The 123,087-nt window shown below is 36.5% G+C and overlaps 2 protein-coding genes across 6 annotated transcripts; both read left to right on the top strand.

Moving 5' to 3' along the window:
* Positions 1-6,651: 6,651 nt before the first annotated feature.
* Positions 6,652-67,921, top strand: LOC149801407 (neurotrimin-like). 2 transcript variants are annotated; one of them, XM_089955502.1, is made up of 8 exons: positions 6,652-6,814; positions 12,350-12,425; positions 13,178-13,284; positions 17,111-17,303; positions 17,799-17,942; positions 64,863-64,988; positions 66,451-66,765; positions 67,400-67,921. In XM_089955502.1, the coding sequence occupies exons 2-8, from the start codon at positions 12,392-12,394 to the stop codon at positions 67,438-67,440; spliced, it is 960 nt and encodes a 319-aa protein (XP_089811628.1). In that variant the 5' UTR covers positions 6,652-6,814; positions 12,350-12,391; the 3' UTR covers positions 67,441-67,921. The 2 variants fall into 2 exon arrangements, with proteins under 2 accessions (XP_089811628.1, XP_089811629.1); XM_089955503.1 differs by lacking the exon at positions 6,652-6,814 and adding an exon at positions 8,379-8,536.
* A 17,440-nt stretch (positions 67,922-85,361) lies between these two features.
* LOC149801406 (opioid-binding protein/cell adhesion molecule homolog) lies at positions 85,362-121,717 on the top strand. 4 transcript variants are annotated; one of them, XM_089955499.1, is made up of 10 exons: positions 85,386-85,462; positions 89,699-89,811; positions 93,160-93,272; positions 104,534-104,610; positions 110,500-110,597; positions 114,659-114,860; positions 115,350-115,493; positions 116,947-117,072; positions 117,647-117,961; positions 119,932-121,717. In XM_089955499.1, exons 4-10 carry the CDS (start codon positions 104,580-104,582, stop codon positions 119,982-119,984), a joined length of 969 nt encoding a protein of 322 aa, XP_089811625.1. In that variant the 5' UTR covers positions 85,386-85,462; positions 89,699-89,811; positions 93,160-93,272; positions 104,534-104,579; the 3' UTR covers positions 119,985-121,717. The 4 variants fall into 4 exon arrangements, with proteins under 4 accessions (XP_089811624.1, XP_089811625.1, XP_089811626.1 ...); XM_089955500.1 differs by lacking the exon at positions 89,699-89,811 and having other exon boundaries at positions 85,388-85,462; XM_089955498.1 differs by lacking the exons at positions 89,699-89,811; positions 93,160-93,272 and having other exon boundaries at positions 85,362-85,462.
* Positions 121,718-123,087: the final 1,370 nt, after the last annotated feature.

The raw sequence follows: 123,087 nt of genomic DNA, 5'->3' as shown, positions 1-123,087 counted from the left end.
TTGTTTATAAGGCGAATAATTTTGGGGATAGGGTTGTACTTTGTTAATAAGGGGATAATAGGGAAGTAATAGGGGAATAGGGAAGTTATCTTTTTTTATAAGCAATTTAAATTCTATTTCATACCTCTTTTTTACAATCTACTCTGTGTGGCCAGTAGATGAGTGGGTGTTGGTCACTCAAACTATGCATTAGATAGCAGGTGTACTTTTAACATTACATTTCCTATCTTGACCCCAGAAAGACCCATTGGACATTTACAACATTGCACATTACATTTATATATATATATATAGAGAGAGAGAGAGAGAGAGAGAGAGAGAGAGAGAGAGAGAGTTTGCCTTTGCCTAAGGACGACAGGTCTATACGATTCATGTGGATCAATGAACATAAATATTTCAAACAGAAAGAAACTGTTTATGACAAAGCATCAGTTTTATTAGATATTGTGTAGAACATAACAGTATTTAAGGAAATATTTGCTTTTTGGATTTCTTGTGAAGTATATATGTCACTTTCTTTTCATCTATCAATGATTTTCCCAAAGCTAGGAGGTTATATTTGTAAACTCTTCATGTGGAAAAACAGTAATCGGGACATTCACCAATTATTATGTACTTTTGAGAGAGTGACATATGTAAGTTGAAGTTGTTTGCATTTAAAACTTGCACAGTGGAGATAATGTTGGCATACCTCTATCTACTTTTAATGTGGCTGACATTTCTTTGGATCTTGTACTTTTAGAAGTTGTACATGATCTAAGCACACTGCTAACTAAAATGACTGCTCCCTTGTGTTAAAAAAATCAGCCTGAATTAGTCTAAAGTACACAATCTGTAGCAGCTATTAAAACAGGGAAAATGAATTTTGCGAAACTAGACAATACCAGCTTCTGAAAGTGCAATGAATGTATTACCAAATAGATAAAATGTCAAAAAAGTTATCAGCTCTTTTTTATACAGTTTGCCTCTGAATTTCAGGAAGTGAAAATGACCAAGTGGAGCTGGCACTTTTTTGAAAGGTGCACATCTTGAGTAAGGCCAAGCTGTTTACTCTATAACCCATATTACACGCATCAATCATACACCAAAATAAAGAGAATTAAAGTTCTTTGAACTATACCTAAGATATGCAAAAGTCTTTTTTAAATAGCCAGTATAACCAGTAAGGAAAGCCAGTTAAATTCTTTTTCTTGAAAATTCTAACCCCTATGCAAAATATGACACTGCAGAGCACCACCAATATTCCATACCCATACCAAAAATGGTACTAGCAGCTGCTTCACTTTGCGCTCAGGTTTAAGAGGTTGGTGTTAGGACTGGTTGGCCCTGTTTCATAATAATGTAACTGGGTGGGACAGGATGCTACATGTCTGCAGCATGATCCCACAGTGCTCGACTCCACTATATACTGCCATAATGCAGCAGATATCATAATGATATGGCTCAGATTATTAAAGCTACATTAAAAATCCAACACACACACTATTCCATACCACGATCTGGTTTAATCCACTCCAGTTATGTAACAGGTCAGTCGGTTGAAGGTGGCTTGCAGTTTTTCTTCTTTATTGATGCACGTTAATTTGGAGATAAGTTGGATGTGTTTTTTTCATCATGTTACGAAATACACGTTTTAACAACATCTCAGAGTATGTTAAAGAGCAAGCAAACTCTGTGTTGATTAAGCAAGTAAACTCTGTTGATTAAGCAATTAAACTCTGTGTTGATTAAGCAAGTAAACTCTATGGGTTGATTAAGCAAGTAAACTCTATGTCGATTAAACAAGTAATTTCTTTGTGTTGATCAAGCAAGTAAACTCTGTCTGTTGATTAAGCAAGTAAACTCAGTGATGATTAATTTAGTAAACTCTATGTGTTGATTAAGCAAGTAAACCCTATGCATTGATTTAGCAAGTAAACTCCATCTGTTAATTAAGCAAGTAAACTGTTTGTTGATTAAGCAAGTAAACTCTATGTGTCGATTAAGCAAGTAAACTCTCTGTCAATTAAGCAAGTGAACTCTATGCGTTGATTAGGCAAGTAAACTCTGTGTCAATTAAGCAAGTAAACTTTATTTGTTGATTAAGCAAGTAAAGTCTGTGTCGATTAATTAAGTAAACTCTGTGCATTGATTAAGCAAGTAAACTCTATGTGTCGACTAAGCAAGTAAACTCTGTGTCGATTAAGCAAGTAAACTATGTGTTGATTAAGCAATTAAACTCTTTTGATTAAGCAAGTAAACTCTATGGGTTGATTAAGCAAGTAAACTCTGTTGATTAAGCAAGTAAACTCTGTGTCGATTAAGCAAGTAAACTCTATGCATTGATTAAGCAAGTAAACTATATGTTGATTAAGCAAGTAAACTCTATGTGTTGATTAAGCAAGTAAACTCTGTGTCAATTAAGCAAGTAAACTCTATGCATTGATTAAGCAAGTAAACTCTGTGTTGATTAAACAAGTAAACTGTATGTGTTGATTAAGCAAGTAAACTCTATGTGTTGATTAAGCAAATTATGGGTCGATTAAGCAAGTAAACTCTGTGTTGATTAAACAAGTAAACTTTGTGTTGATTAAGCAAATAAACTCTGTGTTGATTAAGCAAGTAAACTCTATGTGTTGATTAAGCAAGTAAACTCTATGTGTCGATTAAGCAAGTAAACTCTATGCATTGATTAGGCAAGTAAACTCTGTGTTGATTAAGCAAGTAAACTCTTTGTGTCGATTAAGCATGTAAACTCTCTGTCGATTAAGCAAGTAAACTATATGTGTTGATTACGCAAGTAAACTCTGTGTCCAGTAAGCAAGTAAACTATGTGTTGATTAAGCAAGTAAACTATGTGTTGATTAAGCAAGTAAACTCTATGTGTTGATTAAGCAAGTAAACTCTGTGTGTTGATTAAACAAGTAAACTATGTGTTGATTAAGCAAGTAAACTATGTGTCCATTAAGCAAGAGGGGCCCCGAGTAGCCGAGTGGTCTAAAGCGCTCTCCGTTACGGATCACTGCCATCTCACCTCTGCGTGGGTTAGAGTCTCAGATTCGGCCAATGTGGGTATGTGAGAAAGCCTGCCAGTAGCTTCTCGTGGGTCGGTGGTTCTTTCCTGGGGTTTTCCCTGGTTCTTCCCCCACCATTAATACTGGCCGCCATGTATAGCCTATCGTGTGCTGAAAAATGGCGTTAAACCCTACAACATCAACAACAATCATTAAGCAAGTAAACTCCACGTGTTCTCCAGAAAATACTTATATACAGTCAGGAACTCAATAAACAATTGGTTTACAATATATTTGAATGTATGTGATGTACAAACAATATCTTCGTGGAATTTGTTTATCTTTTTTTAATGTGCATTATCGATCAAGTAATATTAATATAATTCTGAACGATCTTTAGCCGTTCCCAAAATTTCAAAAAGATATTAAAGGACAAGTTCCAGTTGAAAATTTTATTTTTTAAAAATATTTTACTTACCAAAGCTTTTCAATCATTATTACCACTGCTTTGCCTACGCTGTAAAGTCGTTTTTTGTGACCTTCTAAATGTTTCAGGTGTACTGATAAAAGATATCAAAATCACGTATATTTTGTCTATGTACTGTAGACAAATTTGGGTTTTCAAAAGAATGGATGAAAACAATCGCAAGAGGTCTGTAATACATATGTAAAGGTAGTTCCATCTTTGCACTCGCCATTAAAAACAATTAGGTTATATATTTATATATATATATATATATATATATATATATATATATATATATATATATATATATATATATATATATGAGTGTGTGTTCTTGTCTTTCTTGCCTTCTACTACTCTTGCATGGTTAATATGATTATCTTCTGCTGTCTGGAAGACATTAATGGAGATACTGATTTTTTTCTTCAAATTTATCAATATCCACTATTTTTACTTGCCATCTATCCAACCAATGGCATGTTTGCTTGAACTGTAGTTTTATGGTCGTATTTATGTTAAATTGTGTGGTGTGTTTAACATTATCGGCATATAGATAAACCGTATTGCAATTAGTTAGACCGTTTATGCAAGATTGTTTGTTTTCTAATGCAGTATGTTTGTTCTATGAGTAAGCTACCCTGACTCATTCGAACATGTGCTTGTTTGGCTTCATTCGAACTTGTGCTTGTTTGGCTTCATTCGAACTTGTGCTTGTTTGGCTTCATTCGAACTTATGCTTGTTTGGCTTCATTCGAACTTGTGCTTGTTTGGCTCATACATTTCTTTGCAATGCTCTCCATCGTCCGTGCATTAAAGCAATAAAGGCATCTATAGGAATGTTTTTCAGTTTGCGATTTTTCACCAACATCAGAGGTCTGCCATAACTCTATCGCATTTATAAAATAAGAGAAATGCAACCTGTTGAAATAGAACACGACTGAAACTAATTTTAATGCAAAAAGTCGTGTAGGTCTTGTCAGACTGGGTATATGTCTTGTCAGACTGGGTATATGTCTTGTCAGACTGGGTATATGTTTCTGCGTTACGTGTAAATAAGCATTTCAATCATTAATTCGTTTCATGCACCAGGGAGAGGGTATATATCTCTAAACCTGTTGCCAGATCCCAATAATGTCAACAGTTGTAAATAAATGAATAAGCAAAACCATTTACACCGTCACCACAGAAACGTAACCTTTATTTTGTCTTATTTTCTAGAATTTCTGTCCAAATTATTAGTATCAAAGAATCCCCATATTGAAAAAGTATCGCCATATTGACATATTATCCTCATAGTAACAAAATATCCCCACATACTGACATAGTATCGCCATATTGACATTGTATCACATAACTGGGGAAATATATTCAGGGAATAATTATGCACCTACAGGTTGACGAAATGTACTGAAATTTAGTCACAATACGTATGATTAAATCAAAGTTACACATATATGAACGAATAAAACAAACTTTTGGGATAGTCGTGACCGAAATTTAAAATTACCTTATTAAACCTACAATTTATTTACACTGTCTGCGTCATCTGTTAAATTTACTTTTCTTTCTTCAGAGTATTTATGTTCATTAAAAATACTAGTACTATACATTATTCAGTAATTTGGGTCATTGGCCCATACTACAAAATACATGTAAATATAATGTGCTCCATGGTGTAAAGAAGTTATATATGGTATTGATCAGGAGTATACATACATTATTTCCTTTATCGGTGCATGATATTATAAAGCTGTTAATACCTCTAAGTATATTATTCTCCATTCGCTTCAGTTATTAAATATTGTCTAAGACGAATAGCCGAACTGATATAGTTAGGCAGATTTCTTATAATTAATATTATTACTCTGACTCATGGCGGATAGAAATGTTTCTCCAGATAGCGATAATGAACTTCATTAAAGTATTTATTTCTTAAATGGACATCAGCTGGACAAACACACAAAATGGAATCTATCTTCTGCCAAATAAACATTATTTTTCCGGCATAATTCGAAATTCCTATTATTTCTCTGATTCCTGCTACGTCTACCTGTCTCTATTTTCAGCGTATACGCTGAGCGTCTAAAGTTAACAAGTACTTTCCTAAGAAAATAAGATCATCAACATGAGAGAATGTTGTTCTGGCTCTTATTCGGCTTTATCTGTGCTAAAATGCACACATTCATGTGAATTATTAATATTACTTTTCGAGTGTCCAATCCTTAAATCGTAGCAAAAATAGAGACAATTTGTTTTTCGTCTCCAACATCTTCATTTAACCAAGCATACCCAAAACCGAAGCAAAATAACATCATTAATTTTGGTAGCTTAGGTGACACTGTTAGTTTCATCTAATCTTTTCAACATTAAATTACATTGGTAAGTGTAGCGAGTTGTAGGCATTCTTACAACCTTTAACCAGTATTTAATGCATCGTAAAATACGAGGTACAAAGTGGGTATCTACCTCACTCCCCTAACACAATCGCAGTGTTGGTAGTTTTAGAAACACCTAATTACAGTTTACAAAAGCAGTATTGCACATTGTCAAGATGTATACTTAATTCATATCCTCAAATTTCTGACTCAATGCAAACAATTTGTGTTACTACTGAATCAAAACTTTTAAAATCATCCTCAACACTATAACAGCCAAATTGTTTTTGATATTCAATATCCTTGAAGTTACTTTCTCTTCATGAACCGCTAATATCTGCTTAGCTTTCGTCTAAACCAACTTTGGGATGAAAAATAGACCCATGTACTTTTCACAAGGTACACACTCAGTGCTACTTTCTTTCAAAAACCATACTTCCTTTCGCTGAAATATAAGAAATAACTTTAGAAACATTTGATGAAATTAATAAGCTCCTCCTTTTGTGCTATATTTACCAATTTCAATAGTAAAAGCGAATAGTTTTTTTAAACGCTGATTAAAGTAAGGATATTATGCGAAATAAGTGTTATCTTTTTATTGTCACATTTGGGTAAAGATAACTCCTATATTATTTATCTGGGATGGGATTTAATTAGATGATGCAAATTAATAATGTTTACTGCCGAAGGTCGCAGTATCCTGTTATTCAAGACTTGAAACAATCACCAGATCCTCATATTGATTAGCATATTGTAGTTAATGATTAACATCCTTCCATTTTGTCTGTCACATTATGAGTAACCCCATTTCTATTATAGTGCAACAAGGTAAAGGACATACGAACGAATTAGCTAGTACAAATGTTGCGCGTGTAGTGAACGGCTTATGATTGGTGTTTTATGTGAGGTGTTCCTATAAGAGAGTGTAAATAAGAAACGGTGCAGCTGCATTAAGACAGAGAGAAGACATGGCGTGAAAGGTAGGTGTAGATTGCATGCAAGGGAGATAAATGCAGACTAGAGCCACTGTTAAGAGGTTACAATATTGAAGAAAAAGAAGGAAATCGAATGTAGGTACATTTTTTATAGGTTAAATGAGCAAAATACAATTGGACAGCACATTACTAATGTACTGAATGAAATTGCGAGAAAAAAAGAGAATAACACGCACGCAAACACACTCTACAACATCAGAGGTTGAAGAAGAAAAGAAAGTGAATGCAGAATTTTCACAGATATCTAATATATTCATAGTAACTATCTCGATCTAAACGTTCACTCTAATAAATGTAACCAATGTATTTAAACTGCATAACATAATTATTTCGAAATTGTATATAAATAAATCAACGTTTTAAACTGAACAGTGAATTACACGGCAGTTTAAGGCTGCAGTCGTCTTAACGGAAGTAGGGAAAACTGATCTTTGTCATTTTTTCTGGCTGGCTACTAATGGTAAAATGGAAACCTACGAGATGTTGAGAAAGACCAAAGGCTTGTTTGATGCAAAAAATCCAAATGTAAGAAGACAATAATATTATGACAGAAGTTTGTTAACAATGAACATGTCTACGGTGTACACCATTATAGACAGATACCAAAGCAATAATAATCAAGGCAAATGATCGCTTATGCAAAGTAATAATGATATATTAAAACTGTTAAACAAAGAACCTTTACTGCATTAAAGAACTGTTATGACATCATAGTGCGTCAAAGACCCCTGCAAATGGAAACATGGGCCCATGCAGGAACACTTGCATAAACGACAGTGAACAGAGAGCCCCCTAAAAACTGATGCTCTATTCTACGAGAACATACAGGAATTATGTAAACGAAAAGGCGGATCCAATGAAACAATTAAGTACGTTCATGTCAAAGAAAACTCAGGTTAAGCCAGAGAAACGTCACGGAAGTCCTGCGTTAGAGTCTACTTCAGGCAGGTTTTGTAGATCAGTAAAGAAACTTGGTAGAAAATATTCATACCTCGTATCTATATTGCTATTTCTTGTATTTGTAGAGCACCCTCATACACCTTTCATTGTAAGAATGGAATGCCTAATTAGAACAGTCAGGCCATTACAGTAAGCATTGTTTGCAGAAACGAGGAGACCTGGAAGAAGAAAAAAAAGGCGCATGGCAGACAACAATCCTTACGTTATAATGCTGACACCCTATTGCTTAACCAAATGCATGTTTTAAATGCATTCAACTAACAGCGGCCTGATCCCCAATGTTGGTTCTCACTGAAATCTTGCTTTTCTGTATCAGTGGCAGCTCCAGTTTTTAAACTTGGTGATCTAAACTGATCTAAATTCAAACCACATACGCATTGTGCTCGCTTTAACTCTGGACTAAAATCTGTCCTTAAAACAATTATTGTCCGTGTGGATACTTTTGGAACGGTCTTAGAGGTTTTCCCATCAGTAAACTTGCAATCAACTGTATAACAGAACAAATGCAGGAGTTAAATTTTGATGAAACTGATTTTTTTATAGGCCATAGATATGTTTCAATTTGCAAAATGCTGATGTCAGACCCCATTGACAACGCATTACAGACGATAAATGGATGAAATCATAAATTTTTAAGATACTTCGCCAAATATGAGAGAATCAAGAGAAGCCTCGATGAACGTGTCCAAATACGTACTTCGCTTGAAATCTTGTAGCAGTCATTATGTGCAGTATTTTTACTGATGGGTAAGCAAATGTCACAAGATTTATTTGCGTAAATGCTTTGAAAGAGTTTATTTCATTATAGAAAGAAGAATAAGGATATATAACGTCATACAGTTTGTGCACACAGGCAACTGATTTAACAAAAGTAGACACCAACATGATATGTGCTTCTTGTTGCTGAAATATAGTATACAGAGGGCAAAATTGGTTGCGGAAATTAGGGTCGATCATTCAGCTGATGTTTCCAAAGTAAAGTCCCTCTGTAGCTTCCAGTCCTGCAATTGGTGCTGCTGCGTTTAGCGTATCTTGGAACAGTTGTTCAAAGCTACACTCTAATTTAATTTTGTGGAAGGGTATGAACTTTGTGTGATTGTAGGTTAGTACAGGGACCCATCTCATTGGACAAGGAAACATGTTTGCTAGAAAGGGCAACAGAAGTTTGCTTTGTAAACCTAACACATTTCATGCGTTCAATAAGATATTTATTTTTATACCTGTAAATTTCCGTATTAGATGCATACTTTTTTGATTCTCTGGATGATTGTTTTTTTTTACGGTTTTTTTTTTTACGGTTTCTAATAAAATCTTGGTTATTCATGCGATTCAATGTGATTGTGTTGTTTAAATCTTCACCGCGAAGCTGTCATACGATACCAGCAGGGTTTAATTCAAGAAGAATACTGCTTCACAGTTGTTGAAGGTGTGCATAATCTGGCAACTGAAAACAAATAACCCTTATGCAAACATGCATTGCAATTAAACTGGTTCTACCAAAACATACCTAAAGAGATGTTATTGAGAGAAACAAATAAGAATAATGCAGACAAAAAACACTTCATACTCAAAGCAAGCTGCTTTATCAATAGAACCGCTTTTCTAGAAAGGGTAACAGCAACGGTGTTTCTATTCCCGCCCACGGTATGTCCGGTGGGGGCATAAATGCTCCGGAATAGGATTAATAAAGCGGAACACTTTTTGTGCACAAACGCGCTGGTAGGATGAATCACTTTTTCCTTACCCCGCGATTAACTAATTAATCCGCTATGCGGGCATTAATTCGTCGTGCATACCTGATTGGCGAATGTGACGCTGATTTAAATATCATCATCATCATCATCATCATCATCTCAACGGCATTTATATATTTTCACAATAATTGTTGCTAACAGAGTTGAATGGAGATACCAGGCGATGAATCATCGTATATGGGGCTTTCTTTTCGACTAAATCTAATGGTGCAATGTGTAAATGAAAGAATAATGTTTTTCATTAAAAGGTGTCACTCTTCCAGCGCTTTTCGTATTTATGCCTGTTTTAACCTCTATGCATGTTCCTGCAGAGTTCAAGTTGTTGCCTGTATGCAAATCAAATGTGCATTTAAAAAGAATATTAAAACCAATTTGAAACCCAGTAAGGGAGATATACTTTTGGCCAAGGATAAAACTTTTCTACCCAATAATGGAAACGATGCTTAGATTTACAGCTATTTTCACCAGAAGCACTTCCTTGTTGAATTTAGATTTCTATGTCAGAGCTCTGGAAAAGAAAAGGCTGGTTTCTAGGTTGCCGTTGTTATGGACCATACCTTGATAAGACCATACAACAAAGCACTTAGGGTAGCATGAGTAGTGACATGTGATACTTAGGGGTCAGTGCGATTTGCAATGGTAGAAAGTTAAAATAGGCCCTTGGGTGCCATATGGGAAATCCTATGTTAGATATGTTCATAGGTTTAACATGGGAATGGCACTTGTGGGTCAAAAGTATTTATAGTGTCAAAAATGTTTATGGGGTCAAATGGTACTAATGTTAAAAGTGGCTGGACACAATGGGGAGGGAACTTAATAGTGTTCGATTTGAGCTCAATATGCACTACCTTAGGTAAGTATGAACAATTATGTTAAATGATTATAGGTTCAAAAATATTTATAAAGTCTAAAGTCTTTATGGGGTAAACAAACACAGACAATAGTAAGAGACTAAAAGACACAAAAAAATGTGTTGTAACTGGAGATGAAAACAGAGACAGAACAAATACAACACAAAGACAAAAACTGCTTATGGCAATATTATAAAAGATTATCTTTTCTACGGATATGAGTGGCCTTGAATTGGGCCGTAGTGTTTTTTTTCTACTTTCTCCTGCCTCCAGCTCTTCCACCACTTCCTCAGATTTTGCAGGATATTCACATTATTTCCATCCTATGGCATCCAGACTGGGTACCCCATCCTCCTAAACTTTTCCTGATCATTCTTCCGGGTCTCATTCAATCTCTCAAAGTCTGCTTGTCTCTTCTCATTCTCATTTTCCTTCCCCTTGTTTACGAATACGGTTTTCAACTTCTCTTTTTCCTCGTTCATGATATCGTAGATAAAGCTCTTTGCTCTTTGGAGGGCATTAGTTTTTCCCTTCTCACTTGGGATAGGGTAGTCCATCAAGCCTCTGCTTGCTCAAGTAGCTGCTCGATATCCACTAGGATATCTACTACGTCTTGTGACTTTTCTGTCATAGTTTCCTTTTCTTCGATTGACGGTGAATTGAACAACTGACAAACTCTCGGCACGAACGTAAAGGAAAACACCATCTCACACAAAAACACATATCACATACAAAAGAACTAAAAGAAACTCTCTCCACCTTTTACAGACTAACACACTTATAAACACGATATACACCTTACAAACACATACATTGGAGAAGTGAAAAAAAATTGTAAAAGGACAAACACATTCATAGACCAAACATACCAAATACACACATCGCACAAGCCAGGTAATTATTTTGTATAGACAGACCTCTAAATCCTTACATACAAATACACACTGGAGAAAGGAAAAAGACGTTTTGTTTGGGAAACAGATATGCATATGGAAACACTAAAGCAAACATCGATACACAAATACTTATTTTGGCAAGTCTCGAGTCCCCCTTTCCTAGAGATCTGGTTGGCTCTCCAAAGGGAATTTGTTTTTTTCCCTCCAGTACATCTGGTTAATGTCTGCACCTCCTTCGCCGAGCTCCACAAACACATCGTTGCTTCCATATGGAGTACCAAATATTTTTGGAGTCCACTCATGTTCGTAAGTTGTTCCATCATAGACGGACAGCTAGACTGACAAACTCATCACTGTATATTCCTGAAGCACGGACGTGAAGGAAAACATGCTCTTACACAAACTACAATATACAAGACCCTAATATGGAAAAGAGATATCGATCGGACCGGAATCAAATTCTTTCTTCACATTTTACATACAAACACAATATTGCAAACAAACAAGCTATACTTTATACAAACATACTCTTCAGAAGGAAAACCCTTTTAAACGACAAAGACATACATACATACATACATACATACATACATACATGCATATATATATATATATATATATATATATATATATATATATATATATATATATATATATATATATATATATATATATATATATATATATATATATATATATATATATATATATATATATATTACCCATCTCCACCCCTGCTCTACTCTACCAGAGCTAAAAAAAACCCAGGTCAGGTACATCAGACTCTATACATAGTGCATGCATTAACTCTGTGCCTTTCACCCATGTTCCTGTTCTAAAAAGCTCAGGTGAAATAACAAAACAAAACAAAATAACAACAAAAAAGATACTCAGAAAGCTTAATTTAAACATGGCCAATCAAATGAAAATTATGTACAGGCCAAAACGTGAACTATCACATCCTTTACCTAGTTAACCGTAGAGTGTGTTGTGTGTACTCCTTATCATAGCTAAATCATTTTGATTCTGAATCCGTGTTTGTTATGTATGTTTTCACAGGTGCTGTGCGTTCTAGTGCGAAGGAAGCCAATATTTCTACAGATGATGTCTACCTTCTTCGCTTATTTTCTTATCGGTAAGTAATAACATCTAATAGGGACCTTTTCTCTCTTTGCTTTCTGACAACTAAATATACATACTGTATCAATAACATAATCCATTTTGTGCACAAAACCGAAGTTGATTTTTTTCCTTAAAATTCTTGGAAATTAAGTGATAATAATAAATATGACCATCGTTTACCAAACAGAAAATATCATTAAATATCATTAATAAAATAACAGTGAAAAAGAATTACATAAATACTTTGCATCTTATCGAACGCATTAGTGTAATGAACATACATACATACATACATACATACATATGTATATGTATATATGTATATATATATAGTTATGCTGCATTTATACAAATCCAACATCGGATTCATTAGGCAGAAACAAATCACTACTGGTTTTGTCGATCTTCGAACTTTTAATGCGTTATTCATTCCTTTTTCTTGTAAATTGTCTTTTGATTTTCGTTTATAGAACAGACAGCTGAACACATATCTTTGATCAATCAATCAAGGATTTTTATTTGTTAGAATTTTTTGGGGTTTAGCGGCATTTTTAAGACATGTATGGCAACAGCATGCAGAGGAAATAAGAGTTAATTACCTTTCATAAGGACACACTGAGACAAACGACCTTGGGCGGGTATCAAACCTGCGACCCTATGATTACGAGTCGGACACACTACCAGCTAAGCTACCGCAACATCCAAATGTAGGTATTGGATTAAGACTGCAAATAGTTCATTACAAAAGTGACTTGTCAATTTCAGGGTCAGTCTTCAGTGGTGTAAAATGCGAAGTGATCGAAGTTAATGCTGAAATCAACAAACCCGCGACTTTGCCCTGTAAAGTGTCGAATCAAGGCGTTAGTAATACGGTATATAGTTTATGAACCTTCCTTTATTATTCCATTACCCTAGCAGCATGTTTTCTGTTCTGTGTTTGTTTGTGTGTGGTTATCTTTATTTATTTCTTGTGAGGGGTCATCTTATTTTCTTCTTTTTTTTTTTAAAAAAAAAATGCAAATAAATGTGAAATAATCCTTGGAACTTTATATTAATGACGTAGTGTGCCAATTATTTTATAGTATCGGCGAGAGAGGTTCTTTCGTTGGATTTCTCAACATTGCATGATATGTGATATTTCTTCGTGTTACATGGTCATGCTTTATGTCGCGTGCTCATGATGTAATTGACTTTTACGTGATTTTATAACCTTAAGTTCATAGCATCATGCATTTATACAAATCTAAAGGAAAATAAATTGTCATTTTATTCTTTAAATTATGTAACAAAACAATTATAGATATATGTTTCTTCAATATAAAATTTAATGAACCAGTAAACCTACGATAGTGACATTCTCTTCGCGTTGGTCATTATGAGGTTTACTAGATCATAAAACTCTATTAGCCAACAGTCAAAATTTTAGGATATAACTGGATAAAACGGCGTGTAACAAATCCAACAGCATCATTACTAGATCATGTGACCATGATTTACAAATGGCAATCGGAACATCCTCGGCTTTTTCCGTCAAGTGGAGAAAGAAACTTCGGATGTAATGTGTTGCTATTGAGAACAATATTCTGAATTATTTTCGTTCACGTGGAATAATATGACGGCGAAAGAGATAAAATCACAATCTAAACACTGTCGGCCTTTGGTGCTGGCGGATCAGTAATTATATCAAACAGATGTAAGCAAGTCACACGACGACTTTTAACACCCAAATGGAGAAAAACAAAATGGCGGAAAAAATCATATTCAGAAGTTAAATGCAAACAGATTATTAATGATCCAATATCTGATATTTTTTATATATATGGACGGGAGTTACCGTGGTGTATATTATGTATTATCATTGCAAATTATTTCCAAAGAAAGGAACATATATATTAATTACAAATAGCTGATTCACTGGTCGTTAGGGAAGATTTCTTCAGGGTTTTTTTTTGGGGGGGGGAGGGGCGAGGAAGGTGGGTTATTGTAGCGGAAGGAGATCGGCAAGGGAGGTAACTCCTCAAACTAGCGCGCTGTTTATTAAAAAATATCGGCTACATATGAAAAAATGACAGCTGAGAGAAACTTTTGTGTAATTCTTTCGCCAAATAAATTTATTTAAGGTATATGAGGTAATAATTTTATTACATGTTAGTCTGCTGTGGTGTAATGAATGTTATACTACCCTGTGCCTAGATCGACCTGTCTAGTACCTCTGAGCCGAAGAGTGTGCTGAGTTCAAGATTGTCATAACGTTCAGAACATCAAGGTAAACAAACACGTGACTAATAATATTCAGCTCAAAAAAGCTGTACTATTGTAAAATATTGCATGTAGATAATATTATAACGCCGAGGAAATGGGAATTAAGTGTACTCCCAAAGATTAAACCAGGCATCGACACAGCCTGATGGCCTGAACTGGCAGACTCTTTTTCATTTCTTTGAACATAAAAAATCTGAGAAAAAATACACATTTTTAAAACAATCAATTTGAACGCGTTTTAGGAACGTCATACCACTGAAGTCATGTGATAATCCGTATAAGTCGTTTAGTTGTTAACTGTTTTCATCGTGTGTTGTGGTATAAACTGTCATCTACAGAAACATGCAGCAGATATCACTGGAAAGGAGTTGGGATAAGGCAAATTATAGTTTATGCAATGATAAACGCAAACAAATAACATTAAGCTGTTATAATTGTACGTTGGAGTAATTTATATTTGCCTTTGTGTTTTATGCATGTTTTCCTTGTTTGAATATTACCCTTTTGTAAATCAGAATAGCCAAAACCCACAAAACCATAGGCCAATCAATTTTCTTGAATCAAAATCAGAGCCACAATGACAAACTTCAATTTGCAAGTCGAAAATAAATGAAAAACGAAAATAAATAAAATAGAAGTATGTGTTTTAGAGATGAATTAATATTTATTTCTTCATATAAAAAGATCAAAAAATAAATCCGAAAAAGAGAATTTTCCCCGTGATCTTTTGTTTCGAATTTTACACCAATAGTTCTACTTCAGAGCTTTCTCATGTCAATCAGAATCACTTAAATGACCAACTTTCGTCAACATCAAAGTCAAACTTACTCCGGTGTGTATTTGTATATAAAGGATTTTCATTGACGACAACATAAACACACCGGTCAAAACAGCTGTACCAGTAAAGTTTGCCTGCCCCGAATTTTGCTAGCCAACGGTGGCTGGGGTGGATGGGTAAAGTTTCAGTGACATTACATTCGGTATCACTGTACTAAGTCAGAGTCAACCTACATCAAAGACGTTCCGAATGAAGTGGTAAGTATTGAAATCATTAGCTTCTAAAGAAACGAACGATCTTAATTATTACTTAATGTTTGTTTCCTTCTATGTGTGATTTGTAGTACACTTCAAGCTATGTATCAGCTACGCCACCCCAATTTCATAATGAGTTAGGCCCAGAGGTGCATATAGAGCGAAAACGCGGGCTCATTATATGTATGAGAAACAATGTAGAAAAACTGGGTATACGGGAATACAAGTAAGTTATTATTACTGCATCAGAGTAAATATGCATAATGGGGAAGCTGATTCCAATTTAATTTGTTATCCCGACAGCTTGAAACGCCCATGTCTCTCCCCACACACAAACACACACATACGCACCCACACAAAAACACACACACATGAAGGTACAGTTCAAAATATCCATTTGTAAACGTGATAATATTGAAAGATTTGATTTCATAGCACTTACCCGGTGTGCTTCATTCGATTTAACAACAGTGATGCAGCCTTCAAGTTCCTCAGCAAGGCATATTACTCCTATCACCTCGGTACTAAATAGCATCCTTGTGTAAATCACTAAATTAAATGATACCCGAAATCAGGTATAACCAAGAACAATTTGCTCTACCCATATGCTCAATGACATTTCGCATTATTTCCAGACTGGAGCGGTGGTGGCGGGTGTGAAGCTTGCATATTGTTTTCTTCATTTTATTCGTATGCTGAAAAAGGTGATTGTGCGTGTTTGAATCACAAACTACATGCTCGCCATTTTCTAAATGGTAACTTCAGGTAGTTGGTTACGCGACTCATAAATATTATCAGCTGATGGTGGTCATGCGAATAGTGAATGTACTGTTACATTAAATAGTGATATTAAAAGTAGTTATCATCCTGTAAGAAGTCTAATGTTAATCGGAATACCCTAGGCCTTTCCGTCTAGCTGAGTAAATAAAATGGACGTAATTCGCCGCTTTTGAGAACTTATTCATAATATTGCGGCAAAAGAAGACAAAGACACAATGGGAATATTGTCATTCTTTTCTGTTGTAACATACGTAGTGCATTCCGTCAGAGACAATTCATCCAAACCAACAAATTTATGGGTATTACGGCTACATCCGAGGGTATTTTTCAGTTCGATGGAAACATCCGAGCATATTTTGATCGACCCTAAGTGTCATGACATTATAAATGTCAAGGCCGTTAAGTCTAGGGTATTTAACTTTTAAATCGGCCTCATTTTTTTTCACTATATATTTGCTTATAGATTCAGGCAGTACTCGTCATGATGTTAGAATCTTACATTTGTGTTAATTTCTAATTAAATTTATAAGTTCAGTTCAAATAGATAATGTTGAACTCGTGTCATATATCCCAGAATAGATCTGAACAGTCAGATCGTCTTTTTATTTCCTATTCTGATAACAGGTACGCTGGTACAAAAACCCAAATACCATCATAAGCATGGGCAAATACTCCTACAATAGGCGGATGAGTATCAGCCAACCGTACGAAGGAGAATGGAACATCCATATAGAGCATGTACACGTGGGAGACGCTGGAGAATACACATGTCAAGTTGGGAAAGAAGTCATAGTGCAGGTCGATCTCGTGGTGAAAAGTGAATAAAAATTTTCTTCTTGGTGTGTGTGTGTGTGTGTGTTTGACTGTGTGTTTGACTGAGTGTATTTGACCCTCTGTGTGTGTGAGAGAGAGATGTTGGAAACTATACATCTTGGGTCGAAAACAAATTTGTTTGATGTAAGTGAGCTTACTTCTCCCGTGGTGGGGGGAGGGGGCTTAAATAGGTACAGAACTTCATTGTTAAGGTGTTGCCTCAGATTTATTTTTTGTGAGTTCTCTCTCTCTCTCTCTCTCTCTGCCTGCATGTTTGTGGTAATACGTTTGTGGAATTTGACGTAGCATAAATGTCTGTCTGTACACTGTAGAAACTCGTATCTGAATGACCGAAAATGGAATTAGAAACTACGACACACTGTATGCATCCCAATAGAGATACTTTTAGTTTCAAAGTGTGAAGTATGCGAAAAGCACAAAAATTACACTGATTCAGTTTCATTGATGTATTTGTGTATTTTATTTCTTTATCTTGCAGGTTCACCCATGATACGAGAGACGCATGATATGACGTTTGAAGAAGGAGACACGGGCATATTGTGGTGTAACGTGACTGGTTTCCCGGCTCCATCTGTACGCTGGTACTGGAAATCGCCACATCAAGTAGACGGAATAAGGCAGGGTGGGTAACCTTGCTAAATATTCCTGTAGTAAACAAAGGTGCACATTTCCAAAATGTACTTTTCTTTATTCTTTAATTATTGGTGAATTTGTTGGAGAAGGAACATGATTTGCTACTTGATTATTCAGCAAGATTACACAACTTTGTCAGACGTACGGGCGAGATTTAATCGGGCGATGTAACGAGTCCACTATCCCCTTTGCGGCGTCCCTGCATTTGTTTGCCCTCATCCGCATGCGTCTCATTTTCTGCCTTGGGGTAGGGGGAAGGGGTGGGGTGCGGAAGTTGATATTCAAATTCCACACGTGGAAGTGTGTAAGGCCAATTCACATTCCTATTCGGCTTCCTTCGATAGTTTACGGGAAAGGGAATCAAAAGACTGTTTGGACTTGTGATTGAAGAGGCAATTCTTAAATAAGATGCTCTTTGTATATATATATATATATATATATATATATATATATATATATATATATATATATATATATATATAAAGTATTTAAATCTGGTGATTAATTATTATTTAAAGATGTATCTCTGCACAGTTCTGCTGATAAACACATCGTGGATGAAGTAAAGTATCTGCAAGACCTATATTAACCGGTCGTATTGATTATATTTCAAAGAATACTTTGACTCAGCAGCTTCTCCCCCCAGCCCCCAACCGCCCACAAATCCTGATTTGTGCACCTCGATCATCACCAAGGTAGACTGAGGTGTTTGGGAGATCAGACTCCGCTTAATTCCAAATTAGTTGAGAGAACAAGCTAAGGTCATAGCCTGTCATCTCATCATGCTAAAGCTACCCTGTAGCAGCAGAGAGACTGAGCCCACCAACTATTCGTTCCAACAGAACCCTGTATCGAAAAACACTCTTGATAGAGGATCTTATTTCACAAAATAAACCCTCTATTCAGAAAACTATGATAAATAACTCTTCTCTGATGACTAGAAGATTTATTTCATGAAAAATAACTCACTATAAAAATACTTCTTGACTCGGGGGTGGGTCGACGAAACACTTGGGGCTCAGTCTCTCTGCTGCTAGCGATGTAAATATTTTAGGATTTCTGTTGTGAATTAAAAATTTAAGTTAACAATAATGGCCAACATTGGAGAAGCACATTCTGCTAGACTAGCTCGAGAGCGACTAGAAGCAATAAAAAAATTTCTTCCTGTACGAGATAGTGTAAGACAAAAATTACAAGCACGTCAGCAAGCACAAGTTGAATTTGCAACAGGTGCAGAACAATTATTTAAACCCGTTACAACAGCTACTGAAAAAGCTACTGAAAAAGTTACAACAGCTACTGAAAAAGCTGCGGAGATCACTGAAAGAGCTTTACTGGGAGAACCTAAGGAGGATATCGAAGAGGAAAGGGAACGAAGAAAAGGTATTCTTCCAGTGTTACAAAAAACTGCCGAGCGGACTGAAAAGATTGCAAAAAGAACCAAACAAACAAAAAAGATTTTACGAGGTCTTCCAACTGATCTAGCTGCGGCAATACCACCCAAAGAAGAAGAAGAAGAAGAAGAAGAAGAAGCTCCAGAAGTAGTACCAGAAACAGCTTCAGCTAAGGTTAAGGTTGATTTGGTTGATAAATTTATAACGGGTGCTGTTGATGGTTTAAAAAAAATGCCAGAAGATCGGTTAGGTCCAATAGCTTATGTGCTTTTTAATAAGCGAGATAGATTTTTAAAACCCGAGTACGTGAAGAAAATGGGTCGTGATGAATGGTATAAGGGTATATTTCGTGGGTATTATGATATTCCTCAGGTTAGACAAGACAATCCTAGATGGTCTGATTTTATTGAAGGTATTAACGATTATCTTAAGTAACCTACTAAACAACAAAAACAACAAGAGCAAGATATTCTCGTGGATCTTGGGTTTATTGATCCCTCTCAAAGTTTAACGCCATCAGAAACACAACCGACTAAAAAAATATCCGGCAAAGGTTTGGGAGGTGATTTTATTTCCTGCCCTGATAGTATCATCAATGATGTATCACGGCTAGAAGTTCTCTTAGGAGGAAAACGAGCTGGAAATAACTCACCAGAAATAATTAATGAAGCGGCTGATATCTGTCAGCGATTATTTCGCGGCGGCATCATGGATGTTCACATCTATCGGGAACTTATTGATGAACTCGTCGACAGCGATTAGAGAAATAACTAATTAAATAAAATGATAGTACACAATTCTCATCGTAGACCAGTCATGGTTAGGGTGGTAAATTCACGAGTACCTGTATACAAAATGTCTTATGGAAACGGATTAGGCGATGTTGTTCAGGGTTTATTTGCGAGGATGGCACCTAAAGCAATACCGATCGCAAAACAATTATCGATGAAAGCCATTGATGTTATTAAAGATAAAGCTATTGGCGCTGCTGGTAGCGCTGCCGGTAAAGCATTCACGTCAGTCAAGGATAGACTAGCACGACTGATACGTAGAAAACCTCCGCCGGTAAAATTACCAGCCACCGCAGACATGCTAGCGGATGTTAGTAAAGTAATAAATAAAGCCGCAAATCAAAAACTAGCGGAGCTGATAAATCCTGAACAAATAAACACAAGTTTAATTGCGGGAAGTGGTCTTCGTTTTAGACGATAACTTCTATAATAAAATGTTTAAACTGGAATCCGACCCAGCATTCGACATAGACGAACCGGTTCTTAAAAATGAATCAGTGCGTGATTATCAGTATTATTCTTATGACGCACGAGAACCAAACAGACGAGGACGAATTGAATTGCAGGTTCAGGATACAAGTAGATATTTCCTGCCCGCTGAAGCGTTTATTGAAGTAGAAGGTGAAATTAAAAAAACCGATAACACAGACTACGCGGATGGATTTAAAGTTGGTTTTGTCAATAACGGAATTATGGCCTTGTTTGATTGTGCTATTTATATGATTGATGGAAAAAATATCGAATCGATTCAGAAGGATGTTGATGTTGCTACAACAATAATTGGTCTGGCAAGATATTCTGATGATTATACAAGATCAGCCGGTCCATCAATGATGTTTGCCAAGGATAATTCTAATCATCCTGACAGTGATCAGTACAATATTAGACGACCAAGAAATAATGCCGGCAATGCCGACGCTGATGTGAATCCGGTGGTTCATGGTGGTAATGCAAATTACAATTTAGGTTTTGCAACTCGTAAATTAATGTTGAGGGGAGATAGTAGAAAATTTTCTTGTGCGATTCCGCTGTCGCATATCTTTGGATTTTGCCGAGATGTCAGAAAGGTAATTTTCGGAGCAAAACACACAGTCGTACTTGTTAGAAAAGCCGACGACAATGATGCGCTATGGCGAGAAGCTGGTGATGCTGGTAAAGTATTAATAACAAAACTATCACTGTGGATGCCGGTAATGGCTCCTGCAATTGCCGAAGAACAGCGACTGCTTTCTTTTATGGATCAAGGTGGTAAATCGTTGTTATCGTGGCTCACAACAACCACAGATAGTATTCAAAGTAACATCAATGGTTTATTTACGTGGAATATAGCAACACAGCAGGGGGTTTCAGCGCCGCGACATATTTTCATTGCTCTTCAAAATACTGCACGAGTAAATGATCAAACACATTCGCATATGATATTTGATCAACTTGGTATCACTGACGTTTCTCTGAAAATAAACGGACATCAGGAACCATCCGAGAACATAATGCTAAATTTTGCTAACAACCATGTTGCACGTGCATATCAAGGATTGACAAAATATCTAGCGCGTGATCTAAATATCGACACTGGTTTGCAAATATCACAATTGGATTTTACCACTCATTATCCAATCTATTACTTCTCGCTGGAGCATCTTGATTTAACCAGACAGTCTGTCGTTGATATTCACTTTCGGGCTACCGTGAATAGAGGAGCTATAGCTAATTACAGAGCAATCGCGGTCATACTTTCCGATAAAACAATTTGCTTGAAGGAGCTGGCGGCCGAATGATACTCGTTGATGCACCAGTAGAAAACCTGTAGTTTTCCGAAGATACGTAACAATTAGATCAATCTCGTATTAAATAAAATGTCATACAGTCATGTTAATGTCACTCTGACTCCTGGTCAGGTGAAGAAATTACAATCGAAGAACGCGAGCACATGTGGGACAACAATAACGCTAAAACACGATCAGCTAGCGGGCGGTTCAAACAAACTGTCATTAACTAAAACCCAACTAAAACATTTCAATAAAGCGAAGCAAGCAACGACTGGAGTTCGACTTTATCTCTCTCCAGCCGCGGTCAAAGATATGGTTAAAACCGGCGGTATATTTCCTCTTCTCGCCGCGATACCAGCACTGATAGCTGCTGCTGCTCCCGCAGTCGCAAAAGCCACCGCGTTAGGGGCTGTTGGAACCGCTGCTGGAATGGCACTAAAGAAAGCCACAGGGCGAGGATACAAAAAAAGGGGACTCGCGGATCAGGGCTAAGACTCCCAGGAACTTCGGCGTCATGGTACCCAAAAAGGTTCTAAGTGTTTTTACACCGATGTCAAATTTTGATTTACTTGATGCTCTTAAACAATTGCGTATAAAGAATTTCAGAGGCGTCTTTATGCGAGATCAATTACCAGCACGACCGAATAAGCCAGAAACCGGTATTATTAATCTCGACAACAAAAACGGTCCAGGAACTCACTGGGTTGCTTACGCGATCGATCCACGTGGAATTATCTATTTCGATTCGTACGGGCTAGCACCGCCAGTTGAATTCCTCAGATACACAAAAAACATCCCCGCGTCAAAGACAGGGTCAGGTAAGGTTTGGTACTCAACGCTGCCAACACAAACACTAACTGATCCTCCGATATGCGGTCGTGAAGTATTAAATGTTCTTGATGCGATCTCGAAATCAGCGAATTCTCCTCACAAAGTCGTGCATGAATACACCACAGATGTGATTTCCAAATTTAAACAACCCCATAACTAATAATGGTTGATATTTACGGAATATCAAGCAGAACCAAGGAAGAAAAAAAAGATATCGATTTATCAAAGTATGCGACCAAAGATGAAATTGATAATCTTTAAACGTTAACCGGAATAGACCCAGATGAGGTTGTAATTTTTCAAGACCGACACGGAAAGTTAAAAACCAGTAACATTAAGTGGAATGACATAATTCGCAGGGTTATTGGAGCTACCACGGACAACATCGTTGTATTCACTGACAGCGCCAGAATCAGAGATTCGTCGATATCAATTGCGATGCTGCGAGATGATGCACAGAAAGCTGCAGAAAGACGTGTAGCGAAGACCGGTGATACAATGACAGGAGAACTCAGCATGAACGGAAATAGAATAACTGTGTTAAGAGATCCAGAAGGTCCCGAAGATGCCGCAAACAAACAATATGTAGACACCAATGACGGTAAACTAACTACGTTGCGGGCAGAGTATGATGTTCACGTGAGCGCGTTTACAAGACTTCGAAGAAACTTCGCAAAAGCTGATGATTCCATTGATAAGTTCTTTGGGGTTCCTCCAGTCATCGACATGAAACTTTCTGAAATCAAAGAAAAACTTACTGGTAACGCCAGCGAAGTCAACAAGATTAATACCCGGTTAGGTGTAGTCAGAACAGAAAAAAGTTTTTCAGATCAAATTCAGATAATAGAAAATAACATTAACACGATCAAACAAACACAGCAGGATATCGTATCGGGAATTCCTGACATCGTTAACAAAACCAGTCTGATTAAAGTCCCCACTGGAGTTACTCCCGGGCATATCACCAACATCGTATACACGGTATCATCGGGATTCGCAACATGGTCCCGACAAAATAATACTATCAAATATACAGCAACAGCCACTGGCGTGTACAGGTTGTCTGTGTTCTCCGCCGCTAAGTTTGAAATATTCACAACATATCCCTGGAGACATTCCACTGACAAATATTCCGGGGTTGTGACTATTATATTAAACAGCGGAACCGAAGAAATATTTATACTGGAAGCCGCAGACAGGAAATTAACCGCAACATCTTACTGGTGGTGTTTGGAATTCGTCGCAGAAACGCCTCAATTGGTTACCGCGTAAAATAATAAAATGGCATCAACGACAACATTAGATGCTCAGCAATATAGATATGATCAGGTACGCGAATGGCAGTCAGAGTTAAAAAAAACACTATTGACAAATGCGCAACAAAAATAAAAAGATACAAACGGCGTGTAACTGTATTAGACACAATAGTGTATTCGGTATCCGCGGTAGTTGCATCTACTGGGGTGCTATTATCAGCGCTGACACCAGTGACAACTGCAATCGCGATCACAATCACAATTTCAGCATCAACGACGATTGCAGGAGTTGCTAATATAATTGCAAAAAAAATATCCTCGTGCACGCTAACAAAATTACACGAATATGAAAAGTTAAACAACGCGGTCACGAGCACCTATTCGAAATTGTCCTCGTTGATATCATCCAGCCTTGACGATACAGTTATATCCGATTCCGAATTTACGCTGATGTCCAGCGCATACAACGATTACGAGCGCACAAGGAAATTTAATTTGAAAACGATGAAGATAAATAATGAGGAGATACTTCAAGAGATAGCCGCGAATACAGCTCCGGTAAAAACGTCAATGATATCAATATCTTCGACGCAACCAGAGTTTAATATTAATTTTCCAACTGCAATTCCAGTAAAAGAAATCGCGTTGGCACAATTACGAGTATATCACAGTTGGCCCAACATCAGGTCGACATCATTTCACGGACAATTGCCAGATAACTCATTTGTATTTTCATATCAGAATAAACCTGACGGCACTCCAGATTGGAATACTATCACACTTCCCACTGGGAGTTATCAGATAGAAGAAATCAACAAAGAAATACAGCGTCAAATGAAGCGTATCACCACCAAGGAAGCAAAAATATCAATAACCGCGCACGAGCCAACGTTGTCAGCGATCATCGAAGTCGCTACAACGGGTTACGCCGTAGACATTTATAACAGTTCAATCAGAACAGTATTAGGATGGCCTGAAAATCCACCACCGATACCACCAGAACCAACGAAGTCTGATTATATCACTGACGCGCAGTCATATCACACAATTACACCGCCATACAAAGAACGACTGGATCCTCTAAAAAATGCAACGTTGTTTAGCTGGTCCATCCCCCATGAAGGTGGCAGCGATATTGAGTGGAGTTTTTTACGGAGAAGACTTCAGGGTATGGAGGGGCTTGAGGGAAGTATTGGTGTTAGCCTGAGCGAAATTACTGAATATTTTAAAATTATTAATAAATTACATAAAACACAACTAGTGCATCTACGGCAACGCTTCCAAGAACATCTTGGAAATGTACACATTTCCGATATAAGTTCACGCGGAGAAATTATTAAACATTTTGAGATATTAAATCAGATTGCCGCGGATATGGAATATTATAACCAGCGAATGATTCAAACAGTAATTAACAGTGAACCCCGCTATAAACAAATATTTCTAAATAAGTTTTCGCTGAAAGAAGCTGAACTACAGAATTTTAAATTTCCAGGATACGTTTCCCCGGTCATCTTACGAAAATACGTCACTGATATCGTCGATGAATACTTCGTTGACATACTTGACCAGTACAAGCGAATATTGCCACCGCCAACTATCCTCAGACACGATAATTCCACAATCGGTGATGGCCGACATATTTCTCCGGGCATCGTAAATATCACCGATGTTGTCGCGGTCAGTCTTGTATGTGACGTAATCGATGGCAGTTTCAACATAGACACAACAGTATCAAATCAAGCCCAGCAAGGGTTTATATTGTATTCATTTACTCCTAGAGAACCACCTGGATTTTTGATTGTACAAGAGCCAATCAATCCAGTATTTCTGCGGTGTCATAACCCGACACTGACAAGAATAAATTTTAAAGTCACTGACCAACAGGGTAGACTTTTGGACCTGAGAAATGAAACTATTAGTATTAATTTGCTGGTGAAATCGTGAAACGATTTCCATCTTAAGACTTTCAATTAATAATATCATATCATAATAATGTCCCAAAAATCTTCGAATTACCAGAAGTATGATGATGATGAAGATCTCTCTGACAGTGATTTTATTGTTAGTGATGAAGATCTCTCTGACAGTGATTTTATTGTTAGTGACAGTGACGACGATGATAGCACTGTCAGCGACATCATCATCAATGACAGCACTGTCACAATAAATTATATTAAATGAACGCGAATAACATAGCAAATGTATCAGCACGTGAAATGTTCCATCGTTGACAAAAGCGCGCTTGAAGAATTCATCCGAAAATTATTTACCGGAAACCATTTACCGGGTTATGTTAAAATAATCATCGATAAGTACGGCAATGATGATTTTTTACTGACAGAATTTCAGCTTAAGCAATTCCGCGAAAACAATATCACGATGATTAATTGTGACGCAGACCAAATCCTCAATTATGTTCACTCGTGCATTTCACGGGATCATCTCGATAAGATACTGCAGTAGAAATGTCTTTAACATTTCCATCCTAAAGGATTTTCCCAGAAATTCTTTGAAAATATTTTACTTTATATATATTTTTTTTACCACTGACAATTTTCCTGATTTTCATGGGGTATTTTGCTATGAAAATCAACAAAACAGTCCAAAGTCACAGATTTATAGGGGTAATTGCTAGTAAAAATCAACAAAACAGTCCAAAGTCACAGATTCATAGGGGTATTTGCTAGTAAAAATCAGAGAAATTGTCCACGTTGCTAATCCTGATAGGGTATCAGCTAGTAAAAACCAAAGAAATCGGACAATTGCATAATTTACGCAGTAAAAAAAAAAGTAATATTTTTTTTTACTTTCGATTTCACTTCCAAGTAAAATGCAATCAAGGTGAGGTATTTACTTCCTCGTGAATGACTTCGTCATTCGTGACAAAGTCATCCTTGATTTCATCATTGACAGCGTCCTTGATTTTATCAAGGGACATACAATGGTTTAATTTCCTGACCCGATTATTTATTATCTTCTTTTATTATATCTAATGCTTTAATTTCCTGACCCGATTATTTATTATCTTCTTTGTTTCATACTCGGCTGCCAGTGCCAGCCTGATCTTTTCGATTGCACGAGACAGTGGAACAAATTCATTTATTTGTGCTTTTTATACTGTAGCCAGCGATTTATACAAATTATTTTGGATCATCTTTATGAATCGATATTGAGCAGGAAGAATATAACGCCCTGCGCATTTAGCTTCGTATAATGATTCAAAATCTGACAGAATAGTTTCAACATTTAGTAATATATTAAATCCTTGTTTTTCTAATTTTTTAATAGCATCAATCACATTATTGATATTTTCTTGATTCATATTTTTATATATATTTATATATTTAAAATAAAAAACATCACATCTCCTTGAGCTTCTAGCTTATCATATGATAGGCTACCAAACTCAGGAGCGGAAACACTAGCCCCAATGAGCTCCTAAACTGCCAAATAACATTCCCCATTTGTGAACCCCCTAGCTTACCATTTGATATGCTAGCAAGGCTCATATGGGGACAACACATAACATGTAGTATTTACATCTGTAAAGCTTCTAAATTGCCACCGCATTTTAGCAAGCTTACACAGTAGTATAACTTAATTCTAACTTATCTTAAGACGGCACAAACACATAGTATTTACAATATTTACAGTAGAAGCATATTTACAGCAGTTGTATTTACAGTAGAAGCATATTTACAGCAGTTGTATTTACAATATTTACAATAGGGACGGTACAAACATATAGACAACACAGACAGATGCGGGGTTATATTCTACGTCCAACAAGTTGCACACCCACCCCCGAAAATCAATCCCGTTTTGGGGTAAAAGGTCACCCCGGAACGGGGCGATAACGGAGAAAGTTGTGCAACTTCGTTGGGTTTCGAAACCCCAATATAGTATTAGGACGATATCGTATATAAACCGACTGATACCTGAAAGTTCAGAAATAGCTCAGCGTGATTTGTTTAAAACGTATTTTCTTAAATATGATCGTGTGAAAAATACAGATGAACCATAAACCCGAACAAGTGTAATAAAATAGTGATATTGTCTGTAAAAAAAAAGATAAATACGAGTTTATTCCTGACAGCGTCAAGGGATAAAATCATTCTTGCGCTGTCACGGATAAAATAAGGGGAAGTTATTTACTTCCTTGTACAGAATATCGTCTGCTGTTACCTGTAAAGGTGACAACGGGGAAATAATTGTATCATTGACTTTTCACGCAGTCGCTGTAGAGTTATCTACATAAGAAAATATAATCCAACTATCAAACTTACTTGAAAAAGTTGATTTGATAATATTTTCTGCAACACGATGAACCGAATGGGAGTGAATACCAAAATACTTCGCAGCTGAGTACATTGAGCGAAATATATTTTCTTTATTAGTATTTTTGTTGAGAGATCTTACAGCTCTGGGAATTTTTGCAAATTTACCAGCGTTACCTCGTGCAGAATTCTCACTTGGAGTAATGGCTTGCAAATTCTGAAGAGAGTTATTAAGTTTATTATTATCAATGTGATCAATTACAAGACCTTTTTTGATCTCTCCGCGGAAACACTCGAACACAAACCTATGATTATAATAGTCTTTACCCCCAGCAGTGAACATTAAATAACCAGCATTATTAACAGCACCAACTGGTTTTTTCAACCTGCTATTTCTAACTATTCCCTCACGTGATGCTTCATAATTCTTAATGGTTGGATGTGAGACAACTTCTTGGCTCATTTATATAATAATGTATTTGTCTAATTTATAACTTGTTTGAAAACCTAGTTATATAATCACTCTCGGATTTTAGCGCGTCTCCGTTATTTTTTTTATTGTAATATCGCTTGAGTTCACGGTATCGTTTCCCCCCGCACCCCGCACATAATTGTGTTTTACCTCTGACACCAATGCCACATCGCAGGCAGGGTATGGGTCCTGTGCTTCCTCGTTTGATGCTCTGTATGTGTTCACCGCAGAATTTTTTTCTGCAGGACTTACCACAGACTGTTACAGATCCAACTTTTAACCACTTGCACTTATTCATTGTATATATAATATTTCTTATTTAAATATTTGTCTTAAATATAATATGAAGGGTTTATTTGGCGCCGGGAGATTCGATCTTGACAGGCTAAACAGAGACTCACGACGGTGGAATCTAACTAATCTATTTAATATTATCAACGAGGGCAAAAAAGAATTTCGCGACGACGGCGCTTCTCATGTATGGTCGTCATTTAAAATTATCCGCGATATTGACGAAGTCAATATCATTGACGAACTCTTCCTCGGTGATGAGGTCATCATCGATGCTACAATGACTGATGCCCGAGCAAAAACAATTATTGATTATCTATTTGATATTCATCAAAGCGATGAACACAGTAAGAAATATTTTTTCAGAATAAAATTTATCGTCAACGTTGAAGGCGATGAATGGATTATCCGTGACAAACTCGACCCTGTTCTTGCTAACGGAAAGACCATTCTGTTAAGTAAAGATTCCAAACCAGGAATGCTGACCGGGATTGATAAACCATATTACGCTCGAGCGTATCCTGTAACCGCAGTCGTTTATGGAATCTATCTGGTAAAAAAAACAAAAATTGATAAACTCGCCCCGATGAAGACGTCATCAATGACTACGTTAAATTGTGTAGCCGAGCGAGTAATGGAACACTTTAAAAACGCAAAACGAGGAAACGGTTTAACCGATTTGCGACGTGAAAAAATAACATCGTGGGCTGAGCAAGTCAAAGATACTGGGGCATCAATAAATGATGTTGCTGTGCTATCAAGTAAATTAAAATGTTCATAACAGTAAAAACACTAACCGGAGAAATATTATATAGTTCGAAGCATTATAAAAAGTCAGGATCACCGATTGAAATTATTGATCATAACTCTCATGCCTGGACTGATGCAGTTACAATATTTCCACGAGATCGTGTTGTCAAATTTTATCGCGGAAATATATTTGATGCTATTTACACGCTGAGTAAAACCGACCCTCTGTCGGTGTGGTTATTTAGGAGTTCCGAAGATTCCGAGTATGATCAATTTGTAAAACCCAACGGGGAATTATACCAGACGGAATAGTTGCAACAACAAATGAAAAAACTCGCAGAACAATATGTGAGAAATGCTAGCATTTCCAGTGACAACATTGATCAGTTATTGGTTAATTGTTTTACAGTTCCAAGTGTTGCCGCTCACGCCGCCAGAGAAAGAAATTCGTGGAGACCAACCCGAAGTCAGTTTCTCTCGGATATACAATTAAGTTATGTCGAGTATGGACACGGCGGGTTATGGAATACCCGGTATAACCACCGGAATATGATTTCCGTGGATATGATTGCCTGCTACCCAGGAAGCTTTCTCGGAAACGGCGAGTGCCGCGAATACTTTGCGCGGTTTGGACATCCCACGAACTCGATGACAAGAGTTGCCGTAAACGGCGTTTTACCCGATTTTGATTTGACAGGATTTGCTCGTGTGACTTCGTTTGAATTTGCTAAAGGGCTTCATCCGATTTGTTTTGTTTGGTTTGGCAGACACTTCAGTGAAAAGCGCTGGGTACCAATAGTGTTATTGCGATATATGCTTGACAGCGGAATACTGGTATCGTTGACCGTCAGTGAAGCAATCATATCATATCAACCGCAGACCTCAGTTTGGTTACCAACACCAGAACGTGTAACTCTCGATGAAGTTATCGAAGAATGGACACGAGCACGTCCAGAAACTCCTCTTGATGCTATCCGCGAAGGAGCTCCTGAAGTTCTCAAGATTAGACTCAAAAACAATGAAAGCACAGCGAAAGATCTTGGACGAAGAATAATCGGTAAATTTACTCAGGGTGCCGCATTTGATCATAAAATGCATCACTCGCGGTTGATTATCGATGAAGCTGAATTAGATTTTATAATCGCCGACGCTGTTTGCAAGAAATATATTTTGTAATCGGGAGGATGTGTTCTTGTCTGACGGGAAAAAGTTGGGCACAATTGTAAGTTATATCGACGGAGAATCGCCTCAATACACACATCTAAGATCTTCAATGCTGGCTTATGTTTCTAAAAATTTGTTATCGATGGCAAATCGATTTCCTGACACCGCAGTCAGAGTTGCAACAGATTCATTTTATATCGATAAAAAATATTCAGAATCACTGACCAATATAATGAAATTCTGCGGCGGAGATGAATGGAGTTCGTGGAGAATAAAAGCGGAGATGTTACACGAGTATTGTGAATCCGCTGATGTTGCAATCGAGGATGATTATTATAAATCCGAGATGCCAGAAATATCTTCCGCACCATCTGTGTATGATCCAATCACTAGACACAAAACTGTTTATTTAAACGGGCCCGGTGGGTCTGGTAAGACAACTCGAGCGATTGAATTATTTGGAAAATCGGATATAATTGTTCTAACACCTACACACAGGCTTGCCAGGGAAATGAAACAACGAGGAGTCAATTCTTGTACTTATCACAGCTTTTTCAAATACAGCGGCGGTACGTGGACTCCTGAGCGAATGGGAACAAAATATATCAATGATATAATAATTTGGGATGAGATATGTACGGTGCCGTTGGAAACGTTAAAAACATTTCTTGATTGGCTGCTAACGAAAAATACTGCAGTGGTTATGTGCGGCGATCACGGTCAACCACCTCCGTTTGTCGGCGCATCTCCTCATGATTGGCTGAGGAATTTTGTTGATTATTACGAAGAAGTGTCTGATGATTACCGAGCACTTGATGCAACGTTGAAAGAATTTAAAACACTAATCAGGCTACAACCGAATAAAATTCAATGTGAAATTATGCGCGAGATGATTCCTGAAACTTCGATGAGTGACTTTTTACGCGTGTGGAAAGCAGACGATTTGATAGTGGCAAGTAGAAAGATAGTCAGAGACACACTTCAACAACAGCTATTTCGGTTGCAACAAAAAAAGTTTCCAATGTTGCCAACGCCGTTATGTTATAGACCAGCTGATACGCGGTTACATAATATAGATGTTGATATTCCAGGAAAGACAGAGAAACAGAATTTAGTACTGAATGATATTGTGCTAGTTGACATCGATGCTGTCAAAGATGCACTAAAAATAAATAAATCCCCGTGGACGCTAGGATACGCAATGACAATTCATTCATCTCAAGGACTGACTATCTCTGATACAACTGTCTGGATCGTTGATGATCGAATCGAATGGTCAAACTTAGTCTACTTAGCTGTGTCCAGAGTCAGAAGAATGTCTCAACTGCGAAGAATTGTCTTGGATGAATCAAACGCTGATAAAATTAATAATGAAAACAACAGCGATGGTGATGTAATAAGAAAAAATTAGCCGGTTACAAACAGAGTGACAAAAAAAATAATCGCGATTTTGATCTTGATGTTGAATTTATTAACGCGTTGAAACAGCAGCAGAATAATCACTGTGCGAGCTGTAATTGTATAATGCTATGGCAGTATTAGAATAAAAATTCAAGACAATTTACCGTAGATAGAAAAGATAACAGTCGCGGTCATACACGTGATAATATCTTGTTGACCTGTCTTGAGTGTAATCGACGTAGAGGCGCCAGCGCTAGTTAAGTGATCGAAATCACTTCAGTGATTTGGGTGGTAATTGTGTGTCCTCGGGAATTACCTGAAGTTGTTCACGTGTGAATCCGCGTTGAGGAGCAGTTGAATCTAATCTATAGATTGCTGGTCTGCCAGTGGATCTTGTCACGGTGGATATCTTGTGTTTGGTAACACTCCAGATGGGATCAGCTGCTCTTCGTTTACCACCTTCAAGTTCACCTGGTTCATATAAATATCTAACTGTGACACTACCCAGTATCGGCTGTGCTGAAGAATCACGTCGTACGGGTATATTTTTTTTCGTGATCGCGATGGCAGGTTTCATGTTGGTGGTTCGGGTAATTTCATTATTTAGCGCAGTTATCACACTTGGTAATCTTGCAACCCATTCGCGCGATCTCGCATCTTGAATGAATTCCTTCGCGTATTGATATCCAAATAACCACTCAGCAAGTGTTCGATTGAATCGCTCAACAATTGCCTGATCACGATGAATTTCAGTGTGTCCTCGTCTGATGGTGACGTTATGTTGCTTCATCAACGATGATACTGCACCTTGAAATTCTTTGCCAGGATCAACTTGTAATAAATTTGGCCATCGCAGACCACCTTGTGGTCCGGGTTCTCGCCGATAAATTCTTTCAAACGCAGAAGCAACCTCAGATGCTGTTTTAGTCGTTAACGGTTCAGCATTTTTGTATCTACTGGCAACATCAACTATGGTTAACGCGTACTTGTATGTGCGTCTTCGGATAGTATCATGTGGCAGAAATAATATATCAGCTTGATGAACCTCATTTGGCACACTAACATCGAAATGCGCGAAGTGAATTTGTTTAGGCGGTGGTAGATAAATTTGCCATATTGCCTGTCGGGATAACCAATTTTTAGCAGTAACTTTTGTAACTTTTGCTGCTTCAGCGAGTTTACTAATTGCCGCGTTACCTCTCCAGTATCCGCTTGGGGAATAATAAATCGACTCCATTATAATTAATTACCAGCGCCTAATACAAGCTTAGATTTCATTGCGGATTTTATTAACCAGGATGCTAACCTCTCCTTGAAAGATTTGACAGGGATGGCATTTAACGCGTGAATTAATTTCACATCCGCGAGATGGCGCTGTTGTAAATCTTTGCTTCGGTAAGCTACATCATGAGCATGACACGCCTTATCAATAGCGTTTATCGGATACTCACCTGGGTTTGGTTGATCTTGGTCATCAAGTCTGATATCAAGTCGGGTTCCAGGACCGCAGTAATTATCTCCTGGAAGATGTTTTTCTCCTGGGTATTTAGCCCACGGTGTTCCTGGTAACTTTGTTAACTTGGCTGCGATATCACCTCCCTTTTTTTTTAATAAATCTAAATATTTTTGTGCCACATCGTTCACACTTGCCTGTAAGCGCTTGTCGATTATTTTTTGTTGTAATTGTTGTTGTATCCGTATTTGGGGTATGTGCTCGGCATTTCACACAATATAAATTCATATTTATTTTATGATATATCAAATGGAGATCACTGACTTTTCCGCGACAAAGCGACGAGAGACAATCAAACATAACTCAGTGCTACCAAATTCAATTCGAATGATTATTATAGGTCCATCTGGGTCAGGTAAGACGCAGTTGTTACTTAATTTGATAATGAAGTGGATGAAGTGGGATAAATTATATTTGATAGCCCCGTCTGTGGACGATCAGAGATGTTATCAAGTGCTAAAAGATTTTAACGAAAGTGCAAAATCGATAAACGACGAAGATGTTATTGATTTTATAACTGATATCGATGAAGCACCGAGTATCGATGATATCGATGGGAGTATTAATAATTTAGTCGTGTATGACGATATCATGTTGGACAAACAATTAAATCCAGCCAAGATATTTTCCCGCGGCAGGCACAAAAACGTTGATGTGATTTATGTAACTCAACGGTATACACAAATTCCGAAAGTGATCAGAGATAACTGTAACGTTCTTGCAGTGTTTAACGGTGTTGACGCACACACGTTACAAAATATTCATCGAACTTGGTGCGGCGGTGACATGGACTTTAATAAATTCAGAAATTTCTTTAGTCATGCTCAACGAAAACCATACAGGTTTGTGACGATAAACATACATGATCCTCGGACACGATACCGAGTTGGGTTGGATACAATTTTTAAATAGAAATCCTTTTAGGATTAAAAATATTTACATCGCTAGCAGCAGAGAGACTGAGCCCCAAGTGTTTCGTCGACCCACCCCCGAGTCAAGAAGTATTTTTATAGTGAGTTATTTTTCATGAAATAAATCTTTTAGTCATCAGAGAAGAGTTATTTATCATAGTTTTCTGAATAGAGGGTTTATTTTGTGAAACAAGATCCTCTATCAAGAGTGTTTTTCGATACAGGGTTCTGTTGGAACGAATAGTTGGTGGGCTCAGTCTCTCTGCTGCTCCTGTTGTTGTTTTGCCACTTTCACCGGCTTCAGCCACACATCAAGGCCACTTAGGTGTAGCTCTGCAAATACCCCATGGAAGTCTACAGGCAGTGTCATCAACGCGAGCTACATACTGAGTGGGTTAGTTTGACTTTCTTGGAAATGACGCTATTTTCAGTACATGCTACATGGCGGCCAGTATATTGCTGGTGTAAAACCCCGGAACAAACAATGACCCATGGGAAACTACTTGGCAACTTTGTCGCTTACACACGTTAGTCTAATCCAGACTCGAGTTCATGTGGACAAAGGTATGATGTGTAAGTGATCTTTAAAGACAAGCGCATTAGACCACTCTGCCACCCTGGGTCCCCATACCGAGTGAGCCCGGACCTTACGCTTTTCGTCGACCATATACAGAATAAGCTCTCAGAAGGATACCGTCCCATTTCTCGTCTCATTTCTTCTTGGACGAATCCGTAGTTACCATACACACAGACTGCGTTTAAACTACTCTGTCTGCTTATGAAGCCAAAGTGCGTTGGAAAAGCCAGCTTTCGCTTTGGAAATTCGGATCTTTGCCGCTGTGAAGATGTGGACCTGTTCAAGAGGTTCGGGTAAACGCGTCGGACAAAGATATTATTGGATATTCCATACGCGTACCCCTCCCCCCCCCCCCACACACACACACTCCGTTTAACAACAGAAACAGTTTCAAATAGAGTATGATTGGGGTAACTTAGATGCAACTCGGCTCATGGAAGAATACGCTCCAAAAGAAGGCAACGGAAGACGAAATGAACTATTTTGCAGAACTGCTCAGCGAATGGATTGAGATGTGGTAGACATGGGAAAAGAGCTTGCTGCCAGTTGACCATGAGCGGGCTCATTTGTCACCCTAATAAAATATCCTAGGACGGGAAAAACGAGCCTCGCAAAAAGATGGGGTCTGGATGGCGGCAAGCGTCTGCTAGTAGTTTTGCCTTGGAAGACACGGTACAACAATATTCGTCGGGAGTACTTTAAGGTTGCACATGCTGGTCAGTAGGCGATCTGAGAGGAGTAATAATATTCCATACCAAGCATGTCTTTTCAAGCGCGACCGGCAAATTTGTTGGGCTATTCAGTATCCATATCACCCACGATGATGTGCGTCTTATCATACACTTGAAACAGACATCCGTGTGCATAGATGGTCCTTGATATGAGGTGGTCCCCTGCCGAAATGACGCATTCCATTATAGCGTACCAAACGGTGAAATAGGTTTCGCTCCAGGTTCGGCAGTCGTGTCCTCAGACTTAATGTAGGTGAGTCATACATACGCCCAGAACTGTGACAAGTAAGTTCCGAATCGTATTAATCCACAAAGTTTCAACCGTTAAATACTTTCCATCCAACACGGTTTTATCCGACTTGGTATTTAGTATCCGCAATCAGCGAATCAATTCTTGCATCATTGGTGTTGCGTTAGCAGGTGTCTAAAATGGGAAAGAAGTTCCTGCAACATTACACTGACAACCGCTGGGTTAGGGGGTGAGGATAAGTGACTGTTACCTGGAATACAGTAATTATGGAGTTGACCTCTATGGCTTGAAGGCCTTACAACTAGGGCCTTTCAGATCTGTCACTAAAGGTTTCCAAGGTAACTGATAATGAAGGAGGATCTAGTCATTGTTGATTTACTCTGTAGCACTGGCTTGCATTCCCTCCTGGGTCTAGATGGTGAGGGGTAACTCCGTGCCGCAGTTATGACTAGTAAGTAGATTTGCCCTACGAAATGATCTTTTTTACTAGTCTGAACCACGAATACACGAAAGACAATATTGCTGATAGTACTGCCTCTACGACATAACGAATTACTCATGCATCCTGTCCCGAATGTGTCGTTGCCACGGCCGTCCAGTATTCTAATGCACATATTAAATACCTGCAATGCAGAAGAATGTAGCCTCACTAACAACGGCCTGTCCATCGCAGTAGTTCTAGAGATTCATCAACGAACATTTACATTCATGACAAAATCTGCAGCGCCACAATGGAAAGCTGTGTCCCAAAGCATTTACAAGAATATGTTGAAAAGTCATATGTAGTCACTCTATTTCGTAGGCATAACATCACATGTGGCCTGTACAACCAGTCTGGTCACTTTTTAGATCCGACCGTTCAGTTACAACTATCTTCTTTGACATGGATGGGTAGATGGGCACATCGGTCTAGCCCTTAGTGCAAACTATATAAGTATATAAAAAGGATTATACATTACTGTCCTGACTGATTGCTGAATAAAACTACCAACCTATCTCGAAACCATATATATATATATATATATATATATATATATATATATATATATATATATATATATATATATATATATATATATATATATATATATATATGCAATAAACTGACAACTAACGGTGCAAAACTAGTATCTAACTAGCCTAAGCGCTTTCGACTCTCAATGAGTCTTTTTCAAAGGCAAATACAAAACATAGACAAGACAACAAATAAAACACCAAAACCGTTGTGTCTGCAACAAGTTGAAATAAACTAGTTGAAACATAATACATTTTAAGGTTTAATTTCTTTAGAAACAGACATATATATATATATATATATATATATATATATATATATATATATATATATATATATATATATATATATATATATATATATATATATATATATATATATATATATATATATATATATATATTAGTCAGAACCTCTATCTTAAGACTAAACAGTGAAAGGGGAAATAGTCCATTGATATAAAGATGTCTTTCCTAATACAGGAAATAAGATTTCCCAAGTTTAAATGGTTTTGAATGGGTTCCAATTTCCAATTTTCAATCCAGACCTAGATGATTTCCAAAAATGTTAAAAGATGAAGCTGCTAGATTCTTCAACACCAAAGTTGGATTTTAATCATGCAAGGTCTGACACCGGCTTGAGCAATAAAGGGAGGCAAGAGCGGCTCGCAGAAAAAATTATCGTTGGCGCGTTAATGACATTGATGCCGTTGACTTCATCTTTATTATAGCTGTCCTTTGGAATGGGAGCTTACAATACCTGCTTTCTGCCTTTACTGCTACCCACATTTATGTGGGGCTTGAGGCAGCCTCTCCAGCGTACGAACTGCCTGGGATTGCTAGTACGTTGATTAGCCGGAACCTCCTTTGTAAAAACCAAAGGCACAACAAAGTCCGTGTGTAGTGGAGGCTAAGCTGAATATTATCTTAGACCACACATCTAGGGCTTTAAAGACTGACATCTCTGATGACGGGTTTTGGCTACTCACGGATGAAGTTTCAAAATATCAGATGAAAACTGAAATTCGATCACATGCCCCCAAAGCACATCCTGCTATGAAAATCGATGAAAAGCCACTAATCATTATAATTCAAGGAAGTTTGTGCTGCTTCCATCAAAAAGCGGAATGAAGACCCGCAGTAGAAATCCATACATTCTTTATATACTGCCTTCATAAATAATTCCAAACGCATGTCTCCACGGATATCAGCATATCTCTCTGCTAGGCGGCTGGCTTGGCGTGTCCTTGGGAAGGGCACTTAGCTACTTTTCCTCGGCATCATAGTGTGAACAATATATTAATATTAAAGTTTAATGCAACAAAGCCAAAACTACTAGTATGTATATCACTTCTTTTGCGAAATCTGCTTAGTCCTCCGTAGCAGTGTCTGGCGTTCTGTCAAAAGCGTTCGTAATATGAACTAAATGTACTTTCTCGCTCCCCATTACCGTGGCAGCTTTCTCTGAGTGTGACTAATTCGTTCAAACATGGCCGATTACTATAAGCTTTACTGTCTGTCTGAGTGTACGTCCACAAAAGTAAGTATAAACTAAGTATCACGTCTTTTAAAATCAACGGCCTGACAAACACTAACAGGAGTAGTGAATGGGGCCACCCTAGGGACAATGGGAATTAGCATTACAGCCCCCCCCCCCCGGCCACTCTAGGGACAATGGAAATTTAACATGGGGAAAATTGCTGGGCCACTCTAGGGACAAGGGGAATTAACATGGGGAATAGAGTTTGGGCTTGTCTAGGGACAAGGGGAATTGAACATGGGGAATAGAGTTTGGGCTTGTCTAGGGACAAGGGGAATTGAACATGGGAATAGAGTTTGGGCTTGTCTAGGGACAAGGGGAATTGAACATGGGAATAGAGTTTGGGCTTGTTTAGGGACAAGGGGAATTTAACATGGGAGAAAAAAAAACTACTACTTTAGGGACAAGGGGAATTGAACATGGGATTTTTTTTTTTTTTTAATTTTTTTAAAAAAGGGGTAGGCAATCGAAAGTCAATCTCTTTTCGAGACCTATGAGTGGCCCTGAAAAGGGCCTTTGGGTTTATGTTAATGTATCCATTAACATAAAGGGCATTGGTCTTCTTCTTGTCCTTAGGCTGCGCCTCACTGTAGGACCGTAAATCAGCACTCTTTTGAGGCATCCATGTCTTTCTACGTAGATCCTACGTATCCACAGACTGGTGTCTGTCCTGTGGACAACGGTCCACTTGGATCGGACATACATTAGCATGTCCGTCCTAAACATCATTGAAGACACAAGGGTGGATGATTCAACTGTGGTCCACATCTTGAGGCGACGAGAACAGGTGAATCAATGCAGTGAACTGCGCTTATTTATAGGTACAGGAAGGATTGAAACGGATTAAGTTCATTCACCAATCCAAACACGCGTTACAAAATTCAGTCAGCCCGCATCCAATCCGAAGAGAACAGTCTTTGACGTCACGTGGTCTATATAGATTCGCTAGCGCCTGTGTGTAGTCAATCTATGCGACAGTGATTCAACATGACGGAAACTCAGAAAACGATCCATTGGGGTGCACCAGCAGTGGAGACCGCCCAAGGGAACCCGGACTTACTTTCAGAAGAGGTAAATTGGGATTTTGTGGATTTTCTTACCTCGCAAGAATTTGTTCTGGAACCTTCGTTACCTTCTTCATTACCGCAAGTGGAGCATTTTAGACAGAGACAGAAAGAAGAATTGGAGAAATTTATACAACGACAAAAGGAAGCGGAACAAGCTTTTCTCCTACAGCAACAGCAGCAAGAAGAAGAGGTAAGAAAAAACCAACAACAAGAAGAAGTAGCAGCAAAGAAACAAGCGGGTGAAAATCAAACGGTCACGGTACTGTTGGACATTTTAGCGGAGTTAAGAAGTATGAAACAAATGTATCAGACTTCTTTATTACGACCAAAGAGAATACGACCTTCCCGAGCTAAACACGTCAACCCTGTGACTAAGCCTACCGTACCACCCTTAGTGATTTCAACCAAATCATCATCATCAACAGTACGCAGTCCAGAAGTAGGCCTCGGCCGTGGCAAAGGCTTAAGACAGTTAAAGTTGATTGCTTAAACTCACCCCTACACCAAAAACACCAAAGGCCCTTAAGAAATACAATTTCAATTGCCAATAACTCAAAAAAAACCCCCATTTTACCCCTATATTACGTGTATATGAGTGCGTGAGTGTACGTTCTTATTTTAAAATCAAAACTCAAAGACACTTACCTTATATAATTAATGTATTCTTTTATCAATAGTTACAATCCAATTCACAATTCACAATAGAGCATTTTAAAAAGTTCTTACATTCCTTCTGTCTTATTATTTAGTCTCTGTTTTTTAAATTTCTTCACCTTCATAGTTTTTTCCTCCTCTTCCTCCTTACTTTCTTTCCTTCTTCTTTTCTTCTCCTGTTTCTTTTTCTTTACCTGGCTGCTTTCTTCCTCTGAAGAATCCATCTCTTCCTCTGAAGAATCCCTCTCTTCTTCTGAAGAATCCCTCTTTTCTTCAGACTCCTCTTCTTTCTTTTTTGGACAATCTGGAGACCAATGTCCTTTTTCTTGACAATAATAACAGGTATCTTGACTTTTGTCTTTTCTAGCCCCTTTTTTTCTTTTTTGATGGTCTGGACACTCTGAAGACCAATGCCCTTTCTTCTGACAGATATAGCAAGTATCTTGACTTTTATCTCGAAAGGAAGGAGAGTAGTCCGTCGGCTGGTCTGAAGAGAATTTTCTAATGACCCCTCGCAAAGCTCTGATGAAACGTTCCATCTGGGTAGTCTCTTCCGTCGTTGTGCTCGGTTTGAGAGTGAAATGAATAGTGAAAGGACAAGAGACACACCCTTTTATATACGCTGGTCTGCCATGACTATAAATTAGTCTATGGTGCTTAAACTTGAGTCATTTGACGTTTTTCACTCAAGATGAAACGATCCAGTTCATTTGAGAAGAAAGAAGAAGAAGAAAGTAAGAGGCAGAAACGTGATCTATCGCCTCTTACCAGAGCTGAAGTCTTGGCACAAATTCATGCCAGTGATTTTGAAGAGGACATGAGTGAACCAGAATCCAAACCCTCTAAACAAAGTTCGCCACCCTTAGTCAACCCTGAAAAGTACTATTCCATTCGAGAGACGGAAAAGCTCTCCTCTAGAAAATTTAGAACCACGGCTTACAAATACACGGTGAAGTTTAAAGATTTCAAGGCTGAAGTACCGTTAGAGAAAGCAGAAGGGTTCATCACCGGAGTGTGGAATTCTTTGCTCACCACACTCAAGCGACAATGTCAACCCAAAGAAGACGATCGCTTGAGACTTTCCATAAAACACGACGGTTTGAAATCCCCTGTTTGGATCGAGTTTAGCACCCCTGCAGAATTGACCACTTCCAAAGTCATGGACAAAATTCAACACGTACAACAATCTAATGACCAGTTTGACATCACCGATGGAAAAGCCACACTGGACATGACCCACGTCTCTCCTCCTCAAGGGACTGGACGCAAAAAGATGTTATTAGTGAACGAGCTTCGCAACACCAAAACAAGTCTCGTCCGAATTAACAACCCTCAAAACCAGATGTGTTTAGCCAGGGCTATCGTGGTGGGACGAACCTATGCCAACAAGAACGACACGGTAGAATGGAAAAGAGCCTGGGAAACTATTCGAAAATCGGACCGAGCCAAACAACGAAGTGAAGCAGAACTCCTGTTGCAACAAGCCGGACTGTCCAAAGACACACCCTGTGGCATTCCTGAGATGCAAAAATTGCAAGATGTCCTAGCTCCGCGTTACACCTTGAAAGTGTACCCTCAAGAAATGTGCGGGCCTCTGTTGTTTCGAGGTCAAGACTTTAAGGATCGAAAATACATTCATGTCTATTATCACGATGACCATTTCGATACCATTACCAATATCACCGGATTCCTGGGATACAGATATTACTGTGAGAAATGTGACCATGGTTATAACAATCGAGTGCAACACAAGCATTGTGGATTGAAATGCTCAGGATGTTTGGCCTCTCCACCCTGTCTGAGCGAAGGACCAGTGCCTTGTTCAACTTGTCTGCGCACGTTTGTCAGCCCTACCTGTTACCAACAACATTTGAAGACGCAAGGTTCACAGCAGAAATGTGCTTGTCAACTGCTGAGATTGTGCCCTACGTGTGGACAAGGCATACGTACCAATAGTACCAAGGCACACGTATGTTCAGGGAAAAAAAATGTCACATTTGTCATCACATCGTGGACTTGGAACACCAATGCTACGTGCAAAAATACCAACCCCCACCAGAGAAAGAGGACGGTCACAAGAAGAAAGGCAATTTCATCTTTCTCGATTTCGAAAGCATGCAAGAGACCGGCATTCACATTCCTAATTTCTGCGTGGCTCATCGAGCGTGCGAGAAGTGCATTCAGGAACCTATCTTCAGTCATTGGCCTCACTGCAGTAAGATTCCCGGAGGGCGTGAAAAAATCTTTCGAGGACCGAACATGTTAGCCGATTTTGCCCAATGGGTCTTAGACCCCATCGACAAGACGTGGAGCCAAGAGGACATCGAACGTTACGGAGATTGTCATCGTCATGCCACGGTGATGGCTCACAATTTCTCCGGATACGATGGACAGTTTCTTTTGAGATACTATACGGAACAAGGCACCGAGCGTCCTAAAGTGACTTTGAACGGAGCCAAAATCATTTTCATGCAAATGGGACAAGTACAGTTTAAAGATTCGATGAGTTACTTGGCCATGTCTTTGAGCCGAATGCCTAAAACGTTTGGAATGACAGAAATAGCTAAAGGGTACTTTCCACACTTTTTCAATACGGAAGCCAATCAACACGCCGTTCTACCCCATTTACCTGAGGCTCACTATTACGACCCCGACAACATGCGTACCGAACAACGAGAAGCTTTCTACGCTTGGTACCAGGCTCACGCCTCGGACCCTTTCGACTTTCAGGAAGAAATGTTAAAGTATTGTCGTTCCGACGTGGACATTTTACGACGTTGCTGTGGAAAATTTCGAGAACTGTTCATGGAACACGGAGGGGTCGATCCTTTGAAAGAAGCTTGCGTCATTGCCAAAGCGTGTTCCTTAGTGTACAGACAACGATTCATGCCTGAAAACACCGTGGCTGTCATCAGTCCTCAAACGACCAACTTTGTCAAACGTCAATACTCGGTCAAAGCTCTACGTTGGTTACATTACTTGTGCGACAAGGAAGACAAATGGATTCAGCATGCCCGCAACGGAGGGGGTGAAAAGACGATCGGAATGCATTCGGTCGATGGCTGGGACTTAGAAAACCCCAAGATCGTGTACGAGTTTAACGGTTGCTTATTTCACGGATGTCCCGTCTGTTACCCTGATCGTAGCACTAAAAATCAGTTTTTACAACGAACCATGGAAGACTTGTACCAGGACACTTGTCAGCGACGCCTAAAGTTAGAACAGGAAGGATACCAAGTGGTGGAAATGTGGGAACACGAATACGATCACCGTTTGAAAACTGATCCCGAATTTAAACGCCTCGTGGAAAGTTACAAGCTGATGGACCCCCTGAACTCGAGGGATAGTTTGTACGGAGGAAGGACCAATGCCACCTGTTTGCTGTACCAAGCCGACGAAGAGAAAGGAGACGAAATCAAATACTTGGACGTGTGTTCGCTGTATCCCTACGTGTGCAAATATTGTCGCTTTCCTGTACGGCACCCACAATTGCTGACGGAACACATCGAGCTGAAAAACATTCGACGATACGAAGGTCTGATCAAGTGTAAAGTTTTGCCGCCCACGGACTTGTACCATCCCGTGTTACCTCACCATTGCCAAGGCCAACTGATGTTTCCTTTATGCCGTACTTGTGCCGAAACGTGCAACCAAGACCAGCCTTGCCATCACACCCAGGAAGAACGTGCCTTGACGGGGACGTGGGTCAGCGTGGAATTGTTCAAAGCTCTGGACATGGGATACCAACTGTTAGAAGTGTACGGAATTTGTCACTTTCCCAAGACACAACAATACCACAAGGGTGACCCCACGCAGAAAGGCATTTTCGCCGACTACGTGGATGCCTTTTTGAAACTGAAGCAAGAAGCCAGCGTCTATCCATCCTGGTGTCACACTCCCGAAGACGAAAAGACATTCAAAGAGAAATACTATGAACAAGAAGGCATCACTTTAGATCACATCGAGAAAAACGAAGGCAGGCGATCGTTTGCCAAAGTGATGTTAAATTGCTTGTGGGGAAAAATGGCACAATGTCCGTGTTTACCCAAGACGGAATATTTGACCGTACCTTCCCGCTACTTTCAGATGATTCACGACAAAACCAAATTCATGAAACACGTGGACGTCGTTCGCGAGGATTTGATCTTGGTCAATTACGAAGAAGATCTGGACTTTGTACAAGACGACCCTTTTGGAAATGTCATCATTGCGGCTTACTTGACAGCCCATGCTCGCTTAAAATTGTACGAAGCTTTAGAACTGTTAGGGGAACGCGTCCTGTACTTTGACACGGAGAGTTGCATTTACATCCATCATCCGAGTCAACAGCACCCTGACATCGAAGGAGACCGTTTAGGAGCCTGGACAGACGAGCACCCCGACGACAAGATTCTAAGTTTCGTCAGTGGCGGTCCCAAAAATTACGGCTACGAATACCGGGACAAACAAGGAGAAGTGCACAAGACGTGCAAAGTGAAAGGATTGACTCTGAATTATCGTACCAGTCGAGTGGTGAACTTTGGGGTACTGAAAGAAGCCTTGCAATCGGGAGAGGATGAACACTTTAAAGTGACCACCTATCAACCGAACAAGATTGTACGTTTACCCACTCACCACATCGTCAGTCGACCCTTGGAAAATGTCTATCAAATCGTGTACCAGAAGCGAGTGCGACTTCGCAATCATTTCACCTTGCCGTATGGACACGTCGGTATTGGTCTGTATATAAAAAGGAACCCTAGGCAAGATCGATAGCTCATTGTGACTACCAAGACCAAGCGAACAAGATGAATACTTTCAGAGAAACACAGAACAACTTCAGACAGGTACACTTCAAGTGTGGGACTTCTGAAGTGGAATGCGATTGTGAGCCTTGCGATGGGTACGATGCTGTACGTTGTGACCTTAGCGATGCCGTAAAGCATCATGGGAACTTTGTTCTCACTACCCCTATCATGGAAAGGGATGCTGTGCTTGTCAGACCTGAGGGATGCGAAAGCGATGCCGCTCGTCCTCTTGGACATTTTACTGGGTTTCGTTTTAAGAGCAAATGTTCACCTTCACGTCTACCCCCCTACGGATGTCATCCAGCTCTGAGCAAACTCCTGTCCATGTCACCCACCCTCATCCAAACGAATCTGTGAAAGACGAATATTCGTTTCCTGTGCGTTTGTCGGAATACTGCGACTTTGAAAATCGTCTTCAATCGTTCAAAGGAAAATGGCCTAAGTATCTGGGAGGCCCGACCCCCGAAGAATTAGCCAGAGCTGGATTTTTCTACTTGGGCGAAGGAGATAAAGTCAAGTGCTTCAGTTGCGGTGTGTCACTTCACCACTGGGAACCGCAAGATTCGGCCTACGTAGAACATGCTCTATGGTCACCGAATTGTCATTACTTACCCTTAGTGGGACCGAGACATTAAAGTAACTTACCATGTCGTTGACGAAGAAGAAACCAGTTTGGCTAGGAGTCAAATGTTGGACATCAACGAGACCAGTATTTAAACTTCATTTCAAAAACGATATTGAATCATTGCCTAAAGAACTGTAAGAGAAGATTTACAAGGATGTTTGGCAGGGACTTTCCAGAGTGAAATCTCAATGGGTGACTGTAGAACTTTTGTGCCGAGAAATTCACAAGAGAAAAGTGAAAAAAGTCAACCAGTGTGTTAGATTTCTTTGGGTCAAGTGTGCATTCGTCCTATTGTATTACTCTAGACCGTTTACATCAAAAGAGTTCAGTGACATTCTTGGACGTTACCCTGCATGGCAGTGGCCAAAAATTACTCACTATGTGGATTACTTTTGCTTTAGGAGAAGATTGTGAATTGTACGGACTGACCTATTCATGGATACTTTACAAGAGAACATTCGTGCTTTGCCTGTGGAGTTGAGAGAACGCATTTACCGAGAGCTGGTCAAAATACAAGTGAAACGTAAAGAACAATTGCATCCGTTACGTCACCAGATCTTTAACCACTGGTACCTGAATGGTATAAGAGAACTGATTCGTCATAAATTGTTTCAGTGATCAGACCTTGTTAGTGAGTTAGTGAATGAACGAAATGTTCATCATTTTGGTTACTTCGAGATTCACCTAGAGCAACGCATTGAGGAAGACGAGTTAAAGGATTACCAACATATGTTACGTGGAATCTGCTTAGTAGAAGAGAAAACTTCTAATCGAACTTTGAACTGTAGGTTACAGTATTCTAGATTTCCTACTGGAGAACGAAGATGTCTGGGTAGAATGTACGTGTATTACTTCCGAAAAAAAAGAGAGCATAAGAACAGGAATCCATGCCACGGCTTATGTCACAAGTGATTGAATAGATTCCGTGGAAGGAACTCAATGACCATATTCAAACCGTGGATCATTACCATCGATTATTACAAGAACTGTATCCATTCAATTTGGGTCGACAAGTGGTGTGTGTCTTAGTGACTTGTTTTCTAGGATTTCGTTTACCAGCCGATTCCTTGTGGACTCATTACGATCAGTACTTACCACACCACCATGTCCTTAAATGGTCACGAAAGACTCCTTTTGCACAAAGCCTTACGTTTTCATCTGGATACTTCTCGACCTCTACGGGAAAAAAAGATTCGTCAACTTTTACTACCCAAGACGTATATGACGATGTGTGTGTAGCTTGTGACTTACACCCCCATTGGACAGATGTCCGTGCTTGGAAAGAATGAGATTTTGAGGCTTGGACCCAAGAAGTGACCCAGTATGCACGAGATTTGTTCAAGGAAAAAAGTTACTTTTCAACCAGTGTTAGTGACGGTGCCAGAAGAACCCGTCACCCAGGACAGGACTGTCGTGGACAGGCCTGAAAGACCCTTTCGGGAGGACACTTGTGTGACCTTACCCCCTATAGAACTGGTCAGAACTTTACCCAAAACATGTTGTACAGACACTTGTGTTTATTCCACGTTAATGGTTATCATGTGCCTTTTATCCTTGTACTTAAGCCTTTGGCTTTTATGTATTTTTGTCTTTCGTATTCATGTTTAAAACATTCAATAAACGTGTTCTGAAAAAGTATATAAACTCTCGTCTTGTTTGTTTTCGTGTCACAAGTGACATTCCTAACACTATGGCTACCTCTGCTGTCTCTGCTCCCTCTTCCTCTACTGTCAAAGTCATCGACGAACACTTAGATCGTGCCAGTTGGGAGGCTTTGTATCTTCGCCATCCCTTTAACATGCTCATTGCTGGACCTAGCGGTTCAGGCAAAACCGAATTCGTCAAACGTTTGATCGAACATAAACATCATTGATCGATCGGTCACCTCAGCGGATCGTGTGGTGTTACAAAGAGTGGCAATCGGCGTACAGCCTCTTGCGAGAAAGTCAAGGCGATTCCATCGTGTTTGTGGAAGGCATTCCTAAAGAAGACGACGGCATCGTCTCTGACTCCCGTCAATCCCATTTGGTCATTTTTGACGACATGTTAGGAGAAGACGAAGAAGAAATTAAACTGTGGTTCACGCGCAAAGGGCATCACCGTAATGCCAGTGTCGTTTACATCACTCAAAATTTGTTTCAACAAAGTAAAGCCCATCGCACCATCAGTCTCAATGCGCATTACGTGGTCTTGTTTAAAAGCCCTCGAGATAAATCGCAAGTGCAAGTCTTAGCCAAACAATTAGGAACGCCTTGGCTGACTCAGGCGTACGACGATGCTACTCAAACGCCACACGCCTATTTACTCGTCGATTTGAAACATACGATCCCGAGGATTTGCGATTTCGTACCCACTTGTTTCATCACTGGGGCCAAGACGGAGGGCCTGTTCTGTACACGTCTCCGTCTTCGACTTAATTTCACTCCACAATAAAAATCTATAAAAACCTCAGACCCTTTTCGTCTGTCTCACACAACGTCAACATGACGTCCGATCAGTCGCATCTTCCCGTCAAATTGATTCGTGCCTTGTATGGCATCAGTCGAGAAAAAAATCCACAAATACGAGCTCGTGTCTTAGAAGCTAGTCTCAAAGAAGTCTTACGATGGTTCACGGTGACGGCACGTCAATTACTCCAAGGGATCATTCAGATTCCTCATCAAACCAAACGCTTTTTTGATCGAAACAAAGTCGCTTTGACCCAACTGGCCGATCCCCGCATCGACACTCAAACCAAAAAACAAATCATTTTGAAACCTGGAGGGAGCGGTACTCTAGGAGGGGTCATCATTCGCTCTCTCTTAAGATGGGATCCTAATGCCCCCAAAGTTATCCCCAAGACAAAAGTCCAACGAAGCCCCAAGAAGAAAAAGACCAGGTCCCCAAGAAGAACTTCTCCAGTGGCGGGACCCTCCTCTTACCAGACACCACCCCGGAAAAAGAAAAGAAGCCCCCAAAAAAAGAAACAGAGAAAAAGTCCCCAGAAAAAGAAAAGTCCACAGAAGAAAACTAGTCGCAAGAGAGGCACTTCTTCGGCCAGGACGCAATTTTACACTCGCAAACCACGACCTGCCACGGCGGTGACTGCGTCTCCGGCAGCCTCACGTTCATCCACTTCTCCGTTGATGACACCAACACCTGAAGAGTACTTGGAGACGTCGATCACACCAAGAACTTCTCCGTTGATGACCCCAAAAAGAACTTCCCCAGTGGCAGGACCCTCCAATTTAGTGACAGTGGCTGCTGCTGACAAAGTACCTTCTCCCAAAATCAAAGTCCAAGAAAGATCGGGCATGTTACAAAGTTTACTGGATTTGTCCAAGCAAGAACTGGCTCGATTTAGTCCGTTGCGTACCCCTGCACGATGTGTCATGCCTGTCCTCAAACTGATACGACGTAAAGACAATCAGTGGCGACGCGTTCCAGTATAAAAAAGGCCTGTGACCAAGTCGGGGGTATCAGTGTTTTTTGGTGCTCCTGAAGACTCAAAGATGTCACCCTCCAGAAAACCCCACGGAAAGAAAAGGAAAGGACTACCACCACGTTTAGTCAAACATGGGGACATGTTATATGTCCTGTCCAAAGCTTCTCCACCTCTACGAAAAAAACTCATTCAATCGGCCTCCAAAGAGGTCATCGATACCGTGTGCGAATATTGTTTGAACGTCTTGAAAGGCACGATCCCTTTGTCCAAACACTAGAAACAATGCTTAAGCAAACATCGTCACGTTCTTCGCCAAATGGTTCAAAAGAAAATTCCGATTCGTCAAAAGAAGAAGATGTTGGTCCAACGTGGAGGCATTTTACCCCTCTTGTTAGGTCCCTTGCTGAAAGGAGTCTTGGGAACCATGTTGGGAGGACTGGTGGGAGCAAGATAAAAAGGCACTCGGAAGTCCCAAGATCTCAGAATCGACCCCTGACAACCCCATGGAAGGACGAAAACTAGCTTTAGTGCCTTACAAACGATGGATGGAATACCATCGTTGGCAAGAACAACGCACCCCGCATTTACCTCCCAATCCCCATTTGAGCGAGATGTCCCAGTTACAACACGAATTGCAGTCCTTGATGGATCGCTAAGATTTGTCCGAAACAGAAAAATCGCAAAAGTACGGTCAACTCTTGCAACGACTGCAACTCTTTCACCAGAAAGCTTTAGACGAAACAGCTCTACCCACTCTGAAAGATTTTAAGACCTTGATGAAAAGTCCAGCACCATCATCACTATCACCACCACCACCACCACAACTACTACTACCATCCCCAGGGGTCACCAGAGATGCTACCCCACGAAGACCTGAGGATGAAGAGATGCGAGAAGTGTTTCAAACACCGTCAGCAGCTCCCATTTCGAGTAAGATTGCAGCATCCTTGTTGACCCCGTCCCCCACACCCCAACGAGAAGAAATGAAAGCTTGGGTTAAAAAGATGATGTCCACTCCTCCTTCGACAGAAGTGAAAAAGAAAGAAGGGAAACCAGAAGTGGAAAAAGAAAAGAAGACCAAAGCCATTCCATTGCCACCTCCACCACCACTACCTTCGACTTCTACTCCCGTAGCCCATCGGACACGTAAATCCGTTTCCAAACCACCCTTTCGACCCACCCAAAGTAGCATCACCGAAGAGTGGGTGACTTATTAACACACCAACCAAAAAAAAAAAATGGAAGAAGTCTTAGCCAGCGTTTACTACGATCCCTCCCATCCTGCAGGTTACGCAGGAGTTCAAAAATTGTATCGTGCTGCCAAAACTCGACTGAAAAGTCTCCGTTTACCTCACGTGCAACGATGGTTACAAGAACAAGCTACCTACACTTTACACAAACCCATTCGACGCAAGTTTTCCAGAAGTCGCACCCGAGTGGAAGGCATCGCTCATCAATGGCAAGCCGATTTAGCCGATGTCACTCATTTGGCCAGCTACAATCGTGGCTACAAATATTTGTTTTGTGTCATCGACGTCTTTTCCAAATTTGCCTGGATCGTGCCCTTGACTTCCAAATCGAGCAGCGAGTTAGTGCGAGCCCTGCAACGGGTGTTGAAACAAAGTGGTCGTCACCCTCTTCGATGGCAAACGGACAAAGGCACCGAATTTCTGAACCAAGCTTTCCAAAAAGAATTAAAGAAACGTGACATTCATTTTTTTACCACCGAGAATCCCGAAACCAAAGCCAGCATCGTGGAACGTTTTCAACGCACTTTGAAAGAACGCATGTGGAAATATTTTACGCATCACCACACTCTGAAGTACATCGACATCTTACCGCACCTGGTGCAAGCGTACAACCAATCTTACCATCGAAGCATCGGACGTGCCCCGCAAGAAGTGACTCCCGACAACGAAGTGTTGGTGTTTGAACGTCTGTTTGGTACGTCCCCGACAAGGGCTGTCCCCAAGAAAAGTGGAGAGTTGGCCGTAGGAGATTGGGTGCGCATTGGCAAAACCAAACGCACTTTCGACAAAGGTTACTTACCTAACTGGACGACCGAATTGTTTCGTGTCACTGGACGAGTGCATGGCCGTCATCCTACCTTCTATAAATTGGAAGACATGAACAGAGAAGTTCTGAAAGGAACGTTTTATTTGCCCGAGTTACAACGTGTCACCAAAAAAGAAGACGACTTGTACGACATCGTAAGCTTTCTCGAACGCAGAACCCGTAAAGTGGGCAAACGACGTGTCAAAGAAGTCAAAGTACGTTGGAAAGGATATCCACCCAGTTTTGATTCTTGGATCGACGCTTCGCAAGTCATCGACTATAAAAAGAAGTGACCATCATGCCCTTTCACACAGACGCAGCTACGTCGACCACTCCTTCACCTAGTTCTACTGTGCAAGATTTACAAAAACAACCCTTGTGGGTGTGGTGTGGAGAACGTGTGCCTTAAACGCAAATCGTCTTTTTCTGCCAAATCTTCGTGGTGTATTGTGTCATCTGGGCAGCCATTGCCAGTTTGAGTTTGCAACAAGGAGACAAACAATTGTGGACCATTTTATTGAGCAGTTGCATCGGTTACCTGCTTCCCAATCCCTCCCTGAAATTTACTTCGAACGGGAACCACGGGAACCTTGTGTCCAGTGCCAGTGCCAGTCACCACTCCAACAACAACCACAACCAGAACCCCATTTTGGGCGGAGACACGCCTCTGACGTCCAGTAACCTCTCGGACAGCCACAGAACTCTGGAATTATGAGTCACCAAAACCAATTTTACTTAACCTTACCCAGTGACAGTTCCATGGAGGTGTTTCCCATCAACACGTTGTGCTGTTACACGGCCAAATTACCTCAAGCCATCCAGTTAGATCACGAAGCCTATTGGGAAGTGGCTTTGGTAGAAATCATTCACCCGACCAAAGTCCTCAATGTCCTTCCGAATCAAAATTTTTTTGATATGGAAGTTCATGACGAGCAAGTGCAACAGCACTTGGATACCCATGGCAAATATGACAAGAAAACCCCTGGCACAAGAAATCAAAAGCACACCACCTATCACTTGTTCATTCCCCCAGGCTATTATTTTAGTGGTCAACATTTGGTCAGCACCATAGCCACCAGGTTTAATGGCGTGCTTTTTAAAGCTTTGGACAGTGTCAGAAAAAGTGTCACCATGGAATACCACAAAGCAGCTCGTCGCTTCTCGATGAAATTTGACGGGAGTAAAACCCTGTCCATTTTATTTTGTCCTGAATTGTTTGACATGTTGGGCGGAGACATGAACATGAGAATGGCCATAATCAAGAAAAACGAATTACCAATCATTTACGACAACGAGTCTTTTATCAAGTTATTTCGTACCCCGGTAGAACTGAATCAAGGACTGAATTTGATGTTCGTGTATTCCGATGTGGTGGAGTACAACGTGGTGGGACACACCTCTGTGATGTTACTGCGTGTCATTCCTTTCAAAGTGGATTCTGCCACGAACGCTGACGAGGAAGGTGGAAACACTTATCACGTCCACCGCGAATTTGTACATCCTCACTATTTGCCTGTCAGCAAGTCGTATTTGGACACGGTCAACATTACTATAAAAGGAGATTTGGGACAAAATATTTCATTCACCAAAGGAAACGTCACGGTGAAACTCCATTTTCGAAAACGGTTTTCTCACGACTCGTAAGTCATGTATCCAGTGTACCGAGGGGTTGCTCGACAGCGAGGACACGGTTTAGGAGATATGTTAAAATCGGCCTTTCGTTCGGTGGCCCCTGTGTTGAAACCGATGGTGACACGCGGATTGCACGCCTTGAAAGATGCGGCACTGACGCAAGGCAAAGAATTTCTCCAAAATGTCATCATCGACAAACAAAACCCTAAAGAATCCTTCATGAAGGCAGGCAAAAATGTCTTGCTGCAAACGGGCAAAGACCTTTTGGGCGGACGAGACACACCTATAAATGCCCTGCACGCTACCGAGTCAGGCATTCAGCAAGGACAAGGCAGAAAGAGACTACGAAGAAAACACCCTTTCACCAGACTTCACACTTCTAAAGCGAAAAAGACAAAGAAAAGAAGAACCGTTCGAGATTTAGACGTTTTCGATTATTGAGACACAGAACAAAATGATGCACCGAGAATCTTGCGCTTGTTCCAAGTCGGAGTTGGATCTGTTTGCCATGCCCCCGCCATGATGACCATGCAAGAACCCCAGTGGGTGGAATTTAACCACGTCTCCTCATTGACAGATTCAGCTCCCATCGAGTTTGAAATCAAAGGACAGCTCGAAGATTACATCGATCTGAATAGCAGTTACGTGTACTTGAAAGTGAAAGTGATTGAACCACCCAACGCTAACACAGACACTGATGAAGCAGTAGCTCTCGTCAACAATTTCATGCATTCCTTGTTTAGCTCAGTGGACTTGTACTTGAATAACAAACTGGTCAGCAGCAGCATGGATACTTACCCTTACCGAGCGTACCTGGAAAATCTCTTGACGTACGGAAAAGAAGCCAAGAACACTCATCTGGATGCTTGCGTGGTACGGAAACCTGACCAAACGACTAAGTTCAACGGCATTACACTTGCTGGGATGCTCAGAATGTATCGGGATTTGTAGAACGACAAAAGAAAATTGCTGGAAGTCGTAGTTTAGAACTGATGGATCGCTTGCATCTAGACATGTGGTTACAAGAAAAGTATTTGCTGAACGGGGTGGATATCCGCTTGAGACTGAATCTCAGCAGTGCCACTTTCCATTTGATGGCTGCCGCTGATGCCACTTACAAAACCATCATCCAAGAAGCCAAACTCTACGTGCGTCGTGTGGAAGTGTTACCTAAAGTGGGAAACGACGTCAGTCAGACGTTGAGCAGAACGACCGCCAAGTATCCGATACGTCGCGTGGAAGTGAAAACCTTCACCATTCCTGCTGGACAGCGATCCATAATCGAAGATCATCTGTTCCAAGGACAGTTACCGAAGCGTTTGATCCTTGGTATCGTCAAGAATTCAGCCTTCGACGGAGCCTACAACGAAAATCCTTTCAACTTTCAACATTACAATGTGTCCAAGATCGAAGTCAGTCGCGATGGCAAGACCTTGTGTACCCGACCTTTTGAGCCTAAGTTCGGTGACAAGAATTATTTGAGATCGTACTTGTCCCTGTACGAAGCCACGGGACAGTTAGGAACCAACACCAGTCACGGTATTTCGTACGACGATTATGCAGGAGGCTACGCTTTGTGGGCTTTCGATTTCACTCCAGACCAAGGCAGCGACGAGGGACATTTCCACCCTATAAAATCCGGCCAGATTCGTGTGGAAATTCAGTTTGCAGAAAATCTACGCGCAGATAATACGGTGAACGTCCTCCTGTATGCCGAAGTCGACAATACCATAGAAATCAACAGTTTGAGAGAAGTCATTCTAGACTATTAGAAGCCATGGAAGACTGTTATCCCTCTTTACCTAGTGGAGAAACTTTAGACATGGAATGTGAGGAAACTGTGGAAGAAGAATCCCAAGACAAAGAAGAAGAAGTTATCATGATGAAGTCAACATGGCCAGAACAAGAAGCCCATTTAGTCTCCTGTTTTGCCAAACACTTGGTCGAAAAAATAACGGAATTGATCAAGAAAGATTGCTATGGATGTCAAAACGATCATCCCAGTCAAATTCAACACAATAAATGCCTGATGCTGAGTCAAGAAGAAAAATTGGACGAGTATCTGGACGAAGCTTGGAGTCTCATCTCGGACGAAGACGTGTTGCATCAGTGGTATAAAGACTTGCGTGAACATTCTTGTCCACCATTAACCACTCAAGAGATCGATCGTATCGAAGCTCTCCTGAATCAAAGTGAGGAGACGAAACGAAGAAACGTTTATTTGTCAGATATTTTCAAGCAAAAAGTCAGGATCGAATTGATGACTTATTATTACCTGTGAAGAAGAAAAAAAAAAAAACATGGATACCTGGGAACTTTATTACCTTTTGAACCACAGTTCGTATACGTTTTCTTGGAATCCTGTCGTCTGTGCTAAAGATGAACTGCCTCATCGCAAACCTCAAGACCATCTAGCTTACGTGATCAACACGGACGACAGTCATCTCCCAGGAACCCACTGGGTAGCCGTTTACTTTCCTCAAGAAGGATGTGTGGAACATTTCGATTCGTACGGATTGCCCCCTTTGGAAGACGATATCATTGACTTTATGAGAAGAAATGCTCATACCACCCGATTCAATAATGTGAAATTACAAGGCACAGATTCCTTGGTGTGTGGACACTATTGTGTGTATTTTCTGCATCATCACAGCCTGGGTTATTCCTTAGAACATTTAGTGACTCATTTTGATCCTCGTTCTTCTTCTAGAAACGATGTGAAAGTAGATCGATGGTTTTGTGACCATTATGCTTATCTTTTGTCTCAAGCTAGGACACGTAGTGTCCATCAATGGCCTAATGACTTCCATCAGTGGAAATCACAATTTCATTCACAACGTTGTCAGCCCTGTTTAAAGTAGAGTGTGAATTGAAAAAAATGTTAGTGATTTGAAAAAAATGTTTGATGTTATAATGTTGGATTATTGTTAAAAATGTTAGAGTTGTTGGTTAGTGTTAAGTGATTTTGAATAAAAATGTTGTGTTTTGAAAAAAAAATGCCTTTGTGGTCTGTTTGGCTATAAGAATGTTGATTCATGCTCTTTGACTTCTCTCTATCCCTCTCATGACACTCATTGAACGTTGCGGCTCGAAAACCGTGGAGGGATGTTTTCCTTCACGTCCGCGCTTTGACTTTAAGAACCGGGGCAGTTTCCAGTCTAACCATCCATTGTCGACTCATCCTCCTACGAAGATGTGCTCCAAACTAGCTAAGCTAAACGAAGCCTACGTGAATTTGCATAGGGTCAGACACAGTCTGATACCGAAGCCAGAAGAGATAGAGAATGTGAGAATGCTAAAGGTCACTGAAGACCTGATAGAAGAGCTCTTCAGAGAAGAAGTGAACAGGGAGAAAGAAGAATGGACAGAGAAGTACCCACTTCAGAGACAGCAGCAACAGCAACAACAACAGCAGCAGCAGCAGGAACCTGAACCTGACAGAGATTTTGTCGATTGTCGTATCGACACCAAAGAGTTCTTCTTCTCTTTCCGAAGAAGCAGACCTATCGTCAGAAAGTCTATCCTCAGAGGACGTCGCTATCTTAGAAACTAAAAGATTGCCATAGCAAACAAAAAAAAAACAGCCCTTTTCAGGGCTACCCAATACTCTAGAAAAGAAATAACAATCTATTTGCCAATGTGTAGGTAGAGTAGTGTGAATATAAACACTAGCTATTTTTTTATAGTGAGAGGGTATGTGTTTGTGTATAGGATTGTGTGTTTGTAAGTGCTAATGTAAGTTTGTGTGGATAGTAGATTAAGATCATGTTTTTTTTGCTGTTTGACGTGTTGGGAGAGTAGATTTGGGGGTTTGATTGAATTGCTTTGCGTATGTGAATAGTATATTATTTGTTTAATAAAATTTTTTAGAATAGTGATGGGTAGTATAAAAAAGTGAGTGAGTGTTTCTTTTAGGTCCGCGCGTTGTTTGGTCATGATCTAGGTAAGATCAATTTTATGTTTTAGAGGGATGTTTTCCATCACGTCCGCGCTTTCAGTATAAATTGAAACTCGTTCGGCAGTCTAGCTACCCTTGTTGATTGATCAACACCACCAGAATGAACACCAGACTAGCAAAACTGCTTGAACTTCATGTACACCTGGAATATGCCAGGCGTATAGTGAATGAGCTGGCTGCAGAGGCCCTAGTAGAAGAGGGAAGGATGAAAGAGGAGGAGAGAAGAAACAAAGAAGAGGAGGAGAGAAGAAACAAAGAAGAAGAGAGAGGAAATTTCAGAATCCCAGAGACAGAAAATTGGGATTCTGAAGCTACTTATCCCGCCTCTGCTCTTCCCCCAAAACGAGTGAAAAGAGACTGGGGAAGAAGATGTGTGTGCGGTGCCAGGCCTGGAAGGTGCAATCATTAACCAGGTGTCATGGAGTTAAAAAAAACAGCCCTTTTCAGGGCTACCCAATACTCTAGAAAAGAAATAATAGATTTGCCAATGTGTGTATGTAGAGTAGTGTGAATATAAACACTGACTCTTTTTTCATTGTGTGAGGGTATGTGTTTGTGTGTTTGTGTTTGTAAGCCCTCAAGTACGTTTGTGTAAATAGTAGATTATGGGTTTGTTTATTGTTTCTTAGCGTATGTGGAGAGTATAGTTTGGGTTTTGTAACCGATCACGTACGATTGTGTGGATAGTAGATTATGATTTAGTTTTAATGATTTGCGTGTGTAAATAGTAGATTTGGATTTAGTTTATTGCTGGTTCACGTATGTGGATAGTAGATCATATGAAATGAGAAAAGTAGGGGATGTTTTCCTTCACGTCCGCGCGTTGTTTGGTTATGATTTAGGTAATATCAATTTTATGTCTTAGGGGGATGTTTTCCATCACGTCTGCGCTTTCACTATAAGAACCCACAGTATTCTTCGTTCAAACCATTCTACAGAGAAGATGGCTTCAAACCACCTCGATAAAATGCAAACATTGCAAGACGTCCTGGACAATTTGGGCATGATGGAACAAATGCTAGTGAGGCTAAATGAAGATCACTATTCTTATAGCCCCCATCGAGTGAAGATGGAGATTAACAACTTAAGAAAAGTAAAGGAAATGATAAGTGCTGTGATGAAAGAAATAAAGGAGGAGAAGGAGGATGAAGAGGAAAGGATAAGGATAAGAGCATGGAATGAAAAAATTGAAAAAGAAGAAGAAAATGAGAAGAGGAAGAAAGAAGAGGAGGAGAAGAAGAAAGAAGAGAAAAAAAGGAAGAAAAGAAAGAAAAGAAGAGAAAGAGGGTAGGAGAGAAAAAAATAAGTTGGTGGAGAAATAGAAGAAATTAGAAGCAGAAGAAAACCCAAAGGCCCTTTTCAGGGCCACTCATAGGTCTCGAAAAGAGATTGACTTTCAATTGCCTACCCCTTTTTTAAAAAAATTTAAAAAAAAAAAAATCCCATGTTCAATTCCCCTTGTCCCTAAAGTAGTAGTTTTTTTTCTCCCATGTTAAATTCCCCTTGTCCCTAAACAAGCCCAAACTCTATTCCCATGTTCAATTCCCCTTGTCCCTAGACAAGCCCAAACTCTATTCCCCATGTTCAATTCCCCTTGTCCCTAGACAAGCCCAAACTCTATTCCCCATGTTAATTCCCCTTGTCCCTAGAGTGGCCCAGCAATTTTCCCCATGTTAAATTTCCATTGTCCCTAGAGTGGCCCGGGGGGGGGGGTCTGTAATGCTAATTCCCATTGTCCCTAGTGTGGCCCCATTCACTACTAACAGGTTAAAAAGAGCTAGCATATAAGAGGAAAGTTCTTTTTTATGGACCGGTGTTACTTGTTATTCGAGCTGTTACGGAGTCCAGAGTATGCTTTGTAGGAGCAGTACAAATTTTTTTTCTTTCTTTTTGTCTTAACTGGGAGCAGAAATACAAAGGCAGTTTTCCCCATCCCATCCACATACCCAGCTGCAAAACACCTGTATTTTGTTGTTTAAATATGCGGAAAAGCCTCTGAAGGGGCTAGTGCCCTCGTTACGCTATCCACGTGCAGAAACCGTTGACGAAGGTGGGTACACAGCATAATTCGCAGAAAGTTACAAAATAAAGAAAGGTACACACACATACACAATCGCACACGCGCGTGCTTAGGAATCAGAATTAGTTCTTCTTACTAATATAGTCGTGAATGTGTTCGTAGGAAGAAACACATTGACACTGTCTTAGAGAGTCATTAGACATATTTGTCAGCATCATTGGGTTGCACTCTAATTTTTACAAACATTTGCATATTCCAGAACATTTAAAAGTGAGATGTTAAGGGGTTAAACGGTACTGTCGACAGTATGACAGGTGAAATGCGCTCAGTTAGATGCTTTGTCGACTTTCAATTCAGTAGGTAAATAAATTCGCCTGAACCTGTGAGCGCTTAAATTTTCTTGAGTAAACACGGCACTGACATGCCTTCAAACCATTTAATCTAAATCAACAGAGTGTAATCATCTACAGAAAAGACATTGTAATGGAATCTTTACTACACGCTTCAAGCTTTATGCACTCTTCTTCTGCATATTGTGTAATGCGTACTCTGCAGAAATGGGTATTATTTGCATAACCGCAATAAGTAGAAATTGGTATTATTTGCATATCCGCAGTAAGTAGAAATCGGTGTTATTTGCATATCCGCAGTAAGTAGAAATGGGTATTATTTGAATATCTAACGTAAGTGCAAATGGGTATTATCTGCATATTCGCAGTAAGTACAAATGGCTATTATTTCCATATCCGCAGTAAGTAGAAATGGGTACTATTGGCATAATCGCAATATGTAGAAATGGGTATTATTTGCATATCAGCGGTAAATAGAAATCAGTATTAGTTGCATATCAGCAGTAAGTAAAAATATGTATTATTTACATATCCCCACTCAGTAGTTAAGGGTACTATTTAAATACCCGCACGTGGTGGAAATGCATATTATTTGTATATTAGCAGAAATTTATACTATTTACATATCCACGTTTGGTAGAAATGGGTAATATTCAAATATCAGCATGTGGTATTGTTTACATATCAGATGTCAGTAGAAATGGGTACTATCAGCACCCATTAGAAATGAACACAATATACATATCAGCAATCATTACAAATGGGTATCGTTTACATTTCACCACTCAATAGAAATGGACACTAGTTACATATTAGCACTCAGTAGGGTGTGAGGGAATGTGACTTAGATTTTTAACGTAGCTTTAACATTTTTTTCTCTCAGTCCTATCGCTACGATATCTGCATTGTGGCAGTTTATAGTGATGTCTTGCACTGGGGCATAATGCCGCAGACATGTAGCACGATGTTCCACCCAGTCACATTTTCCTGACACCAGGTCAACCAGTCCAAACAATAAGCTCTTAATGCTGAGCGCCAAGCGAGGAAGCTGTTAGTACCACTTTCATCAATTTTTGGTATGACTCAGCCGAAATGGGTATTATGTCAGTAGAAATGGGTATTATTTACATATCAGATGTTAGTAGAAATGGGTATTATAATTTATCTATCAGATGTCAGTAGAAATGGGCATTATTTACATATAAGATGTCAGTAGAAATGGGTAGCATTTACATGTCAGCTGTTAGTAGAAATGGGTATTATTATTTACATATAAGATGTCAGTGGAAATGGATATTATTTATATATATATATATATATATATATATATATATATATATATATATATATATATATATATATATATATATATATAAAGAGAGAGAGAGAGAGAGAGAGAGAGAAATAAGAATGTAAGAATAATGAAAGGTACACAATGCAAAGTTATCACTCGAATTCGAATCGTATTTCTTGTTAAATTTAAGTACTAACTTTATACGTTTTCAACTATGTAATGCAACAAAAATGACAGAATGTATCTTCATTCACATCACATTTTCTGGTTAATTAATTGAAATGAAACAAGTGTCATAGTGATAAAAAAAATGCTTTACCATATTTGTATAAAAGGGACAGTCTGGGACAATCAATGCTATAGGATATGACAGACCGAGACACTGCTGTAGGATATGACAGACTGAGACAATGCTGTTCGATATGACAACCTGAGACAATGCTGAGGGATATAACAGACTTAGTCAATGCTGTTGGATATGACAGACCCAGACACTGCTGTAGGATATGACAGATTGAGACAATGCTGTGGGATATGAAGGACTGAGATAATGCTGAGGGATATGTCAGACTGAGACAATGCTGTCGGATATGACAGACTGAGACAATGCTGAGGGGTATGACAGACTTAGACAATACTTTAGGATATGACAGACTTTAGCAGCTACTGATTATGACCTACACACAAAGTATTTCATATTAAGTATCTAAATATCATATCATCCATGTTGTTACGTGTTCGTTATGATATGGCTTCAAAATAATTATATGCTATCTATAGCACGATTTCGTGCTACTTAATGTGGTGTTTGTGACATGGCTTCATTTTATTCTATGTATTATCCGTGACATGACGTAATATTACATTGTGTGTTATATGATCTGTGGTTTCAAAATACTTTGTGTTATCAGTGAAATGGCTTCATAGTACTGTAGGTGTTATCTGTGACATGGTTTCATAGTAATCTGGTTTATCTGTGACATGACTTCATATTACTTTTTATATCTGTGACATGAATTCAAACTATTTTATGTGTTATCTATGAAATGGCTTCATAGTAGTTTATGACTTATGCGTCACATGGATTCATCCTAATTGTGTTGACCATGACATGACATCATAGTACTTCATGTGTTATATATGACATGACTTCATATTACGTGATGTGCACCTGTGACATGAATTCATATTACTTTATATGTTATCTGTGACATGAATTCATAAAATGAATGTTGTTATATGTGACAAGCCTTTGTATTACTTTATGTGTCATCTATAACAGGGTATTATTGTCCCTTTAAGGGATTCATGATTTCTAAAGGCAGCATGGTATATTTAAAACTCTCATCAAAATCTTTCAGAGGAAGTGAATAATTTCTCTCTAAAAATCAGCTTAAAATAAAATAATAGGACAATTGGTTGGTCTTATTAATCAGATAATGATTGGCGGAGGAGGGGTGTTGGTGGCTTTGCCTGCGACATTAAATAATTACTGATCTTGACCGGTCGCATGTTGTGTCAATGGACGAAGTTACAGGAAGTGACCGTTCGTGATTTCCTATTCGAATACCATTGTTCCTTGAATGCCAATTCAAAGTCTGGAATGCAACACAGTATCGCCAATTTCTCTTCAGCTTGTGACAGTTTTGGCGGCACGGTCAGTGTCAAGAAGACAGAGGTGATGCACCAGCCTGCACCAGGAAAGCCTTACATACAGCCCACCATCACTGCACATAGCCAAACCTTCGTGGCAGTACACAAGTTCACCTATCTCGGCAGCACACTATCACACCTAGTCCAATTTGATGACAAAACCAATGCCAGAATTGCTCACGCAAGTGTGGCAGTTCGCAAGTTACATGGAAATGAGTGGAGCGCTGACGTGTCAGTCTGCCAATAAAACTTAAGGTTTGTAAAACCATTGTGTTGCAGATTCTTGCGAAACCTAGACGGTGAACAGACTCCATGCCACGAAGCTGAACAATTGTAACATGGGGCTGCCTGAGGAAACTGATGAGGATAAGATGGCAGAACATGGTCCCATATACTGAGATTCTCAGACAAGCAGCCATTCAAACTATCCAAACTCTGCTGTTGAGTTGATATTACAGGCTGATATGGGCAGGGCACGTCACCGGGATGTCAGAAGAGCGATTATCGATCCAAATATACGGCAACATAAAGGATAAAAAGCGATCTCAGAATGGTCAGAATAAATTCTTCAAAGAACCCCTCATATCATCTTAGACACACTTCAACATTGACCTTTAGTCTTGGGAAGATCTCACGCAGGATGGTTCCACCTGGTGGTGTCTCATCCACGTAGCAACATATTTTGAACGGAGGAAAACCACAAAGGCAGTGCCGAAGCGCGAGCAGCATAAATATTATTAAAGCAACACATGTTTCAACTGATAGAGCAAACCTAGTGACATCTCCTGTCAAATGTGCCAAAGACAACTCAGAACATACATTGACCTGATCAGCCACTCACGTATTCAACAGAAACCAAACCAGTCAAACCCAAATGAAAGTTTATTACACATGTAATTTTATCATCATATGTAGACATAACATGGATTTCGTTTTATAATAACAGGCGTTGAGATACTAACTTTATTGTGTAGAAAATTCCCTGTGGAAAGACAACAATGTTCACTTAAGGAAACTTACGATGGTTAGTTATATCTTTCTGCCTTGATAGTATTCACACAGTCATGCACAAATAGCTGATGAAATTTTCTCTATTTATCACATTTTAGTTGATGGAAAACGGCGTCTAAAGAAACATTTTGCAGCGATTCATTGATGGGAAGAAGAGCATGAAATATATCTTTTATGTCATATTGATCGATGCTATCACGATTACTCTTCGTATTATTTTGCATAGTTTTTATTATTGTATTATTTTGCATAGTTTTTTACTATTTTATTACTTTGCATAGTTTTTTACTATTTTCTTAACCGCTCCGGTGGCCTAGTGGCTAGAGCGTCAGCCTCAGATGCGGGAGGTCGTGGGTTCGATCCCTGGCCGAGTCATACCAAAGGCTTACAAAAATGTTACTAGTAGTTGCCTCGCTTGGCGCTCAGCATTAATAGTTTAGTGTTAGGACTGGTCGGCCTGGTGTCAGGATAATGTGACTGGGTGTTAAATGATGCTACATCTAAAATTACATCACTAACTGCGACACTGCTGACATCGTAGCGATGTGACTGAAAAATTGTTACAGTTACGTTAAAAGTCCAAATCACACACACACACACACACACAAACACACATTTTCTTCCATTCACCTGATATATGTTAATTTCACATCATGTATAACAATAATACCTTACTGAGCCGTATTAACATGCACACAAACCTACCTGGACTATGAACACTTAACGCAGGAATTAAATGTTGAGAATTTACTCGTTGAAAGGTTATGAATACAATGTGTAGCAACTGCACGATACATCAATAATAATAATAATAATGGCAGCGTTTATATCATAATGTGTCGTATGCCCTTCACATGCAGTAAAAGAGCTCACTGTACCATATGACTTTTTAGGCTTTGTTCTCCTTTCTGCGTGCTAATAATGTGTGACGTCATTTTTGTTTAAAATTACAATTGGAAATCAAACATCCAGAGGCCCATTGGTTTACATTTTTCAATGTTTTCGTTAAAAAGTGTTCTTTATTTAAGTGGTCTAAGGACCAGGGCATAATTATAAGAGTTGCATTCTTTACGTAAAACTTAGGGCAAGTCAGAGGGCGACCGTTTAATTTCCTACTAATGAGGAAAGACCGGTGTTTTTGATGCATAATAACACATTGCATATTAGCGAGGAATATACGGATTTTAATGCATAATTTGGCTTATGAATAAAAGCTACAGGTGAATTGTATCAATACTCGCGAGAATACAGTAACAAACGTGGATATACAAATAGAAAGAAGGGTTTAAAAATGTTGATGGGAACGGAACTGTTATCCGATTCCTCGTGTGAAGTGCATACTATTTAAGTTGAACGTTCGGTTCAAGCATCTATGTGAATTCAAAGACACGTTTATATTTTCATTTAATTCTCTTTAATTTGATTTTTGATTTCTTTTTTTAAGATAGTGGGGCTGAAGGAGCCAGACTTGTACTTCATAATATCACGCGTTACTATGACAACATATACATATGTGAGGCTTCAAATAGTGTTGCAACTAATCGTAGGGAGATCCGAGTCCATGTCAAGTGTAATTATCTTATTATCCTTCCTTGCCAAGAACTCTCTCTCTCTCTCTCTCTCTCCTTTAAAGGTGTATCTAAAAAGGCATTTTAATAGCATTATTTGGATACTTCTCTCTCTCTCTCTTTCTCTCTTCTTTATAGGTGCATGTAAAAAGGCATTTTAATAACATTATTTGGATACTTCTCTCTCTCTCTCTCTCTCTCTCTCTCTTTAAAGATGTATCTAAAAAGGCATTTAAATAGCATTATTTGGATACTTCTCTCTCTCTCTCTCTCTTTAAAGATGTATCTAAAAAGGCATTTTAATAGCATTATTTGGATACTTCTCTCTCTCTCTCTCTTTTCTTTAAATGTGTGTCTAAAAAGGCATTTTAATAGCATTATTTGGATACTTCTCTCTCTCTCTCTCTTTAAAGATGTATCTAAAAAGGCATTTTAATAGCATTATTTGGATACTTCTCTCTCTCTTTCTCTCTTCTTTAAAGGTGTATGTAAAAGGCATTTTAATAACATTATTTGGATACTTCTCTCTCTCTCTCTCTCTCTCTCTCTCGAATGATGTATCTAAAAAGGCATTTTAATAGCATTATGTGGATACTTCTCTTTCTCTCTCTCTCTTTAAAGATGTATCTAAAAAGGCATTTTAATAGTATTATTTGGATACTTCTCTCTCTCTCTCTTTCTCTCTTCTTTAAAGGTGTATGTAAAAGGGCATTTTAATAACATTAATTGGATACTTCTCTCTCTCTCTCTCTCTCTTTAAAGATGTATCTCTCTTCTTTAAAGGTGTATGTAAAAAGGCATTTTAATAGCATTATTTGGATACTTCTCTCTCTCTCTTTCTCTCTTCTTTAAAGGTGTATGTAAAAATGCATTTTAATAGCATTATTTGGATACTTCTCTTTCTCTCTCTTTCTCTCTCTCTCTCTCTCTCTCTCTAAAGGTGTATCTAAAAGGCATTTTAATAGCATTATTTGGATATTTCTCTCTCTTTCTCTCTCTCTCTTCTTTAAATGTGTGTCTATAAAGACATTTTAATAGCATTATTTAGATACTTGAAAATATCAAAATGGAATATTTGGTGTCAAATGAGGGATTGTCTCTGAAGAATAAAAAATTCTTTCAATTATTTGTGAAGCATATATTGTTCAGTTTTACGTATTCATTCATGCTTGCGAGACTTCTGTTTGCATCTTTTGACTCATTTATGTCCCTACAACATGTGTATGTGTCAATATGGGTTTATTTGTGTGATCGGATGAATCAAGTACAGTTCACACGAGTACATCTGGAATATAGATTTTTTACTATCGAAAGGGTTAATCACTTAGTAGCTTACCAACTTTGTACGATGACATAGAACCAGCTTTACCAGATAAAATTACTATTAATAATGTCCAACAAGATTATCCGTTTTGCGCCTAAATTATTTGCTACAATTTCGAACTGTTTATGTTTCTTAATAAGTTGGACCGGACGTTAAAGTTTTCCAAGAAACAATAACCACCACAGGGGAGCAGGAATTGAATTTGCACTGCGCGGTAGAGGCATATCCTATGGAAGGGGAATTGGAATGGGTGTTTGAAAATAACGGAGAGGAAATCCGTGCCGGCCGGAAGTATGATATTATCCGGGATAGAGAGTTGGTGAAAGACTGCAATACTCAGTTTCTGTCCATGGTCATCCGGAAAGGTCATCTAGGAGTCGGGGACTACGGCAGATATGTCTGTAGAACCAAGAACTTCGCTAGAGGATACAGCGAGAAGACGGTCGTTATACAAAGTAAGCAGAACGTTTATTATAATACCACAGTTACAAAAAATAAATTAGAACTTATTATTCTCCTTTTATTAGGGAATTTTCCCAAAATAAACCCATAATTTGATTTAGCGAGTCCATATGTTTAATTATTTATATTTTAGTTTGCTCCGTGCTCATGTTCGTTTTGTTTTGCGTCTCATTTTCTTAATTTCTTCTTCCTTGTCTGCTCCGTCTAGAATGTTACTTTGTCATTTGTTCGGTGCATAATATTTTCTTGCATTTTGTTTCGATGTTGTAAAGTATCGCTAGGAGCGCCTCTTGCGATTAGACTTGCATTAGTAATTTCTGTGAAGGAGAGGACCCTAGACAAATTGCGAAAACATTTAGTCCATTTGGGGGTAATACAGTTTAAGAAACAAGTTCTAAAAATAATGTTATAAAAGCGGCACTGTTTCTTTTAATACACATGTGTTAACTGTTTTTGAACAAGTCTAGATTAGAAACATTAAAACTAAGCAAAATGAATTTTTTCGCGCTTTATTTTAACTCGGATTAAAGCTGCAACCTCACATTTATGGATTGGTTTGAACGAATATATGCCCAATACACTAATACAGTTTTTGCATTGACCTTCCCCTAATTGCCACTCTTTCAGAACCAAAAGAAGACCAGAACAATGTGGATGACATCACATGACTTTGACGTTTGAAATCAATACTTTATACGTCGACTTCTGATTGCTAATATTCATAACGAGGACGAGTATTTATTGTTGTACTTGTGTTTTGTCACGAGCCGCATGAATATTTTCAGATATGATATATTGTGTAACTCTTGAATAATTTTACCACATGCTAGTATTCTTTGTATTTTGAATTGCTACGACATTGAAGTATGTTATATGTTAAGTGTATTAAACACTCAGCTAATTTTATTTTGTCATTTGCTGTTCCCAAATAATATACATTGTACTTTAAGTTTACATTGCCAAATACCATTAGAGTTGATCGTATAGAACAGTCTGTTAAGAGGGAGATATTTCAAATAAATCTTTACAACGATCGAGTTTCTTTTGCTAGTATTGCTTAATACTTCTTTTACCTGCTCTAACATCAGTGTCCATTTAAAGAACACTTACCCATAAAAGACACTTGCAATAAAATCAACTCAGAATGATGCCGCTATTTACCTGTTTTGTTCAAAATGTCATTAGTATTGTATAGGGACCCTATTCGTTTCTCATAAACTTGTATGTTTACCTGCAAATTTGTTTTCATATATTTTTTTCTTTTTTATTATTCTATAGCTTCAATTATTCGCCTTGCTTTGGGATTTTACTAATATTGTCCATATTAGTAATTTATGAATGGAGACTTCATTAATTATTTTCTCACCCATGCGACAGAGAATTCTAGCTGTTTTGATAAACTTACTTTTCTTATCTCTGTCTCTTTGTCTCAGTCAAATCGTCTCAGTTAAGGTGTCCAAACGCCAGGAACTAATAAAAATAAGAAACCCTTGTTGTTCTCTGCTGTGCCTGACAGAGTTTTTATAAAATCAAACAACAACAACAACAGATATATAACACAAAAACGTAAATCAACTTATGATCTCTCCAACTTTGGGAACATACCATATAAAACAGTTTTAGACACACACACACACACACGCGCGCGCGCGAAGTCGAGCTATTTGGTTTTGTGCTTAAAACTATAGTTCGTTCCACACAGCATGGTGCATTTTATCCTATCTGTAGAACAAAGGCACTAAAGTTTCGGGTCAACGTCATTAAATTTAGCTAAAAGCACCTAATTAGTTTTAAATACTTCGTGAGAAATGAACTAGATACTGTTAGCTACATTTAATGATGCTGACCTGAAAATTTACTGAGCTACCGATAGGATAAAATTCGCTATGCTGTGATGAATGAACTATGATAGTAAACACCGTCTCAGGCACATAGACTGTACACATCACTGACTACACAAATTTAAAATCCAACCTCTCTCAAGAGCTACTGCAAAGACCGCAACAACTAGACATGGGTTATATCAGACCTGTGTTCTTCAAACTTTGTCAAACAGCACCAAACACAGCCACTTGAATCAACATTCTAAACAGATGAAAACTCCTGCACTTACTAATTTGAGTGTTTCATTCATCAGTCCACACGCTATTCCACAAGATTTCCATGTAGCGTATCACTGCATTAGTAATAGCAATACTTGACATATTTCTACGAAAGAAATATATTGATTTCCAAGAATATCATGAATTAGACATCTCTTCCGTTCCTACACACTCAGAACTGTACTGTAGACAGTACCCAGTATTGTTATGTATCGTACCGTTGTCTACCATAAAACTTTATCCCAATTAGAATTGATGAAAGTTTAAAGTTATCAGTATTACAGATATGAATGACTTTTTGTTATTTTCATATGACACCCGTCGATTAAATGTGATAATTAAGTAATAATATCAAATGGTTTAATGTTTCCTTTTTCTCATTCGTACTACTTGTTTACTTAAGATCGACAGGTCGCCCCATTACCCTCATTAACATATTTGTATAAATGCGCAGTACTCTCTTTTGAAAAGCAATAGCATATATTTTTAGATTGAAACCTTGGATAAAAATATTATCAATTTCTCTGTGGGTTTAGGGCATAATATGGCTGCATCTTCAAAATGTTTATTTCAGTGCACGTTTAACAAATACTAAAAAAATCATAAATGTGACCCAAATGGTTATAGTGCTCAATTGATAATATGGCCCGACCTATTTACTGGCATATCCTCATTTTCAACATTCGTATTCTTTGCATGAAGAAATGTATTCTATTACACAAAGGCACATATCAGTGAATATTCGCATTTTAATTATTGCATAAGATACCTTTAACAAACACATACCTGATTTAAAAAAAACACGTATTTTATGTCATAACAAGTGTACTTTCTGTTAAAATATATTGTCTAGGTATGTCCAAGAATGACGAGTTTTGTCTAATAAAAAAATATATGACTATTCATTAAATGTCCGCCTTACTAACCTAAACTTGGATAAAAAGATGCAACTTTTGGATTTGCTGAATTGCGATAATACGACCATGTGGTCGTAAATTAAGTAATAGAAAAGAGCAAAAACGAAACGTTTTGTAAAATTCAACAAATAATTTATTTCTCTAGAATACAGTGATTTAAAATATTTCATATCGAGAATAATGAATGAGGTTCATGAAAAGCAACAGTTTTCAGTTAGTCCGATACACGTTCTTATTGTTTGCTTACTGAAAGGAGATAATCCAAAACAGTTATAAAATAAACAAATAAACAACAAAAACAATCGACTCCTATTACCTTCTAAATTTGTGCTGTAAATTACCGTTCATGTATGTAGCCCAGAGAGTACAAAATGTATTGAAGGCAGGTACATAGGCTAGACAGCTAGCTTCATTGCACTGTCCCTAAAATACAAAATGCCTAGTCAACTAGTTTGCACTGATTACGAAAATGCATTTGATTCAGCATCTGGAATCTTCTTTGCAAAGTTATGAAGCATTTTAATTTGAGCACATAGCAAAAATGGATTATTAATAACAACCATTTAAACCCTGATTATACAGAATGGCTTTTTATCAGACTGATTTTTAGTAAGAAGAGCCTATATACAAAGAGACCCTATGCCACCATATTTATTTTACTCAGTGCAGATACATTATTTTGTTTTATTGCATGTGCAGTAAATAATATTTTAAAAAAAACCATTAAATTAAAGTATGCAGATAATGCAATATTCAATATTTTATAGTACTCATGACAGATAAGAGATATTTTATAGTACTCATGACAGATAAGAGATATTTTATAGTACTCATGACAGGTAAGAGATCATCATAATCCACTTCTTAGAATTTGATGTGATGTCACGTTCTTCCTATGGTAAATGTTGTATGAAATGATAAATCCTTGAAACCTAGGAATACAATATTTATATTATCAAACATTGTGTCTAAAAATAAACTTATTTCCAATCCTTGAACCAAGCTCATCTAAGTTTTTCAAATCGCAGTATTTAAGATTTACACGAGTGCTTTGCCTAATTTCGTTCCTATTCTCCATTTTAATTTCCTTTCTTTTCTTCACTGACTATACCACACAATGAACAGCTGTTTTTATTATTTTATGTTTAATGAAACGATGGGAAATGCCTCCAGAATAAAAATTAATATCGGGCACGGATACGGTCAATTAGTGTGATTATGTCCTTTGTGTCATGAGTGTTTTATTTTATTATTTCATACATATGATCAATATTCATCGTGTCTTTAAGTTTTGACGTTTTACATTCCTTAGTATTGAAATCCTCGATCAAATTAAGTCTGTCATATATTTTATTTCACTATTCCATCAATAGTTTAAAAGTTTAAAATAATTCCATAAAGAAAATTGGGTATCAGTAAACAGCTGCATATACAATACCGGATGTGTTTACCAGCTTTGCCTCAAACACCACAGTTTTCAGTTTGGCAGGAATTGATACTGCTATGTTATTCACATGATGATATCACCAGAAATATACTGTAACACTACCTCTGTGAAGATTATATTCCGTATCTATTGCTTCGAACTTCAGCATCATGGATAAAACAACTCAGCATCATGAACAAAAATAAAGTCACATTTACTTTTAGCAATGGCAACAATATCAAACACATGCATCTTGACTAAAAATTTTACTTGATGAAGATTGTCTATGAAGCTACATGCATTTACATGAACAGATTTAAATCTTTTTGGTAATCCAAGAATAACTTGTTCTGCAAACCTCTCAGATTCATAATGAGATGCAGTGTCCTCGACACAGTTATCACACATCCACTCAGGTCGGTTGACAGGTGATAATCCGTGTATTTTTCGTAGCACACTACAGCTTGGTTATACTAATAACAATAAAAATAATTTCATTGACATTTTACATACTTTTTGAACTACAAATTTTAATGGTTAAACATGGAAGGGGTTAAAATGTATTTAGTAAAATATTCACAAACATGCTTGCACTTCACCAATATTTTTCACAGCTCCAAGTTTTATATATTTATCATAAATGGTCTAATTTAAAAGTATTGTGGGTTTTTTAAATGACACTAGCAGTTTTTGACCAATAAATTTACTTTCGATAAAACAATGAAATTCATAACCGATTTCTCCATTAGTACAAAATGCACATTCCGTGGCTTGTTTAGGTAATCCCTTTATTATGATGAAAACAATCTACACCAGTTACTATGACAGAAATGTGCATTGTTTGCCGGTTCATCATTAAGGTTACGTTTTCACCATGATTCTCATAAGGATTGTTTGCTCAGGAAACTCTTTGGATCTAAAGAAGAGAGATAGAAGGGCAGTTTTGTACCCCCACACAGAGATAATGATTGGGAAGGTATCGCTCCATTCTGACATGTAATAGGTGTCACATTTCATTTGTGCAAGAGGTGTCTAGGGTTGAGCTATACCTATAAAGAAGAGAACAAGAATTCTAAATGTTGCGGAAGCGGTTTTTTATTTTATACAAACCTAATCATGACTGGAATATTTCATAAAGGTATCGAATTTCTGTATTTAATATATGATGTAAGTGACCAAATGTCAAATCAACCAAAGATAGTCAAAATATATATAAAATTTATATATAATGCTCTCATCGTTTTGCATGAATTACAAAAAATACAAAATTTTGAATGATCGTCACTAAATGCCGAAACATCATGGTTTCTAACTTCGAAAGTATATTATTTCTAAAACTAATTATCACACATCATAAATTTATAATACAAGTTAAAACAATATTTCGCAACAAAAGAAAATAACAGCTGTTGGAAGAGATACATGACATGAAAGCTAAATACCTTTAAAAATCAGATTATTTTACTAAATTATGCGATGAAAGGCTCTTAAACTGAGCAAAGAGGCAAACCTTTAAAATTTGAAACAATATACAATGTTTCTCGTCTGTTACGAACAGAGCTCTGAATGTTTCAGGTGTGAACGTACTGAGCCCATCGGTTTTGCTATTGCTTATACGGAGTCAGGTCACAATTAATTTTAATATATGTTCCTAACATTTATTTTCTTCAGTACTTAACTTTTCTTTGTACCCAAATGATCATAAATCATTTCTTATTTTAAAGTAGCTTCAATGATGAACTCACGGTGAAAAACTTATCTTAGTTTATCCTGCATTTGTTTGAGAGGCTGAATATAGACAAAGCACCGTGCATTGGGTCATAGATTTTACTTCCGGATCATCATCAATGCCTCATTATTCAATGTAGACTGTCGCCGAAACACACACAGGCAACCATACCATAATGCTCAAATTCTAAAGCATACACAATTACCTTTAAATCAATACTAAGAATGACCAAATCGAAATTTTGTATCGTCATCAAAAGAAGAGAGGAAACATGCTCTAAAAAATAAGTTTGAGACTACATTCATGGATATAGAATCGGAAGTAATAATTGTGACCCGATTCCTTACCAGGCCAAAGTATTTATGGCCAATTTTAGTCAAACTTTAATATTGATCTGCCGCACCTATTTGAATTTTATACATGAAGACTTTTTTAAAAAAATTTCATAGCTGTCGGAAAGTGCGTAGTGCTGGTGTTTAACAGGTGCAAGATTTGGCCCAAGTGATCTTGAGTAACCAAAGCTAAATTTGCTATATCTTCCTTAATTATAGGAATTTTTCAATGCAGTAAAAAACAGTTGTAATACAAATAAGTTCTGTCTGCAAAAATGTTTCATAAATAAAAATATTGATAAATTTTGCTGGAAATTTAAATAAACCATTACATTTAGACACTGACAAATTTTAGACAGCAAAGTTAATTAATGAATTATATTTAAAACACATGTTAGTTTGGGTCTGTACAACTTATAGCATTTATCCCAGGGGTGCTGAAGCAATATGGCGTACAGTGATTTTTGAAACAAATTGCAATATGCCTGTTCAAATGCATATAAGTGTACGTACTAAAGAACCAATTACAAATGCTATTTTCAACATTCATTGTGTTAGGTAACATTTTGATGTGATCAGTACCATCTTGTAGAGCAAAAATGCATTGCGTTTTATTGTCGATAAATACAAAACACGCCAATGTAATAGAAAAATATAGTTCCTAGGAGGCTCTATCTCACTGAACAATGGTGATCATCTCTCTCATGAAAATTTGAGATATGTATTTGAGGTATGGTGCTATATATCAGTGCGGTAATACGTGCAAATTTTGCTCACTTATAGCAGGTACGTTCTATGTGTTCTTAAGAAACCTTATATTACCGCCTGACTACTGGAGAGCTTCTGAACCAATCAAACTTCTTCCAGTTACCTGAAACCATATGACATGTTTCTCCTAATCTTATACAACAGTATGATGTTAGTTAATAATTTTAAAATGTGCTAGAAATGGTGTCTTCAGAAATTACAATAAGGGTGCAAGCAGGGGGAAAAATACTATACTTGACATAGAGTCACTAAGAAATGTTACGCAATGGCCGTGTATTAAAGTGACAATTCATCCAAAGAATATATGAGGTTTCTAGAAGTATGTTTGGCCATTTACAGACTAAATAACTAATTAAGTACACAAGGTATCATAAAGTAAAAGACAATGTGGGGAGGTCGAGGTTTGATCATTGGTGGAAAAATTAGTACATACCAGTATACAGGGAAGTTAAGTGACAATGTTATAAAGTAAAAGATATTTCCATAAGTAATCGTATTCATTATTTTAAAATAACAAAACAATTTTGGATATTGCAAGCAATATGAGCCTACTGTATGTTTCATAGATCACCTATCGGTTATATTTCATCAACTAAATGTGAAATTCTTATCCCCAAAACAAGTAAACAAGGAGACACATTTGACTAATTGGGACATGTACCATGTAGTTATTAAGATCAAATGCACAAATATCATTCAAATAATGTGTTTGAAAACTTTTAGTAGATTTTTAAGAGTGTCGATTAAAAATTATTAAAAGGAATGCTTCATTGCAATGTGATATAAGCTGTTGCTACAATACCGCACTCTGTCAAAGTATTTAATTAAAATATGTTACCATATAAAAGCATATTTATAATGAGAAAAAAAAAACATTTTGGGATATTTTAAGTGCATAGGACCAGCTATGTGCCTAACAGATGATATATAGGTACAGTGAGATCATGTATGATGTACTGAGTGTGAACTTCTGATCCCAAACATTTTAAAATATATCGATATTTGCTCATGTGGGATATATAACCATGTTCAGATTAGTTGTACAATGTCAAATCTAAATAATCTGTTTGAATATTTCTGGTGTAATCTTTAGAGTGTCAGTTAACAATTATTATTAGTAATTAACAATGCATAAAGTGAAATGGTTCTTTAGAATTCTCAAAATATTGGCTTAGGCCACAAAAAGCCGCACTATGTCAATCAGTGTCTTAACCATGCTGAACAATATAATGGAATGCATTTCGTGTTCAATTTACATCATTGTGTTATTTCTCAAATCCAAGGGTACAAATAGCTGGGGAAAGTATATTTTATCCATTTGACCTATATTTCTTTTGACATTTGTCATTTTCTGACAGTTTAAAATGATTTAGAAGACAACATGAGTAGGTTCTACCACAAAATTATCGTCTCTATCATAACTATGTATATAGACGATTATTGAATGCTCTACTGCATGGACCCATAATAAATGGCAAAAAGGCAAAATATCAACTTGAAATATGTCTTCATGTGTTTTGAATAAAGGCTGAATTTTGTCATTTGAATACATCTTGGATATGCTGATAATAATTAATATAATTCCCAATAAGTTCTATATATGTACATTTTTAGGTAAAAATTAAAAAAATTAAATTTCATTTCTTCTTTTTCTAAAATCAGTATAAACAACATATCAAAATTTCCTGTGTCTATCAATAATAATAAACATTTAATGCCAATTAAAACTTTCAACAATACACTACTGACAGGAATCAGGTCACTATTAATTTTACTATACATACTCAGCATTTGTTTCTCAGTACTGAAATTTCCGTGGTGTCCAAATGAATATAAATCATATCTCATTGTGAAGTAAGTTCGATGATGAACTCGTGGTGAAGTGTTTGGTGTATGATATCCGGCATTTTGTTTTTAGATAGGCTGCACTACCGTCAAAGCATTGGGCATTTTGGGTCACTGATTTCACTACCGGAGCAACATCAATTTCTCATTAATCAATGTACACTGTCGCCGAAATACACACAGACAACCATACCGTGATACTGAAATTCTTTAAAAAATAAACAATTACCTTTAAATCAAAACTACGAATGCCAAAATCAAACTATTCTGTCACCAACAAGGAGAGGAGTTAAAATGCCTAAAAATGGACGGCACTACATAACATGGATACCGAACCGGAAGTAATAATTGTGACCAGAGTCATATCATACAGAATATGCAGTCCACAATAGGTACACCCTTGCTCCATAAATAGATATTAGTTAGGGAAAATGATAATGAAGATTACAGATTGTCCCAAAAAAAAATGTTGGTGGGTGGAGCGAAAGCTCACATCAGGACCGTTCCATATAGTCAGTTAAAATAGTAACATTTTATGAACAGTTTCTTAAAAATAGTAATCATTTTTGGTTTAGATCCAGTCGCAGTCAACTGTTAATTGTAAGTGTTGCAAGATCAAAATAGTTATATAGTCTTCAGTTCAAAGTAAGAAAGTCATTAGTATGTCTTGATGTGATAGGATCCTGCACCTGGCACGTCACTAAGCCAGCTAATACCATATATATAAACAAATGTCACGAGAAAGTAAGCAAGGAAACAAACATGCTCATTTTTCAGTCCAAGCAATATTTTCTTTTTAACAAATGGGAGAAATTAATGATCAATGCTCTCTGGCCAAAAATGAAGATCTCATTAGAATAAAGGCCCATTTAGACCTTAACTCTAAGAAATATCTGGGACTCTCTGATGAAGTGGGGAATCCTTTCAACAACAGTGGGTCTAGGAATCAAACGCAGTTTCATCTGATTTACTAAAAGTCGCAAAATCATATGGCAGTAAGAATGCAAGACTCAGATAGCAGGTGCATAACTTATAAATAAGAACTCGTTGAATTTATGTCACTGTGGTAGTGTGCATTTGGACAAAAATAAGTAATTTAACCGCTTAGTATGATAGAAATTGACATGAACATTTACAAATATCAAAGTTCCAATGTTTCGATTTTATATTAAACTACTGCCTAGGGTATTATTAAATAGATGCAGATTTCAAAACTGACTTTTAGTCCTGTCCAAATTTTACTTTTAAAATTTACGCTGTTTTTCCTGGCTAATATTAACTGTAAATTTCTTATTAGCGGGAAATTAATAAACAGAGGAATTACTTTTTCTTTGCACACTGCCTTATATGGACTTCGTAGTATAGTAGTAAAGCGACTTTCTCACGCACTGTATGAACACACAGAACTCTTAACACGACCCACGGAAACCCGAACAGGTCCCAGCACAGACGTCAACAAACCTTGTTTTACTTCCTGCAGAATTCTGCGCCTGGCAGGGAAACCTCTACCGTTCTCTGCATGGCAACCACAGGGACAATTTTGCAAGCAGCGTTTGCAGGGGAAACCATACGTTGCTACCGATAGCAACAAAATCGCACCTTAATTAATAATTTTTATTAAAATCCTAGATTACTTAGAGTATTAGCTAAGTCTGCATATAACGAATATATGTCTAAATTATAACAATTACAATACAAAAAAGGTTTACCTTTAAAGTGGGTGGTACCGTAATCGACCATCAGACGAGATGTCGAAGGGAGACTTCCAAATGTGCTTACATGGAAACGAGGCTGATATCTTGGATAGTAATACAATACATTAGTAGTACCGTCCACAAAATACGGACGCTAGTATTAGTAATACTACCTACCTTGCTTTATCACCGATAGCTTTACGTTAATGAACTTAATTTTAAAAAATTACTAGGCTAGATTTCCTGCCAAGTACATTACCCTCCGCGTTTCTGTTTAGTGTCCACACAAACAGTAAATACACAATAATCCCTGGAAAAAACTTAGAAAATTGATTTTAGCATGGCTGTCTAAAAATGTATGAATATTATATATATATATATATATATATATATATATATATATATATATATATATATATATATATATATATATATATATATATATATATATATATAACGCATCCAAAATCTTAACTTACTTGGTAATTTTAAACAAATACAATGCTACAGCAACCTAGTTAACTCAGTAGTTTTGTTTTAATCTCAATTTTTTACAGATACCAAAGTAAAATTAGCAGTTGTACGAGATACATAATTGATACTAAAATAATGCCTCTCCCTAGCAGGCTGAGAGTCGATGCTTGCAACGTTTTGCCGACCGTTCTCTTATGTTCTCTTTCTGGCTATCCCTCGGGGCTTCTTTATCCTTTTGTTCTTTGTCGCTTCTTTCTTGTTGGTTTTCCCTGTCACAGACGTGTCAATGGTTTCTTCTGACCTTTTCTTTTGGATTTCTTCGCTCCTCTTCCTTTTTTCGTTGCCCCCTCTTCTTTTGGATTTTTTCGCCCCTCACTTTTATCTTTATCACCAACCAATTTTTCATGGTGGTTCCACTTCTCGATAAGGTGTTATAAAATGTTTGTGATGTTATTGTTTAGTTCCATACAGGTCATGGTTTGCTCATGGATGGCAGCTATAAGTTTCGTTATAAACGCTACTGACCGGGTGGTGTTCTCCATGAGCGTCTCCCCTTATTTTTCCATAACATCGTTTAAAGTATCAGTACCTGTAACCAATTTACTAATTACTTCCTTTGTGCCACATATACAGTTAAGAGAGGAAACATGTTTTGCTTGGAATGTTCTGATCGTGCATCTCAGAAAAAGCCAACTTTGTTACTTCAGCCGAATTTAGGATACCTGTTGAGTTCCTTGGTGTTGACTGTGATATTGTCTTATTTCATGTTTAGATGTAGCAAAATATATACTATATTAGCACTATAAGACACATAATCGACGTTTGTCTTCTTTTTCTGTTTAATTAGAATAATATATCTTACCACTTTTGGTCTCCTTATGTTGAAACCCTTATTGCCAACCTATTATATATAAAATCTTAATGCTATTAACTTTATTTTCTTATCCTCCAAGTAGCATGGCTTTAATTAAACGACCAGATTAGTGTGGCCTAATTAAAATCTCTTAAACAATAGTTAAAAATGGAACGCTGCATTTTATAATTAACTACATGAAAGGAAGGACTTAATAAGTAAATAAAAAATGTACAACTTATTGTTTTATTATTTTTATTCACTTATTATAAGACATTTTATGCAAAACAACTGTAAGAACAATTTCGCATTTAAACTTTAAGCGAAAAGGAAATAATTGCCTTTATTTTGCTAAAAAAATTTTAATATATGGTCACAAAGAGGAAGATAGACTTGGTATGAATTTATAATGATTACCTCTATGAAAAGGGCAAGGACTCATATAAATAATTGATTAAAAAAGGAACAGATGTGTGTGTGTGTGTGTGTGTGTGTGGTAATCAGAAACAACTCCCTTTAAAATATTGCACCACATGTTTTATTGTGACAGAATCCGATGTAATGTTTTGAATCTTATTGCATACTGTCACTGCAAAACTGAATTTAACAGACCGAGAACAATACAACTGTATTTACACCATGATAATTCTCTCTTTTTATGTTCTTCCAATTAATATTTTATGTATAGATTGTCGGAATAAAATGAAAATAGATCATTTCACTTCTAGCAATTCTTACATATATCATTGCGCACACATGCGCACACAAAACACGCACACCTTTACATCCTCTCTCTCTCTCTCTCTCTCTCTCTCTCGCCAATCTATGGCTTAATATCAAATTAAAACCAATTTAAATAAGAAGTATAGTCGTCTTAATAAAGTTAATAATAGGTCTTTTTCACCGAATTTTTGTATTTTTGGATGAGTACAGCAGTAACATAGCAAACCTTTTCACTTATATGACTTATAAAAATACTGGTCTAGGATGACATCTTTGAAAAAGCTTATTGTCGTCGACCTCTAACCTGAGGAGAAAAAGAACATTTACAGTAGCATATAATGCAGATGTGATATTACCGTAATAATATATCAGATACATATTTAACGTAAAAGATATTCAGCGAGAATCTTGTAAATTTCAAAACTAAACAGCTAAAATCAATTCTAATGAGGTCGAATATTTTTACAAAATTACCCCACCATGTAACTGTCTAAAGAAGTATTCAGAATAGATGGCCGAATCTTCCATGATTAATACAATTAAATGGATGCGAACATGTTGAATAATAATTTCAAAAGATAATCACAGAGTTAATTATGTGGAAATGAGTATTTTATTTTTATGCAGATACGAGAACATTTGATGTTCCACTTACGACTACAATATCACCGGTTATGCCTAATATTTATTTATCTATCGATGAAATTTTTTCACCCAGATAGCATAGCACCTCGTCATTTTTAAATCCTCTTTCACCGACGATAACTTACATAATCCATCCGACTGAGATATTTTGTAAAGCAAGACGAATATGCTCTATTTTTTATTGTTTGTTTGTTCCGCATGAAATATAATACCGGATATAATCTTGGACCGCTTTGTGCAATGCTGCCACCTGGCGGTTTACAGGTAAGATAACTGGCTACGATCCCTAATTGTACGACAACTCGAGTGAAATTCGCAGCTGTATTCACCCTGGTTATATTCATCAACGAATTTGTAATACTTACATTAATTTAAATGAGACAAAAAATATCTCGACTGTTATTGAGCATGGATGCACATACCCGTGGAATAGCTGTTGTCAGACGACGAGAACAAGCGTTTAATACATCAGACACAGGCGCAACCCGTGTATTTTTGTACTTAACTTTAATGCTAGATCTCAAGAAAGTAAAATTTATTAAAATTTAAGAATTTTTCAAAGATTTGTATAATTGTATGACAGTTGTACCAGTATAAAAGTGTAATTGGTTAGAATTGCGTGTGCATATTACACCTGTGCGTAATGAGTCGGGATGGAGTCTTCCAGTCGTACAATTGTACTATGTGATTATATTATCAATAGAAGAACTATGAAATACCCCCAGTGTTACCGACGTAAAAAATAAATAATCGAAGTGGAGCAACAGCTGGGAGATCAAACCACCAAGAACCCCACTTTGATCATGAAATAGAAAAGCCGTGTTTGGCTGTAGGTGCCATGTGCGGTCTCGCTTTGTCTTGCTGTGACTGGAATCGCAACCACGAGAACAATCATAGCTGCACCAACTGGAATTATAGTAGGGATATCGATAGTAATAGGTGTCTCTGGTGGTGCTTGGAAATTAGTTTGGATGCAATTACATTCACGAATACGTGTATATTGTTATATATATTTGATTTAATTATATCTGATTTAATATACATTTATTTCAATTAAATTGTTTGTCAGTTTTTTGTGGGCTTTTTTATTACATGATATTGTAATATACATTTATTCACTAGAGATTATAATTTTTTCTGAAAATAATTTGACCTTGAATGTTAGTTTATAAACACCAGGTAATGATCGAAATCCTGAACCTGTTTCGAAATTTGTAGCAATCACGTGAACAAGTTCTATCTTTATTTTAAAATTATTGGTTGTTGTCGAGGTCATGATGAGACTTCGTATTTAAGATGTAAACTTTTTTTCCTCTTGTAAGAGTAAAATGATTAGTTTTCGGCATGGTACGTGACCTTTAACAAGTACTTAGTTTCTATAAGCTTCCAGAAGATGATCACGTGACCCCTTGTTTACGTTTTAGGAGACGATATAACCTCTGTTTTGGAGACTTATTCTCAGTAGAAGCTGTGCTGTTAAATTGGAAGATGTATGTTCTGCTGTTTGGAGTTATTTCAAATTACTTGGATTGGAATTATTTCGAATTGCTTGGATTCAAAAGGATTAATTCTGTTATTTTTCTTGAAAATACATGTGCTCATGTAAAATGCTTGAACAAGGACAGTTGTTTATAAACATTTATTAAGCTATCAGAAACCGGAGTGATAATTCTTCTTTCTACAATGAACTGTAGAATTCAACAATACAGATTTCACCATACGTCATCGTCTTCCATCTTGGATTCTTCGTCGGGATTCGAACTTGAAATCAGTAGGACATTTTGTTATTAGGACTACTAAAATTTTATTCTTGGATCATTTTGGATTTGATTCTATAAAACCGTAAGTTCATATTGTTTTTAATTTTTACAGAATTCTTCCAGGAAAATAAATTATTGTATTCTTTCCAAAGCTGATTGGTTTCACTCTTTCTTATGTTAATGTTTATTCGAGCCTAAACAAGTGAAATAAAAACATTCAGAACTGCTTTCAGCGGCACAAAGTAGGTTCAATACGTATTAGGAAACTATATTTGGTGCTAATTGATATTAAAACAATTAGCGTGGCCGAATTCAAGACAGTGTTGGCGGAAATGCAAAATCACCGACAACTCCAAGCACAAATAAGGAACCATGCTATTGCAAATATAAGACAATAAAAGTCGAGTTAAACGTCTACCGTAATAATGTTATAGGCGGTCCCTGCTCTGTGTTTCAGGATGATTCTAGCTTGGGTCATTTAACTATCGCGGATTATTAATGCTAATAGTCCACGGGTTGCACAACGTCTGTGACTTTGCTTGCTAAATAAGAAACAGTCATGGGGCTACGACCTAGAAAAGTAATAACAATCCAAAACCCGCATTACTGCTTTACATACATTTAGCCAGCCCGAAATGGTGAATCAACCTTTAATTTCCCGTAACAAATATTCTTCGCTGATAATACAATTTATGTGATTTACAAGAATAGCAGCGTCGCAGATTAATTGCATGATACTTGATAGTTCCCCGCTGTCTTATAAGGAAACTAGTGAATTATTGCTGTTGTTGTGGAGGGCTTGATTACAGACATAAAGATTTTCATGTAAACACCAACTCGAGAATAATGTCGAAACTACTCCTAAATTGTTTAATACACATATATTTACATCCATTTATATTCTCTTGAATTCACACTCTTTTTGTATATGCTAGCGTTTCTTAAGGCGTGGTACTTGTACCAGCAGTGATACGCGAAAGGGTTTCAAGGGGTACGTGGCAGAAAATATATCACTAAAATACGCCGATAAGACCGATGTCCCAAAAGAGGTACGCGAATGTTATAAATTTGGGAAACGTTGTATTATAACATCGACTTCGTATTCTCATGAATTAGTATTATTTTAGTATTATACCATCAACTTAATATTCTCGTGAATTAATACCTGTTTTTGTATTATACAATAATCTTCACCGCTCCGGTGGCTTAGTGGTTAGAGCGTCCGCCTCGGATGCGGGAGGTCGTGGGTTCGATCCCTGGCCGAGTCATACCCAAAGACTTATAAAAACGGTACTAACAGCTTCCTCGCTTGGCGCTCAGCATTAAGAGGTTAGTGTTAGGACTGGTCGGCCCGGTGTCAGGATAATGTGACTGGGCGGGACATCATGCTACGTGTCTGCGGCATGATGCCCCAGTGCTAGACATCACTATAAACTGCCACAATGCAGACATCGTAGCGATATGACTGAAAAATTGTTAAAGCTACGTTAAAAATCCAAATCAAAAATCCAAATCACACACAATAATCTACACACTGTCGTGAATTAATACTAATTTTGTATTATACCATAACCAAATATTGTCATAAATTAGTACTCTTTTTGTAATATACCATAAACTTCATATTGTCATAATTTTAGTACTCTTTGTATTTATACCATCATTTTCACATTGTCATGAATTATTATTCTCATCGTTGCAGTACTTACATATATTAGATCCTCAAAGGTGAATTCTAAATGCAAATGGAAGGTAAAAAAATTCCAAATTTTCAACTGAATTATAATTTAAAGCAAGCTGGGAGACTTTGCACGTCTGTATAGGAAGGATATGTTTTCATAACGATTAACTATAATGAGTTGTGTGTGTGTGTGTGTGTGTGTGTGTGATTTGGATTTTTAACGTAGCTTTAACAATTCTTCAGTCATATCGCTACGATGACTGCAGTGTGGCAGTTTGTAGTGATGTCTAGTACTGGGGCATCATGCCGCAGACATGTAGCATGATGTCACACCCAGTCACATTATCCTGACACCAGGCCGACCAGTCCTAACACTAACCTCTTAATGCTGAGCGCCTAGCGAGGCAGCTGTGAATACCATTTTTGTATGTCTTTGGCATGAATCGGCCAGGGATCGAACCAGGGGCGTATTAATAATTAAGCAGACTAAGCACGTGCTTAGGGCACCAGGGCCAAAGGGGGCACCACAAAGTTGAGAAAAGGGTGGAAAAAAAAACGAATGAAGATTTGTAAAAAAAAATTGATAAAACTAGTGCAAATTGATCATAATGTTCTGTTTCTTGATCATGGTGCACCCTAGGGTTATCTTCCCAGGTGTAAGTGGAAAGGAGGGGGGCACCAAGATTTGTCAGTGCTTAGGGGACCAGTGAGCTTTAATCAGCCCCTGGATCGAACCCACGACCTCTCGCATCCGAGGCGGACGCTTTAACCACTAGGCCACCGGAGCGGTCATAATGAGATGGTGTATCGGTATCTAGTTTTCGGATTAGTTAATGGATAGGATAAGAACATTTAAATTTACTGTGGTACCTTTCTGGGGAAAATACGATGGAGCCTTACCCCATATATGCACTTCTTGAATGCTGCTTACAAACACCCACCCCACTAGGCATAGTCCTTCACTTAAGCAAACCTTATTTCACCCTTATTTGTCGTACATGAACAAATTGAAATTATTAAAGACATTCCATTCTCCAGACAAAGTGATTTTGTTATTCGTTATCACAAAATAAAATTTATCATCCACACGATTCATTAGTATGACTAAGTTTACTTAGTGACTAACAAAATCTTTTTCGTCTAATTGATATGAAGATTGTTCCTGTTTCACTCACATAGTTTTGTAATGCTCTTGATCACCTGTATGTAAAGGCCGGATGTGGATCCTAGGAAGTGGAGTCTCTTCAAAGCAAAACAAACAAACAAACAAAATGAGCACGGAACGTTTCATATAGTAATTATTTTTACAGTTAGATAGTTAAAAGTTTGCCCTGGAGACGCTAAATATGCAGGAGCTACCTGTGGTGTCTAACTTAGGCCCCTACAGGGGGGTCCGTCCTACAGACCCCACGCCTACTTGTTCACACCCGACCCCCATCGTTGCAATGGTATATGGATATCGTTGGAGACAAATATAAATAATACTGGGGTGGGTGGGTGTGTTTGATTTTTGCTCAGGTGGCTTTTTACCACCAAACAAACAGCGCTGTGGCAGTAGCATTATCGCGTACAAGGGAGATAACTCGTGAGGTCTATGAGACGAGTACTATTAAATTACCTCACTTTGAGTTGTTAAATATACGCCGGAAGTTGATGTGTAATTTTAAATACTACGCACACCTACTATATTTACTTGTCAAGTTCAAATATTGAAGACCCGAATGAGATGTAGCTGACTGAAGTAAGATCTATTTTCTACTTACCTTACTTATTCTGCATGACATACATGTAGCCAATCCTATACACAGGGGCTCGTATCGTTGCTTATGTAAACTATATAATAGCTAGTTATTATATCGTACATGTATCACAGGTAAACGATACGAGCCGCTACGATCCTAGACGGTGACTCGTCGTTTAACATTACAATTATCCAGCACTGAGAGTGAATAGATATGATTATTGATTTACAACAATAGCAACGTCACAGTTTTACTACGTGATAGTTTCTACTGTTTTCTAAGGAAAATGGTGAAATAATACTCGTGTTGATTGATGACAGGTAATGATTTTCTTGTTACCGCCAACAAGTGAATAACGTTGAACCTTCCTCCTAAATTGTTGAATACATGTACAATGGTGTAGGGCATTTCGGGGCACATTAGGTTTCCGTCTCCAATATTGAATCAAAACGCTTACCGAGTTCGACCGATTGACGAATATAAAATACTGCAATACTTAGCCTACTATTTGAAAAGAGGCAATTGTCACCAGAATATTCTGTTCAAGATAATATTAATTTTGGACACACGGGATACCACCCCCGTGTTTTCATGACACGCGATATGTCGGTCTATTCTGCGCACAGCTTTGAAAAGATGCAATGTTTATGCATCGGGATATATAACTGAAATACGTTACTTTGGACTGTTTCTGTCAGCATATCAGTCGAGTAATTATGTCATGTTTTTACCGCTTCGGTGGCCTAGTGGTTAGAGCGTCCGTCTCGGATGCGGAGGTCTTGGGTTCGAACCCCCGGCCGAGTCATACCAAAGACTTACAAAAATGGTACTGACAGCTACCTTGCTTGGCGCTCAGCATTAAGAGGTTATTGTTAGGACTGGTCGGCCTGGTGTCAGGATAATGTGCCTGGGTGGGACATCATGCCACCTGTATGCTACATGATGCCCCACTACTAGACATCACTATAAACTGCCACACTGCAGACATCGTGTGTGTGTGTGATTAGGATTTTTAACGTAGCTTTAACAATTTTTCAGTCATATCGCTACGATGTCTGCAATGTGGCAGTTTATAGCGATGTCTAGCACTGGGGCATCATGCTGCAGATATCGTAACGATATGACTGAATTTTTTAAAGCTACCTTAAAAATCCCAATCACAGGTCAGGTTTATAGCTAGTTTTACAAAATTCAGCGTAACAATGCCAATAAATGGCAAGAGATATCAAGCAAACTAAACCTATCTTGTAAAACATGAGTAAAATTCAACATTTATATTTTTTTAACAAGCTAATATGTGGAAGAGAAACAACAATGAATAGGATGTAATGTGTTTACAATGTCTTGTTTCTGGGGAAGAATTACTTAAGAATTTAGAAACAGAATATATGCCGGGGAATTTCTTGAGAATGCCGTTCTAGCGGCAAGTTGACATGTTGTGTAGCAGATGATATTGTACGTGTGGGACAACTTCATGCAAAACTGGAAACTTGCATTAAGATGCAGAATTTTTTAAGGTATACATTTCCACCTTTATATAATATATTTATTTGTATGATTCTAAGAGATACATAGTAAATAGGATTTTCAGGGTTAAAGATTTAAGAATGCCATGGAGTGGGTCTTAATGTTGAGATTTAGAAATCGTATTTTCATATGCCTTTCGAGTTGAAATATGGGATATTTGTGTACACTTTATGAATATCACTTTTCTTAATTAAAGTAAGATCGTTCTTTCTTGATACAAAATGGATATTTTTGACCCAAAATAGCACATGATCAACTGTTCACAGAAATGACGTATCGTTGCGCAGAATTACCCGACGCGCGGAATTGGCCGACATGATGGCATAGTTTACAGTAGCTTTATATTCTCATGAATTAGTACTCTTTTTGTATTAAACAGTCGACTTCATATTCTCATGAATTAGTATTCTTTTTGTATTAAACAGTCGACTTCATATTCTCATGAATTAGTACTCTTTTTGTATTAAAAGTCGACTTCTTATTCTCATGAATAAGCACTCTTTTTGTATTAAACAGTCGACTTCATATTATCATGAATTAGTACTCTTTTTGTATTAAACAGTCGACTTTATATTCTCATGAATTAGTACTCATTTTGTAATAAACAGTCGACTTCATATTCTAATGAATTAGTACTCTTTTTGTAATAAACAGTCGACTTCATATTCTAATGAATTAGTACTCTTTTTGTAATAAACAGTCGACTTCATATTCTCATTAATTAGTACTCTTTTTGTATTAAAAAGTCGACTTCTTATTCTCATGAATTATTACTCTTTTTGTATTAAACAGTCGACTTAATATTCTCATGAATAAGTACTCTTTTTGTATTAAACAGTCGACTTAATATTCTCATGAATAAGTACTCTTTTTGTAATAAATAGTCGACTTCATATTCTCATGAATCAGTACTCTTTTTTTATTATATGCTCATTTTGTCCCCGTTAACTTTACATTGTCAGAATCGTGCAGTATTACCCGATACTGAACCCGCGCGCCAATACACATGTAGCATTCACGTGCATAAAGGAACTACTTTCTATTGTAAACAAACAATGGACGCAGACGCCAGCAATTTTGATTTGTAAACAAATCATGTACACTCGCGTAAGAGGCGCTTTAAGTTGTGGTTGTTTAAATTTGTTTCTGAATGAACTAAAACAGATGTTTTGTGGAGTGCCACATACCAGCTGCTTTGGCACATTCCGCTTTGATACAATGTTTCGGATTTAGGCTAGCTGCAGTATACAACAGACGAAAAAAAAGGTCATTACAAATAACATACAAGTGACAAATCATATACTGTCTTCCTTAGCTGGTGATAAGAATGGCAAATATATATATATATATATATATATATATATATATATATATATATATATATATATATATATATATATATATATATATATATATATAATTACAGTTTTACATCCTGAATTTCCTCAAAATGTACTTTCTTTGTTCTGCAAATCCGAATTACATGAGCCATGTCATAGGTTCTCAATCTTGATTACACATTTCGAAATTGTACAGTAATTTCGATGATAAGTGCAATTACATCTTCCTAACTGAACTCAAAATGAAATAAGCATTAAATTCCATAGCGTCTTTTTGATAATTGCAATTGAAAGACTTCATATTTATACCACATTATGATTTCAAACATTCAATGACAGAAACAGAAACAAATTTGCAGATGTCAACACACTTACCCCTAGCTTCTTCAGTCCCATGTATTTCTTGTGGAATTGTCACATACAAATCTAGTCCATTATCACGAAATATCGTAGAATCGAAAGAAGAAAAAAATGCCAAAATCGATTCATTCCAGATCAAATGGAAAAGTTATTGCATTGCACATTCATTCACAATATAACTCCAAATGTCAATTTTAACTAGACACGCCATTTTCGTTCCAAAGTTATGTCGAGCGAGCGACTAACTTCAGATTTATCTGGGCGGAGTTATGTGCGCTGTAATAATGTTGTTGTTGCGTAAAGATGAATATGCACTTGTATATTTAGTTTGGAATACAGCATACATTCATTTACGTTGTTTCTTGTAGTGTATTTTGTTTCTATAATTAAGCCTTAGGTAGAATTAAAAAATGAGCATATAATAAAAAGGTTACTGCATTTGTATGGGAAAATATGAACTCGTTTTGTCGGATGGATATACTGCACTCCCAAGGTCGTGCAAAACACTCGTTCATCTTTTCCCATACAAATGCAGTAACCTATAAGTTTTGAACAATCGACTTCATGTTCTCATGAATTAGTACTCTTTTTTTGTATTATACCATCAACTTCATGTTCTCATGAATTAGTACTCTCATCCTTGCAGTAGTTTAATGTTTTTCCATTTTACGCATATCGGTATCCGGTTTGCAGACTAGTAAATGAATAGGGTAGGAAAATTTTAATTTTACTGTGGTACATTTGTGTGGAAAGTGCGATGGAGCAAACACATATACACATACACACTTCCTAAATGCTGCTTCCAAACCCCACTAATCCATAATACCAGTAATGTTTTGTCTGACCTGACCCGTATTTGTGTTAAATGAACAAAGGGAAATTATTAAGTGCTTTCCATTCTCCAGACAAACTGATTTTGTTATTCTTTACCATAAATTAAAATTTCCCATCCCCATCATTCGTTAGTATGACTGTTTACGTCTAGTGACTAACAAAATCTTTTCTAAGTGATATCAAGATTGTGCGTCAAGGCAAGGTACGGATCTGATCCTAGGAGGTGGAGGTGCGCCAGTACAAAACAAACAAACAACAACAATTAGTTCGGGCAGAACGTTACTAAGGTATCATTTGTTTTTTCCATTGGCCTGAATGCTGATGTTTTGTGAATTAAATATACTTTCTATCCTGGGTTGTACAATTCGTACCGTTATACACATAGCCAACCTTAATTTTTTCAATAATCTGTGATATAGCTTGGGACTGTACAAGTAACAAGTGTACTTAGTCTTGCTTGTCAGAAACAATTTTATGTAGATACCAAGCTGTGTCTTACATTAATGTGTATGTAATGGTCATCGAACTATTTCAGCTGTGTGCTTGACTACCAAAATACATTTTGGGAATAAAATGAACTGTGTTAACCATGAGTTGGGTTTCTATCCATATCAGCACTAATTGAACTTCACATGGGTTATATGGGATAAATCACATTATATCATATTATGTAATAACTAGGTCAAAGGTCAATGTACCAATTAGTATGAACCTCTCCTACTTCAAAAAGTACAATGCATCTAAAATAAAGGGACTTTATATTTGTTTGGTAGATGCAGAACTTAACATCAGAGACAGGTTGACATGAACCAATCTTATTGTAAAGTATAAGCTTTAAACACTTTATACTATCTGCAGATACATGAGGTCACTAACCCCAAGTCCACACACAAAGGTCTACCTACTCATCATCTTTGTAACACAAATAGTAAGATTCCCTCCTTTGTGTTGTGAATAAAAATTGCTGCGGTAAGCCAATTTGTCACCAAATATAGTAAGTATATCATAGCTTGGAAGAGGTTATGTTGGATTTGGGGTGACATTTTGGGAATAAGATGCAGAAAAATGCCAAAGATAAGTAATAAGCAAAGCGATTCAAATGGAGTTAAAACAGAAGGAAAGTTTATATATGAAAGAGAGGTGTAGCTTATGATAAAGAAATTAAAGGAGACAAAGCAACACTGAGAAAAATGAAAAGTGAAAGTTTGACTGACCTTACCTTAGATAAATATATGGAGGCAGTGCCCCATAGGTCTAAGTACAGTCTCAATGCACATGTGCTAGAACATTCCTCACAAGCACAGAAACTTCAGGTGAAGTAGTGTGCATTATCATCTAAAATAATAGCGTGAATAATATAGATAATGTAGATGCATATGATTTATATTTCTTCTACATAAGAAATTAACAGTAATGGGCTTGAGTTAGGCAGAAAAGTACCTAAACCTAACAGGATATACTTTATCAGTTTTTAAATTGTAAACTTGTGTGAAAATTATTCACTTCTATGTACATTTGCATTAACTCATTAACCCCTGGCGCCACGTTTACGCGGCAGGAGGTAGTATCCTACTCCCGAGCTCTGTATGATACACTAAAGAGGGTGGTATTATAGAAAGGTAGACACATGTAGCTCTATAATGATACCAAATAATCTGGACGTTCTAGTTGCACTACAAAATACAGAGGGAAAAACCAAATTTATTTGACCCAATTTTTTCCACCCCAAAATTCGGCCCTGGTCGGAATCCGACTTCGTGTCTGGATTTTAGACTTTTGGCCTCGAATCTAAGGCAGACCGGCCTCAACTGAAGACAGACAGGTGTACCTCTGCAAAAAGTAGGATAAGGTGGGCATTTGGAATAAAGATTGGTCTCGATACGAAAATGATGGGTCTTTTAAGCAACAACAAAAAAAGAAGAAAAAACCTCCAACGTTCACCCTTCTGCTCATGCGTGAGCGAAATAGCCACGGGTAAAAGATCTTTCTAACTATAGGCATTAGGTTTATGGGAATTCTCTTGGAAGTCGATGTATTAGGACGTATTCAGAAATAGACCCCAAAATGTGTTTCCTACTCGCATTTCAGGCAAAAACGACAAAAACCTCCTGGGGTTAATGAGTTGAGATTGAGGTATAATATAATACTTCACAACTCTTCTCTTTATTTTCATTACCAATCACTGACAATGTGAGTTTCTATTTCTTGAAATGTTATGTCTGATGTAAGGGAGATAACTGAATGATATACATAAGGCGTGGTATTTTTCTGTTTCTTGAAATGTTATGTCTGATGTAAGGGAGATAGCTGAATAATATACATAACGTGTGGTATTTTTAAGGTGTGGTATTTTTCTATTTCTTGAAATGTTATGTCTGATGTAAGGGAGATAACTGGATGATATACATAAGGTGTGGTATTTTTATTTCTTCCAGTATATTATCCATTTAATATAAATGAGTTCATGAATATATGTATTAACTTCAGTGCAAGAAAATTATTCAAAAATACGTTATTGTTAAAGCGAGAAGCCAATATCGAGGCTTCTGTATGTAGTGGAGATCTCATGAGTGATGTAATTTTGTTTTTTGACATGAGGTGGTTCTTTTATAACACATAGTTCATTTTTGCTACATGATTGGCATGTGGGATGCAGCATTCAGTAACCATGCAGATATGATGCCACACCAATTTGGATTCTTGTGATGGGATGCAAAGTTTGCAGAACGGAGTGGACTTGAATGGAAGGAATGGCCAATATGTGACTAATACGGTTACCACTCAAAAGAATGTTTGACCTAATATTGAAATTCCACAAGAACAGCTGGACATACATAAATAGAATCAACTGAAAGTTAATAGTAGGTTATAATTGGGCTTATACAAGTGTCAATGGGAAATGCTGACTTAAAGAAACTGCTCTTGTCTGTTGATATTCCCTGCTACTTCAACAAAATGGAATGCAAGAGAACTTATCTAAGTAAACTGCATGAACAATTTCAAGGCAGGAAATTCTTTAAAAAAAGCACAATTATTGCAGGACAAATAAAATCAAAGTGAGAAGGAATATCCTATCTTTAATAAATTACCTAAAATTACTCATACCAGAATATCCTATGTGATACAAAGTGATCTATCTACAACTGAACCTAGAGTGTTCTCTATCTTGGTTTATGACATGCCTTACAAGAACAAGACAGTTGTTTTTTATACATGATTTTTCATCTTTTGCAGGTAAAATAAAATCAACTATATTATGTTCCAATAACTCATTTTGTTGCATGTATGCCAATCTTCGAGCTGAATAAACGGACATAATTCCATCGGCAATACAAATCAAATGTATGTCATAGATATAGTCATCAAAAGCCCCATCCAAAGCCAACTTGTGTATTATTTTCTGCAGATTTCATACATTTTATCGTGTTTTTGTGATATTTGACCAGAAATGTTCAGCATCCATTTGTTTTCCTACATCAAACTAGTATAAGTCATACATTCCACCCCCATGTATGTGTTTTTGTGGATACACTTTGAGACTGTTATTCCCAATAGGTATCATGGTACCAATTGTTTTTCCATATACCTCAATGCTAATGTTTTGTGAAATAAATATGCTTTCTTTCTTACCTCAGCATGTATGCCACACACTGTCATAAAGGACAATTTTAGGTTGTCAATTTGACAAGGACAGAACCAGGTACTCCATAGTATTTAAGAGAGATAGCTCTGCTGGAACTAGACAAGGGTAAGAGTTGTCTAATCACAACAGACTAATTTTCAGTCATGTGTACCATATTTAAAAAAAATAATCATAACAAATAAAAAAAATGATATAGATAGGAATTAACATAATCTCACATATTGCCATGAGGCTCAGCTTTGTTTTAAGCCTAAAAGAAAGTATGAATCTCACATTATTCACCAATAACAGCTGCTTTTGTTGTTTATTTCTGAATCCAATGTTTCCTAGACCTTAAGCTCCAACCATCTGGGGTTGTACAGTTGATACCATTATACCCTGTAATAAATTCCCTTTACAGGCAGATGTTTAAAAAATATGCCCTTGACATGCTAAAATGCAGGAGATGTGGCATCGACCTTAAGCCTCTATTGGGGGTTCCATCCCACAGACCACTAGTCTACTTGTTTACCCCTCCCCCAAATATATTTATGCATCCTTCCCTCAAGACTACGAAATCAAATCTTTGTTTTAAGATTTTATCCAAATGTAAAGTTATAAACTATGTTCTTTTAAATAAGAGAGAAGTAAAAAGTATCAAAACATAAGAAGAAAGACTAATATTAATGCAAGGAAAACTGACAAACAGCTATCCAAAACTTGCATGAAATCAGCCCGATTGCTTTCATGGTCTATATTAGATTCCATTTTCAAGGGCACAAAATATATAACTGACCATTGCACAAAGAACACTAGAACAAAACACAAACAATAAAGGCAAGTACTATACAGAATATACATGTTTGTTGTAGATATGTGCGTGGATGATATAATAAAATAACACATGAAACGACCAAGGTTGAGCATTGCTACCTTTTAGTGCTTGTAAGACAGAGATTGTATATATTTATAGTTTATTTCAAGTTTTGTTTATTTTTATTATTTTTTTTAATTTCAATTACTTGCATATTTTGTAATGTTGTATTTGTTTTATAGTTTCACATTATTTCAATTCTTTGAAAATATTGTAGACTGAATGTAGAACTACAGAGAGGTGGAACAGAACATGTTTGTAACTTTGTTTTGTGCTGAACATACCAGTTTTAATATTTAATTGGGACGGGTTATCTTAAATGTAGATATATTTAACTATTGTACCTAAAATTTGTATTAGTCACCTTTAATTTGGTGCCCTGATTTAGCCGAAAGATAATTCCTATTTTATTTGGATAGGATGTCATTAAACTGGACACTACAAATTCAGAATGGTTACTACCAAATGCCTTCTGCTTCCTATGGCTGCTCTTTGGAACAATTACCACGTATTCAAAATTAAGTTGCATTGGTTAATGATTAACTTTGTTCATTGTTATTAAGCCCATTCCTGCTGTATTGCAGTAACAAAATGAGGGAAACAAAATGAACAAAGAAGTGAGCGTGTGCAGATATTACTCATGTTGTGATTGATTTTAGTTTTGATTTTCTAAATGATACCCAAGTTTTCAGATATATGACAGCACGCTTTAGTATAGTCACCATTACATTCTAGTAACCATTCTTATATATGTGACAAGGGCTTCATCTTTCTATATTTAAATGCTTGCAAATCATTTTTGATATATGCATCTTTAGATCACAATACTCACTGCAAGTTGTTTACAGCGAGCTTATTTATGGCCCCATGTGTTTGTGATTCTGACTTTTTAACGTAGCTTAACAATTTTTCAGTCATATCGCTACATCTGCAGTGTTGCAGTTTATAGTGATGTCCTGCATCATATCGCAGACATGTAAAATGATGTCCCGCCCAGTCACATTATCCTGACACCAGGCGTACCAGGCGCAACACTTATGGAGGGGTAATACGCCATAATTCAATGCATGCATTTTCTAATCTTCCTTGATACATTATTGTAAATGGCTGCTTGCAAGTGCTACTTTAAATTCGTAATTCTTTCCATATATATTGTATTCTTCATTGATGCAAATTGTACGTGGCAGTTTCCAAGTGCTACTTTCCTTCTGCATTATTGTACATGGCTGCTTGCAAGTGCTACATTCATAATTACAGTCATGAATTTTCTTCATTGATGCAAACTGTACGTTGTATTTTGCAAGTGCTACTTTCCGTCTGAATTAGTGTAAATGACGGCTTGCAAGTGCAACATTCGTAATTCTAGTCATTAATTTTCTTTTCTTCATTGATGCAAACTGTAAATGGCTGCTTGCAAAAGCTTGGATCTACTTTCCTTCTTCGTTTTTGTAGTTTGCCAGCTACTAAATTGAGTCTGTAGTTTGTCATATGGTAAATACTATGTCAGTTATTACAATGTTTTTTATATTCTATTTATAAACTTGCTATATTGCAATTCCATAATTCCAACTGCTGTTTTCATACAGATTTGGCCTTGCAACAATGTAAATACCAAGTTTTATCCGTATCATCTTTGTTGTCCAAGTTGTGTTGCCAGCTGTTGTCATAGTGGGATACTAGAGTATTAGCATGGCATAATGACGGTGCTCTAAATTTCTTAAGTGTTTCCTTTATCAAAAATAATGGATGCTTCCCACAGGAATTTAGATTGCTTTACGGCATTCATTTGGTGTGGCAAGTAGCATATAAAGAACTTACCAGATCTAGACGCCAAATAAACATTATAACTCTTTCATTTTTTTTTTAAAGATGTATGTTAGCAGCGAAGTTTAATCACTCTCTAAAACCATGTGCTTTCTCGAAGTGATTTATAACACCTTACGAAAACAAAAATGCATACACTGCAGCAGGATGGTCCATCTTCTTCAACCCCAGTTTTAACGCACTTGTGTATTTACTTTCACCGTTTAAGAAATCTACTTCTTAGTAATATCTGTCATTACTTTGGAAACAGTACTAATGTTATTAGTTATTTTAGCAAAGTAAGGACCAGAAATGACATATATTCCCTTGTACTTTTCTTAACGAGCTTTTATCAGACAACCACTGGTTGTAAAGACCTTATAGTACATCACCCATTTTGTCGCACCTCACAAACATCTATCTTTTCGAGTGATACTATTGTACATAAGCTCTATCCAAAATACTATATTTCAGGGTAACATCAAAAGCACATAATAAAAAAAATCAAATTGTGGAAGATCATGTTCTTATCATGATAAAAAATCTTTACTTATGATTAGAGGTACAGGTATTAGATTTAGTGTACGATTGTTTTCCAATACTTAATTTGCATTGTTAGTGTACAGAACCTCAACCTTTGAATGTAGTTTTCTTTTGGTTTTTTTTTAAACTTTAAAACTCGTTTGCATCCTTTAAAACTTGTGTCTCTAAAAGTGGAAATAATCAGAGACAAAAGACGTAATGTTACAGGAGATTATATTTTTATTTTTGTAATTCTTACCTGATTATCAAACCAATTAAAAATAATAAATTGATTAAAGAATTTTAAAATATGAATATATGTTCAAATTATTCGTCTACTCTTTGTCACATTAAATATTCTTTTTAAAAAAAGAATTTTTGAAATATTAATGTAGTGTCACATGATTCAGACTTATTAAGTGTGCCATTCTTCGTGATATAAAAGTAGTTTAGTTAGAATTATGAGTGATCAGAGAGAGAAGGAGAGAGAGAACGCACCAAATGTGCATATTTCATTAAGTTATTGTAATTGTAATTGTATACATGTACATGTATCCTGGGTCGATGAGCGTGTTTTGGGACAGTCTTAAGGTCTTTCCTTCAGCAAGTATCAAGAAGGAAGAAACTCTACTGATCTTACTTGATAATTATACACGGTAGAATTTTGCTGATCACTGTCTCTTTTTGGCTTGATTTATTTAATTGCCTATAGATTTCCTGGGTAGTTAAGGATGTTTTGGGACAGTCTTTTGCTGTTTTAGGGTAGTCATGGGGTCTTTCATTTAGTGATAATTACCAGCATGAGTTAAAATCTCTCGTGATCTTACTTAATAATTATACAATACAGAATTTTGCTGATCACTGTCTTTTTTAGGTTTGATTCAATATAATTTTTTACATGTATCATGGGTAGGTGAGAGTGTTTTCAAACAGTCTTGTGCTGTCCCCATGACTTTCAGGTTGATAGGCATAAAAATTAAACTGTTGGATGTCCAAATCATGCATAAGTCGTTGGAAATATTCAAACATAAAATATGTCCCTTGATCAGACTGGACAGATGTGGGGAGGCGAACAAGTGTTAATAAACATTGCCAAAACTTTTAGAACAAATTTTGCTTTAGCATAATTCAAAGTAATAGCCTATGGAAATCTTGAGGATGCACACATTATGGACAACAATTACTGGTTGCTTGACTTGGTATTAGGTAAACAACCGACAGCCTCCATTTTACTGCTAAATGGTTCATCAAATGATCAAATGCAGGAATAGGTTGCAGATGTGCCTTAGATATATTCTGATTGGGATTTCCTACCATTTGACAAGTGTGACAAGATCTATAGTACTTATACACATCACTTTTAATTTTTGGTCAATAAAAAATGATTCAGGATGTTGTGATAAGTCTTATTGACACCTAAATGATCAGCTGTAAGAGTTTTATGGGGTAGACTATAGATTGCCTGTCTATATGACTTAGAACAATTTGATTGCTCACTGACCTCTCATCACCAGCAGGTCCCTGGGGTGGTCTCCATTTTCTCATAATTTCTGAAACCCAGTCTTGTGTCTTTTATGCAGAATAGTACTTTGGGGCCTATAACTCACATTAAAATGTATTGCATGCTTATAAAGTACCTGTTACTTTCTGCTCACATATCTTACAACTACAGTCAGATATTGGCTAGTGTTTTTTTCTCTTCTATCATTCTGTATTCTATGAAGAAACTAACTTACTAATGCATCTCTCTCTCTGTCTCTCTCTCCTCTCTCTCTCTCTCTGCTGAGTAATTAAATCATTTGAATTATGGAATTTCCCTTATCCATTGTTCCAAGGCACATATATTAGGGATAACAGGCCAAATTTAAAATTGCATCTCAGGTTCATACATATGGTAGTTTTGTGAGGGTCAAAGTATCAGAAATAACAAATTAGCAAATAAAATATAATCCTTTTATTGGTTTTGCGCACAGCAGATGCAAACAACTTATTTTATTGGCCACAGAAAATATTTTCCAAAACTGTAGCATTTTTGTACAGTGAAAACATTGAAAATAGATCCAGTAATGTAATGTTTTTTGGGGTTAATTCTTGAAACAGCTACTATGGAATATAACCAGACTGTTCTTGAGGCATAATTTACAAATGTATGTGTATACAAAAGGAAATGTGCATCAGCCAATCCAGAATTTAGAGTTTTAATTCCTCAGAATTTGCAATTATGAGTGTATGTCCTGTCCAAAAGCCAAATTATGTGAAACACTTGTATTTATTCATGTTTTATTCATGTGAAAGTGAAAAACAAAAGTGATTGGCAAATAAACATGTAAGAACAATGTAACAAACAATTCAGGTATTTGTTCCTTATAAATGCCTACCTGTATGATACATTTATTTAAAGACTAATTCATCTAATATTGTTTTTATGAATGCTGCTTTAAATAGAATATTTATTTTTCTCTAATATTTCCTATGGAAGTTGAACATAGGGCTGTATATACGTTTTATTTATTTATTTGTTTTGCTTTATTGCATAGTTGTATTTTGCTGAAATTTGTTGTCATGACAATATTAACTTTTATTTTAAACAGGATAAAATAATGATAAAATCACACATAAATGAAGTTGTTTATGTAGGGGTATGGATGCTACAACAGCCTGAGCTGTAAATAGCATTAAAAACTTTTAATTTCTTTTTTTTAAATTATGGTGTGTTGGTTATATTCCTCTAACATAAAACAATCACATCTCTAGAAGATCCATATAAAAATTTGTATTAATCTTATTAACTGCTAGATTAAGTTCATGTCCAGATGTATCAAGCAAGTTTGGTACTGACGTACTGTATTGTAGCAGTAATAATAATAACAAATTAGCTGGTTACTGGTAGCGGTAACAAGGTTATTTATATTCAATATATTATAATTTTATAGTTGCTACCAAAGGAGTCTGATGTTTTATCAGTGAAATACCTTACAATCAATCATCTGTACTATAAATATCACTTCATATATGGATGAATACTACTTTAAATAATAATAAATGTAGTTTCCAGTTTGATATCTGTGGAAAAAAGCATCTCATAATTGTATGGAAATGTTCTTTATGTTTAGATATAGAAAATATATATTTCATACTGTTAAAATTTATTTTCTTATATAATGAAATAAGTTCATATTTTTGTTGCATATACCCATGCAACAGTAAATGCTTTGTATGTGATGTCCTTGTTTCAAGTCATTGCCTCTTGCTATTGTATTGGAATTGGAAACTGAAATTGGAGATATGAGATACTTTTCACAGACAACTAGTGACAATGCTTGCTGGCTATTGCATAATCATCCATGCCATACATTTATTAGAATTCTGTAAAACTTGAATATTTACCTTACTTCTTGTTATATAATGACCATTTGTTGTTGAATTGATGCACAACTGAATTAAACCTATTAAACTGCCACTGTAAACTACAGATTAACATTAAAAATTAATTTTCGTAAGGATGAGAGAATAAAGAGAACCCTCATCTGTAATGTACTCTCTCTCTCTCTCTCTCTCTCTCTCAAGTGAATAGACAAGAAAGAGAAAGAATGGCCTTGAGGTTCAATTATCAGCAATTTACACAAACCTTATGAGGTCTTTACTGATACAAAAAGCATTATTTGCACTGCATTACTCTAAAATAATAAGCTTGCTCTTAATTGTTAACACCGTGAATGAGAATACATAAACAAATTAGGACCTTAAGCCATGTAGTAGTGGTAAATTACACCCACAAAATGTCCAAATTAAAATGGAGTGGGAACGGTCAGCAGAAATATAATGTTGTGTAAATATATCTAATTGTATACAGTTTGTGTAAATACATCTAATTATATACAGTTTGATACATTTAATTTGTTTTGTGCTTCTTGCAAGCCTTCTCCCTTCTGAATGTTATTACTCTGAGAAACCGACTGACTTTAATGAAACAACATAATTTGGATGATATTTTAAAAATAGATGCCCAAACATGCTGTAAAGTGGTATAGCTTCTAGTTGCTAGGGTCAGGGGAGTAGTCATATTGTAAGAAATTGACATATCACAGCGCCATCTGTTGTCATAATGAGGCATTATTTTATGCCAACTAAAGTGATGCCAACTTGTAGCATGCTTAATGCTACATTTATAATCATGATTTTAGAACATGCAGTCTGTCATAAAACATGGACTAGGAGAACATTTTGAAGTTACGGTTTTGCAAGGCAAAATCTGTACAATGCAGAATAAAATTAACAGTTGAAACAATGTAACTTGTGATATAGCAAGTTTATAAATAGAATATTAAAACTTGTAATAACTGACAAAGCATTTGCCATATGACAAACTACATAATCAATTCAGTAGTTGGAAAACTACAATAATGCAGAAGGAAAGTAGATCTAAGCACTTGCAAGCAGCCATTGACAATAATGCCGAAGAAAAGTAGCACTTGCAAACTTCCACATACAGTTTGCATCAATGAAGAATACAATATACATGGATAGAATTATAAATATAGCAATGCAGAAGGAAAGTAGCACTTGCAAACTACCACATACAATTTGCATCAATGAAGAATACAACATACATGGATAGAATTATGAAAGTAGCACTTGTACGCGGCCATTTACAATAATGCATCAAGGAAGATTAGAAAATACATGCATAGAATTATGGTGGTAACCCCCTCCATAAACACTAACCTCTTAGTCCTGAGTGCCTAGCGAGGCAGCTGTTTGTACCATTTTTATAAATCTTTGGTATGATTCCACCAGGGTTTGAACCTGTGACCTTCTGCATCCTAGGTGAACGCTCTAACCGCACAGCCACTGGAGTGATCTAAATATTCATGACTAAACTGGTATGTTTTCTTATAATCATGGTCGACTTAATACTTTTTGACCCATTTTGATAACTATACGGTACCATGTATGCCGTCCATATAACATCTGGTAAGTACAGCAGAAACTATACATTGTAATTAATTCTGATTTAAGCAGCTGCCAAAACACTAACAAAAATGTACTAAATTTAGAACATTTTTGTATGTAGGTTCATCTTGCCACTTTGGTCTTTATGCCTTGTATTTTGGTCATATGACATCAAATGACCATCAAATATGATTTTGGTCCCCTTTATGTAAAGTACTAAATCAAGAGAAAATTGCAACGCCTTCATATTATCATGTTGGTTATTCAGTGTTTCAAATTTAGCAAGAGCATATGAGAAGCATACATATACTAGTTTAAATCACGATTTATTCATAAATCTAACAGTAGGTACTTAACTACTGTACACTACTAAGCAGCTGAACATGTATTATACTGTTAAGAATGTACAACTCAAAGACATCATGTTCTTTTCACATTATGGTATTGACTTCCAGACAATTGCCTATTCACTAATTCTATATACTCTGACAAAATTCATGGGCTTATATTTTTGGCAATGCTAACCTTCATGGAATTGTGAAAAGCTTTTTCAGATTAATACTTGGATCACAACCAGACATGTGCATTCCATCTTTTCTCATGATGATATCATCTCTATAATAATTATAATAATTAGACCTATTATATATTTAAATTTCTACATACATGTATCTTGTCAGTAGGTAAGTACTGACTATTTGAATTTCTTTATTATTATTATTATTATTATTATTATTATTATTATTATTATTATTAATATATTTACTTGTACATGCAAATTGAAATGGTCATATATACATATATATATATATATATATATATATATATATATATATATATATATATATATATATATATATATATATATATATATATATAATAATGAGGACTTTGCACAGTGCCTAATCTTTAGAAGCTCTAAGCGCATTACAACTTTAGACAACACCTATAAGATAAGAAACATAATAATATTATTAGAAAAACAAACAACAAACAACATGAAATTAGAAAAACATTTAAAAAAAATAAAAAACATGCTGAGAATATTTCAGGTAGGAAACATTATTAGGTCTTTAAGTTTGCTCTTGCTGTCGAAATAAGTGAGTTTTGAGAGCCCTCTTGAATGTGATCACTGTGTCTTTGTGTCTAAGTTCAGTGGGCAATTCGTTCCACATTGCAGGGCCCTGGTATGCAAAAGAACGCTGTCCATATGACTTTGTTTTCATACTTGGAATAATGAGTATACGATTGTCAGAAGAGGAGTGTAAGTATCTTGCTGGTGTGTACACATGAGTGAGGTCAGATAGGTATGTTGGACTACATTCCGACAGTGAAATGTAGCACAGAGAACAAATTTTGTTTGATTCTGGATCGAATGGGTAGCCAGTGTAGGGTACAGAGCAGCGGGGAGGTGTGCTTTGATCGTGGTACTCTAAGTATGATCCGAGCAGCTGTGTTTTGAACTTTTTGAAGTTTCTGGAGTAGATATTGAGATGAACCAGACAGAATTGAGTTACAATAGTCCAGTCTTGAAAGTACTAATGAACACACAAGTGTTTTAGTGGCATCAACTGAAAGATATTTGCAAATTGAGCTGTTGCGTCTCAGCTCAAGATATGTAGCCTTGCATATGTTCATGACATGTTGGTGCAATGTGAGAGTACTGTCCAGAGTAACACCATGGTTTCGTACTGATTGTGTGAATTTAATATTGGCGTTGCTGATATTTATTGTTTGAGGTAAAGGATATGAATGAGAAAGTCTTTGTGTTGTGATCAGAATGGCCTCAATTTTATCATCATTCATCTGCAGCTTGTTACAAGTCATCCATGATTTCACATCAGAAATGCACCTCTCTACACCTTGGATGGTAGCATCAACTTCAGTTTGGTGGCTAGTTTTGTATATTTGCGTGTCATCAGCGTACAATTGATGAGACACTGGATCATGATCTATGACACTTGAGAGCGACTGAGTGTACAGAATGAAGAGAACAGGTCCAAGAACAGACCCCTGTGGAACACCACAACATAGATCAACTGGGTTGGAGTGTATTCCATTTGCAGATACAGTTTGTGTCCTGTTGACCAAGTAGGACTTGAACCATAGTAAGGCTGTATCATGAATGCCAAATACATGCTGGAGACGGTGAAGTAATATATCATGGTCTATTGTGTCAGATGCTGCAGACAAATCAAGGAGGGTGAGGACTGTAATCTTTCCACTATCCAATGCAGAGAGAATGTCATTAACTACTTTTAAAAGAGTAGTTTCAGTACTGTGGCAAGGGCGATATGCAGATTGTACATTGCTAAAAAGACTGTTTGAATTTAGATGAGATACAATCTGGGATAGAACAACCTTTTCTAAGATTTTTGAAATGAATGGGAGATTAGAAACTGGGCAGTAGTTCTTTAAATCATTATGGTCTAGTGTTGGTTTCTTCAGCAGAGGCTTTACAATGGCAGTTTTGAAAAATGTTGGGAATTCCCCAGATGAGAGAGAGGTATTAATAACATCAGTTAGTGAAGGCAATACTGGATCTAAGCACTCAAGCAGCAGTGATGTTGGAATTGGATCAAGTTATGTATATATATATATATATATATATATATATATATATATATATATATATATATATATATATATATGACCATTTCAATCCATTTCCCACTTATTTAGCTTTGAGTATTGTTTTTCTTCTTCACTTTCACATTTTGTAAATGGGGGCATGATAATATTGTCAGTGCTTAGGGCCCGGGAAGGCCTTAGTCTGGCATTGACTTGGATCAAATAGGCAAAACTATTTAATAAAATTTACCTAGAACAAACAATCTTTGCATTTATGAGGCTTTGTTCGATTGAGAAAGTTTCATTTGAAATTTAAATTCAGCAGATAGAATCTAAACTCTCAATATGGGAAACAAAACTTTCAACCATATCTGTGTAAGTCAACAATCCCTCAATCTGCCTGATACAAAATGGAACTATGGAATAGAAAAATAATTTGATTTAGCATGTGAAGTTGAGATTCTCAATATGTAACACAAATTTTACCTGATATGTTCTCACTGGACCAACTTTTTTGAGCTGCGGCGCCTAATACAATATGTGACCTTCCACATTCCTATTGTTAACAGTTATGGAATTGCATTTTGAGCACTATTTATCACAGCTAAATAATTTTGATGCTGTAGGGAATTTTTTGTTATATGTTTTCTCTGTGTTTCTACAGGTGCTATGAATTGTAGCCTGACGGAATCTAAGCCAGGTTGCTACAGATGACTGTTATTCTCGCTTGTTTTCTTATCGGTAAGATATATTATGTTTTTTTGTTTTCCTTCAGACAACACACTATTATATTTTTTTTAATTTACTTAATGTCGGGTACACTTAGTCGATAGCTGGCTGACAAGTTATTAAGGTACAAGAGATTACTTTTATACAAACCAAAATGTTGTCATGTAATCGGGATTGTTTCTCATATTGTTCAAGTATGGATACCAGATGACAAAAGTGACAGTTCACCTATTCTTTGTCAAAGAAGAGCAGTGTCTTAGTTATTGGCAACATTAATCCTGTTCTTTTGCCCACAGGGCGACAGGAGAAAAATGTACCAAGAGACGTGGATTTTTGGGAATTATTCTTCTGGGGTTTATTTTAGCTCTACTGGTCATATACCAGAATAGCTAATGGGATGGTCTGTTGGCTGTCATCCATCGTCCGATGATTGTGCATCTGTTACCACAAGTTTGTTATCACTATTCCTCCTAAACTATTTGGAGGATTGCCATTAACACATATTTATCTCATGGTCTAAGTTGTCCAGATGAAAATGGTGCTGCTTACACCTCCAATATGGCTGATACAGTGGCCATCTTGAAAATTCTGTTATCGCTACTCCTTCTGAATGAATGGTCATATCAACATGAACTTTTAACTAAAAGACAAGTTTCTTGGGACCTAAATAAAAATGGTGCCAATCTGATGTCCAATATGGCCTCCACATGAACCATTGCTGTCACTGCTTTTGCTGAATGAGTGGTCATATCAACATGGAGTTTTCATTAAGAGACTCCTTATCATGTCTAGTTACTCCTAAATGAAAATCATGCTGGGATCCAAGATGGCCACCAAAGTGGCCATTTTGAAAATCTTGCTATCCCAGCTCTTCCTACACTGCTTGTCATATAAACTTGGGGTTTTCATTGAGAGACTTCTTATAATACTTTGTTGGCCTAAATGAAATTCATACTGATCGAAAGTCCACTATGGCCACCATGGCAGCCATCTTGAAAGTCTTCTTATTGCAATTCCTCCTTAACAGAAGTTATATTGACGAGGGGTTTTCACCAAAAGAATGATGTCAACTTGTCTTAAATGAACACCGTGCCGATCTGACATTTAATATAGCCACCACTGCGGCCATCTTGATAATCTTATTATTGCTGTTTCTCCTGAATGGATGATCTTATCGACATGAGGTTTTAATCAAAAGACTTGTTATGATGTCCGCTTGGTCCTAAGTGAAACGGCGCTGATCTGACATGTAATATGGCCACCACAGCAACTATCTAGAAAATCATTTTAGTGCTAACCCTCTGGGACAGAATGTCATATTGATATTGGGTTTTCACCAAGGGACTTGATGATGTCTGCTCAGTCCAAAATGAAAGTGGTGTTGATCTGGGATATAATATGGACATAGTAGACAGCTTGAAAATCTTGTTATCACTACGTAATGAATGGTGATCTTATCATGGGGTTTTTACTGTAAGACTTTTCATGTTTTATTGACGATAAATGAAAATATTGCTGAACTGACGTCCAGTATCACGTTTTAGCTACTCATCTTAAGACAAGTCATTTTGACACAGAGTTTTCAACTAAAGAGTTATTATGTTGTCTACTTGGTCCTAAATGACTAACCACAATACTGGTCATTTTGAAAATATGGTTATCTTTACTTCCAAATGGATGGTTAAATCAGCATGGGATTTTCACCATCTTTTGACTTGTTATTGGTCCCAAATGAAAATGGTACCATGAAGTCATACATCCATTATGGCTGTCATGACAGCTCTCCTGAAAATCTTGTTGTCACTGCATTCCCATAATGAATGATCATTATGACATGGGGTTTTGACCAAAAGACTTAAAATGATATCTACTTTGTCCTAAATGAAACTCAGGTGCCAATCTGACATCCAATATGTCCACCACAACAGCTAATTTGAAAATCTTGTTATTGCTAAAGAATATCAGAGATAGTTTCAACACTCAATAATTAAAGGGAAGATAATGTCTTCTCTTGAATTCCTGGAATTTCTTCTCACTCAGTACTGCATCAGTCCCTTCAAGAGATTCTTGATTATTTTTCAGTATTATTTTCTTTTACAATGACCATTCTTACTTCTCATTCTAACTAACAAAAAATACTTTTTTTTCAGTTTGAAAAATCTGTACATTATTTTTTATCTGACCTGTGACATATCTTGTGACTTCACTAAATGAACTTAATTACCAGTCTAATATTAATGCGCTGTTTTTTTCTTGAGAACATGATGCTGGTTGGACACATGTTCACTCTCTTAGTGACAGCTTTATCATGTCATAAATACATTATGACAAAACATGTAAATTCGATTTGTCTTGGTCTTTACAATATTTGTAGTCACAGTTGAAAGTGACAATCCCATCATGCAATCTGAAACTGTTGACCATGGCAATAATTGGATAAAGAAGATAAAGGTATGTGAATATCATTCCAACTGTGATTAAAGTGTGCATCTGCACCGAGTAGATCATATATATATATATATATATATATATATATATATATATATATATATATATATATATATATATAATCTCTGTGTGTTTGATCTTTAAGGACAAATATCAAAAGATCCATTATAGCTGCTTTGTAAATAAAGATAATCTTTTTTTATTTGCACAGCCACTGGCACAATATTACAAACAATTTAACATTCAAATCTATAAGTTCAGTCAAATGTGAGAACTGCTTATTATTTACACTGGCTGTAATCTGTGCTAGTGTGTGTCCTGGGCTTTGTTTTGTTTATCGCATAGCCATATGTTTGCTAATAACAATGTTATACTTCAGGTGCTAATGTGACTGAAGTTAACTTAGGCGTCCTCTATCTTAGTGACAGTACTAAATTGACCTAGTAGTTTTTTTTCTTCCTTAGTATGCTTGACTGCTGTTCATTTCTCTACACTACTAAATACTCTAGTCATATGTTTTTCTAGTCATTGGCTTATGATATTGGCATGCCAATTTAGGTATTTTACCAGTGAAGGCCTTAGCCTGCTTCTGCACTCGTTTCATAGGGTCTGTTGTGCTGTAATTTACCACACAAAACAAATGGGAAAAAATAATGCAACAGTGGCATAGAGTGGTGTTTGCTTTACAGTCAAGTGCTAAGAGAATTCTTTCTGACACAGGCACATGCCAGACATATCTTAAAAAATCTAAAAATCGTTTGTCATGACTTAAAATCCACTTGCCCAAGGAAGCCATATTTGTTCCTACATGTATTATTTTGATACAACTAACCACATCCAGAAAATTAAATGGTCGGTCCCTTATGCTTCTGATTTTGGTCACTGAACCCTCATTTACATTTTGCAAAAGAGGGACCCACAGCCAAAGAGGTTTCCCAAAAACATTTGCATGCTTATGTGGTAAATTCTGATAAATTGTGCTCTTGCAGTTTCCTTCAGATTGATGCACAGTAGTTCATCTTGATCTGTATTATATGTGCTATAAGTATTATATAAGTATTCTATAAGTATTCTATAAATATTCTATAAGTATTCTATAAATATTCTATAAGTATTCTATAAGTATTATATAAGTATTCTATAAATATTCTATAAATATTCTATAAGTATTCTATAAGTATTATATAAGTATTCTATAAATATTCTATAAATATTCTATAAGTATTCTATAAGTATTGTATAAGTATTCTATAAGTATTATATAAGTATTCTATAAGTATTCTATAAGTATTCTATAAGTATTCTATAAATATTCTATAAATATTCTATAAATATTCTATAAATATTCTATAAGTATTATATAAGTATTCTATAAATATTCTATAAGTATTCTATAAGTATTCTATAAATATTCTATAAATATTCTATAAATATTCTATAAATATTCTATAAGTATTATATAAGTATTCTATAAATATTCTATAAGTATTCTATAAATATTCTATAAGTATTCTATAAGTATTCTATAAATATTCTATAAGTATTCTATAAGTATTCTATAAGTATTCTATAAATATTCTATAAATATTCTATAAGTATTCTATAAGTATTATATAAGTATTCTATAAATATTCTATAAGTATTATATAAGTATTCTATAAATATTCTATAAGTATTCTATAAATATTCTATAAGTATTCTATAAATATTCTATAAATATTCTATAAATATTCTATAAATATTCTATAAGTATTATATAAGTATTCTATAAATATTCTATAAATATTCTATAAGTATTCTATAAATATTCTATAAGTATTATATAAGTATTCTATAAATATTCTATAAGTATTCTATAAGTATTCTATAAATATTCTATAAGTATTCTATAAGTATTCTATAAGTATTCTATAAGTATTCTATAAATATTCTATAAATATTCTATAAGTATTCTATAAATATTCTATAAGTATTATATAAGTATTCTATAAGTATTCTATAAATATTCTATAAATATTCTATAAGTATTCTATAAATATTCTATAAGTATTATATAAGTATTCTATAAGTATTCTATAAATATTCTATAAGTATTCTATAAATATTCTATAAGTATTCTATAAGTATTATATAAATATTCTATAAATATTCTATAAGTATTCTATAAATATTCTATAAGTATTCTATAAGTATTCTATAAGTATTCTATAAATATTCTATAAATATTCTATAAGTATTCTATAAGTATTCTATAAGTATTCTATAAATATTCTATAAATATTCTATAAGTATTCTATAAATATTCTATAAGTATTATATAAGTATTCTATAAGTATTCTATAAATATTCTATAAGTATTCTATAAATATTCTATAAGTATTCTATAAGTATTATATAAATATTCTATAAATATTCTATAAGTATTATATAAGTATTCTATAAATATTCTATAAGTATTCTATAAATATTCTATAAGTATTCTATAAGTATTCTATAAATATTCTATAAATATTCTATAAGTATTCTATAAATATTCTATAAGTATTCTGGGTCCTTGGAGTTATTTATTTGCAGAACACAGTAAAATCTCCATGTTTCTCCATCAGAGTTGAAAATTAAATGAAGTTGGAGAGGCATTGATCCTCTTTTTAATAACTATCAATAAAACAGTAGCTTCAAGTTCATAACTACTTCGTGAGATAGTACTTTGGATGTCACAATTCCAGAAATCACCCACTCCATATAGATAAAATTAGCGGCTACTAACTATAATGTAACGTAATGATCTTAGTTCCTTTACGGTGGGGGAAAAACACCCATTGTATTTGGGGCTTTGATAAGTCACTAATCCTCTAGCTTTAGCTTGATTTAATTGTCAAACCATCCTAAAGGTGCTACTCGATATATTTAGCTGTCAATGAATTACCAAGTCAACATGACCAAGGGACTGATTATTCTTGTTTCTATGTTGAAGTGATCGCTAATTATAGGTAACCAGTGAAATACAGAGAACAGCAATAGCATGCACCCACATCCACCCCATTCCTAGGTCATGTGATTCGTTTTGTGTACACAAAGTTTATAGCTTTTGATACAATTAGAATGGGGGGGGGCTAATTAGTCTAAGATCACCGATATTTCAGCTCTGTGTGGGTTCTAGCCTCAGGTTTTGCCAGTGTGGGTATGTGAGAAAGCTTGCAGACTAGTTACTCATGGATCGATGCATCTTCCCAGGATTTTTCCGGGTACTTCCTCCACCGTTATCATTGATAATGGCATTAAACCCAAAACAACAACAATTAAACTGACGATCTTCATGACGCAGAGGGATAGACAGATAGGCCCATATATATATATATATATATATATATATATATATATATATATATATATATATATATATATATATATATATATATATATATATATGAAAGAGATATGTCTGTTTTTCAGGGTCCCTCTTGAATGGTGTAAAAGCTGTGTTGGTGAAGGCTGCTGTTAATGGACCTGCCACTTTGCCATGTATTGTGCCTGATCCAGGCGATAATACGGTAAATTTGTTGTTATTTTTTAAAATATTTTTTCCTTCTATTTTTGGGTGGTCTCCTTTTTTATACCATTAATAGCATTTTTTTTTATTTAAAAAAATAGAAATATTAAATGGATTTCTGGAACGTTATATAAATGACGTTTGTTATGAGTCTATTGCTCTAAAAATAAGCAACAGAAAGGAGTGAAAGGCAACAAGATTTGTAAAATTCAACAAATAATTTATTTCCATAGAATACAAGTAAAAATGATGAAAAAGAACATATGTATTGCGAATTCAAATCACAAAATAATCCAAGAATTACAGACCATTTGCAAAATTATATTTTTCTGTACTTGACCTCTGGTCACAGTTAACATTTTCTATAAACAAAAAATTACCTAATGGAAATTAACCTTCTAGAATGATCCTAATGTTTACAAAATAAAACCATAACCTGGATTATGTAAAATACACTAAGGAAATGTCAGAACCTAGACCTAAACCCAAATAAACTTATTTACTTCTTTTAATAATAATTCTGATTTTAAACCCATGCACATGGAGAATAATATAGCTATGTATTAGTTGTCTACACAGAATACAGAATAAAATATAAAAAATAAATTGGGGTCAAATAGAAATAAACTCAGTTTTTGGAAAGGTCACAACCAACATACGATGTTATATTGCAACAGCATGTAATGAAATAAATAAATAATAAAAAAACCAACAAAAAATTAAAATTAAATAAACATAACACATCATGTGATATGTATAGATATTATCTACTTCATAGACACATTAATTTAACCTTTTTGCTACCGGTAAAAATACAGAGGTATTAAACATTGTTAACTAAAAATATTAACTGCTTACTTGTATGGTAAATATGTACCCATATTCAATGAACAACTTATGGCTTCAGCTAAATGTAATGGCAATGGAATGATGATCACTTATAAATGTGAAAATGGATGGACTGCTAGTGATCACTAATTGCTTATGTTAGAGAGAGAGAGATTTAATCAGGCTGACCTTTGATACATTGAATCAGTCAACAACTTCCCTTTCATGTAAAATTTGCACAACTTCACTCTGAATAGCTTTTTTATCCTTTAATCTGATGTTAATGAATCTCAAGTGACTCCAAATTTTTTAAATAGATTATCCAAGACTGATGGACTAAAATATCCTGGCACACTGCACTTTCAAATTTACCCACCACCATGACAGCAGTATTGAGGCAATCCCAACACCTTTGACTGAATTTTCTGATTATTTCGTTGTTTTTCTTTGGTTATAAAACTTTCTGTCCTCATTAACAAACTTAACCTTCAGTGTTGAGTGAGAATAGCAGTAAAGTAGCATGTATTTAAAAGAAATTTATCTTCTCAATAATGTTAGCTGGGGTCCCTCCAGCAGCGAGCATGCAAGTGATAGGGCATAAACTTATGTCTTCTTTAGGTGGTAATAAGAATGACAATAAACATACTTACATTTATGCTTCTTGAATTTCCTCAAAATGTACTTTCTTAGTTGGTTCTGCAAATCCCAATGACATGACCCATGTAAATCCGAATGACATGACCTATGTCATGGAAAACCTGATACACACCACAATTGTACTGTAATTTTGGCTACATTTCCAAACTGAAATTGCACTCAAAACGAAATGTATGATATTCCATAGTGTCATTTTGATAATTTCAATTAAAAGAATTCATATTTTCTTCACATTATGATTCCAGACCATGACAGAACAGAAGGATATGTTTGTTCAGTTGATTCATCTGCTCAACTCACATGTAACTGATATGGAATTGACCTTATAAATCCAGCCCATCACAAGCAGAAAAGCAGAACTGGGTTGGATTGACAGAACAAAATCCATCCATTCCAGAACAACTGGAAAAGCTGTTTCAGTGCGCATTCATTCACAATATGACTCTAAATTTCAATTGTTTCAATGATGATATGACTCGAAAACACTAAATTTCAATTTTAATTAGACCAAAACGAGAATACTTTTTAAACTAATGTCATGTGCACACGACTAAGTTCAAAAGTTGCTTGGTGCTGCTATATGTGGATTAACATTCTTTTTGTGTATTGATGAATCTATGGTTTTGTATTAACTTTGTTATATAGCATGAATTAAATTGCTTTGTTTCTTGTAGTGTATTCTTTTATTAGTAAGCCTTAGATAGGAATGAGTATATAATAAAAAAGTTACAGCAGTTGTATTGGAAAATATGAACTTGTTTTTTTTTTGTCAGACTAATACTACACTCCCAGTGTTGTGCAGTATTACTCAAAGAAAACTCATTCATATTTTCCCATAAAAATGCAGTAGCCTGTAATTATTGTTTGTGTGTCTCATTTAATCGTGTTCAGATTTTTATCATTGCATAAAATGTCTTCAGTATACAGGTTCTGACACATTGCATCTATTGCGTTGATGGTCTCAGCCACCATTCCTGGAATGCTGATATGCATTTAAACATTATATAAATTATTTAAAATTTGCCATGAATTTGTTTGTGAATCCATCATTTTGAGCTTGATCTTAAGGTGAGGACATTTTTAACGAGTGTTTTGCTGTTTTAAAGTTTCATCAGCACTAGATAGGCAGGATATTGACCTCATCCCTAATATTTAATTATGGAATGTGAGAAAATAATCCTTCATTATGCATCAGTGATAGATAGGAAAATTCCACCCTTGGGATCAGAATTTTACGTCAGACACTCGGCAAAGCCTCGTGACCCATGGGTGGAATCTTATTGTATACTTTATAATCGTTCCCACTAATTTAACATTAATGCTTGCCACTGGTCAAGAGAGAGAGAGATTGAACGTTGATATAATGTATCAGCTTCTCATTGACATAAACTTTTCATTTATATTCACTCTTAATAGTATTGTTTTATCTTGTACAACAAATTGAATGAACCACAAGCAACTCCAGACTGAATCAAAATACATGTTTCTGAGGTATTATCCAGAACCGATGAATCACACTGAACTATCATACTGACCGCCACCATGACGGCAAAATTCTGACAATCAGAACGATAACTTTAGATGGAAATTTTCTGGCTTATCTTGACAAAAAGTTGTCTTAAATTTTATTCCATCCTCTTTAACAAACACAATTTCATCCAAAGTTGAATGACAATCACCACAAGTATGTGAGTGCCTCGGAGCAGTAAAGTAACGTGTATTATTTCGTGGTGTTCAGGTTTCAATCATAACAGGAACTATGTGTAAACTTTTCAGAAAAAAAAACAAATATTGAAATGTTGTTTATTCGAATTGTATTATTCTTATATCATAACAGAATAAAATAAGAAAAACTAGATTGACTAAGAATACAAAAATGGACTCCATTCATGTGCTGTTGAATGCCCTCACAGGCCACAGCATCCTGTGCTACATGACCTTGGGCCCATTGTTTTTAATTACCTATTTATTGATCTATTTCATATTTACCTCAAGAAAGCTCTATTGTTTACAATTACATTCATAATACCATTTTGTTATATCATTTCACTCCACTATATCGAGTTCATTGATCAAAAGTGTAATTGTCATGATGCTATTAATAGTTGGTTTGTTGGATGGATGGTCGGTTTTTAACGACACCTTCATCACTTTATTTTGACCATATCATGCAAGGAATGAGAGCTAAGTGCTGTCCTCAAGGACACACAGAGGTAGCTGACATGGACTAGACAGGTAGAATCATATTTATATTAACAAAAATTTGTGGAGGAAATACACATTTTCTAAATAAAGTTTGCAAGGTTTTACATAAAGTCACATCGGTGAGGTCATATGATAAATTTTCATAGTACATGCAATGACATCATAAAAGTAAAGGGTGTTATGTCCGAGGCATCCAAAATGTACTTCAGCTTCATTCCACTGCATTATGCTAATGATGGTCACAATGTAAGATGAATCATACATTTGTGTGTTGTTTTTACTTCAAATCTTTTGCTCGCAACGACTTGACAAAAACAATGAATTTATTTCATATATCTTATATCCTCTGTGCAATTTCTATTGTGGCAATAGGTGAGATGGTTTAAGAACCCTAATACCATCATAAGCATATCAGAGCATGTTATGCCTGCCTTCAAGAAGCGGATGACCATCAGCAAATCTTACAAAGAAGAGTGGAACTTGAAGATAGGAAATGTACAACTAGGGGACGCTGGTGATTACACGTGTAGGGTTGGTGATGATGTCCGGGAACAGGTCGACCTCATGGTTGAAAGTGATTATACCCTTTTTTCTTTCAATGTGTGTGTGTGTTGGAGAGAGAGTGAGACTGTATACGCAGTGTCTAAGATCAAGATCATCGCAGACATTTATATTACTGTATAAAATGAGTTTTTATTTCCCTTGTGTGTGTGTGTGTGTGTGTATGTTTGGAGAGCTCATCTAGATGGGGAACGTCGATATTTAGGTCTTTCCTCAGGATGATCTCTACATGAAAAGTGAGTTCACTCTGTGTGCCTGTACATGTTTTGCAAACATGTTTATGTATTTTGGTGTAGTGTAAACTCTGTGCAGAGTATACGTCTCTGTAGAAAATCATGTCCGAAGGACTTAATAATTGACTTTAAATGATTAAGGTACACTGTGTCCTTCTCAGTGTAGCTATTTTTTTTCACAGTGTGTGAAACATGCTAAAAGCACAAACAATTACACTCACTTAGATGCAATTATGCATTTATGGTGATTCTTTTAATATATTTTGCAGTTCCACCAGTGATACGCGATACACATGATATGACATTTAACGAAGGAGATACAGGCACTCTCTGGTGCAACGCAACTGGTTCCCCGACTCCAACTGTACGCTGGTTCTGGAAATTGCCATACCAAGTGGACAGAATAGGGCAAGGTTGGTAACCCTGCTAACTAGTCATATATTACAACATTGCATCACCAACACAATTCACCAGCTATGTAAGAAGATAGATACAGACAGAGACAAAACTGAATTCGTGAGAATAACTTATTGACATTCTTGTTAGCAAAGTACGAAAAACATAGGCACTATCTTAGACAATGTCAACATTTTTCAGTCTAAAGAAAAGAAACGTTTCCTTTGTATTATCTGGTTGTTACCTACATTTAATGAACTTTAGTTCATTTTAGAATCATTAAAAGTTAGCGATTAAGAAGTAAAGGGGCATTCAATTTTATGGATAATAATATTGCTCGACCTAAAGAAAAATACACCTGCATACTGGTAACTTGTCCTTACTAAATACAGTGCTGAGCATTGAAATCTCACATTTGCACTCCAGACTTCTGTCAGTAGCCTCTTGAATCTAATCATTTTGAGAGAGACAGAGAGAAAGAAAGACAGAAGTATGAAGAATACCTGGGTTTACAGTTTGGCAGGTGGAATGTGTTCATTCAGAAGTTAGATCAATTTCAAAGTAAAATATTGAAACATTTTGGCTGTTCCTATTAGCGTTTCTAATGTTTTCAGTGACCACATACTTTCCCTGCTATATTCGTTTAAACAGCTAAGCTAAATCATCAATCTTTACTCAAATTTCATGGTTTAATTTTACATCAATTCCCAGTTATTGTTACTTTAAAATAATGAAAATCTCGTGCAGCCATTAACTCAGTAACATCCAGCACATTTTTCAGCAACCATTCTCTAGTTTTATTAAGAGAATTTGAGCCTGCATTTTTTTTTCTTCAAATAGTGGCTTCATATGAAAATTCTTTTCCAGTATATGGTATTGTTTATATAGTTCTGGTGGGAAATACTACATTTATTGTGAAAACATGAGCAAGGCTTTAATGTCTTGAGCTCAGTCTTACTTTGCTTTTCTCTCACATAAGAATTTGATGACTTCGTACATTGCATTTTCATTTGACTTTTAACTGATAAGAAAATTGTTAGTTCATGATATTATCTTTTTATGGTGGTTTTGAACAGCAAGGACATATTTGTGCTGCTACATCCATCAACAACACCTCCTTCCCATTTACTATAATGAATGAAATCTGAAAACAATAAAGGAAAATTTCACACTCAATAACTGTCGAAAAATGTGCTTCGCAATGTGGGGTTCCCCAGTGATGTTAGATGGACTTAAGTCACAAATACTGCCTAAAACGGCCTTGGGGGAATATTCATGACTAAATTACCTCGCTAACCATTGATGGCATCAAACAGAAATGTTTAGATACTGCATAAATCATCATACTTAATAAGTTAAGGTATTTGATATAGGGGACTAAGGTCTACTTTCAATGTTCGGTTGAAACATCTACAATGTCACATCCAAGAAAGACATTCTGATTTCTCTTTCACTTTCATTGTTTTTCAGATAGTGGAGTTGAAGGAAACAGACTTTTCCTTCATAATATCACACGTTACTATGACAACATATACACATGCTTGGCGTCGAATAGCATTGGAAAAGATCGCAAAGAGATCCAAATCTATGTCAACTGTACTTATCCTGTTGCTATTTCTCTGTCTTTCTCAAGTCTTCCTGTCTTTTCTTTGAAAACATATAATTAGACATTTTGATTTACTCTTTAGATAATCTGACAGTTGAAGAAGACACATTATGAAATGGATGCTCTTTTAACTAAATCTTAAAATGATTTCTGGCGTCTGCAATGTTCAGCAATAAATGTAATTGTAAAAGTTTAGGCCAAAATGTTGAATCAGGGTCTTGCCTGAAGACGAGACTTCTAATTTGCATCTTTGGACTGAGTTATGATCCATAGAAAGAATGTTTAATATAGGGATAAATATAGGTGTATTATGTCATATTTGTTTAATATAGGGATAAATATAGGTTTATTCTCTCATATTTGAAATTAAGAATACACTAGTTCTTTACTGAGGTTATACAATATCTTCTGTACAAGTATGAAGACAGAAAACAAGTCATTTGATTTTCAAAGTTATTGCAAATATTAAAACTTTTACAAATGCCATTTTTAAATCAAAACAACTGCATTTGTTGCTATGTAAATAATATGTACAGTTCCTGTTTGCTTATCTTTTTTGTTAAGTTAGCCCTGAAGTTGAAGTTTTCCAAGACACAGTTAATGCTACATTGGGACAGGAAGTGACATTGCACTGCGCAGTAGCAGCATATCCTATGGATGGAGGGTTGGAGTGGGTGTATCAAAGTAGCAACTCACCAATCCATACCAGCTGGAAATATGAAGTGGTCACTGATACAGATCTGACAGAAGACTATAATACTCTTTTTGTGTCCATGACCATCCGGAAAGGTTATCTGGGAGATGGGGACTATGGCCGTTATGTCTGTAGAACCAAGAACTTCAGTAGGGGACATAGTGAGAGGGTGGTCGTATTACAAAGTGAGCAGAAGAATTTTTATGATGTATAGCAATTATGAAAATAAAACGGAAGTACTTTTTATTCTCATTCACTTAATGAATCTTTCCTAAAACAAAATCAAAGTTTTATTTATCAACCTTGTAGATTTGATTGATTATCTCTTTATTTCTCACATGTTCTTGCTCATTATGTTTGCCTCTGCTTTTTTTGAATGATTAAGTCTTTCTCTTCTATTATATCAAGAAGGTTGCTTCATTAGTTTTGATACTTTCATATTTGTTCTTACACTTTTGTGGAAGTTCAGTAGTTTGCCTAGAAGACAAAATAAATTTGTGAAATGATTTAAGGAAATATTTTGAAATAAAGTGTCATTAATTTGTGATTAATGCACCAGGATAAGCTATGATTTCTAGTAGTCTTTTGCTGACCATTTTGGGTTATGGCAACAATTAGTTATATTATTCAGGCAAAGCAGATATCATTATTTTTAGTTTTCCTTTTTTCATTTTCTTACAGCTTAGATTGACATGTTAGGGCTGTATTGGAACACAGCATTCAGCTGAACTAGAAATAAGCCTTTTTTTACCAAACAGACCACTTTTGGAACCCACCCATCCCAAAAAAAAAATATCACCAGTAAAAGAAAACTTAAATTGGTGACTAAAGATTATTTGTACGTCAGAAATTCTTGGCAAAGTCCCTTTAAAAAATATTGTCTTTAAGCTTAAGATCCTCTCACTTACACAAGACACAGGTCTTGGATTTATCTTCGGGAGACAGCCCAAAAAAGGTGTGTAACTTTGTAATAAACTTTTACACTGCTTAGAACAATTTGTAAATACTTTTTGTCCATAGTTATTCTTAAATACATCAGATTAAAAATTTATTGATATTGCTTTTTATGAATTGCAGAAGTATATTAAAATCACAGAAGAAAAAAAAACTCAAAGAACAAATACAGACTTTGAGATAAAAGTAGAAATTTTGATAACAGAGTAGAAATTGTGATTATTAAGGTCACAAAAAATAACACAAACTTGTTATTTAGAGAGAATTTTTTAAAACTAATTTTAGATAAATAATTGATGAATTTGATTTTGTCATTTTTTTTTTTTAAAAAAAAATATTTTTTATCCCATTCACCTTTAGTAACAACTGTCCTTACAAAAAATTTGCCTGACAAACAGTAGGTGGTTGAACTGATTCACCAATTGCTGATGTCTTGACGCTGTTTTGCACATCACTATTAAAACTTTCATTTTATGTTTCTTAAAGACTTTTATTGCATTGAAATTTGTCCAAGTTCTATACATAGGTTCTAGGGAAACTTTCATAATAATCAGGTATCAAAGTTGGCATATTAAATAATAAAAACAAAAAGAAAAACACTAAATTTTATTTGGAGAATTTTTAATACACTTTTCGAATATACTGATTAGATCAGATTCAGTCTATAGTGTTCTGATTTGAAAGGAATTAGGCCGAATTTAAATTATCACAGCAGGTCTTCACATGAGCTTAGCCAAAATATGACACGTATGGTATATTTATTGCTCTGTTTGAACAACTTAGGAATTATCTGAGAGTATGTGATAAGGATGCACACTTAGTAAGTGTCCAGCCACATGTGATTTATGTAAACTCTTTTCATATATAGACCAAAAAGTTTCCTGTGTATTCATCATTAAATACATAATTGTTTTATTATCTGATGTTTCAGAGCAAAAGTTTTGGATTTACTAACGTGTTATCTATGATAAATATTATTTTAAAGGTAGGGAAACCCAACATTGAAAATAAACTTACTTAATTCTTATCTATTTTATTAAACCTCAAATTATAGCTGCAACCTCAACCTTTAGGAGCATATTTCAGAATTTTGTAAACAAAAATATACAGAGTATACTAAAAAATGCCTTCTGGATATTAAACTTTAGAGTTCAATAACTCTTGTTTTGTACTGACCTTCCCATCATTCCCACTCTTTCAGATCCAGATGAAGACCAGAACAGTGAGGATGGCATCACCCGCTATGACGTTTGAAAAGTACACTTTGTACCCCTAAATCTGATTGCAAATACTCATAATGAGGAAGAATATTTATTGGTGTACTTGTGTTTAGTCAAAAGCCGCATGAAGATCTTCAGATATGGCGTATTGTGTGACTCTTGAATAATCTTATCACATGCTAGTATACTTTTTATTTTGAATTGTTTGGGCATTGAGCTATCATAAATTCATTAAACCACTCACTCACTCAATTTCATTTTGGTTGTAATCTCTCTCCACATAATATGTATTGTTTACATTGATAAATGCCATTAAAGTTGACAGTTTATAACATTTCTGTTAACAGGGAGATATTATTTTTAATTGTCATAGCAGTCAAGTTTCTTTTGCTACTCTTGTTCTTTTACTTGCACTGAAACTTATATCCATTTAAAGAAGACCTATCAGTAAAAAGATCTGAGATTAATGAGAATCAACCAGGACAAAAATGTCATTTGCTTGGAAGATATCGTTTTGTGCAATGAGAGTGCCTGTTTTGTTCCAAACATCAATTCTGACTGCATATACGGCATTTTCTCATTTCAAAATGTTATAATTGTAACTGCAAAACTTTTTGATAGACCAAAAATATATATGTGTTTCCATTCATCAGACCGTCCCTGTTTCACATTGCTGATCCTAGCACTTTTCTATCCCATGGTAAAAAAATAAATAATTATAAAAGGAATAAAAAATTGTACCAATTTAGAAAATCCCATTAAATATGTACGTAATTTTAATAAAAAAAACCCTGCCTACTCTAATTTTAAAACCAGTGCAATAGGAACTTCATATGTTTTGTGGGGATGGGGTAAGATTTTGTAAGAATATGGTCGTTTTCTCCATCTTTTGTGAACTTGAACATTTTCCTCAAAGAGTTCCATAGTAGTTATTTATAAGTTACAAGTCCAGTGATCATTCTAAACATAAGTACAATACGTATCTGTATAACAGTTTGTACAAGGTAGGTTTTGCACTGATTTCCCAGAACCTCTTAGTGTGTGTTGAATCTTACTAACATTGTTAATACTGATACATTAAAGATTTCCTACATTAGTTTATCCCAGTATCATAATGTAAATTGTGGAGTTTAATTTCATGGTCTTAAATCCTAGTTGCAAGTCCCATTCAGAAACTCCTGTTTAAGCATTAGCATTATTTTCACAGTAAAGTGATCCCACCACCAACCTAAGCCTTTTTTAATTAGGAGAGGAATTTTAACCTTCACTCTTGTTCTCTGATTCTCAGTGCTCAATAGCCTTCATTGGTCAGTTATCAACGAATTAGATTGTTCCACATGCAAAGCCAGTATAGTTCATTCGGAATAATTCTAGTCCTGCCCACTGCACTTTTAAAATACCAAAAACTGCTTTTCTTTTATCTATTTTGTTTGTCAGAAATTTAGAGTGAAATAACTTGCCACCAGTATTCTGAATACAGGTTTGTTTTTTGCTATTGTCAGTACTATTTGTTCAGATTATATTTCCTTGCCTTCCTTGTAACAACCATGCTTTTTTAAATTTTATATTACCTAATTAGAACATTTATAAAGAATTTTAATAATGAGCCAGACACGGTCTGTGTAATGTAGACAAACTCAATGCCCTTATAATGGCATTATGTCTGGACTAACTTTTCATATCAGTACTTTTATACTGTGAGATAGAATAAGATTTCAGAATAAATAACTTAAATATATTTTGAAAATAAAATGTTTGAGATTTTAAGCTGATTTTAGTTTTTATATCAGCCATTTCCTGCTAACCCCTTGTAAATGTTGTTTATAAATCACTATTAAAAGTTATTTAATTTTAAAAAGTTTCTTTTTCAGATTTAATTTGTCATACCATTGCTTCAGTATCAGAATCATCTTGAATTTGCTTTTAAATTTATTCATTCATCATCATCATCATCAGCATCGTCATCATCAGTATTAATCTTGAGTTAAATACCACCTAATGAATGATTTTGAAATATAACTTTCGAACTTGTACAAATATATGCACAACATAATTTACAGAAGTTTTATTTGTGCATGTGTTTTAGCACTCTTACTCTTTTCTCATTTTTCACTTGATGTATGATAGTGTATAAGTATGTGTGCGTGTATAGTGTGCATATTTCTACCATTGTTTCTCTCCTTGAACTTAAATGAGTTATAGGAATTATATTTGTGGCAGGGGGTGTTAGTTTTGTTTATAAATGGGTAATAGGAATATTTTAGGGAAGTTATCTTTGTTTACAAGGGATTTAAATTTTATTTCATACCTCTTTTTGACAAACTACCTTGTGTTCCCAGTAGATGAGTGGGTGTTGATCACTCCACTGCATTTGTTAGTAGGTATAGTTCATGGAAGGTGGTGGCACCTATCAGAAAGCTGACAGAATCAATAAAATCTCACAAGATGATGCCACGGAATGGATGAAGAAGCAAACCATGTGGCAGATTTACCTACCAGCACTGCAGGGACCTCTTGTCTCTGCCTCACGACAAGCTTGGGCATTACAGGTACAAGTTGTAATTCAAACATCGCCTTGCCCAGTGAGTGTCCGTGGGCATTATACAGACGGTCCACACTGAACTACAGCGAGACATTGTGATCATAGACTCATAGCATTTCAATGTTAAGAATGTTGTCAAGGTTGCGTATGTCTACAATGTGACCATTGACATTATTCTGCAGCATGTGTTCGATATTCTTTTTCTGAACAACCTTCTGGATTTCTGCTCGGTAGGCACATTATTAACTTCGGTCCCAACAGCAACATTACGCTCAAGATGAGGCAAGTGCTCCAAACAAGATATTGCCAACTATGCAAGAACAGACCACTGAAGGTAGTCGTTGATAATCAAAACGTTGCCACTTGCTTCTGATGGTAATCCCCTGGCAATTGCGCACGGTGATGGGTTAGACAAAGTACCAGAATGGGCACTTTATGGCCTGCTTGAGGGCTACGATGGTCATATTCACGATAATGCTTAGCAAAAACACATCCGCCATTCGTTTGTTCTTGGAACTGCAACAAGGATATGTTGGTGCCGGTTCCACTTTGGATGGTATAGTATCAGAATCATTGTCTCTTAAAAGTATTTTCT

Source organism: Sinohyriopsis cumingii, chromosome 4, assembly GCF_028554795.1.
Source record: "Sinohyriopsis cumingii isolate HCF-2022 chromosome 4, ASM2855479v2, whole genome shotgun sequence".
Taxonomy (NCBI): Eukaryota; Metazoa; Mollusca; class Bivalvia; order Unionida; family Unionidae; genus Sinohyriopsis; species Sinohyriopsis cumingii.
This window is presented reverse-complemented; position numbering and strand designations above follow the sequence as displayed.

Coding starts and splice junctions, on each gene's coding strand:
- LOC149801406 (XM_089955498.1), top strand. CDS start 104,580: ATGACTGTTATTCTCGCTTGTTTTCTTATCG. Junction 114,861..115,349: donor GGTCGACCTCATGGTTGAAA/GTGATTATACCC, acceptor TATATTTTGCAG/TTCCACCAGTGATACGCGAT. Junction 115,494..116,946: donor AGTGGACAGAATAGGGCAAG/GTTGGTAACCCT, acceptor ATTGTTTTTCAG/ATAGTGGAGTTGAAGGAAAC.
- LOC149801407 (XM_089955502.1), top strand. CDS start 12,392: ATGATGTCTACCTTCTTCGCTTATTTTCTTATCG. Junction 13,285..17,110: donor ATCAAGGCGTTAGTAATACG/GTATATAGTTTA, acceptor TTCTGATAACAG/GTACGCTGGTACAAAAACCC. Junction 17,943..64,862: donor AGTAGACGGAATAAGGCAGG/GTGGGTAACCTT, acceptor TCTTTTTTTAAG/ATAGTGGGGCTGAAGGAGCC.